This window comes from Podarcis liolepis (assembly GCF_965112155.1).
Source record: "Podarcis liolepis genome assembly, chromosome: 4".
Taxonomy (NCBI): domain Eukaryota; kingdom Metazoa; phylum Chordata; class Lepidosauria; order Squamata; family Lacertidae; genus Podarcis; species Podarcis liolepis.
Genome location: NC_139558.1, coordinates 84,401,059 through 84,514,485, shown reverse-complemented (window position 1 = coordinate 84,514,485; position 113,427 = coordinate 84,401,059). Strand labels below are relative to the sequence as shown.

Below are 113,427 nucleotides of genomic sequence, written 5' to 3'. Positions count from 1 at the left end.
CACTGCTATCTAGTGCTGCTTACTCAATTTATGTTGCTTTGGTACTTGGTTATATTGCCTTCAGTTCCATGGACAGTTTGGATTTGTAATTGATCTGGTGACACCCAATGACATTTTATTTTTTTAGAAATTTGAGCAGTACAGCACTAGTAGACTGAACACTTAAATTTGATAAAAAAATTCCCTTTCATGTTAAGAGATGAAAGAAATTCCAGCTGTAGTTGAGGCACTTGGAGGCAGTACTGTAGTCTACCAAGACGTGGAAGACTGATGTATGGCTTATCCTTTAAGCAATTTATTTTAACAAGTAGCTCTTTGGATCACAGCCATTTTTTACATGATGATGCATATATGACACACAAGTACATTTATAAAGGGATTTACTACGCATGAAGTGGTCGTTTCATCCTGTTCCATTATTATATTCTTGGAAGTTTGCTAAAATAACATTTACATAGCTCCACACCTGTCATATAAAAAGAGTTTACAAAAACTTCGGTTTTATTGCCTAATCTTCTTTTACAACCTGTACTACGACTCATTGGAGTCCACAGTGTAATCTTCTGTTTTCTGTATTGCAGCAAATGTCGATAAAACATTGGATCATTTCAGTGTTTTTTAAAACGGCTTTTAGGCTGGGTCCAGAAGGCTGGTTCTGACACTCCTGAACATCTTTTCCCTCCCAAAACAAAACGAAACAGGAATTCGATGGTATCCAAGGCAGTGTGAGATGTGTGTGTTTGACTTAATGAGATTTAAGTCCCAAATAAGTATGCCTAAAACTCCACGTGGCACCAGAGTATGCTTGTATACTGATAAGGCTGAAAGTCAGTTTACTGTCACATTGTAAAAATCCAGATTAGAGTAATACCTTTCTTAGGCCAAAGAAAGGTCACAAAATAGTGTGCAAGCTTGCATATGTTCCCCAGAACTCTTCACCAGACTAGTTGGGGGAGAGAGTGGTAAGCAAAGCAACTTTATTGCCAGTTCATGTTTGGTTTGTGCACTTTTGTGTAAATTGTTTTTCTCATTTGGTGTCTCTTTTGTGTGTGTGTGTTTGGTGCATGTTGTGCTGAGAACTGAGAACTTGCTTTGCCATTGCACATTTGTGGCAGTGGGGAGCAATAGTGAATGCTCCCTCTTCAAACAAGGTAGCTCAGTTGGTGGAGCACAAGACTCCTAATTTCAGGGTTGTGAGTTTGAGCCCCACGTTGGCCAAAAGATTCCTGTGTTGCAGGGGGTTGGACTAGATGACCCTTGTGGTCCCTTCCAATTCTACGGTTCCATCCCAACCTAAACTGTCTACATCCCTGCCTACTGTGTTCAAAGCACATTTGAAGCACATTCCTTCCCTCAAAGAATTCTGGGCACTGCAGTTTACTCTTCCCAGACCTACAATGCCCAGCGCCCTTAACAAACTACAATGCCCAGAATTCTCTGAGGGAAGGAATGTCCTTCAAGCGGTTCACTTCGATGCTGGGAACTGCCAAGCCCCTCCCTCTCAACCAAGGATAGTGTGTCTCTTCCTTGCCCTTTCCCCAACCTCTACCCCTTGTCCAATGAGCGCCGCTTATTAATTCCCACGCCCCCTCCCTCGCCAATAGAACTGCTCTCTAATAGCTCCGCCCACTCCTCTTCAGGCTCCAATAGGATTTCTCCCAATTTTGACGCGCCCTCCCCTCCTCAGACCGGAGGCACAGAATCGAGGGCAGGGGATTAAACGGCGGGTCCGCCCTTGGGTTCCTATTGGCTAAGTCAAGGGGTGGGCGTGCCCTTCTGAAGGTGACGGTGGCGGCTCTTGCGCTGCCTCGGAGGTCCGTTGCTGAGGCAGCTGAAGGGGTTCTGAGGGCGGCTGCTGGTGCTGCGGAGGCCGGCGTGAGAACGAAGATGTTGGGCGGGCGGCAGGTGCCGAAGACGCTTCGGGTGAGGAGGGGGAAAACTAGGCCAGGCCGGGGGCGGGTTTGGTTATGGAGGTCCCGCTTTCCCCTGACGGACGACCCGGCCGCCTTCCTTCGTCCTCCGCGCTTCCCCTCAGGGACGGCTGAGCCCCCCTGAGGCGCAGCGGGCTAAGCGGCCAGCCCCGCCTCCTTTCGCCCTTCCCTGCGTCAGCGCCGCGTGCCACTTAGGCCGGGCCTGCGCGCATGCGCCAGGACGAGCCCACCTGAGGAGGCAGAGTCTTGCTTGTCTGGATGAGCCGAGGAACCCCGTGTTCGAGCGCTCTCCTGTATTTTTTCTCTCCTAATAAATCCTTCCTGAGAAACGTTGATCTTATGGCCTCCCCCGAGTTTTGCTGCCCTTTTTTCAAAAAAATGTTTTTTAAGGATGTCTCTCTGTGCATAATTTTCCAAACGTGATTGTGTTCTCCTATACTTAAGTGGTATACAGTGGTACCTCGGGTTACACATGCTTCAGGTTACAAACGCTTCAGGTTACAGACTCCACTAACCCAGAAATAGTACCTCGGGTTAAGAACTTTGCTTCAGGATGAGAACAGAAATTGTGCTCTGGCGGCGCGGCAGCAGCAGGAGGCCCCATTAACTAAAGTGGTGCTTCAGGTTAAGAACAGTTTGAGGTTAAGTACGGACCTCCGTAACGAATTAAGTACTTAACCCAAGGTACTACTGTACTCCCAAACTCTTGCTACCTTTGAATTCTAACAAACGCAGAGTGTAGTGTGGATCAAGTTGCTGCAAGGTCACATCACTTCCCGTCCACTTCCCCTGTGACTGCCTGCTTTAAATCTTTAATGTTGTTAACTGTTGCATTTTAAATAAAAAAATAAAAAATAGGGTTTTATTCTGTGGTGGCATTGGCACCTAGGGTCATGGACATTTGCCAGGGCCCACTTCCAGTCCTGAAGCTGAGGCTACAATACTTTGGCCACATCATGAGAAGAGAAGACTCCCTGGAAAAGACCCCAATATTGGGAAAGATGGAGGGCACAAGGAGAAGGTGACGACAGAGGACGAGATGGTTGGATAGTGTTCTCAAAGCTACCAGCACGAGTTTGACCAAACTGCGGGAGGCAGTGAAAGACAGGAATGCCTGGCGTGTTCTGGTCCATGGGGTCATGAAGAATCGGACACGACTATACGACTAAACAACAACAACAACTCCAGTCCTTGCAAAAGCAGACTCTGCAAGTTCCCTTGTGGAAGGCAGAAGCTAATGTCTGGGGACTCAAGTGGCCACAGGTGCTGGAGATGGGAGGCCCACGGAAGACAGCCTGCCCAGCACCCCCAATAATATGAAGCTAGACCTGCAACTTACATGCTACTGTATCTGTAGGCAGGGCCTAATTCTTGCTCTGTGGTTCCCCTCTTAAAGGTAAAGGAGCTCTCTGGAGCAGAGACAGCCCAATATACTTTGTTGCTTGAGACAGAAATGCCAATCAGCAGATCTGCTTTCCTCTTTCTGCAAATGAACATGAGGAGGTATGGTCCATCAGAAGATCTCCTGTGTAAGGGGTCATCTACAGGAGAACCTCCTGGTGGAGTTTGCCTTTTTTGGGTAAAATCTCCCCTCCATTCTGCTGTCCTCAATGATGCTCAAAATCTGCTACTGTGGCGGTTGTCTCATGGTGTTTATGCATCTAATATCACTCATAAGTTATGTTTGTATCAAGGAGCAATGGCCTCTTTTAAAACAGCACTCCTCTGGAGCGCACATGCAAACTGCTAAAAACAATAAACCTGGATCCTCATCTTTATGTGCGACTGCTTACTGTGGCAAAAGTTATCTAAATAGAGAGGCTAAAACAGAGATTAAAAACTGCTCAGTGTGTCCGTTAGAGTTTGTTAACCTCAGTGGGCTAAAGGTTATAGGATCAAAAGGGTAAATTACCAAATAACATAGCTCAGCATCACTGACTTGTTTTGCAATAGGATTGTACAATATTCCAATATTGTTTAACTGACAGTTATTTTAAGCATTAGGATTTTTGTAAAGGTATATTGCTTGAAAATTCTTTGCAAAGTTATGACAGTTGTTGTTGCTCTTTTCTGCCTATTCACTTCTGGAAGTATTTCAAAGAGTAGCAAATGCTGCTGCTGCTGCTGCTGATAAGAATAAGAATAATTCTAAAGCTTCAAAGTATTAAGAAAAACAAACAAGTGTAATTAAGTAGCTTGTTTAAAATATGTTAAATGGAAAAACACAATATTTTTGAATCACTAAACCAGATGTTTTTGCACTTACTGAAAAATAAACTCTTTTTTTCAGATGTTAACTTATGCAAGCAGAGGCTACTCATCACAACGTGGCTTAAATGTAAGTATCAATTGTAACAGGACTTCAGGTACTTGCGATGGCAATACCATACTTTGCCCAGCTCTACAAGACCATGTTCTTTCAAACAGCGAGTTGAGATATATTAAGTGGATTAAGGGCCAGAGTAGGTGTAAGGCCAAACATATCACTTCCTGATGTGCATTTGGTTTTAAATTGCAAATGAAACATATTAGGGGAGGGGGGATTTTTGCCAGGACTATGGTGTGCAGGGTTTTCTAACTCGGTCCTCATCTGCAGTGGTCCTGACAAAAGATGCCTTGCCCACATAGATGCATTTTCGTTTTAGGAGGAACTATTGGTACCAATATAAGCTCTCCTGATGGGGCTGATAGTGGCCAAGGGAGGAGAATTTTCACTGGGACCACAGCCAAGGGCAGAGTTTTCCGAACTTCATGTTGGTGACACACTTTTTAGACATGCATCATTTCACAACACAGTAATTCAGTTTTACTAGCAATCCAGAGGTTAAATCAACCCCCTCCCAGCATTCGCGCGACACACCTACACACTGCAGCCCACTAACGTGTCTCCACATATAGTTTGGAAAGCTCTGGCCTAGAGGCTAAGGGTTAAATCGGATTTGCTGCACACCACAGCCTGACAAAACACTCTACCATTCCTCACTTCAATTAGGAATTAAAAAGCAGTGCATTCAGCATCCTATCTAGTCTGGCCCTAAGAATGATACATGTCTATCTATGTGCATACTTGAAAAGGTTACCTTGCTGCATGCATCTGATAAAGTGGGTTCCTATCCAAAAAGTTGTTGTCAAAGTGTGTGCCATAATAAATAGATTCTAGGATGCCATAGAATTTTGTTGTCTCACTGCTGCAAATAACTTGTGTTCTCTTTTGAAATTGTCTAAGTAGACTGCCTATAATTTGGCCTACGTGGGTTGTTACAAAACTTGCAATGTTGTTTCCCCCTCTCAATGTTTTTCAGCCACTAGATGATATTATTTATATTATCATGCTGTCTGATCCACCTACTCACTCCCTGGCAAAAAAATAATAAGTAGGAAGTTCTCCCATCTGTATGTCTTATTTCCTTTAATTATCAGCAGTTGTACAGCCTTCTTGCTAAGATATAACAACATATTATCATACCAATTAACTTACTTATTTATTTATTTTTACATTTATATCCTAGCTTTCCTCCAATGAGTTCAAGGTGGTTCTCCATCAGTTTCATCCTTGCAATAACCTTGTGGAGTAGGTTAGGCTGAGCGACTGTGGCCCAAGTTCACCCATCAAGTTTCATGGTTAAGGGGACTAGTCTCCCAGGTCCTAGTCTGATACTCTAACCACTACACAACCCATCATACAGGCATAACCAGATGTTTCTGGAGCATACACTTACTTTGATAACTGCTAAGTCTAATCTTCCTAATTAAAACAGAACTTAAGACTTGAGAATATACCTTTCTGTGGGTAACTGTCATAATCGTTGCAATGGTTTTGTTTGTTAGGAAGTAGTAATTGTAAGTGCTGTCCGGACACCCATTGGCTCTTTCCAAGGATCCCTTTCATCACAGCCAGCCACTAAACTTGGTTCCATTGCAATTAAAGGCGCAATTGAAAGAGCAGGTAAGTCTGGACTCTGTTCAGAAGGCTTTGTGGAACAGGGTGGGATGGGGATGGATTGTTTGGAAAATATTCACCATCTCTTCTGATCCAGGTTAAATAGCAGCTAGTGTTTGTTGTAATCACCCATTGCCACTTTGCTATTATGCTGGGACAAGTTAGCCACTAAGTATTCATGCTGTTCTTTAAAGAAATCAATTATGCATGTGCCCAAGGTGTATTTGTAAAGTATGTCATCCTTTTTAAACCATGTCACACTCGGTCTGCTTTTGAGCAATTCTTAGTCCTCCATTGTCATCACTCTGGTACCCACTCCCCTGGTTTATTCTCAGTTCTGACATGGTTCAAGGATGATTTATTGCAAACCTGTCCCACTTTCAGTTTTGGCCGTTTGCATTCAAGTGAATAACCCAGGGACTAAAGCAATGATGACCAAATTTGTACAGCAAACATTGTGCTAAGCTTGCAAAGAAGTACCTGCTCTGCACCACTTTACAAGTGGTTTTGCGTAGAGGTTCTGAGCTAAAGCAGCGAGAGCTGCAATCTAGATGAGCTTTTTAAGGACTTAACTTCGCTCCTCAGTTTTGTCCATAAACAAAAGTTAAGTGGCAGCTTCAGCATCTATTTCATTCTTACCCAGATGTTTCTTTTCTCTCTCATTCTATGAGCATATTATCACTTTATGCTTGGAAAATGCCTTCTCTGATTTTTGCCATTAGGTATCCCTGCACAAGAAGTGAAAGAAGTCTACATGGGCAATGTTATTCAGGCTGGACAAGGACAAGCTCCTGCAAGACAAGCAACCCTTGGTGCAGGTACCAAAACTGTTTTATGGCTCATGACTTCTAAGGGCACAAGTCGTAAATCCAACAATGCATGAGTAGATTTCCTTTCATGCAGTGGGACTTCTTCTCCCCACACCCGCATCTCCTTCAGAGCTCCCTGAATCAGCTTCAGTAGGTCTCCCAAACCTCTAGAGTAGATTCTGAGGGTGTGTAGGGAGCTACGGTGGGGGAGAAGGTGAAGCCTTTTTCACTAGCACTGAGATGACATTGGATACAACCCTCAATGAGTAAGATTCACTGCTAAATTATAAAACAGAGGTAAATAACTGAGGAGTACGATTCACATAATACTCAACAAATTAATCTGAGTTTGAATTTTAATCTGAATCGGCCTTCTGTTTTCTTCAAACTGCCATAATCAGAACTGGAACATTTTTTGAGTTACCTTTTCCTCTTTTTCTCCTTCTGTACTTTCACGTCAAGGTAATATGTTGCCTAATAACATGTTGCTAGTTTTCTGATGTGGTGAAGTCAAAGGATTGAATCCCAAAGATAAAATGTTACGAATGGAAGGGACTACTGGAGATGTCAGGAATGGTCTTTCATCTTTATAGAACTGAGACTAGCATGAGAGGACACTACTGGTTTGAAAAACACATGGTATCAGGAAAGTCAGTGGGATTCTTTGGCATGAGTTCCTTTTTAATTGATTAAAGCAATTTGATATATTCCATATATGCAGCTGGCTGACAATTCTTCGAAGTTTATTTTTATCTTAATTTGGCTCAGGTTTACCAGTTTCTACTCCTTGCACGACTGTCAACAAAGTTTGTGCCTCTGGAATGAAATCTATTATGCTGGCAGCACAGAGTCTGGCATGTGGGAGCCAGGTAGGAGAGTCAGTATATTCAGAAGACTTGTAAATACGTGGAAATGTATAATCTCTTAGAAAGACCAATAGCAACTGTTTATAAGAGCAAATTTGCTGGAGTCCTTGTGTGTGCCTCCGAGAGCTTCTGTTCTTGCAAGATCTTCTTCCTTTAAAAAGGAAGTGTATCAGAGAGATTTCTTGCCAACTGTACCAAACCACACTGCTTTGATTATTGTGCTGGTACGGCTTCAGTATCTGACTTGTCTATGTTATTTCCTGCAACTTTCCAACAGTTTGACTTCACCCCCGAAGGCACACTCTTGCATTCTCTCCCAATACAGGCGGGGGCCAACCAAACTATTAACATTTTATATTAAATCTACACAATTTCTTTTGGGGGGGGGGACATCAAAAGGATATGCAACATGCAGATTAGCAATACCAGTGGGTGGAAGATTAATAACACTGTGTGACTATCTGAGGATTTTTATAAATTATTTAATTTATTTATTTAATAACATTTATACACTGCTTGTGTATATATATGAAAAAACCTCAAAGGAAAGGAGACTCTATGGCCCTCCAGATTATGTCAGACTAAAATTCCCATTAGCTCAGGCAGCATGGCCAGTGGTCAGGAATGATGGGAGTTGTAGTCCAACAATATTTGAAGGGCTACAGGTTTCCCGTTCCAGTGTTTGTAATTGTGTATGTACCCTTTTGATTGTATGACGAATTGCATTGCAACTTTTTGCCTAATGGGAGACTCATTTAGATCTGAGCCAAGCAATTCAAAGGTGTGGGAGAGAAAGTGAAAGATGAAGGAACCTTTTTCAGGGTTTTTATTTTTCTTGTAGAGGTCATAGTGGGCAGGAAAATAAGGGGCTGGCATATTCCCCCTTATTTTTTTGGGGGGGGGCGTTCTGGGAGAATGGAGATTCTATTGACAGAGGGGGAAATCTGCTGTATCCTAGGCCCTCCCAGGGACAATAGTATTGCACTTTTAAGTATTTTGTTTTCATCCTCCTTGTAAGTTGGAAAAAGCTGTATATAATTTGTTGAAACAGGACGTGATGGTAGCAGGTGGAATGGAGAGCATGTCTAATGTACCCTACACAATGGTCAGAGGAGCAACGCCTTATGGAGGAGTAAAGCTTGAAGATTTGATTGTAAAAGATGGCTTGACAGATGTTTACAACAAAATTCACATGGTAAATACAGCTTTTAATGTCTTGCAAGTTTCGTGGCAGCCTATTTTTGTTGTTCTGTTGTTGTTTTTAAAAGTTCTCTTGGCAAATAGGATGTTCAGATACTTTCCTGATCAAAAGCCTACATTTGTTGAGTTCAGGAGCTGAACATAAGAGCTCCACCCCCACCCCACCCCGCCACCAATGCAATGGCCAATCCAGGAGATCTTTTATTTGTTTAAACACCATCTGTCCCTGGATATTGAACTTATGGATATGCAAAATAAAAAATAAAAATAATAGTCTCCACCTAATCTGTAAGATATCTGCAACTGAGAAAGGAAAGGAACTGAAAACACTGTGTCTGCAATTGCACAGTATTAGGGTTTCATTCATAGAATTTTCTGGCGAAATGTCCTGGAAAATCCAGATGTATGGCAGCCCATGCTTACAGTGTTAACAAGCCATTTTTTCCTCAGAATTGGCTCCGAAACGTCCAATTTATTTTTGCTCAACCAACTTGGGCAAAACTTTAAAAAGCTCAAATAGGTGAACTGCTTTTGATCAGCTAGAAGCTGTTGCTAGGAGATTCTGGATAAAACACTGACTGTACAAGCTGATCTAGTCCATACAGACCATAGGATTCTGGCCAGAGTTTACAATCTTGTGAAGGTCATCTGAAAGGTCGAGAACTTTGACCCAGAGAGGAATCTAGAGGGTTTTTTCCAAGTCCACCCACCCCATCCCCAAATTAGTATTTGATAACAACTAGTGTTAACAGCTTTGAACATTCTGTGAGTGTTTGTGGTATAAATCACACACATATAAAAGTCTACTTACGCAGTTCAGTTGCTGAATGTAAGGTATGAGCCATGAGCAGCTAACTCTTGGGAAATTGGGACTTCATTCCTGTTTCAAACTTACTTGAGTCCATCTCATGCCTTGTTATGCTGCCATTTCTATGGGGAAATACGCTCGGTATTTATTACCCCTGCTATGCCAAAATCTCCAAATGAACCTGAACTTCAATGTCTAAAATCCCTGGTAGAGGACAAGGATCCTGAGTTCACGTTAAGGGTAGCCAAATTTTGTGCGATTGCCATAAAACCTAGGGAACAACCTAAGGCCTTAAATGATAACTGTAGGTTATATTTTAGTGACTAAGTTTTAATTTATATATATTTTAACTGTTGCTATAACTGTATTGTCTAATTGCAGGTGTTATGCCTAATTGCAAATTCCAATGTATCCCTATCTGTTTTATGACTTCCTTGATATTGTATGTGGACTGGAACTAGTCTGTGACCGAAATAATAAATTCATTCAGGTCTATTTCTTTCTTAAAAAAAAGATTTAAGCAGATTTAATCCACTTCAGTTGTGCAAACCTAAACTTCCCGGTAAGCAGTTGAATACCCTTTTGCAAACCACCAATAGTCTGGAGATGACACTACTGAATCTAATGGGATTCAGAAATTGTGAATACATACCAAAATCTTATGCCTAAGATATCTGCAATGCTGTTGAATTTAGTGCGACTGGCACTGTGGTGTCTTCAGGCTGGCAGTCTTAGTAAATTAAGAGATGACCTGGTCCAGCTCTGGTGTTTCATTTGCATTCAGAGTGAGAAGTCGGGGGAAAACAGGATGATACAGGAATCCCCACATGTACATGCAAAATGATTTGATCAGTTTCCTAAGGCTGCAGCCCTGAACAGTTATGTCACTTAGGCTGCAGCCCTACTTGGAAGTAAGTTCCATTTAGTGCAACGGTAGGTTCACCTTTAAATGTGAATAGAATCAAATTTCTCCCCCATCCCTAGTTATCCCATGACCTTTGCTTAACACTCAGAAACTGCAAATGGCCTTGCTTCATGCTGTTTCATTGGAAAAGCTATCACAGCTTGTTTCAGGCAGCAAACAAACCAAGAAGCTTGTGAGTTGCATGGTTTTTTGTTTGTTCCCAATGTCTAACAGAGTCACAAACGAAATGGGCAGTTTCATTTCAGTTGATTTACATTTATTAATTCATATTCGAGTCCATTAAACTCAAAAGTGGGGATTTTGGCGATAGCACAGCTGATCTACACAAACCTGTCCAGTTTTTAAAATGTCTTTCAGTGATTTCCTGTCTGCCTCCCCAGGGTAATTGCGCAGAGAATACTGCAAAGAAGTTTACTATATCACGGGAAGATCAAGATGCCTATGCCATAAAATCTTACACCAAAAGCAAGGAAGGTTGGGAGTCGGGCGTTTTTGCAAATGAAATTGTCCCAGTTACTATTTCTCAGAAAGGTAGTATAATTTCATATATAATACCTCCCTACCTTCTGTTTTATGATAAACTATGTACTGAAATGGTATAAAATGTACGCATTCTGGCAAACATAACTTGTCTATGAAATGAAGACTGAACATATTTTGTTTCTTTTTGCTGAAATAGAGACCATTTCTGTTTACACCTGTATTCCCATATTAAGCTTTTTGTGTTTTTTGACCTTCCAAGCTGAGGTTTGAGTTTTCTTTCTGTGTCCCCTCCCCCCCCCAAAAAAAAGGTTTTGTGGCCTCCTGGGAAGCCTATCTGCCTTCCCTCCCTTTCACAGGAGGCTTAGGGCAGTGATGGAGCAATGAGACAATGATTTGAAGCATGCTTAACTGCAGCCTTTGCATGTTCTGCTGTTCCTTGTGAAATTAGGGAGTGCCAGCTGTCCAACCACAAAGAAGTCTGAAATTGTTTAACTAAATAAAGTCTTATTTTAGGGAAACCAGACACAGAGATTAAAGAAGACGAGGAGTACAAGCGTGTTGATTTCAGTAAAGTTCCAAAACTGAAGGCCGTTTTTCAGAAAGAAAACGGTAAGCTCGGAAAAAGTGATGCCTGGTTTTTAATGTAGTAAAAGCTGGCCAGATTGCATTTTTTATTTAAACATACCTGCATTTCCTTCAGTGAAATGGTTTATATGGATGTGTGTTTTGATATAATGCCAGCGTTGTTGAATTTGAATTGCTGTATGTTGTGTGGCCAGTGTTTTGAATATGGATTGACACAGGCTCGAATTTAGGATGTTACTGAGGAATGCACTATATTCACATTGCTGCCTCTTTCAGGAACAGTAACTGCTGCCAATGCCAGTACATTGAATGATGGAGCAGCTGCATTAGTACTGATGACTTCAGAAGCAGCCAAAAGGCTGAATGCTAAACCATTGGCTAAAATAGTAGGTAAGAATCTTCTTGACTTTCTAGTGAAATGTTGAGAAATGCTTGATCCTGACAGATAATGGGTTAGACTGACTTTGTTTTAGGTAAGGTAAGGGGACCCCTGACCATTAGGTCCAGTCGTGACCGACTCTGGGGTTGCGGCGCTCATCTCACTTTATTGGCCGAGGGAGCCGGCATGCAGCTGGCGAAGCAGAGCAGCGCACAGAAACACCATTTACCTTCCCGCTGGAGCGGTACCTATTTATCTACTTGCACTTTGATGTGCTTCCAAACTGCTAGGTGGGCAGGAGCTGGGACTGAGGAGTGGGAGCTCACCCCATCGCGGGGATTCGAACTGCCAACCTCCTATCGGCAAGTCCTAGGCTCTGTGGTTTAACCCACAGCGCCACCCGCATCCCCGACTTTGTTTTACTTTGTCTTTTATCAGCAGGTTAGGTTGAAAGGACTTTTTAACTGAATGGTGCAGTCATAGCTTGACAATTTGCCAAACTCGAGAGAATTCAGGGGCTTTTGGGATGTCTCAGCTGTTCCTCTAACATTGCCATGCTTACATCTTTTAAAAGCAATAATATCCAGAATTTTGCCAGAGGCTGTAAGCATCTATTGCAGGTACTCTAAATGCTGCTATGTATACCAATAATTACATTTCCCCCTTCTGCTTCACATTTGCTCTTTTGCAGGTTTTGCAGATGCTGCTGTTGATCCTATTGACTTTCCAATTGCACCAGCACATGCAGTTCCTAAGGTAATCATTTTATAGCATTCCCCTACCTTCAAATTAAAAATTTCCTCAAAGCAGGCTCTCTCATATTTATCACAGTACGTCAAACAGCAATACTTATACTTCAGAAGTATTCAGAATATTGGATAATAAGACTTAATGCCAATCAAACATGGAAGGTTTCTTAGAAAGCTTCTGCCAAAACCATAATGCAACTTGCCTCTGAATCTTCTCATTAGGTTTTTTTTTCTGTTGGCCTTTGTACTTTTATTTTCCTTTTTGGTGTTCACTACCTACTGATAACAAAGTGGTTTTTTAAAATGGACCTGAAAAGCAAAATATATTTGAGTAAAACGTAAATGTTAGATGACATTTCTCAGCAGCACTCAGTAGACAATTAAATAGGTGTTACTCCAGTTGCTTTATTGCTTGAAATCTACATTTCACTCTTAGGTTAATGCTGGTATTTTAGCATTGTGAAACACTGAACTAATTAGTTTGTTAGTATTGAATTCTCAAGTATCTCACACCTTAGATTTGATCAGAAACTGGTACACATGGATTTCGTAATTCAGGGACTGGGTTTATTTTTTCCTAGAGAAAGTATTTGCTTGAATCCTGACTGCTGTAGGCAGTGATAATTGTTAAATTTTTTTTCACCTGACATGTGGCTTCAAGTCAGTTGAAATGTTTATCTTTATGGTTGGATGTCTCTTGAACTACAGTCCCAATTGTACCAGTGACCCATTTTATATCTCCATTAAAAAAGAAGGGCAAGAACCCTCCAGACCCTGTTGGTGATAATTACCTTTTACCTATGTGTTTCTGTCTTTTTCCAGATACTTAATCAGACAGGTCTAAAAAAGGAAGATATTAAAATGTGGGAAATTAATGAAGCATTCAGTGTCGTTGTCCTAGCCAACATTAAAATGCTAGATGTTGATCCACAAAAGGTGAACATTCATGGAGGAGCTGTCTCTTTGGGACATCCAATTGGGTAAGTGAAGTAATACATTTGTTTGCACAACAAGAAGAAATTTGTATCTGACCCTCCCTTCCACAGCAAAGGCAAATACCGTATTTTTCGCCCTATAGGACGCACTTTTTCCCCTCCAAAAATGAAGGGGAAAAGTGTGCGTCCTATGGGGCGAATGCAGGCTTTCGCTGAAGCCTGGAGAGCGAGAGGGGTTGGTGCGCACCGACCCCTCTCCCTCTCCAGGCTTCAGGAAACTATCCACAAGCTGTGGGAGCCCGCAGGAATTCCCCCGGGCTCCCACGGCTTGGGCAGAGCTGCCTGCACCCCGAAGCCCCGGCTCGCTGAGCAGTCGCGCCAGGGCTTCGGTAGCTCTGCGCAAGCCGCGGGAGGGCTTCCCCGGCTTGCGCAGAGCTGCCTCTTATCCCGACGCCCCGGCTCGCTGAGCAGTCGCGCCAGGGCTTCGGGTAGCTCTGCGCAAGCCGCGGGAGGGCTCCCCCGGCTTGTGCAGAGCTGCTTCTTATCCCGACGCCCCGGCGCGCTGAGCAGTCGTGCCGGGGCTTCGGGTAGCTCTGCGCAAGCCGCGGGAGGGCTCCCACGGCTTGCAGAGAGCAGCCTGTTCTGGGGGCTGATCAGCCCGAGCTTCCCCCGACCCAGCCTCGCACCTTGGGGGGGAAATAAATTTTTCCCCTTTATTTCCCCCCCAAAAAACTAGGTGCGCCTTATGGGCCGGTGCGCCCTATGGGGCGAAAAACGGTAGTTATTATAGCTTTGGTAACAAGCTATAAATGTAGGAAGGCAGAACACATTCCTAGTTCTGATGTGTAAATTTACTTAAGTAAATGCCCCTTGAAACAGCATTTGACATGGTGCATTGTAAGTGCTTGCTCTTGGTACTTTTAAAAATGCCTACTCTTATTTAAACTAAAATTATTAATAGTTTGCAATATTCTAAGTGCCCTGCTTCATAATCCACTAGGAAATAAGATTATGTAATGGTGCAGAGGAAGTATTAGTCCTGTAAAAAATCCAACTTCAAACCATCAACACTCTCCTTAACGTTTATTGTGTTTGGTAGTGTCTTAATCAATTGATGCAGTAGACACAATAGATTTGGAAAATTTTAACCATGATAACTGAAAAAGTTGTCTCCGAGTCTTGGGACCACAGATCAGTGCATCTAGTTTGGGAACAGGATGGCTGGGAAAGACCTAAGACAATGAAGAGTTGTTGCTAAACTGGCCAGTTCTGCATTAGACAGACCCATAGAAAAGTTTATTTTGGATACTTCTTCCCTATTGATTCCATTCCCACGTCCTCTTTTCCCACATCTCTTGCCTCCCTTCCCTCTTGGCATAGTTCCATCCTAACTCACCCTCCAGGATGCTCAGTGGTGCATGGTTGTCATAGATTAGCACATGTGTGAGACAGGTCTGTCACAAACGACTTACCTCTAGTGCTACTGTCTTATGCTTCAGCTAGATATTATTTAGCACTATGCTGATTCTAAGGCACAGGCTGAAAAAGCTGATTTATAAGGTCAAGCGCTAACCTTTTTGCCAATCTATACAACTCAAAACTTAACTAGGGTGCTTTTTCTGTTTTAGGATGTCTGGAGCAAGAATTGTTGCTCACATGGCTCATGCATTGAAGCAAGGAGAGTATGGCCTTGCTGGAATCTGTAATGGAGGTGGCGGTGCATCTGCGATACTAATCCAGAAACTGTAGACTCTGATGTCAAGCCTTAAGGCTCAACTGTCAAATGGCTGTTACAACTATTTATGGAATTGCAGCGCAGACCCCCCCCCCAAAAAGCTCAGTCTATCATTGTTTTAAAAAAAACACAACTAATTTTTTTTTTACTATACCTCCAGTGCAAGTGGTTTTTTTTATACCATAGGGACTATAAAATGTGGGTTAAACTTCAATCAAAGACAATAAAGACTAAGTATAGTGGCTGGCTACTGTGGAAGTTTCATTATGTTTTATAGTTTTTTTAAAAAAAATGGCTGTCACAAATCCCTGCTCAAACTTACCTTGGCATTCAGTCTGTTTCCTCGTGCCCTAAGGAACGTACAGTCCTCCAAGTCATGAAAGAAGTTTTTGTGTCTTTTGGCTTGGATAAGACAGTGCCTGCACAGCCCTTGTCCAAGCCCCTCCTTTACCTGCCCCCTACCATATATATTGTCAGGTGGATATAGCCTAGCAGCTGTAACTATGCCCATCGGCTGAAAGTTACCTACCCCTGCTATAGTATGCTATCTCTTTGGTGTGGTTTCTCCCAGCATAGCTCTAATATGAATTCACAGAGGGCTCTTAATGGCATGTGAGGACTGGGTTGCTGTATTCAAAAGCTGATACAGTGGTACCTCAGGTTACATACACTTCAGGTTACAGACTCCGCTAACCCAGAAATAGTACCTCGGGTTAAATTGCCAATTTAGAAAGTATACTTGAAGTAACTTTCAAAAGCTGGGGTGCGATCCAGCATAGCATGAACCAAATCTGCAAAGGGTTGGGGGACAAGATAAACTGTAAATCCTGTTGCACAAGCAAGTGGACACAACTGGATGTTGCACCTAACATTTGCTTACACCTTTACAAAGGATTGCTCAGGAACCTCATAAAAACTGAGGAAAGTGTGTGTATAAAAGTGATATACCGGCAAGGTACTACCTCCCAAACTTTTCTTGACTGATATAAAGTTTCTCTAAAAAATAGCCAGAGCTGCATACCTTGAGCAACTGTGATCATTTGCTTCCACATTAAAAAGCAGCTGAAAATACAGAAATTGAACAAAGCTACATTGCAGGGATTCCCAAGCTACACTAGTGTGAGTAATCTGCTCTCTCACAACTGATAACACTGTTGTTGAACTTCAGCACCACACTACAACAGAGCAGTTGGTTGTATAGGGTATCCTTTTAGGTAAATCCTGTCCTCCTGAGGAGCTGTACCAGATAAAGGAGACAACAGATTCCCCCCTCCTCCATGGTCAACGGCTTGGGTTAAAAATCCCAATTCATGGCAGTCATGTTTCAAACATCTCTTTGGGAAGAGGAACTCTTATTAAGGGTGTGTGTTAAATACAACAACTTTTAGGAAATGTTCGAAAACACACCACACTGGGTTAGTGTCATTTACAGGTGTATTTTAAAGTTAAATGGAGTAAAAATAAATTGCCTCTTAATATTCGTAAATATAGTAAGAAAGTTGAAAAAGCCTTTATTGTAACAGATTTGCAACTAGAGGGAAAGACAGGCACAAGGGAACCAGGTTGGGGAAATTCCCACTGTAAGACAAGCTGAATTGTTATCGTTAGAAGTTAGCTAGCTATACAATTTAAGACTTGGCTAACCATTACCTTATGTTTTCCAACTTGAGCCAGCTATCTGTCCTGGGCTATAACCCCAAGCACATTGACTGGAAAGCAAGTTCCACAATTCAACAGAACCTGCTTCTAAGCGTAATTTGGCTCAACAATGTATGACTATGAAAATGTCTAAGCAGTTAATGTGCACATTTTGCAAAACACATCCAACCCCCAGTGTTAAAAAAAGTAGTACCTTCTTGTTTTACAACTCCAACAGCTGTACAATATTTACATTATCCCCACAAGTATAACTGTGCAAACTTAACGTTGTACATTAAGTGCTTTCTCAGAAGTTGATCTGCCAAGTTATTTATAAGCTAGCAACTTTCTTCAGAACCAGCGTGCCTTTTTAAATACGCAGTGACACTTGGATGCATCAACTGCACTCCCATTTTGTTATTTCACCTCAAAGTTGCAAAAGACCAATGAACAGTTCAGTTTTTATTCATCATAATGCAAAGATAACAAAAATTTATCCACATCCATTCCAGCAGGAAATGCGATTGGTAGCTTCTTCTGCTGAAAAAGGAAAAAAAAAACAACTATTTAGGCAAACAAGATCTAGGTGCTTAAAAATTGCTTAGTTCCACAGAACTCAACACAAAAACATATTTATCTGTAAAAACCAATACTGTAACCATGAGTGGGATCTCCTGTCTTTTTCAAAAGTAGCTTGTACAGTTCTTTGGGATTATGCAGGCCTACACTTATAGTAGGGACACTGGTGGCGCTGTGGTGTAAACCACTGAGCCTAGGGCTTGCCGATCAGAAGGTCGGCAGTTCGAATCCCTGCGACGGAGTGAGCTCCCGTTGTTCGGTCCCAGCTCCTGCCCACCTAGCAGTTCAAAAGCACATCAAAGTGCAAGTAGATAAATAGGTACCGCTCCGGTGGGAAGGTAAACGGTGTTTCCATGCACTGCTCTGGTTTGCCAGAAGCGGCTTAGTCATGCTGGCCACATGACCCGGAAGCTGTTTGCGGATAAACACCGGCTCCCTCAGCCTATAGAGCGAGATGAGCACCGCAACCCCAGAGTTGTCGGCGACTGGACCTAACGGTCAGGGGTACCTTTACCTTTTACATTTATAGTATTGGGCTGCTTTCCACCCACCATTTTTTAGGCATTAAATAAATTAAAAACCAGGATCACGTCTCATCCTGCCCAAAGGGCAAAATCAACCTTTGGAACAAACCATCCCTGACCCGTGACATTTAAATGTTCTGCATCAACACCTATTGAGATTCTTCCCCAATCTAATTTTGTTTACTTCTCAAGTCTATATATAAGTATATGTAGTCCAACAGTGGACATAGGCTTAAATGGTCAACTGGTAAGTGTACCAAAACTTCATAGCTATATAAAAGAAATCATACAGGTTGCAATACTTGCAGCCTCTTACAACTACAGCAGGCCAATACAGGCTAGCCTGCAAACATTGGTTAAGCAAGCAAGTGTGATCCTAAAGATTCATTAAGACAAGCTCTAAAGATGGGGAGATGTCTCCTCAGCCAAAGATTTCTTCTGAAAAGTTGTGACAAGTAAAAAATGAAGGAACCGTTTCCATTAGTTTAGGAATGCCAATGTGAGCTTGAGAAAAGGCATATTACAGGATACATTATGATGTTTCCCATTCTGGGCCATTTAGCTAGACAATGGGATTAAAAGCTGTTAACTCTTCTTCTGCCTGTAGGTGCTGTGCTGGAAAAGAAACAGTACCATGCAATTATGTTTGAAAGGACTAGTTTACCTACCTTCACTTTCTTCTTTTTTATTGGCACTGTAAAGTTCTGCATATCTTTTTTACTGGCAGTCCGGGCATTCCTCTCACATTCAACCATGTCTTCTGGTTTCCTTTTTTTTGCACTTCTCAAAGACCTAAACTGTTGCGTATTGTCTTTAAGAGGTGTAGTGGTACTAGTCCTTGCAATGGCTGCTCGTGAAAGTATCATTAAAGTGTGGGCAGCCATACTAACACTGTTTTCACTGCCTGTTTCACTAGCTGGGCTACAGGCTGGCAAGTCAGGAGTAGCTGGAGGGACCATGATCCTTGGTGTTGTACTGTCTTCACTATACCGTCTACACGTGGGCGTCCTTATTATATCAAAGGTATCCTCAGAGTGTCTATCGCCAGTTCCTGAAGGTGTGCGTGGCACTGGCAAATCCACATTTTCAGGAAGTTTACTAGCGGGGCTTTGCCTCTGGATGTCATGCAGCATTTCCACAGCTTGTTTAGTTAATGGACTGGTCAAACAATGGGCTTGGTTGGCACACCTGTTCTGGTCTTTTTTTGGCTCCTTTGAAGGTAAAGCTGCTGAAATTTTGCAATTTGCATTTGGCTGCAGCCCCTGCTTTTTAGTCAGTTCCTGAGCAGAGGAGCTGTTCTTCTCATTATGAAGGCTAACGTTCTGTTGGCCGTTTGAGAGAGTCGCCACCTCCTGGTTTTTGGGGGGTTTGTCAACAGTCCTTTCCAATTCGTTCTCTTTATTTGCTGTCTGTTTTCTTAACACATCCGATGCCAATCCTGGACCTGAATGTCTCTTCTCAGATTGGGTGTCCTTTGCAGTCAAGTTTCTGCTAGTAATATCAGGCTTACATAAAATCCGAGGCAAAGTTCTCTCTCGTTCCCTCTTGCAGGACTGAGTTTTAGCAGTTGAAAGCACAGCGCTGGGAGAATTCCCAGAGCATAAAGGGTTTTCACTCCTTTCTTTCTGTGATGCTGGAATACTTCCTGCTGGAGCAGCCAGAGTGTTGTCAAAGCAAAGCACTCGCCTATGGCTTTCATTCTGTTTGGAAGCGGAACTTAGGGTGTCGAGAGCAACTGTCTCCAGCTTCTTTTTCAATTCTGCACAAACATTCTTGTCTGAGTTTGCATTTCTGAATGGGGGGAAAGGGTAGGGATTATCTGACAATCTTGTTATAAAATTTCTATTTCCAATTATTTTGGTATATTTTTTAAAGCTATTGCTGAAGGCTATAAACTCAGCCATGTTAGTAGCAGAGAGTACAAAACAAGTTGGTTTAAAGGGACATCTCCACCTTCAGTTTAAAAATCTTGAATAGCTCAACTTTTGCTTTACTGAAATAACAAAAGGGTGAAGAGAAGCAGAACACCCTTCATGCAGGTAAAAATAAATAAATTAAAAAGTACAGAATTAATTTTAAAGGTTTTCCTGTTGTGAACTTTACCCTTCACAAAACATGTAAAATTTGATGAATATACATAAAACCACCTCAGGCCTGAAAAACTTAGGACCGTTTCATTGCAAAGGAAGGCTAAGCTCTGGAGGTGCCTCCTTGTCCAAATCCCAGAAACGTTTTTTTTCTAAAGAACAAGGCCCTGGAGGCAACTAATAGGGAGAAGAGATACCCACTTTAATTTAACTACCCAATAAAGTTTCTGAACCCTCATTTAAACATTCATGTTAAAATACATGTTTGACACCATTTTTAAAACGAAAATCTTTGAACAAATGGAAAGTAACAGCTGCAAGAAAGTTTCTACTCCCTATCAGTTGCTATAAGCTAAAATTTCAAAGGCTACTAAGGAACAATGTAGAAAACAGTCCAAACCACTCAAGTGAAAAAGTATAATGTGTGAATTTAGTGAACACTATTATGCTTGCCAGCAGCTCCCATGATTGCAATGCGTAAACATTATCACTGCAAATGGCAGAAATAACTACGGACTGCTCATATATTTTACCATGCGAGTGCCTTCCCAGAAATGTTGAGAACTGAGAAAAAAACCCTGCATTTTATGCAATGCAACTTAACTGACCTTTGTGCACGAGAAGCAGGCCGATTTATAGGCTCAGATCCACCGGGTACCAACTTTCCTAAAACATTTGTTTAAAAATCAAACTGTTAATTAAAAGAAACAAGTCTGGATTTTTAAAAAATTGACAGCATGTAAGAAGCATACTCTAGGTTTCAAATAAGTTCATATGGAAGAAAAAGACAAGTCAAACATTATATACAGTCTGCTACATTAGTTTCTGCCTGCAGAACTGAGTATCTTGGGCTGCTGAGGAAGGAATCAGATTTGAGCTGGTAAGCTATGAATTCTTCCCATGCTAGAAATAGACTTCCCTTCCTTCAGCTACATCACTAACTCACCTGCATTTGTCTTGTTTCTTGGGATCCTCTGAGATTTGGGAGGGAGAGGTAGTTTAGGAACACCACCACCCAAAGAAGTCTGTACTGGCATGTGCAGAACCTTGGAAAAAGTGAAAGCAGCACAATGAAGGTTTCTCACAAGCTTTTCCAACTCAAGAATGACAGTATGGAAATTTAGCAGTAGCGTTTTACCTGACGGGAAGGATCTGAGAATGTATGTCCATTTTGCCCCATTAAAGATACAGGAATCATTCCCACCATTCCTTGCAACACAGGTTGTACTGGAGATGCGATTATGATGGCAGAACCTGAAAATCAATGGACTCATGTGAGCAAGCTGTTAGTACTTGGAGAGTCTCTCTCACTCTCTGTGCCAATGATCCAATGTTAGAGAATGGTCCAAAGGCAAATGGCACTGTTCTACCAGTAAGCCTAAGTGTGTATGACCCTGTAAGCTACCTGGAAGGCAGACTCCCTGGGAACCCTATATAAGCAGCTATAAGCTCTTTAAAGAAAGAGCAGTAAATAGCTCTAACCACATTATTGCTACTAAGCTGAGATATCTTGCTATGAAGAACACCATCCTATATATACAGCAGGTTGCAGACAGCAAGTTCTCTAAAGCAAAGGGCTAAAATAGGAATATGTTCTTCTGCATGGGAGTGACCCAGCCTTTGCTAGGTACACAGCTATAGGGAGGAAGTAATGTCTGACACGTTGCCTGCATTCACATCTATTTTAGCAACTATTTGTGTGGCAGATGAACAATAAGGCAAGAAAAGAAGCAAAGAAACCCCTGCAACTGTCCTGACATTGGAACAAATGCAGAAGCCCTTGCTTTGTGTATGTGCTCCTAAGAAACCAGGCTTCCCCAATGCATTTCAATTCCAAGAAGGGCTCCTTTGTTTTGCTTTCTCCCATCTCAACATATTGGTTAGGTGCTCCAGTCTACAGCTTCAAACAGTAACCCAGTTAGGGAGATGTGCCAGGCAACCATCAACTTAATGCCTTATAGCAGAGTTAACCAGTGTAGTGACCTCCAGATGTTGTGGACAGGAGCTCTCATCATCCATGATCACTGATCATGCTACCCCGTAGGTATCCTAAGGGTGAGGCAACCGTTAGTATACTGCTCTTAGTTCTCATTCCATTTTTAGAACAAACTTCAAGCCAGAATACAGCTTTCACTCCAGACTAGTTATGTGGGCTGCAATAGTGAGATCCAGAAACAAAGAAATCTCAGCCTCTAATCCAAAGGGGTAGATTTCTTAAATCAACTTTTCTTCATATTTGAATGCATGCGCATACTACTCAATAACCTTGGTACTTAATTCTAAAGAAGCAAATATGTCAATTTACTTGCCACCCACTGATTTTTGACTTGTAACCAGATAAGCACAAATTCTATAGTGCTAAATGGATATTAAATCCATGGAATCAAGGTTTAGATATTACTGGCCACAGGAACCATTTGCAAGTAAAGCATACAATGAAACTCTTCTGCTTCTATTATGTGATTTTGCCCATGGGAAACTGGATTGTTTTGAAATCAGCTGCATGATTTTTGCATCTGGCTACCATAAGCACAAGTTACCTACAAGTGAAGAGCAACATAATATGTAAGTGCTAACTCATTTAAATAGTAAAGCAACAGACTTATGACCAAAACCAGTATAAACTTCAGTTACGGTTTTAAACCAATAGTTACCCTGTGAAAAGTTTGGCGACATTGGCGGGTTCATGGCAAACAAGCTGCTTGTTCTAGGAGGAGTCCGTAACTGCTGTGGTGCTGGAACCTGCGATGCTAGAGATGCTGAACTGCCAGGCAACATAACCAAGTTTGACGGAGTAACGTTTGTATTTAAAGCTGGCTCAGTCATACAGGTGGCAATATAGACACCATTGGAGTTGCTGAAAGATGTGTTTGTGGCTGGCATCAGCTGTATAAATCCCCCATCCTTGGCAACGCCGGACGTCCCAGCAATGGAAAAAACAGCACACTCCTCATTTGATATGTTGAGTGTACTCGCGACAGAGTCTTGAGGTCTGAGCACAAGAAGATTCTGTTCGACCAAAGCTGAATCCCCAGTTCTTTCAACCTCTTCTGAAGTTATGCATCTGGCTGGTCCTGTTAGCTTGGCTGGTGATTTAGCTGGCGAGGACAGGATTATAGTCGGCAAGTTTTCTCCAGCGATGCTGGAAACTGCATTGTTCAGCTCGGCATCTGCTGAAATGAATGAGTCATCGCTGATAATGATTTTTAAGGAAACTACGCTGGAGGGATCTACATCTGTGGCTTGACTGCTAGAGGAAACACTGCCTGATTCTTTGTTCCCTGGCCTTGATTCTCCCACTGGTTCTGGAGGAGGAGAGCAACACACAGCAGATGTGGTGGGGTTGCTATCAGTAGATCTCTCTGAACGCCCCTCATTATCAGAAGACCGAAATAAGCTATCTGCATCTGATTTTGTGGAAGATGATGGCTCTTGCATTTCTATCTGTGAGATTTCAGAGCCTTCCAATTTCTGATTTTGAGGTTTTGAACAAGGTTCTTGGTGCACAGGCTGATCATCTGAATGAAGGCTGTTGGAAGTATCCACAACTTCAAGCTGGAGCTCTACAGCACTTGGATCTGATGCATTCGCTACAAATGCTGCAGCAGAATCAGACTCAATTTTATCCTGGCTTTGACAATCAGAGGCAGCATGACTGTCTGGGTTTTGCTGGCCAGGTACAGGAAGGTCAGCTGGCTGTCCCATTATGTGCTCTAGATTTTTATTTGTTTCTGCTGAATGGCTAGAGTTGGCTGCAATAGCTCCTTTCAGCATTTCATTTTGGGCAGTTCTCAGAGGGGATAGCAATTTTGCATTTGTCCTGAGTATATTATTAGACAATGAACAACTCTCTGCTCCTCCAGACGGTGAGATTTGCATCGCACCCAACTGGTCATACTGCAAATGAGGCAAGTTTTGAAGATCTTGACATAAGAGGTCTTTTTCAGTTCTACCGTCTCTCGCTGCTGTTCCTTGTTTGCTGCAAGAGCCTACATTGTGTCCACTGAACTCTGGGTCAGAGACATGATTCTGCTCAGATTCAAAGACTGCATTGTGCTTGGTTCTTTGGCTAGCCATTCCCACTTCTACAGGGTCACTTTCACTCCTCACTTTAGAGTCCCTGGGAAATTTTTCAACTCCTACATTTTGCATCTCCAGGTGTTCTTCCAAGGTGACTTCACTACCACTGCAACCAGTCTTTGGAACATGTGCTTCTTTTGAATGATCTTCTGTGTATGACAGAGTTACTTGGGAATGATCACCTGCAACAGATCAACACAGTTTCACTACAATCTAGTGTTGTAGGACACCCCATGCCAGAATAATGTTACAAAAACAGATTACACCACTTTTGTGTAAAACACATTGTAAAACCTCCATGGAGATACTAAAAATTTTGCACTGGCCTCTTAAGAACCATGTCATTGTTTTGCCCTCCCTTTATCCAGGGAGGACCATTATCCAGCATCTGAAACTCTCCCCTTTAGAAGAAAATCCCCAGCAACCCCACCCTTCTATGTACAGATGAGTATTTTATTAGAAATTATTTGATTGTTGTGTCTTAAGTGACTGTAAGTCGTTTAAAATATCATAAGCATAAGTTCAAGGAGTAATAGAACCATCTGGTTTTAAAGTTTCTCATCTATTTTTTCCCCCTAATTTCTCTGTGCAGTAGTAATGGTAGTTATTGTTTGGGGTAGCTATTCTTGTTTGGGGATATCTTGCACTCTGAATTTACAAAGCTGTCTTTAATGGATTCAAGCTATAAGAAAGGAGATTTCAACTAAAGAACTTTCTGACAGTAAGAGATGTTTGACCATGGAAGAGACTCCCTCAAGAGGTGGTGGACTCCACTTCCTTGGAGATTTTTAAGCAGAGGTTGGATGGTCATCAGTCATGTATGAACTAGTTGGGATTCCTGCATTGCAGGGGGTTGGACTAGATGACCCTCAGGCTCCCTTCCAACTCTATGCTTCTATGATAACAGCTATGAAGCTGATTTTGTCTAATACAATATATGAGTTTAGTTTAAAGACAGGGAAACAATTTGTAATCCATTTACATTATCATAGTACTATGAAGGTCGTCAGCTTCGCTGAAATCCATGGTGCTACAAAAGTATATGGGACGTAACACACACAAGTGCCATATGAAATAAGTTCATTAGGCCCACCCTGGTCTTTCGCCTCCAAGACAGGTGAATTCTAGAAACAGGTTAGTACCCCTCCACCTCTATTTTCACTCATTCAGGCTGTAGCATTGCTTTACCACTTACGTATCCCACAAAGAGCATGACGGGACTCCATCCATGAACCATGGGGTGCTGGAGAAAGACTTATTGGGCTGAAAGAGAGATGGCTATAGTGGAACTAGCATACTTTCTAAACTAAAGAGTGGACTGGACTCTGCACATCACAATGTGGTCTGAATAATCTCCACTTTGCTGGTAATGGTTTGCAGCATATAGAAACTAATTCAGGCTAGTATTGGGGAGTTACTTTAGCACATGCTTAAATCTAGTTTTGTGCTACTGACTTGTAATCAGAATGTAATCAGAATGGCATTTGTGCTCCAAAGCCAACAGTTGGCATTAGCTGTCATTCTAAGCTGATTTACGGAAAGGAGAGAAGGGGACAAAGTTACCTTGGTTAGAAGTCAAAGCAGCTGTTATCATTAGGCTATATAAAGAACAACAAGGCTCACCTTTTCAAAAGAAGACTGAAGTCTCAAAGAAACTCAAATGTCAATTAAGCAACTTGCAGCCCAGCCCTTTGGATGTTTATCTAGAAGTTAGTCCCATCCATTTCAATAGGATTCACTTCCTACTTTGTGTACACAGGACTGCAGTAACAGTAATTTTAATATGTCCACAATTGCACATCTCAAATCTCCCAGTCTTTAATAGTGTTTTATCATTTGTGCAGGGCTAACAATTAACATTCTAGGCCCTGGAACAAAAGGACATTCTACAAGTATTGAAGATAACTGGAAAGCTTTGAAGAAGTGCTTACTGATTTCCTTTGTTGCAATAAAACTTTCAAGTGCTCCTAGGCTTTCTTCGTCCACTAAGATTGCATTCTCTAGTCCTCCATTCTGAGTGGAAATACTGTGAGAAGCATTTCTTCCACCCTTAGCTTTACCTGTTTTAAAAGAAATGGAAAAAATAAACTGGAGGGTACTAGTATTTGATTCAATGCACAAATTATACCTAACATATATTCCTTAATCAGGTATGTTTTTCTGTTTCCACTAAATCAATCATCCATAAAAGTATTTTGGGCAATCGTGGAAGAGCAAAAGTTATAAATATTGATTCCAAATATTTGTACTACTTGGCATTTAACAAACTAGATATGAACTGTAGACCACACATTTAGGGAGCCCTCTGTGAGCATGTCTGGCATCTGGTGTGCATCAGTTACAGACAGCTGCATAAATGCTGAAGTGCTATACCCATAAATACTTTACAACAATATGAGGCATTAATATGCCAAGTTCCAACAAAACTCATAAGTGGTGATAACTGACTTCTCAACATATGAAATTGGCCAGCACTTAGGACCTTAGCCAATGCTCTCTCTACTCAGAATAGACCCACTGAAATTAAACCAGACCACCCCTTAGCCTTTCATTGCAAAGTATTCAAAGTGATAACTAACCCGCACCAAAATCAAATACATCGAAGAGTCCTTGAAATGCTGGATCTGACTCTGTTTGCTCCAGAATCTCCTGGATGGCTTCTTCGGTCATGTGAATCTCACCCTGCTATGTAGGTGATATAAAAATAATCCACAAATAAGTTAGAAGATGTAAACTGTTCTCCCTAGATGTAAAATGTATGTTGAAAGGTAACATAGGAAGAAAACCTTCTTGAAAAATCAGAAGGAATTTATAAAATAAACCTGACCTCAATGGTAGAAGCTGAAGTGACACCAACCATCTTGACTGCACTTGTTTCTACTATAGTTCCAAAAGGTGTCAAGGGAAATATATACACATAAATTGGGATCAGCAACAAATTAGTAGTGCAGAATGCTCCCAATTCAGGGTTCTACCCAGCCAGCCATACTCTTTCCCTGGGTACTCCATTCCCATCTGCCCCACTCTTAAATATAGTTTTCCCATTCACTCTGCCTCAACTGATAGCCAGCAAGCTCTCTGTGCCCTCAAAGAATGCTCAGTCCTCACTGGGCTGTTTGGGTTCTTCTTCCCCAAGTTTTTCAATTTTTGGAAACCATGGAGTTTCTCTAAGCCCATAGATATTGCCCCATATGTGTGCAGATGGTAGTGTTTTGGCTACAAACATATCCATATTCAGACAATCAAGCTTGCTATTAGTGCACAAGATTCGTATGCTAGACTGCTTAACTGTCCTTTGTGTTATTTCCCTTTAAGATGGTTCTGAAACTTCAGTCAGTACAAAATACAGTGGCTCAGTAGTTGGAAACGTTGTACAAAAATATTTGAAATAATTTTCATTACAAAACTACATCAACCTCAGTTTCTGTATCCGACATTAGTCATACTGAGTAGGACAGCTGAAATTAATGTGTATTACTAATTTATAGGCATTAATTTCAAACAGTCTACTCTTGAGTAGAATGTAGTTGGGTACCACTCAGTTTGTAAATAAAATTCACTTAACAGATCATGTAGACCAGGCATCCCCAACCTGCGGCCCTCCAGATGTTTTGGCCTACAACTCCCATGATCCCTAGCCAACAGGACCAATGGTCAGGGATGATGGGAATTGTAGTCCACAACATCTGGAGGGCCAAAGGTTGGGGGTGCCTGGTGTAGACATGGCAACCAAAACCATGATTTTAAGCACAACCAATAACTTCTTTAGGAGAAGTCCTACTGATTGATAGTCACAAAGGATGGTAACTGTGCTATCGTACAGCTCTCATTAATTTCAATAAGGTTCAGGGTAATAATATTCCCAGTTAACTGTGCCTCAGTTACTTGTAAGGTCTGCACAACTTGCAAGCCACCAAGATGAAATGCGGAGCATCAGCAACATACTGTGGCCTGCTTTGGCCTTGCAAACATTCCTGGTTTTGCAGTCCCATGAAGACAGCAAAAGAAGGTGGTTTATCAAGCACTGATGGCTGTCATACACAGCTGGTGGTCTGCAGCTTGGGCTAAGTGAGTGACAAGTAATGCAGTCTGCTTTATAGTAAGAAATGTGGGCTGATTCTTTAACTATTTGGTGTGCTTTTTCACTTACAAATGCATGCCAGGCATCAAATACATTTTATATATGAGTGTGCATTAGTTCTTGGAAACTTACCTGAAGACCAAGGAATTCATCAATTGAGGACTCTTGTATTGTTGGGCCACTGTCTGCCTGTTTTGCTGTCTGAGAAATATTGCCATCACTGGAACAGACAGTTACAAATAATTAGCAGGCTTCCAAAATACTTTACAGATTTGGAACAGGAGGTGTCAAGAAAGTTCTTTTACCTGCCCAAGAATTTGTTAATGTTTTCAGCTAGCTTCTCCTGAAGACATTTGTTGCTCAGAATTTTCTCTCTGGCATTTTCAATAATCATTTGCTAGAAAACAAATTTGAAGCAGTCCAAAATTACTAAAAAAGATAAGAAAAACTGATTCTACCAGCACTATTAAGTAACACCCCACCCCCTTATCCAGAGGTGCCTCCTTCATTGAATGTTTAGTTAAGATTCCTGCATTGCAGGGAGTTGGACTAGATGATACTCAGGGTCTTTATGATTCTTTTATTATAGCAATTCTAAATTGCTCTCATGTCTCCAAACCAATCTTAAGAGGAGCAAGATTTAAGTCCTATTTACCGTATTTTTCGCCCCATAAGACGCACTTTTTCCCCTCCAAAAATGAAGAGAAATGTGCCTGTGTCTTATGGGGCGAATGCAGGCTTTCGCTGAAGCCTGGAGAGCGAGGGGGGTCGGTGCGTACCGACCCCTCTCGCTCTCCAGGCTTCAGGAAGCTCTGCGCAACCCTCGGGAGACCGGCTCCGAGGGTTGCGCAGAGCTGCCTGCAATCCCGGGACCAGCGCAGCTCTGCCCGGCCACCGGGAGCCGGGGGAGAAGCTCCGCCCCGCTCCCGGGGGCCGTGCAGAGCTGCCTGCGGTCCTGGGACCAGCGCAGCTCTGCCCGGCCACCGGGAGCCGGGGGAGAAGCTCCGCCCCGCTCCCGGTGGCCCTGCAGAGCTGCCTGCGCTTCTGGGACCAGCGCAGCTCTGCCCGGCCACCGGGAGCCGGGGGAGAAGCTCCGCCCCGCTCCCGGGGGCCGTGCAGAGCTGCCTGCGCTCCTGGGACCAGCGCAGCTCTGCCCAGCCACCGGGAGCCGGGGGAGAAGCTCCGCCCCACTCCCGGTGGCCCTGCAGAGCTGCCTGCGCTCCTGGGACCAGCACAGCTCTGCCCGGCCACCGGGAGCCGGGGGAGAAGCTCCGCCCCGCTCCCGGGGGCCGTGCAGAGCTGCCTGTGCTCCTGAGACCAGCGCAGCTCTGCCCGGCCACCGGGAGCCGGGGGAGAAGCTCCGCCCCGCTCCCGGGGGCCGTGCAGAGCTGCCTGCGGTCCTGGGACCAGCGCAGCTCTGCCCGGCCACCGGGAGCCGGGGGAGAAGCTCCGCCCCGCTCCCGGGGGCCGTGCAGAGCTGCCTGCGGTCCTGGGACCAGCGCAGCTCTGCCCGGCCACCGGGAGCCGGGGGAGAAGCTCCGCCCCGCTCCCGGTGGCCCTGCAGAGCTGCCTGCGCTCCTGGGACCAGCGCAGCTCTGCCCGGCCAACGGGAGCCGGGGGAGAAGCTCCGCCCCGCTCCCGGGGGCCGTGCAGAGCTGCCTGCGCTCCTGGGACCAGCGCAGCTCTGCCCGGCCACCGGGAGCCGGGGGAGAAGCCACGCCCCGCTCCCGGGGGCCGTGCAGAGCTGCCTGCGCTCCTGGGACCAGCGCAGCTCTGCCCGGCCACCGGGAGCCGGGGGAGAAGCTCCGCCCCGCTCCCGGTGGCCCAGCAGAGCTGCCTGCGCTCCTGGGACCAGCGCAGCTCTGCGCCGCCATCCCGAGCGGGGCGCTAAGTCCCGACCCGCTCGGGATGGCGGCACAGAGCTGCCTGCCGTCGCGGGACTGCAGTCAGGTCTACGCCCCATCCCGAGCGGGGCGCTAGGTCCCGCCCCGCTCGGGATGGCGGCACAGAGCTGCCTGCCATCGCGGGACTGCAGTCAGGTCTACGCCGCCATCCCGAGCGGGGCGCTAAGTCCCGCCGCGCTCGGGATGGCGGCACAGAGCTGCCTGCCGTCGCGGGACTGCAGGCAGGTCTACGCCCCATCCCGAGCGGGGCGCTAAGTCCCGCCCCGCTCGGGATGGCGGCACAGAGCTGCCTGCCCTCCCGGGACTGGTGCACTTCTCCCCATCGCCAGCCCCACAAGCTCGGGGGACAGCGGGGAGGCAGAGCGTGCCTTCCCACTGTTCCCCGACCTGGTTCTTCCAGCCCCGCACCTGGGGGGGGGGGAATTTTTTTTTCTTTATTTCCCCCCCAAAAAACTAGTTGCGTCTTATGGGCCGGAGCGTCTTATGGGGCGCAAAATACGGTATACTTTATACACTATTATATACTTTATGCACGTTTATTATGTGCATTCAAGGCCAGCCTACCCATGAGGCAAGGTAAGGTGACCGCCTCATGCAGCAGGGTCCACTGGAACAGCAGATCCCAATGTCAATCTTTCTTCCACCCCTTGTTCCTGATACAATTCTTCCCTGACCTCTTCTTCTCTGGTGAGGAGGGAGGTACCATTTTGGTGTCTGCCTCAGATGCCAAAATCTCTTGGGCTGGCCCTTATACATTCATATGTGTGTACAAACATAGAGACTACATGTCACACATCTAAACCTTTCTGGATTAAACTTAAAAGTTGGCCCAGAAACAACATTATAAGCTATACCAAAAAGGGACACACTCTGGAAAGTCTTTAAAAATGCCTTATTACCTGAATTTTTCATAGCAATAAATGAAGCTGGAATTGCAGTAACAAACTGCAAGGGTGTGGGGAAGGAGAAACAAAAGGCGAGTAGAAAAAAGAAAGTAAATGCTGTTCTGCAGTTTTTTTAAAAAGGCTTACTGGAAGGTCACCCTCTATAAGTTCTAGCTGTTCACTTCCTTCTTCCATGGGTGAGCTTTCTTCTTCCACCATTGGAGTGTCCCGTAAATCACTATTGGATAATTGTGATCCCGATGATACAATGCTTTTTTTCTTCTGGAAATCACTGAAGAAATGAGAAAGGCATAAATTTAGGAAATTTACTGCAACTCATGTTGTAAATCTTATCTATTCACTCCTCCGGCTCTTTGCTCAGAGGAACTTAGTGGCCTTAAACGAGATCAACACCTGTTAAGAGTACTTGCTGCATAACCTAATGGTTTATAGTCTGTAGACACAAGGTTAACTATGCAATCCTATACATGTCTATGCAGAAGTAAGTCCCATTGAGTTCAATGGGGCTTACTCTCAGGTAAGTGAGCACAACTATGCAGCCCTGTGGTTGAGGGCAGAAATGAGGGAAGTGACTTCAAATGAATTCATACAGAAGGGAATAGTAAAAAGGAGCAGGGTGAATACACTGTTGTAAATAGAGGATTAGGTGCCCTTCAAAACATAAACAAGATTCATAAATTATAAAACACATTAGCCAAGAATTAGCAGTTACCCTTTTCTTTTTCCGGGAGACACCATGCTCGAGTGAAGCTTCCGTTCTTGGGGTGCAGAAACCAAGTTTGCAGTGTCTCCTGCTTTAAAAAGAAAAAATGAGTGAGACAAATGTTGCTTCTGATTAAGATTTTTTAGGCTACCAAACATTTTCTGTTGCCAATAGGAAAGGCAATGACAAATGACAACAGGCAATTGACATACAGTAGACATTTCCCTCTTCTCTCTTTTTAAACAAAACATTTTCCCCATTTTATTTCTTTATCGTCCTCCACATGTGTTTCAAGGCAATTTACAGAAACAATACCTGAAAAGGTTTTTTAAGCAGTACAAAAAACAAGTAAAGATGGGTTTTAAAACTATCGATAACGAACACCTAAGACAGACCTTTTAATCTGAGTGGAAAAGCTTGTTGAAACAAAAATATATTTAACTGATCAGCAGGTACAAGCAGTGAGTGCCTGTCTTATCTCAGCAGTAATGGTATTCCACACAACAAAGGAGCAGCTGCACTGAAAACCCTGCTAGGGGTTACTGTGGAGTGGGATTCAGTTATTTTAGGAATGTCAAGGAGAAACTCTCATGTAGAAGAACATAGTGACCTACTGGGTGTAAAATCAATAAGATGATCTCTCAAATAACCAGGTCATGAGGATGTTTTGTTGTGTTTTCAGGGAAAACTATAGATTCTAACACATTTCCCAGGTTTAGTGCCAGAAAGCCAGTTTCATTGCTTTCAGTTCACCTGGCTCTTTCAGTATATCCATTCTAACCACTCTCTCACAAACATACACAAATGGAAAACAAAGGACCAGTAACAACTGGGGGCAAAGGAGGAAGAATCCAGGGTGGAGGAGCAGAAAAAAATCAAAGCCCTGCCAGGTTCACATTGCTAGAGTAGAAAGTGGGGTGGGGTGGCTGTATTGTTTTTAAATGGTTTTCTTTTCCACTGGTCTCAACGAAAAAGAAAAGAAGTACGCCAGCTTATGGGGATAATGCGTATCCTCTGATTCATCTCCAGAAGACATCTTTTTTGTCTTCTTCATTGTTGGGACAGGAATAGTCGCAGAGGTTTCTACAACTGATAGAACTCCTCTTTAGGCAGAACCTCCTGCTTCACCTGACAGGTATCTGAAAGTGGGGAGGGAGATCTGCTAAACCAGAGGTGGGGAGCCATTTTCAACCCAAGGCCATGCTCCCTTCTGGGCAACATTCAGGTGGCAACATTTCAGTAGAGGGCAGGGCCAGAGGCAAAAGTAAGTGGAGCAACACATGTGAATTTTATTCCTTTGTACAGTAAGCCAGTTTCTTCACACTCACACATCCCTCTCTATCCTCCATCTAGATAAACTAAAGACATTAGCAGAGTTCAAGGACCTATTCCAGACAGGAATAAACACCTAAAGAGGCTGTGAAGCTGGGTTGTGGATCAGGATGTTGTGTGGGCTGGGGAAAGTCCCATAGGCCAGATAGGGAGGCCTGGAGGTCAAGCATGAGGTTCCCCAACACTGTGCTAAACTGTGCAACCCCTGGAACACCCTCCAAAAGACCACAGAATTGAGTATTTAAACTTACTGTTAATATTGCTTTCTTGTACTTGGCACTGGTGTGCCAATGAAGAACCTGATCTTGTCTGGACCATAACTGGGATTACAGTTGGTTTAAGAATAACTTGTGTGGCTGCCATTGGAGCAGAGGTCAGTTGTCCTGGCTGATGAGCTACAGAGGACCCTGAATTTGAGGGAAGTGATTGCGGAATACATCTCTGCTTTTTCATATCTGCAATTGCACTTCTTGTGCGGCCTAGAAAAAGACATAAAATAAAAGGAGATAGGAGCCCATCTCAACAGACTGTTAGTTTCTTAAGCTGTGCCTTTACTACTTTGAGAGCTGAATTGTGGCACTGCAGTAAAACCAAATGTTCCTTCACCCCCTGAAGTAATTTTGAACCAAATCAGGAATGCAGTTAGTTTTGTTGCTAAATAGATTTGGTGTCAACTACTGAAAGAGGCAGCCAACTGCTTGCTGGCACTACTATGGAATCACACACAAGATTCAGGAGTGTTGACACATGCTACAAGGGAAAAGAGTTTGTCCACATTCCAGGATTATGGAGTCCAAGAGCTGATTTAAACGGCAGAAATAACACATGGTATTTTCCTGGATCACTTCCAGATCAGGACAACTGTTGTTTCCCTACTTCCAATCACTCTGAACTAGTACAGTGACAAGCTGAACTTGCCAGTCTGTTGGGTGGGTGATGAAGAAAACAAAACTCTCAATGCTTACTTCAGAGATACAAGATAAAGGATTTCCAGCTTTAATACACCACGAAAATATTAAGCTCTGCCTCTATGGGCCAAATCCATCACATTTACACTGTCAAATGTTAACAGTTCTACTATAAATATTTCAGAAAATTTCTTATTACAATAAGATTGCAATTCTAAGTATACTATGATGTACAAGTCATACTGAAATGAATTCGACTGATTTCCAGTCGATTTCCTCTTGGACTGGGAAAAGTTGCAAGGTTTTAGAGGGGTGAATTCAGATTACATAAAATAGATGTTTTCTGATACATACCCCGTTGATGAGCACAAAATGCACCAGAATTCTGCATGCTCCTGCAACAATCAAATTGCCAAGTGAAATTAGAATTCAATATACAAGTGTAAGGGAAACTTGGCTTCATATGGACTAGTGAGACAATAGTTTCATGGACGTTTAGATTAGAGATTAAAGCAATGGGGGTGGGGATCAAAATGAAACATGAATTAAAATTTTGTTATCAGTAGCATATTTCTATGATAAGATGAACAATTTTCAAATACACCATCACCATGATTAACATTTTGTAGTAAATAAGCTTGGCTTTATTTTGGAAGTATATATGTGCTTTGGGGTTGGTTGGTTGGTTGGTTGGTTGGTTGCAGAAGTGGCTGCTTACAGAGTTTGGGGTGGGTGGTGGTTGCGGCCCATCACACCCAGCTGTGATACCCTCCCCCCCCCCCCCCGTGCAAATTCCATTGTGCAACCAGTAGTTGAAAATCACTGGGCCGACCACAAAGCACTTTAGGAGTTCCCACCAAACCCCCTATTTGAATTCAGCCAATCTGGCTGCGCCTGCAGGGTGGGGCTTTGAGAGCGGACCTGACTGCAGCAGTTTTCACTGTGGTCCACTCCCAGCCCATAAAAGGCGGCTGGAGCTTTCCTTGGCACCACTTTTATCATTCTGATCAGACAAAGCTTTAAAACATCAGCATGCTACGTCTAATAACTTACAAGCATCAGTGAGATAAAATCAGTACGAAAACACCAAGACGTCACCAAAATGCAACCGTAGTAAGCATATAGGAGGAATGTAGCCCTATAAGATGACAAAGGTTCCCTGTGACATGCAGACTAGTATTTGCTTTCAATACAAATTACCTGATTTGAGAAAGTGTGTAGTCCAACTTCTTCCATAAAGATGACATCATTGCTGGAACATCATTTGTTGCTTCTTTAAAGAAACACATCAGACAAAACTTGTGTCAAATGTGAAAAGGACTGGTTGATCTATGAATCAACTGGAAAGACTACACAATAAAGAGATCATGATTCTAATTTCTTTAAAAATGGTGCTGCTGCTTTAGCATAAAGAGGATCATTTTTGGAGTCTAGATGTACAAGTGGGGTATGTAAGAAAATGTCACACTGCTGAAAAATTCTGCTAAGGGTTCCAGCCAGCCATGCAAACTTCAAGTATATTCTATTCCATTCCTCCTTCCCCCAGCAACAGCCACTCAGCTCTGACTCTGCTCAGTCCCCACTGGGCTAGTTTTGTTTTTCCTCTTCCTTTGCAGTTTCTTGGTCCCTTCTTTCTGCTGTTGAGTGGCTGGCTGGTGTTAAGTTTTTTGTCTATTGCTCCTGCTCTTTTGTTTTCATTGGTGACTTTTTTAAAAAATTCTAAACTAATTTTAAGCCACCTTGAATTTATTTTATTTAAAAAGATAATTGTGTTTAATAATTTATGTACTCTGTCCTGACGTCACCGAGTAGAGTGTGGATTATAAATCTAAAGAAAACATATTGCACTATATACCCCCCCCACTAATGGAGAAAATAGCCAAATCTATAACTTGTATCTTCCAGTCCCAACACCCCTTCTTACCTTTCGATTTCATTGTGATATACTCATTCAGGATGGTGATTAAGTTTTTCCCAAAGAGAGACTAAAGAAAAAAAAAGGAAAAGAACAGTATTCAACTACACAACTTCCAGCAACAACATACTGGAAATGTCTTGACTATCCAAAGCACAATGAAAAAATTCCTTCCAGTAGCACCTTAAAGACCAACTAAGTTAGTTCTTGGTATGAGCTTTCGTGTGCATGCACACTTCTTCAGATACACTTCTTCAGATTCTTCAGGTATCTGAAGAAGTGTGCATGCACACGAAAGCTCATACCAAGAACTAACTTAGTTGGTCTTTAAGGTGCTACTGGAAGGAATTTTTTTATTTTGACTATGGCAGACCAACACGGCTACCTATCTACTACAAAGCACAATGGTTATGGATGCCATTTGGACTCAAGCAAGCAATTTTCATGTGGACTCCAATGCTCACCATGCAGTGGAGGGGTATTTATTGTTAGATAAATGATTTGCAGTTATGGGACTGTTGTCTTTCACATGACGGTATATGTTTTGACTCCACAGAGTGGGAAGCGACGGAGACAGGATGTTTGTGTTACTGTATTCTGTGAAGTGCGACTGTTGTCCTTTGTTCTTTCTCTTTGCTGTCTGATGCTAGAGAGAGAGGGAGCCATGTTGCAGTGCTCCGTGTGTGTTTATATGTAAATAAAGTTGATTAGCCAACATGCTGAGTTGCTGGGGTCTGTCATGCGAACTGTGCAGGCTCTGAAGATCCCTAAGTGTGCTGGTGTCCGTTGGCATCAGTCGCTGTGATGTTCGGGCAGAAGAAAGCTTTTGAAGCTCCCGAATGATCGACCAGGCGCGAGGGAACATGCCAGTCAGGCATGTGTTTCTACCAGGGTCCTACTCGAGTGTAGGCTGAGCTCCTAACATTTATTACCTGAATCAACCTTAAGTTGAAATATTCATTATGCAGAACTACCTTGGAAAGTAGAAAGCTCAGGGGCTGATCAAAACTTACAGCCACCTTTCTCACAAATATGTACTCACCAGTAAACAAGCTGGAACAAAGCCTTCCCCAGTACAGTGCTCTGCGTATTCTTTTAAATCTGAGCTTTCTAGTATAAATGCCCGACATGTGGCTAAAAGCTTTTCTTGTTGTAAATAACCTGTAACAGACAAAATATTTTCTGACCCTTTGTGCCAATATGAACAAGGAAAGAAGTTAAAGCCAATGATATTATACTTAAACTCATATATTTATCATGAGTTTTAAAAATGATCATTCCACTGTGAAAAGAAGTCTAGCCTGGTTTATATGGAATGTTCTTTTAGAAGGCAATCCTGCACACACTTACTTGCGTGAAAATCTCATTGAATACAGTGGGATGTTTTTCTGAGCAGATAAATTTAGGATTGCCGTATTACGATACCATTTCAAAACCAGCAACAACAACAGCTAGAAACACTTTCTGAAGAAAGCCAATAAATATTTTCAGAAATTCAGTGATTTAAAGTTCAGAGTTATAAAATACCATATTTACTTGAATGTAATGTGCACGTTTTTTGGCCAAATCACTTCACGAAAATTAGGGAGCACATTAGATTTGATGGCGCCAGCAAATCCTTTTTTGGTTTCAAGGTTTCGAAAATTGAGGTGTGCAATAGATTCACATAAATAGGGTATGAACGAAGATGCAACCCATGATAAGACTGCTAATATATATCTTTATATTGCTATCTGTGCCTTTATTACCAAACTGGAAACATGAACCATGTACCAAAGAAACAGCATGGACATTGCTTTTCCTGTTGTTCTGTTTATGCACGGTGGTGGTGGGAACAAATATGTGCAGCTCCACTTTACATGTCTGATCCACTTGGCAGCCACACACAAACGTAACATTTGAATGTATACACATAAAAGGATACATTTAAACACATGTGGCCTGAACTGATATACAACTTACAATGTGGAAAACAACCATGTGATGCCAGCACATTATGCACCTTATTAAAGTATGTGTAGGTGTCTGGTGATGTTGAAGATGGGACACATGCAACTCGTGGGTAGCAAAGCATGATTTCACTCAAGCAAACACAGGTGGGTGGACAAGAAGATTGATCCCAGTCTGCATCAAAGCTTGGTTTGTAGTGGGGAACCCTAATTACAATGCAATGCATTCCAGATTTAGGATTTGACAAAACCAGAACTCTTCTTTGGGGTGATGTGAAATCTATAGCAAGATGTGAGCAAGTGCTCCCTTACTGAGAGCAATTGTGACTTTTTCCTGTGTTTTTGTCTTCATGTGGACTTCGGAGAATCACTCTGTATGGTATGATGAAAGAAAACAAAACCATCTGCTATTAAACAATTATGTAAATAGCTTTGTCTACTTTTAATAATTTAATTTTCATTTTAATGGGAATATAAACAAGAATTTAACTGACAACAAAGTCAATAGCAGCTGGTTGTATTTTCTTTTTTGTAAAAACTACTAATAGCAGTTCCTCTCTTGCTCGCTATGAACTGAATTCATGCAAATAAAATAGTTTCCTGCCCTCCTTATGAGCAATAGCAATTGGTGGGGCGGCACACATAGGGCAACACTGCTCATTTGCCTTGTGAACCCAAAGCATCACTGCCAGTTCCTGAGAGGAAGAGGATTCCAACTAAAGAAAGGCGATTCCAACTAATAATAATAATAATAATAATAATAATAATAATAATAATAATAAATTTATTTATATCCCGCCCTTCCCAGCCGAAGCCGGGCTCAGGGCGGCTAACAACATAAAACAGTACAAAAGTACAGCATAAACAACACTCTAAAATCATTCATTATAAAATTAATTAATTCAAGCCACTGGCAACCATTGGACCAGAGCTCTGCGAAGATTGCCGAGGGAGGGAGTCAGGTTGTGCCCTGGCCAAAGGCCTGGTGGAACAGCTCTGTCTTGCAGGCCCTGCCGAAAGATGTCAAGTCCCGCAGGGCCCTAGTCTCTTGTGACAGAGTGTTCCACCAGATCGGAGCCACAGCCGAAAAAGCCCTGGCTCTAGTTGAGGCCAGCCTAACTTCTCTGTGGCCTGGGACCTTCAAGATGTTTTTATTTGAAGACCGTAAGTTCCTCTGTGGGGCATACCAGGAGAGGCAGTCCCGTAGATACAAGGGTCCTAGGCCATATAGGGCTTTAAAGGTTAAAACCAGCACCTTAAACCTAATCCTGTACTCCACCGGGAGCCAGTGCGGCTGGTTTAGCACCGGGTGAATGTGATCTCACAGCGAAGACCCCGTAAGGAGTCTCACTGCAGCATTCTGCACCCGCTGGAGTTTCTGGGTCAGTCTCAAGGGCAGCCCCACGTAGAGCGAGTTACAATAATCCAGTCTGGAGGTGACCGTCGCGTGGATCACAGTGGCTAGGTCAGGGCGAGAGAGGTAAGGAGCCAACTGCTTAGCTTGGCGGAGATGGAAAAATGCCGCCTTTGTTATAGCTGCAATCTGCGCCTCCATGGAAAGGGAGGTGTCAAAGATTACACCCAAAGTCTTAACGGACGGTGCTGGCACTAATTGCGCCCCCGCAAGAGATGGGAGTTGCCCCCGCAATCCCATATCGTCCCGTCCCAGCCACAGGACCTCTGTCTTCGAAGGATTTAGCTTCAACTGGCTCCCATGTAACCATCCAGCCACAGCTTCCAAACATCTGGTCAGTGTGTCTGGGGCCGGGTCAGGATGGCCATCCATCAACAGATAGAGTTGGGTGTTATCGGCATACTGATGGCAACCCAGCCCAAAACTCCGAACAAGCTGGGCGAGGAGGCGCATAAAGATGTTGAAAAGCATCGGGGAGAGTATCGCACCCTGAGGTACTCCACACACCAAGGAGTGGCACGATGACAATTCCCCCCCCCAAGCGCCACCCTCTGTTCCCGACCAGAGAGAAACGAGCGCAGCCATTGAAGGACTGTGCCCTGGATCCCCACATCGGCAAGGCGGTGGTCCAGAAGTTCGTGATCGACCATGTCGAAAGCTGCTGACAGATCTAGAAGAATCAGCAGCCCCGACCCGCCTCGATCTAGCTATCTACGAAGATCATCTGGTTGGGCAACCAGCGCCGTCTCACTCTAAGCATCAGGAAGAACTTTCTGGTGGTTAGAGCTGTTCAAAAGTGGAACGGACTCTCTTGGAAGATGGTGGACCTGCTTTCCTTGGAAGTTTTTAAGCAGAGGTTGGATGGCCATCTGTCATGGAAGCTTTAGATGAGATTCCTGCACTGCACCAATTGGACTTGTTGATCATCAGCATCTTTCAACTTTACAATTCAATGATTCAACTCCCTTCTCCGGGAACTAGACATTAAATCCAGGGTGCCACTGCAATTCTACTCATGCTTGCTAGGAAGTAAGTTCCACCTTATTTGGTGGAGCATTTGCATCTTATTCAGTTGAGTATTTCCAGCTAACCATGCATAAGATTGTAGTCCAGTTTGGATGGGGGCAGCCCTTGTACATGTATATATAAGCATAAAGATAAAGGTACCCCTAACCATTAGGTCCAGTCACGGATGACTCTGGGGTTGCGACACTCATCTCGCTCCATAGGCCAAGGGAGCGTTTGCCTGCATAGGCCAGCATGACTAAGCCGCTTCTGGCAAACCAGAGCAGCACACGGAAACGCCATTTACCTTCCCACCATAGCGGTACCTATTTATCTACTTGCACTTGACGTGCTTTCGAACTGCTAGTTGGGCAGGAGCAGGGACCAAGCAACAGGAGCTCACCCCGTCACAGGGATTCGAACCTTCTGATCAGCAAGCCCTAGGCTCACAATGCCCGCATAGACTGGCATTTCACTTATGACAGCTACTGCTATATTGTTATAACATTGATAGAATAGGCCACTACCTAATATATCCTTAACCAAAGAACCACCAAGCCCAAAATAGCAAGCTACAAAAATCACCCTTCTTCCTTCTCTCCCCACAACAGACACACAGCCATCTTGTGATTCTAAGCCATTTTGGGAGCCATGTTAGCAAGAAAAGAAACGGGGAAATAAAAGGTAGGCGGCTGGGAGAGCATCATATATATATGTAACAAATAAGTAATAAACAACGCCTTAGCCCGTGACCCTAGTGGAAGAAGACGGGCTACGGCGGAGTAAAGCAATAAACAAAATTAACCGCGCTTTAGCTCTTAGATCCGCGGAGGACGGCGATGGTGAAGTACAAAAATAACGATCGACAATATTTCTGCTTTTAGGGCAGGCTATGGAATAGTAAATAAAGAACAGCGATATGTGCAGGAGAGGGAGCAAAGCTTTTCACAACAAAACACAACAGTGTGGCGGCGGCGGCGATGAATTAGGAGTTGGGGCGTCGCGGGCGTGTCCCTCTTCTGCTTTGGAAACGGTGGGAGATGCGAGGGGCGCCCTTGGCCTGCCCTTCTCGGAGGCCCCCAGAAACACACGCCGCGGGGCCAGGAGCAAAAAGAGGGGCCCGTTTCCCCCGGAAGCCCCCTCAGGAGAGGAACCCTTCGCTCGCGCTTACCTAGCACCAGGCGTGCCACGTCGGACGGCAGTAACATGGTGAGGGGGCCTGGGGGAGGGACGGGGGGGTCCGCACCCTTCCCGCCCCAGCGGGGCAGCGGCGGCAGCAACTCCCAGAAAAGGCGGTTATCCGCACTCCCCTTTCTCTCCGCGCCCAAAACCTCTCCACAACAGCATCAGTAGCCGTCAGCCTCCGTCCCGCCCACCGACTTCCGGCAGCAGGAGCGAAAACAGGAGATTTTCCGCTTCCGGCGGCGGCGGGGAGGGGTAGGAGTAGGGGGTGGGATTAGAACGCGAGTGGGATGGAAAACACCACGTCGATTGGTGATGAGCGTGGAGCAGCCACGCCTCCCCGCGTTCGTCGGAGCGCGAGGGTGGCTGCGCGCGCAAGAAGCGAGAAGCCCGCGCTGTGGGTCCCTTCAGGCCCGCCCACCGCTCGTTCCTGGCGCGAGCCTCGCCGCTCCGCCTCACTTCGCTCCCCCCCGCCCCCATTCAGCTTTTCGGTTTCGGTTTCCCTCGCATCCCGTTCGTTCTCCTCCGGCCGCGTCCTCTCTCCCATCCCTTTGGCAAGAATGCCGCTGTCTTGCCCGCGTGGCCTCTGAGGCGGGACCGGGGTGGCCGGTGTCCTCTCTCCCTCACGACCCGCCTCGGTCTCGTCACGGCGGCCTTGGACGTCCCAGCGGGACGTGGCGGTGCGAAGTCGTCGTGTAAGTGGGGGTTTGGGGGGTCACGCAGTTCCCAGAGCTGTGAGAACAGGAGGCTCGGCCACGCGGGCCGTTGCCCTGATCCCCTCAGGTGCCCCCTTCTAGAGTGTCGCTTGCCCTTTAGCGCAAAAGGGAACGGTTGAACTTGAATTTATTTAGCTGCAAAATTTCGTGTTCTGTCAATAACGTTTTAAAGTAGTAATTAATAACATTGTTGATCTGATGTTATTCACCACTACTTTGGTGAGCAACAAAGTAATTTTTAAAGTAGTAATGAATGTTATTCATTTACTACTTTAAAATGAATGACATTCATTACCATGTACAGTGGTATCTCCGGTTACATACGCTTCAGGTTACATACGCTTTGCTTCAGGATGAGAACAGAAATTGTGCTCTGAGGGTGCGGCGGCAGCAGGAGGCCCCATTAGCTAAAATGGTGTTTCAGGTTAAGAACAGCTTCAGGTTAAGAACGGACCTCTGGAACGAATTAAGTTCTTAACCCGAGGTACCACTGTACTTTAAAATTACTTTGTTACTCACCAAAGTAGTGGTGAATAACATCAGATCAACAATGAAATCACGTTGATTAAAACAAGTGCGGAATGCATCATAAATCAGGGGTTGCAATACTTTTTTTTTTTACCTGTGGGCCTGTGGAGAAGCTGCCGTGGGTACCATGCATGCTCTGCCACAGCAGACTAGCTCTTCTTCTCCCCCGCCCCTTTCTAAAAGCAATTAGGATTGGAAAAATGTTTTCACTCCCCCCACCCAAGTTAGCTGTCCCCTTCCTTGCTGTAACGCCCCCCACCTCCTTGAATTCTTAGCCAGGGGAGGGGCTAGGGGAATGGCAGCCAGCATGTTTCAGAGAAGACCTCTGCGGGTGCCACATTGGCAACCCATAAATCAATAGATCAGGTTATTACATCAACATACCTGAACCACACATCAGAAAAAGCCTAAGTGACACATATTGCCTCAAATGTTTGGACTTTAAGTGGGAATTCAAAGTTTAGTTGTAAATTCTTAACTGGGAATTCATAATTCATTTATGGAACCCATTTCAAAATATTTAAAGAAAGGATGCGCCTAGTTCCGTTTTCCTCTAAATGTTGACTAACACACCCATCTGAAGATAAAAGCAGAGCTGATACACAGGAGGTGGCTTACAGGCAAGCTTACACATACACACACACACACACACACGTTGCCTTAGGCATGCTCATTACTGCACCCTCTAATGTTTAAAATGGCATTATGTTAGAAAAACCTACTTCAAGTTAAAAGTGCATGAAACTGGAAGGTTTGTACTGTATTTCAAGTGTAATGTACCAATGCCTCATAAGAATTGTAGCTCATGTGTGTGATACCTTAACATAAACTCCTTGGACAGTAGATAAAGCCATCAGAAAGCAAAGTGCATTGAACATATTTGTTAGATCTTCCTTTTAGTTGAGAGTTGATTGGATATTGTGAACTAGATGAACAACAACTTCAGTTGGTAGCAGTGTATAATCACAAGTACCAAATGAAAATGACCAAGTCTTCATTTGAAAAATCAAGAGCTTTTTCATCTTGTTTTGTGTTGCACTTTCTGATTTGGCTTTGTGTCTGGCAGCATAATAGAGGTTCAGCGAGTATCTGCATGCAACACAAATGTCATAAGCTACCAGCATGAGTTTGACCAAACTGCGGAAGGCAGTGGAAGACAGGAGTGCCTGGTGTGCTCTGGTCCATGGGGTCACGAAGAGTCAGACACGACTAAACAACAACCTAGTTCTACAGACTACAATGCAATAAAATTGAGGCATATGGTAATCTTATTGAACAAATGTAATATATTTACAGCAGTGGGGCTGATTTGGAAGCCTCTTCACTATTTTCAATTGTAAGAAAACCTCTAAATGGTTTACAAAAATAGAAAACAAAACATTCAAATTATCAGTTAAAAACAGATACTGTATTTAGAAATAGTCAGACGATGATTAAAATCAGCAATAGCTAAAAAGAAGTAAAAAACATGTAATTTATACATGCCTACATTGGCTTGCCTAAACAAAAAATGTTTTAAGCTGGTGTCAAAAAGAGTAGTCAAGGCTCCTGCCTGATGTCAATACGCAGGAAGTTCCAGAGAGTAGGTGCTGCCACACTGAATTATCATAACAACCCTGTGAGGTATGTTGGGCTAAGAGATGGTGACTGGCCACCCAGTGATCTTCATGTCTGAATGGGGATTTGGACCCTGGTCTCCAGAGCCAAACACTAACCTTGTGCCATACCGGCTCTATTGAAAAACCTATTGTTATTTCCCTTTTCAGGTTCATGCTGTAAGTGCATCTTCAACTTATCTGAGCCATGAACTTTGCACTCCAAGACCTGCTGGCTTGCTGCCGCCATCTTGAAAGTGACAAGGCCACAGACCGAAAGGTAATAATAAACCACCATTCCTGCACTTCTAATATGCAACAGTACAATAGCGTGATAGTGTTATTCTTTATTCTGGATTACTTTTTTAGAAGGAAATTGAGAAGTTCAAGCGTCTCATCAGGGATTCTGAAACAATTCAACAGCTGGATCGAAATTCTGATTCCAAAAATGGCAAACAGATGAACTGGGATACTGTATTCAGGTACAATATTTTGGTGTGTTTTAAACTTTGTTGAATATCAAGCATTCGACTTGATATTCTCATTAATTCTTAGAAAAACACAACAAAGTCCGTACTTGCCCCCAAATTGTAAATTTGGGAGAGGGGTTCCGGGTAAGAGCTAAGGCCATCTAGGGAGTCTGTTGTCTTTCCGGCACCAGGAGAAAACCTTTCAAGGAGCATCTCCACCCCATCGTTCAGCCTGAGGTCCAGCTCTGAGGACCATTTGGCGGCTCAGCCTTAGGTCCAGCTCTGAGGACCATTTGGCGTTTCCACCACATGTGAGAAGCAAGGTTACAGGGAACCAGGCAGAGGGCCTTCTCGGTAGTGGCACCTGCCCTGTGTAACGCCCTCCCATCAGATGTCAAGGAAATAAACAACTATCTGACTTTTAGAAGACATCTGAAGGCAGCCCTATTTAGGGAAGTTGTTAAGGTTTGATGTTTTATTGTATTTTTAATATTTTGTTGGAAGCTGCCCAGAGTGTCTACGGAAATAGCCAGATGGGTAGGGTATAAATATTATTATTATTATTATTATTATTATTATTACTACTACTACTACTACTACTACTACAGTGGTACCTCGGGTTAAGTACTTAATTCATTCCGGAGGTCTGTTCTTAACTGAAACTGTTCTTAACCTGAAGCACCATTTTAGCTAATGGGGCCTCCCGCTGCCGCCGCGCCACCAGAGCACAATTTCTGTTCTCATCCTGAAGCAAAGTTCTTAACCCGAGGTAATATTTCTGAGTTAGCGGAGTCTGTAACCTGAAGCGTATGTAACCCGAGGTACCACTGTATTATTATTATTATTATTATTATTATTATTATTTTATGTGTCTTTTAGATCTCTTTTTTATCTCATATTTTATCTGATTGCTGTTTTGCTATAACTGTGATTAATCATTACTTCATTTTGTGTTGGAAATCACTCTAGAAATTTAAGTTGGAAAGGAGGACATTAAATATCTGAAACAGTTCAGGAACCCATGAATTGAACATAGGACTTCTGGTTCACCTATCAGTCTCTTTACTGCTATGCAACATTATTTGTTGTGGTTTGATTACTAGAAAGGAAGCAACATATCATTATTTTAGCCAATCAAGTGACTGTTCAGAGGTTGCTTGGCCACCCTCTGTATCAGTTCATCCAGCTATTGTACCTCTTCCTTATGGCTATTATATATCTCATCAGCACATCCAGTGTTTATTTTTTCCTTTCCCTCCCGCTTGTCAGAGTAGTGAGCACAGCAGCCGCAGGGTTGTGCTGTGCTTTTCCAGCCTGAGAAATGTTGTGACTGTGATCATGTGTAGTTTGCCCTGATTGTCCAGAGACAGCCTGTATTTTCTCAAGGTAAGCAAGTCACACATTGCATAGCATATGTTTTTTAATATCCCTGTGGAGCAGAAGGATCTAGTAGAATATCATAGAAGAGCTTGCACTGAAACTTCACTATTTAAAAGAATAAATTGTTGTTGCTGCTGAGCATTTTGTTTATTTTAATTAGATTATGTGCCTATAAATAGTGTTTATTTTTTGCCTTTTAAGTTTTCTTCAGAAGTACATTAAGAAGGAAACTGAAAGTGCAAGATTAGCAAAACCAAATGTGTCTGCATCAACCCAAGCAACACGACATAAAAAGATGCAAGAGATCAGCTCTTTGGTCAAATATTTCATCAGATGTGCCAATAAAAGTGAGTGACTCAGTACAGACATAATTAAGATATATTTTCAAAAAAAATGATTACAGTTCATTTCATTAACTCTACCATGTATCATGTAGCTTGTTTTCTAATATATGTTACAATTTTTGGTTGTATTTCAACAGATTTTCCCTGAATTTGATCTGGTTTGAGTTCACTCATAAAAGTTAAAAACTCACATTTATATTCTGCTTTTGCACAGGAGCACCCAGGTTAAAATGCCAAGAGCTTCTGATTTTTGTCATGGACACAGTAAATGATCCATCAAGTTGTGCCATTTATGGAACTGATTGTAGCAGCATATTGTTAAAGGATATTCTTACAGTGAGGACATATTGGTGTGCTATCCCTTCACAACAGTGGTCAGGTTTGTAGATGTTATTCCTATGCTTGAAATCCCATGAACTGCTTGGAAGTGATGTCAAGAGACATTTTATACAGCAGAACTTATTTTCTTTGAAGATGTGTGCTATATAGCTCCAATAATCAAAGTTATAATAATGAACCATAGAATAACTACCCATATTTTTCGCTCTATAACACGCACCCAACCATAACACACACGTAGTTTTTAGAGGAGGAAAATCCGTAGGCATGCCACCCGTAGGCATTCCCTCCATAACACGCACAGACATTTCCCCTTACTTTTTAGGAGGAAAAAAGTGAGTGTTATGGTGCAAAAAATACATTATGTTTTTCTATTCTTGGTTTTTCTTCCTCTGTCATTGAATATCAGATTTTGGCTTTTCTAATATCCCTGCTTTGCTTGATTTATTATTTAATATTGACTTCATTAATTTTATAGGGATTTTCGCAAATTACATACTCATATTGAAATTACAAACCAAACAGTTTCATCATGTCAACAATATTTTATTGTTGATCTGGGTAATCATGAGGCCAGTTTGTACAAAAGTATGCTTGTGCAGAGTTCCCTTCTTAGTTTAAAAAGAATAAGGAAGCTCTTTTGTGGGGGGGGGGGCTGCATGAGTATAGAATACCCTGCTTCCCACAGTTTCTATCTGTATTGACATTTATGTGCCTGAACTGCATCGTTGATTATTCACTGTCTATAACCACTTTTCACGAAATGTGGCTGTAGTTGGACTTCATTTTCTGAATTCACTGTATTTAACTAAATTGCTTACATGGTTGCAGTCCTCTCTTGAATTTTTCTGCATAGGCAATTGACAGTAGTTCATACACATTGAAAATACAATTGCTTCATACATATTGATATTTCCTGCCAGAAACACGTAAAAGCGTGGACATCATTTATTTATTTATTTATTTACTTATTTCATAAAATGTATACAGTGGTACCTCCAGTTACGAACGGGATCCGTTCCGGAGCCCAGTTGTATCCCGAAAATTCTGTAACTGGAGGACCATTTCTGCACACACACGTGGTGCCACGGAGCATTTCTGTGCAGGGCAAACCCACTTCCAGGTTTGCTGCAGCCGTAACCTGAAGATTCCGTAACCTGGAGGTTATGCACTTTGAGGTACGACTGTACACCGCTTGATTGTGAAAAACCTCAAAGTGGTTTACAAAAGTAAAGCGGTTTACAACAGTAGAACCATACACACATCTTTAAAAACCTATGTACCTGGGAAAGCTGGCCCAACGGGTTTTGCTCTGTAGCAAAAATGCTCATTGTGGCTTCCAGAGTTTACATATCTGCTGAAGAAAATACCTGCATGTATGCAGTATTTGTGTTTGCATAAAGTCGAGACAAAGTGAAAGAGCTGGTACTCTCAGCTAAAATGTCCTCCTACATATACCTGCAAATTTGTTACTAGCCTTCTAGGGACTAGTAGAGGAGGGGTTAAGAACTCCATTCTCTTGCAGCAACAATTTCTATACTGAGTGCTTTCAGTGTCTGGTAGCCTGCCCAATTCTATACTGAGCACAGAAGATAGCTGGTGCTCCATCCTTTTTCCACCAGGCAGCTCACTTACCTGCATACAATTCCTTGTTGGATGTGATAGCAGGCAAGTTTTTAAATACAGTCAAATCTCAGTTCTAGAACAGCTCCCGAACGTCGAAAACCCGGAAATAAATGCTCTGGTTTTCGAAAACTTTTGGAACCCGAGCGTCCAAAACTGCTTCTGTTTTCAGTTTCCCTATTGAATTGAGGCTTCCCCTTGCAGTTTTTGGTTTTTGAATGTTTCAGAAATTAAACTGTCTTCCGGAATGGATTACGTTTGAAAACTGAGTTTCCACTGTACAAGGCTGGGATAATGAGAAACACCTTTTTCAAATGTGTGACATCTTAACTTAAATGAACCCACTGGGGAGCTTCCTGTTTAGCATTGCAACTAGTCTTAACATAGGAATGATCAGTTGAAAGGACTGGAAATATTTAGTAAACACGCACATGTTTTTGTGGCTTAGTTAAGTAATATGAATTTGATTTACTTTTCTAGATCTTCAAAACCTGTACTTCAAATTGTTTCTCAAACCTTGTAGAGATATTAACAAAGTATTGGTGGCTAGAATAATTTATACATTGACCAGAGGACTGTGCCTCCAAACTGATGGGTTAAATTCTACTATTTTAAGCTTCTTCTCTAGAGCTATGCAGCTTGCAAGGTAAATGTCCTTTTCTTTTGGTGAATCAGTTTTGAGTTTAACATGGTTACTCTTCTACACTTAAACCTCCACTATTCTAATGTATTCTAAGTTCACTTGCTTTTCAGTCTCATTGAACTAATCTAAATCTTTTCTACATCTTGCTTTCAAATCTTTGAATTACTTTCAAGTATGGTATTTGGAGCCAATTTTAAAATTAAAGCATTGCACTTTCCTTGCTTCAAAAACATTTGTCATTTCTTGGGAAAAGCAGCACAAGAGCAGAAATGATATATTTCTTCCAAAATCTGTATTTTTTTAGTTTTGAGAACTCCTTCTTATAATAGAAAGGTTTAGAAAAAAAACTTCTCTGTAAGCCAGCTGCCACCATATTTTCCAAAATTTGTATAATCCTTTCTGCAAGGCTTGGCTGCAGCAGAAATTATTGCTTTTCTGGTCAGCTCAATATCGTCAACTTTCTAGGTTCTTCCTTATGTATGACAATAGTTACCTTTATCACTGCCATGGGTTACCAAAAACTGTCAACCTATCAGTTACAGGTTCCCATAACTGTCCTCTCTTCCAAAGCCTTTCTGGTACAATTTTCTTCTCTCTCACACTGGAACTGAACTACATTTTTTCTCCTCCTGATGGTTTGCGTACCTTGAGTACTTTGGAGAAAAGGCAGAATTAATATAAAATAGCATAGCATAGCTTGGGTCTCTATATCCAGTAGAGGTTAGTATTTGCATGCTCATTAAATTAGTTACTATAACCAAACATGACTTTTTTCTGTTGCAGGCAAGAAAGAAACCTCGCAGGCCTCGATCATATTTTTGCAGCCATTAATGTATATCTGAGTGTATTTGCAGTCAACTACCGTATGCGGGTTTGTAAGCTAGGAGAGGAAATTCTGCCAACTGTGCTCTATATATGGGCTCAGTATAAGCCGAAAGATTTCCTAAAGGAGCAGATCATTCAGTTCATTCAGCTGCAGGTTCGTGTTCATCACCCAAATGGAGCGAAAGCCAAAGAAAATGGTATGCATAAGTTACTTCATGCCCAATTGTGAAGAGACATTACAGGAACAGTTGACATTGTTGGAGGGTGACTAAACTTCTGCATTCTTGTGTGGAATGTATTCAGATATTTTTAAATTGGCTAGTATACTATCATTATTTTTTATAGTGTCTATTCATGTTTGAGTGTTCAAATACTTGTTTGATTTAACTGTTACTTTTTTGCATTGTTATATTAGGTATTCTTAATAGCTGGTGAACTTTTAAAATATTGTTTGGGGGTTGGTTCACATATTATAAGTTACGCAGAGCTAAATTTGTCCTGTTTTTGTGCAAACAGGAGTATGCGACCCGACAAAATGGCAAAGAATTGTATACAACCTGTATGAACTATTAGTGAACGAGATAAACCTCATAGGCAGCAGAGGAAAGTATTCTGCAGGGTCGCGCAGTATTGCTGTGAAGGAAAGCCTGGTTGAGTTAATGGCTGACATTTGTCATCAGGTAAATTGTTCTGCTTTCAGAAACTGTTTCTTGTACAAAGGAGTAAATCCTTTCCTATTGGAGTACAGCGCTTGAGCACGGTGACACTACAGTATGACCTAAAAGTACCATGTTTCCCCCCTACTTCCCTGTGCACATGCACAGATTTGTACTTGGGTACCACACTGACAATTTAAGATGGGCTTGGGAGGCTTGGGTGCAGTTTCTGTATCCCCATCTAGAGGGCCTTTTCTGTTTGGTCCACTATTTTGAGCTGGGAGTTACAGTGCTTTGGCCTTACATCATTCTTTCTTAATGCATATTTTAATGTAAAATGTTATGTTATAGTATGCACTTATTGTTTGCAAAGGTCTTTGCTGAAGACACCAAAGTCCTGGAGATAACTCAGTCATATGCTGCTACCCAGAGAGAATGTGGAGATGTACCATCCAAGCGTAGGAGAATTGAATCAGGTTGGGAAGTGGTGTGGAGCAACCTGCAAAGTTCACAGAATGACTTCTATGTCATACCCTGGTAAAAACAAACAAACAAACATTCATTATTGTTTCCCCCCTCAGTTTTCCCAGTTCCATTTTTTCTCAGATCTCTCTGGTTTTTCTACCCTCAAGGCTGCAGATTACGACCAGATTGATATCGAAGTACCCTATGAGCTTTCCTCACTGTGAACGTCCTCATTTGCTTAGTATACTTTACCAGCTGCTGTCTCAACAGCGTCGAAGAGAACGGATGCCTTACATGTTACGTTGTCTTAAAGAGGTTGCATGGTGTCAAAGCCAACAGGTAGATCTGAAACCTGTGCAAAACTCAGAACTGCAGCGAATCTGGTCAAAAGTTTGGTCTCTCGTCGTTCGTAGCCTAAGTCTTCAGCAAACTGAAGTGGAATGCTTTGGATTACTTCAAGTCATGATTCAAGGAGGCTTAATAGCAATGGATAGAGAAATTTGGAAGATATTTTCACTATCTGCATGCAAACCTTCAAGGTAACATGGATCCCTTCGTAAGCATCAACTGTTTCTGCTGCATTAGTAAGATTAGTAGGATTGCTCCTTAAAACATTTCCGACACTTCCCCCTCCACAGACTAGTGGGACTTTATGAAGCAAAGTGAGATGCATAGGCAGGTTACTGTGGTAGCTTGGACCTGCCACGACAATTGGGACCAATGCCATCACTTGATGGCAAACATGTTGACTCAACCCTTTCCATTCCCACCCTTTGAATTGACAGAATGGGGAACAGCAGAAGGATAACTGCCCTAATCAACACTCCAAGGCAAACAAAGGGGGTTTCAAGTGCTCTGTCCTATACTACAACTTGTACAAATCCAATTAATATCCAGAATTGTATTTGTCAAACTTTTCCTGTGCTTTCACTGTTTTTCTATTTAATTTTTGTAACTAATCTAAGAACGCTCTTATCTATTACAAATTCTATTTGGGATGTTTTATAATAGATTAGCTAATATATTTTTGAATGAAAACTTATATACTTTACCTAGGAATAAGCTCCTTTAACTCCATGTGACTTACTTTAAAATACACATGTATGGGATAGAACTGTTAACCTACACAGAGGGGGGCGGGGGAGATTTCAGTTAAAAGTCTGAAGATTTTTTGGTGGAGGGGCATATGTGACTCAGCCACAAGACTTCTCATATTTAAAACAGATTTAGATCAGAACAAACCAATTACAGTCTCACCTCCCTGCAAAAAGGCACTATTATTTTTGTATATTTAAAATGCAGGTCTACACTGGAGCTGTAAATTCAGGTGGTAATCTTGTGCAAATAATCTCTTGTAGTTCTGCAGCAAAGTGCTTGGCATTAGCAATGACATCTTTGGAAGTGCCAGAGACTTTGAAAACTGAGACAGTACAGAATGATTGGGAAGGAAGTGCAGCTTCTACATTAAAAGAAACCATTATGAAGTGGCTTCTGTTCTGCCACTTAGAGGAGGAAATGGAACACAGGACAGAGCCGCCACCCATCCTACGCAGGTAACAGCTTGAGAAATAAAGTGGCTTAAAACAGAATTAGTCTTACATCAAAGGAAAATAAAACTTTAATATTGTTAGGTTTTATTTGACCAGCTTGGTTTCAGAAGTAGATAACACATTGTATTTGCCTGAACCCTCAGAATGGATTTGATTACCAATTAAATAAAACTGGCAGTAGAATATGTTGTTAAAGAGTTAAACAAGAGTTAAACATTTTCATTTCTTTTAATATTAATTTAGATTTATTTGTTCCAGTATATCAGATATATTTTTTTTCTGTATCCTTTATTGCACCTGTTCAAAAAATCAAGTTTCCATTTGAGGTCTCATAGAGATAAACAGATATGCTGTATTGGGGAGTGTCAAGTCTAAAACTTGCTTTTGATTCTTTACAGTGACTTTCCCAAATTAGAGTTGCAAAAAATCCTTGTAAGTCTGACTATGAAAAATAGTAGAGCAGCAATGGAATTTTTTCACAGTGCTTCAGAATGGTATGTTTTAAAGATCAACATAAGTATTTCTATCACTTGGAGGTATTATCTTTAAGAATTGGTTGCATTTTTAAAAATTATTCTGTTTTATGGGCAGAATTTAGAAATCTGTTTCATGGACCCTATACCAGGATGAAGAACCTTTCTCAGCCCAAAGACTTCATTCCGTGTGTGTGTGTGTGTGTAAAACTAAAATCTAAGCAGTTTCCAGAAAAATAATAAAAGTGGGGCAACGACATTCAATGTAAACTACTTAAAAACTAGATGTAAGCAAAATAAAACTCAGTGTCACAAATAAGGCTGAGCAAAAAAGAACTAAAAATTAAAGAGGGTTCAGACAAGCTTGGGTAAACATGGTTTTTAAGAGGTCATTATTATACAGTCTTCCAGAGCAATTGATGTGGCTCTTACCGTAGTACATTAGGCTACGATTTCCCTTTGGTTAGCAGGGTTGGTAGGTTGGGTTTTGGCTCAGCCAACTGGTCAAAGGCAGGAACGAATACAGTGGTGCCTTGCAAGACGAAAAGAATCTGTTCCGTGAGTCTCTTCGTCTTGCGGTTTTTTCGTCTTGCGAAGCAAGCCCATTAGCGGCTTAGCGGATCAGCTGATAAGCGGTTTAGCGGATCAGCGGCTTAGGATCAGCTGATAAGCGGCTTAGCGGCTTGGGAAAAGGGGGGGGGGAGGAAAAAAACCCCGCAGGAACTCGCAAGACATTTTCGTCTTGCGAAGCAAGCCCATAGGAAATTCATTTTGCGAAGCACCTCCAAAACGGAAAACCCTTTCGTCTAGCGGGTTTTCCGTCTTGCGAGGCATTCGTCTTGCGGGGCACCACTGTACTTGGGAAGTAGGCAGCTCCCAAAATCCAGTTTGTTTCCTGCTTTTGTTAAATACAGTCATGATAGCTTAAGCTTCCTGAAGACTGCATGTGGCTCCTGGGCTGATATTCCCCAATGCTGCCTTATACAGTTCAAGACCATCTGTCTGTGAAGTAGGTTTCTATACGTGGATTGCCCTCACTGCACGTGTAACAGACAGCTATAAATGGCAGGAGGAATTCTTAGCACTCTCCTCAGAAACCTGTGCATGTATTATTGCCTCTCTTCAAAGAGGTACAGTTTTTGCATAAGGCTGTGTAGTTGCTGCTGGGTTTATGGTGCCTTATCTTCCTGCTCTTCAAGAGATGAATAGAGCTGGTTGTACATTCAGTGGGAAAGGGGAGACTGTTCATAATTCATTAGACAGGGTCACAGATGTTCATTATATGAAGACAGGCCTTTGGTTTCAACTCATCTATTAGAATATTTTGGAAATCAAATACAATTAAAGTTTTAATTATTCTGTGTTTGGTTTTAAAGGCTTCAAATACTGTCATGAAATATCAGCGATAGATAATATTTGTCATCTATTTTTTTTTAAGTACACAACATGCACAAGACACAGAAGAAGCCAGCCGTTCAGAAATTGAAACATTCTACATGCAAACAACTTTCGATGAAATAGGCATTTTTACAAATGTGGCAAATGATACATGTGAAAGCAAATTGCTCAGTTCCAGATTAACAGTCAGTCAAAAACACAGAGAAGCCTTAGAACAGAACTTGTTGCAGATATCAGAACAACTTCTGAGTAACTTTATACCTGAGGTAAGTTGGAAAAGAAAGGTCTCTCAAAGTACATCCTTCTCAAGAATATTTGAGAGCAGCTTTTGATATATGCCACATAATTAATAAAATAGACAAATGGTTGCTTGCCATGGTGGCTGGAGCCCATTGGGAATGGTAGGACAGAAGGCAGGGAGACCCAGCATTGTGGAGAGTCAAAGCCAAGAACAGGCAAAGCCTGTCCCCAGTTTTGTCCTCATCCTCCCTGTGATTTTTAGGAGGGGAAACAGAGACTAGGAAGAAGAAAGTTGATAGGCGGTGCCACTCCCTGGACTGATTGTAATTAAGAAGGCAGGCAGGTGGGGTCTGGCTGAGGGCAAGCTGAGGTTAGTGGGATAGTGCCCCATGCCTGTTGATGGACCAGCCTTCCCTGGCAGTTCATACTACATGACATTCATCTAAACATGGCATGGGTGGGTGTGCAGCTGCAATGAAGTGGGAGGAGTTCCTCTTTTCTGCTCTTGGGTGGCGTAAGTTTCTTTCTGTGCCTGAACCAGCTCAAAAGAGCACCTCTGGGGCAACATCTTTGCCCTGGCAGGTGGGAAGCTGTTGCTGGTGATAGCCAGAAGAAAACCCTAAAATGGGACAATTTGGGGTGGGGTGCCAGTGGCCTTGGAGCTCCGAAGCAGCATGAATCTTGGTCATCAGCTGCAGCAGCCTGGAGCTACCACAAAAAACTTCAACCCCACCTTCTGTCTTGCCCAGCAGAAGTGGTGGGGCCTCAGATGCTGTGGTCACTCTGCCCCACTGCTCCCAGTCAGGTAGGGTTGCTCTGTCTTGTGAGTCTAAAATCACACATAAGCAGAGTAAGTACACTGTGTTTACCAGCTTCATCTTAGCAGCCTGCAATTCATGAAGGTACAGTGGTACCTCTGGTTATGAACTTAATTCGTTCCGGAGGTCCGTTCTTAACCTGAAACTGTTCTTAACCTGAGGTACCACTTTAGCTAATGGGGCCTCCCGCGCCACCGCCACGTGATTTTTGTTCTCATCCTGGGGCAAAGTTCTTAACCTGAGGTACTACTTCTGGGTTAGTTGAGTCTGTAACCCGAAGTGTTTGTAACCCGAGGTACCACTGTATTCTGAACTTTATATAAGTATTAATAACTATGGATGAAGTATCATCAAATGCAAAGCTTAGCATGTATTTTTGTGTTTGACTTGAAGGTTGCATCCACAATAATCCTAGTACGTTGTGCCAGCCTCCTGACTGGTGTTCTTGGCTGCTACTGCTATGCTGGCATACTGACGGAAGAAGAAGCACGCAAATCAAAGCTGTTTCATAAAGCCAAAGTAAGGCTTTTTGTGTTTTCAGGAATACACTAAATTCCCGGTTCCCAAGCAAGAGAAATATCTTAATAGTGGTGGAAGTATATCCTTTTATTTTTTACATTTAAGTTCCTTGTCACTTATTTTACAAGTTGATTAATGCTTATTTTTACATTATAAGTAGCTTTGAGGCACTTTTGTGAAAAAAGTGAGAAATATAAGGAATAGGAAAATAAATACAGTCAGGAAATGTTAGTAGAGACAAAGTTACTCATCTTTGTATGGTTGATTGCCTTAGCAAAAGCTGAAAGTTGAGTTTCTTTAGCATGATTAGACTTGAATGTAGATGGAATGCAATAAAAGCAATATATGTCTGAGACAGTTCCTTAATTCTTTGCATTTTCTTTTTATTTGCACAGTCTCTTATTCATTATGTGGGAGAAACTATTCATCAGTCTAAAAACAAGCTAAATGAAGATTCTAGGATCGTTTCATTAAGGACGTTAATAGGACAGTGTGTTAGTTGCGCATGTAATTGTAAGCAGGTAAGACACTTGTTGATCTTTCAGTCTATGCCACAGTTAAGAAATGCTGAAATCCTTGTACTTTAAGCCAGCTAGGTCCCTTTTGCAGCAAACCTATTTCTCCAATCAGTTTAATAATTTGTAATCATGTACAGTATAGGTGTATGTATGCACACAGGATTTTTATTAGTTCAGTTTCAAATGAATATAGCAGTAGCTAATTTTAGTTTTAAAGTGATTGGTTATGTTTTCCATGCCTAGTTAAAGTGATTAAATCCTGTTTTGGGGGATGTGTTCGATAATTAGTATATATTGGGTTTGTTTTGACAGAACAGCCCAAGAAAGATCCTGTCTGGAATTTTCTTGCATTTGTTAACCTCAAAACTGATGAATGATCTTGTAGACATTTGCAAACATCTGGTGAGTAGTTATAGTGTATGGCATGACTTCCTCATCACAGTTTATTTTGGACAACAAAAAGTGTATAACATAAGCAGATATTTCACTTGAAAACAGACAAAACATGCTGGTTTTGACCTTTTCTTATGCCTATTGAGAGTGAAGAATATAGCCAAACCAATTTGCTCTATGTACATTGCAATGCTCCCCCCCCCCCGCTCTGCCATTAAACACCAGTGTTGCATGTATCCTGCTTCACACTTACCTTCTCTGTTGTTTCTCTTTCCCCTTGCTAGTTTATCTTCCTTCTCCTTCAACTCTGCCCTACCTTTGGCACCCTTGTTATTAATGGTGGGGGCCAAGCCACTGCTAGCACTGCACTGCTATGCTCCCTTCTGGCTAAGCTGAACCATCTTGGGGTTATTGCTTGAATCTCTCTATTTCTTCTAGAGAGACAGTAAAAATTAAGGCTGAATGAGTGTTGTATACCATTAGGTTTGACAAATGTGATATTGTCCATTATCTTCCATGACTAACTCTCAAGTTAACAATAATACAATACAGTGGGCTTCTGGATCAGTTACAGAGACATTGGTGTGGATCTCTAATCTCTGAATAGCTTGAGATTTGTGTAGCCAAGGGAGTATTTCTCTTGAATAAATTTCTCTGCCAGTTGAGGTCAATCTGGACTCCTCAGTTGTGAGTTTTGTCTCTCTGTTTTACTTAAATTACAAAGTGAAACAGAGGTCCTCCTCAGTAAAAGTCCCAGCCCCATAAGGAACTAAGCAGTATCAAACAGTGATCTTCCACAGGACAGCGATGCCACATTTACCGGAACAATCAGAAGTCACATTTTTCTGGTTTGTATACAGGTGGTGCAGTTTTTATATACTGAAACGTACACAGAACTCTCAGTTAAGAGAATTTTAAGCTTTTTCTATAAAGTAACGAGTTTATTGTAAGAAAGATGCGATTAAAGAATTGCAAATAAATAACTTCTCTTAGATGTTTTCTACTGGGCGGATAAGTGAAGCTGGAGAAGTGGATTTAATGGAAGATGATCCGGAAGAGAGTAGGATGGAAGGAGAAAATCCGACCACGTCAGATCTTTTTGATGATCACTCTGCTGAAGCTGGTGATGTAAATGAGGGTGGAGAGTTGCAAACTTTGACAGGTATCTTTAAATTGCTTTCTGTATCGTTTTGTGATAACTAAATGGTTTTAAAAGTTTTTGAGGGTACCATTCCAACAACCATTTTACATGTTTCAAAGCCTGTGCAACTTTGCTCGTGTGCATCACTGCAAACCTGGAAGTGGCAAGTAAAGGGGGCAACCCCTGTGGAAATGGGGTGTGTGTGTGTGTGTGTGTGTGTGTGTGTGTGTGTGTGCGCTCCTGTATTTAAATTGTCTTCCTCTAGAAATACATCAGAGGTTCAAAAGCCACCTTCAGAGTTGTTTTTTTCCTACATATGCTGACTGATATTTTTTCCAGAATATAGAGGTGACTGGGGAAGGACTTAAACCCTGCTCTTCCAGTGTAATCACAGTACACAGACAACTAGGACAGAATTTGTCTTTTTCTCAAAGACACACAATCTGTGTCAAGGCTGGTATTAAACACTAAGTTTCCTAGCCCTACCAGACTTGCATAATGTGCTCATACTTTAGCAAATGCTGATACTGCAGCTTCCTTTTTGACCCGGTTGCTGGTATAACTGTTTTAGAATTCCTTTACTCTCTATGTAGCTGCCCAGGTTAGGAATAGAGGACAACTTAGTTTGGTCTGCAATATAGTTCTCAGCTCAAAAATTGTGTTTGTCTCTCTGTGTGTTGGTAAGATACATTTTCTCAATGAATTTATTTCTAAACATTTGGATCTAATTAGGTTTTTTGATAAAATGCTGATTTAAACATGGTTTTTCACAAGGAATTAAAAATAAAATCTACAATTAGTGCATAAATGTGTCACAATGGATTTACCACCGAGCACATGTAAAATTGATAGAGATACAATTTTGATTGATTGTCCATCCCTAGTCCAGGAACACTAATTTACTGCTGCATATGTCTACGTGTGCCTTCAGATACTTGGGTATGTCTGCCAGGAAACTAGTAGTTATGGCTTCCTGGCATATATCCGCTGAATGTTTGGAAGTTCATGTCTTATATTTTTTTATTTAACGCTACACTGTTTTATGTACAGGTGCCATAAGCCCATTGTCAGAAGAACATTTGGCAAAGCAGGACTTGTTGCTCCTTGATACTTTAAAGTTCTTGTGTATAGCTGCCACAGCAACCCCAGTGCAAACTGTTTGCTTTAGAGCGTCTGAAATTTGGAAGAAACTCTTGATGCTAATTGAGGAAAACATGTTTGATTTTATTAAGCCGCAACATCTGCATGTAGTGAGTATGAAAAGTCACTCTGCTGTGTTAAGTAGTCTTTGGCTAACTGTTCTAGCAACAGGTGGAGGATCTTGAAACCTTAACATCATGTAGGCGTTTTATAAACAATTCTGCTGCTGTGTGATTTTAGTCAGTGATAAGCTTTGTTCTACATTAAAATACAGTGGTGCCTCGCAAGACGAAATTAATTCGTTCCGCAAGTTTTTTCTTCTTGCGAGTTTTTCGTCTTGCGAAGCACGGTTTCCCATAGGAATGCATTGAAAATCAATTAATGTGTTCCTAGGGAAACCGCTTGCCAGGCTGGCGGTGCGGAGAAGGGCTTTTCTCCCCACCGCAAGCCTTCAGGACAGGTACGGGAACAGAGGGGAAGGGGAGCAGCGCTTCTCCTCTGTTCCTGGGGCTTGCGGTGGGAGGAGGGTTTTTCCTCCCCACCGCCAACATTCAGAACAGCATTCTGAATGTTGGCGGTGGGAAGGAAAACCCTCCTCCCACCGCAAGTCTTCAGGACAGCCATCCGAAGGCTGGCGTGGGGAGAAGGGCTTTCCGCCCCACCGCCAGCTTTCGGAGCAGCCTTCCGAAGGCTGGCGCGGGGAGAAGGGCTTTCCGCCCCACCGCCAGCCTTCGGAGGAGCCTTCCGAAGGCTGGCGCGGGGAGAAGGGCTTTCCGCCCCACCGCCAGCCTTCGGAGGAGGTCCGAGGACAGTGGGGAAGACGCGCTGCGCTTCCCTGCTGTCCCAGAGATTTCCCTATGGGCTTTCGTCTTGCGAAGGAAGCCCATAGGGAAATTCGTTTTGCGAAGCGCCTCCAAAACGGAAAACCCTTTCGTCTAGCGGGTTTTCCGTCTTGCGAGGCGTTCGTCTTGCGGGGTACCACTGTATATACAAAACCTATAAACCAAGCATGAATATACAAGTATGTAGCCTAATTTATATGGAATTTAAAATGTTTGATATAAATGAATAAAAACATTAGGAAAACTTTTTAAAAATGTGTTTTGTTCTAGTACTTAGTCTTGTTGAAGGAACTCCCCAGTGAAGAAAACCCCTTGCCAGATGACCACCTTGTCTCCCTTCTCAAGCCTCTTTCGTAAGAGAATCTTGTTTTTAATGAAATAACTGTTACATCAATATTTTGCAGATACATTTTCTCAACGTTTCTCTTTTTTCCTACAGGGATATATGTCCCTTTTATCGTCGAGATCAAGAAGTTTGCTCAGCAATTTTATATAATCTCCTTCCTATGGTGACCGCCTTGGGTGCTGCCAGAACAAATGCTGAAGCCCTGGGTCCACTTTTAACTGTTGTTGCAGCATTTTGGTATGATAAGCATATTTTCACATGCAGTTAATTTCATGGTCATAAACCTGTCATCTGTAGCAATTGCCAAGTGTTGGATCACATGGTCTTTTGCATTTGCTCCCTCCCGCCACCCTTCTTGGGTCAGTAAGTGTAAGTAGTTATCATGAAAGGGATTTCTTGGACCTATACAAACTGATGCCTTGCCCTGTCTTACTGTTTTTTGCTCCCTGTAGCTTGGGTTCTGGCTTGTATATACATTTTTTTGTCTGATTTCAGAGTCTCTTTGTTTTGCTGTTTTGTGTCTGATTTTCCTTTCCTTCTTTGGTTTGTTGCAATAAAAAAAAGCCAGACTTGCAAGGGAGGGAAGAGTTCAGTTAAATTCTTCCAACTTGCAATTTTGCCTGTGACTGCTAGGTAAAGGTAAAGGTACCCCTGCCCGTATGGGCCAGTCGTGTCCGACTCTAGGGTTGTGTGCCCATCTCACTTAAGAGGCCGGGGGCCAGCGCTATCCAGAGACACTTCTGGGTCACGTGGCAAGCGTGACGAAGATGCTCTGGCAAGCCGGCACCAGCGCAGCACACGGAAACGCCGTTTACCTTCCCACTATAAAGCGGTACCTGTTTATCTACTTGCACTTCGTGCTTTCGAACTGCTAGGTGGGCAGGAGCTGGGACTGAACGACGGGAGCTCACCCCGCCGCGGGGATTCAAACCGCCGACCATACGATCGGCAAGTCCTAGGCACTGAGGTTTTACCCACAGCGCCACCCGTGACTGCTAGAGGCAGCTAAATACTATCCTTGGCATCAGCTCATATAGGCCCAAGAAATCCTGTTCATGGTAAGTATCAACGGTCTTATTGATTGAGCATACTCTTCCATATTTTTTATTATGTATGTATGTTATTTCTATATGAAATATTCGTGTTTGTTCTTTCAGTGCCTCCAATCTGGTTTCCAAGGATATGCTCTATTTTTTTAACTGTATTTATATTTATAAAATTTTATAACATTTCTCAAAGTATACTAGTCTTAAGTGCCCTCAGCGTAATGTGTATTAGTTGTGAATGGTGTAAGGAATGAATGTTTAGTTTAGACAAGAACTCTTTGCTTCCAGGAAGGAAGCAGCAGGCAACATTAGCTTGATCAGAAAGTTGTTGTTCATATTATCAGTTCTTGAACTCTGCATAAATTAAAAACTAGCCAAGAAGTTTTGAAGCATGGAAATAAATACTTTTTTTCTTTCTTATTCTGAGTGATCTGCCAAAAGTATTGACTTCTTTGCCTCTTTGAAATTTATCATAAAATATTGTTTGTTCCAGGCAATTAGCAAATAAAGGAAAATACACAGCTCCCGTAAGAATTGCCTTAGTGAATTGTATGAAAGCCTTACTTCAGGTAAGTCAGTGGCTAGAAATATTTAAACAAAAGGTTTCTGTTGGCTCTCCCAAGTTCCATAAAAATGTAGCGTTGACATTTTCTCTCTTTCCCCCCACCAGGTTGATCCTCATTCAAAGTGGGCCGTGCTTGATGTTAATGGTGAAGAACTCCCTGTGCGTGATGCTTTCCCCCACTTCCTTGCAGATAGCAGTTTTCAAGTTTGCATGATTGCAGCTAAATCAATAAGCAGGTATGCCTTTGTGGTTTAATTATTTGACATAAAGGTAGCATACAAAAATTCAGAATTGCTTAGTGTTTTTTCTTTACCATCTCCCAGAAAGACATTCAAGTAGAAGTTAAACAGTCTAAACACCAGTTCAAAACCATGCTCGCTGTTTCTCATATATTTCTTTAGTTAGGGATATTCTCAAAGATTTATGGTAGGACTGGATATCCAGCTTCTACCTCTCTTCTGTCACAAGACACTAGGGCCCTGCGGGATTTGACATTTTTCCGCAGGGCCTGCAAGACAGAGCTGTTCCACCAGGCCTTTGGTCAGGGCGCAGCCTGACTCCCTCCTTTGGCAATCTTTACAGAACTTAAGCTTAATGGTTGCCATCAATTGGATTTTAATTAATTTTTATAATGAAATGTTTTTAGAATGTTGCAATATTTTATTGTTGTTAGCCGCCCTGACCCCGGCTTCGGCTGGGGTGGGCGGGATATAAATAAAATTTATTATTATTATTATTATTATTATTATTATTATTATTATTATTACTTTGTTGCTAACTGCAAGAGAAATAGATACTATTGACAAAATGCCAAATATCTAGTTCAGAAGTTTACAAGAAACCTTTAAAGAAAATGATGGGAGATAGCTCTTAAACAGCTGGACTATGAGGTGTATATCTTTGATGGAGGCCCCTTGCCTTTTTCCTTTTGCTATGCAAACTCATTCCCTCTGGGAAGGGATTCAAAGTGACCATTGCTTAATCACAAACATGGGGGGACACCCCCAAGTACCACAGAAGGGTTCTCAAAATTAAATGCCTTTAAGGCTTTATTTTAGAAAACAGAGAATGTTGTAAATCATTCTAATTTTATTTTTCTCCCTGCTTGATCCTAAGTTTGTTTCAAGATGTGAAGCTGAGAGATTCAACTGGCTTACTGAACGCTCTTCCATTGAAGCTCCAGCAAAGGGCTTTTGAGAACTTGTATCTCACAGTTCAAGAAGGAACAAAGAAATTGGTAATACATTCCCCCCCCCCCCAGCACACATACACATTTCCACTGTAACATTTTCTCTTACTCATTGGAAGTTGTTGTTGGGTGTCCTTTTTAACCACCCCCCCCCCAAATCCACTGAAGTTTAGTTGGATTTGCCTGTTTTTAAGTCTTTGCTTCTAATTAATCTTCCAACTAGGTAATACAATAAATTGAATATATTTCCATTCACTTACCAGGTGCACAGGCTACATAGTGACTTAAATGAAGTTGTTTCATTAGTTGTGCTGTTACTGGAAAAGAACTATCATGTTTAAGAGTAATGCTAAGGTTTATTATTATTATTATTATTATTATTATTATTATTATTAATATCATTAGTCTACTTTGTGTTAAACATTTCAGATTTCTTGTGCTGAACCCCTCTTGTACATTTTTTCTTTGATTAAATGTTCCTTTTCACTGTGGCCTTTAATTTCATCAGATAAACTATTGTATTTATCTCTACAATTTTAACACAGCTTCACTCTGCAAGCTTTCCTGCAATAGGGGTCTTGAGTGTTTGCTTCACTCAAAAACAATGGTGCTCTTATCTCATTTAATTGGTATGTGTGGGTTAAGCGTAAGGGGAAAATCATGCTTAGGTTTTGCATGAGGCCTGTAAACTTCCAGTAGGAAAACATGAAAATGATTGCTGCAAAGTAGACCTATTGGATTATTTCTTACATCTCAATTTCAGGATCGTATTTTAATAAAATATAAATGGTTGAGGGAATTTTTAAATTATATCTATCACTTAAATATATTAAAAGTTCGTCTTCATTCAGTGTTTTCTTCTTACAGGCACATGGCTCTGTGAACCAAGAGAATCTTCCTGATGAAGAGTATAATAGAAAATCAGTTCTTCTTATGTTAATAACGATGATTTTACGCTGCAGTCCTGTGTGTGAAAAGCAGGCACTGTTTGCAGTTTTCCAGTGTGTAAAAGAGAATGGATTAGAGCCTCACCTTGTAAGGAAGGTATGGGAAAGCACACAGTTAAAAACTCTAAATGAACGTGCAGGGCTTAAAAAAAACTTCAAACACTTTTCAAAGAATTTCCGTATTACTTAGATTTGAACCCATAAAAATGTCCATGGTTTTGTGGTTCTGTATAAAATGGTTGTAATAAATCGGTCTGAGCCACTACTCGTTTTTCTCCATAGTGTTAATTCCTGGTAGGAGCTTTAGTTCATAGACACTGCCGTCAATCGCACATCAATAGTTAATGGTTTACTGTGATCACATCTTTTACTCTTTCCTCCTACTTTGTGGAGGAAACAAACCACATTCCTTGGCTTAGCATTACACCCAAATTAGGGATATGTGAACGAAGCCACTATGAGTTGTTATAGTTACTACCAGTGGTGGTCTCATTTGGAATTGCCCTTTTTTTGAATGTAGGTATTGGAAAGAATTCCTGGTACTCTTGGATACAGAAGTGTGGAAGATTTCATGAATACACACTTAGATTATCTTGTTCACCAATGGCTGAACTGCAGCTACAGCCTTTCGGATTTTCCATATATATTATTGAATTACCGTACTTTGGATGAGTTCTACAGGTATGCTTCTAAATTACGTTTGTGTGATTCCCCCACTATTTATCTGGAAACACTCAAAATATTTAGTAGCGATATGCCAGGTGCCACATTTTGTGTTTTATTGGTTGAAGCAGCATATTCTCAGAAAGATGCATAGTTTTTGAGTTACAATACCAATATTTTGGAATAGCCTTCATACATTAAACTATGCTCTTGCTGCAAATAACTGGTCAGTAGCTACCGTATTTTTCGCTCTATAAGACGCACCAGACCACAAGACGCACCTAGTTTTTGGAGGAGGAAAACAAGAAAAAAATATATTCTGAATCTCAGAAGCCAGAACAGCAAGAGGGATTGCTGCGCAGTGAAAGCAGCAATCCCTCTTGCTGTTCTGGCTTCTGGGATAGCTGCGCAGCCTGCATTCGCTCCATAAGACGCACACACATTTCCCCTTACTTTTTAGGAGGGAAAAAGTGAGTCTTATAGAGCAAAAAATACGGTAATTAGAAATAGGTGATCAAATGAGCTTTTCAAGAATAATTTGTCATAAGAATGCAGTTGTTGGATTCTGTTGTAGCTTGCACTGTATACTATACTTGAAGTGTAATTTCCCCCTCAATTGTTTTGCCATAATTAAAGAAAATCCTTAATTTTAGATCCTGCTACAAAGTTTTGATTCCACAACTGGTTGTTAAGCAACAGTTTGAAGAGGTTACATCCATTGCTAACAAGATTGAAAGAGGGACGCAACAGCTCTTGGCACATTGTTTCCCCAAAATACTTGTCAACATCCTCCCTTATTTTGCCTATGAAAATCATGAAGATGGTGAGTTTGCGCAAAAGAAAAAGACAGCTCATGAAGTCTATGAGAGGCTGAAAGATGACAACTGGTTAGGAAAACAGGTACTTTTTTTATAAACTTTTTGGAATTCGTAGATGATTCTCCTAAAATGCTCTGTGTTCTGCTGTTTGGCATATGAGGCAACCAGCGCTTACTGGGGTTTGTGTCCCTTCCCATTGCACAGAAGCCAATAAGCCTTTTGACTTAGCCCCCTCTTGCCGTTAGCTCTGCTAGCTCTTTTGTATTCACTTCCTACCTTGCAGGAGAGCAGAAGATACATTCCTCTTCTCATTTTTCTGCTTCATAGCTCAGGCCTTCCTTCCCCAACTTAGTTTTTCTAACTCTTCCCCTCCCTCAATGCCTCTCCTCAATGGCTCCTTCAGGGAAACATGCTACCAAGAAAGATGTAAAAGCATGTGAGACTGCTTAGAAGCCATGCAGCAGTGTGCTATTCAGTAGCAAGCAGCTCTGACTCTGAACCAACCTTTCACGAGCAGCCAAGAATACCCACCCTGGATTGCAGTAACTGTGCAGCTCTAAACCCTGTTAATCCTGGCCGTAGTTGAGATGAGGGCAGGCATATTCTCATACGGATCCCCCCCCCCCCCAGTTTTAGATGGCTGAGGTCTTAATCACCCCAAGGAGCTTAATTGATGGGAGAAAGCAACAAATGTGGTGCTGTCTGTAGGAACCAAAAGCAATTTGCTGATTAGCCACCAGATGGTGCAGGAGAACAATCTAAGGGCAGCCTCACCTCTTGGTTTTAAGGGCTTTCGCCTTTTTGAAAAGGAGGCGCTTAAAGAGATGTTTCTTGGAATTTAGGATAAATGTTAGGATAAATGTAAAACTAAACCTGTGTTGTGCTGTTTTGTTTTTACAGCTGATTGACAATTTATTTCATAGTAATTTACCAGAGATTGTGGTGGAGGTATTGATGACACTGCATGAGTCAGTCGGTATCGCAGTACAAGAAGATTCTGATCTAACGAGATTTACAGGGTACAGTTTCCCATCCTCTGCCGATTATAACACATGTTGGTTATTTAACCTTTGTAAGCAAATATTTAAGAAATGGGGCTGGTATGTAGTGGTTTGATGGTCTGACAAACTGTTTTCTATTTGAGAAAGTGGTGAGTTAGTAATAGTACCTTAAGAACAGGAAAATCTGTTAATCACATGAACCTACACATAGCAATAGGTCATAAAACTCACTTGTAGTTAATGGGGATGCCCACCACTAAGGAAAGGTGGTGGCTCAAAGAAGCAGAGGCTAGAAGCTCCTGGTTTCAAGGCAACTTGGAAGGAGACCAGGGTGTGGTTTCAGAACCATGGATAGTGCTCCTGTAGGTGAATCCAAACATTCAAGTTGTTTCAGTGCAGAGCAACTGGATGCCCACCCACTTAGTGCTGCCTCCTGGCTGATTGAATAGCTGGTGCCTTCCATTGTAGCTCCTTCAGAGTAATTGGGTTTCCAGCTGTGGGGATCTCTGTTGATGACCCAAGGATTTTGTGTATCAGCCTTAAGAATCCAGTGGCAGAGGCCTCTCATTGGGGGGATCAGGGTAGCCTCCTGTGTCTACAGACTCACAAGGGAAGAACCAGAGAGTAGATATATCTTCTGAGAACTGCAGGTGCCAGATTACTCTGCCTCTAAGGAGTCTGGGTCCAGGGTCATGGCATGACCTTTATCATTTTGATATTTGTATGTACAGAAGAAAATTATATTAGTGCTCTTGTCTCAACTGCCCATGAGTCCCAAAGTAAGCCTTCCCTGTTGGGTACTAGGGTATCTCTGGGTAGGACTGTGTTCCTCCAACTGCTTGAAGGCAGGAACTGTTGATGCTGCAAACAAAGTTGATGGATTTCTCTCTCTTGGAGTCATTTTATTTCTTATGTTTACTTGATGCAAACGTTGCCCTGCAATTGTGATCCTACTTTGCAACTTTTGAGGTCCGTTCACCAGTGACAAAATGCACCATGTGATTGCACAATAGTTTGTGGTCTATCAATGTATAATGTCTTGCTTATAGATATTACTATGGGTGTTAGCACCATATGATTCTTCAGTTCCTTTTCTCTAGTTCACAGTGTATAGAAATATATCCATGCACACATTACGGCATGTGGACACAGTAAGGCAAGCAGTCATATTTCCCCAGTGTGCACTTGGTGTACACACTCATATGTTTGAAATAAAACTGGAGTCTGTCTTTATACTTTCAGCCCAGTAGTGAGTCAACAAATTGTCCCTAGACAATAAACTGTTACCCAGATTAGATCAGCAGTAGAGAGAGAGAAAAAAAGAAGAGATACAGAATTATTGTTGTTGTTGTTTAGTTGTTCAGTCGTGTCCGACTCTTCGTGACCCCATGGACCAGAGCACGCCAGGCACGCCTGTCTTCCACTGCCTCCCGCAGTTTGGTCAAACTCATGCTGGTAGCTTCGAGAACACTGTCCAACCATCTCGTCCTCTGTCGTCCCCTTCTCCTTGTGCCCTCCATCTTTCCCAACATCAGGGTCTTTTCCAGGGAGTCTTCTCTTCTCATGAGGTGGCCAAAATATTGGAGTCTCAGATATAGAATATATCTGAATATAGAATATAGAATATAAGATGTATCTGAATATAGAATATAAGATATAGAATAGGTAATATTAAAATACCTATTTAAATACAGCATGAGTCTTTTAAAAGAGGCCCTGTGGAACATGTGTACTCTGTATCCACGGGGCCTCTTTTAAAGGACTCACCCTGTATAAGTTAGTTTGTTTCCTCCCAGCTGAGAAATGAATCAGTATTTCAGTCCAATCTGTTCATATTTCTTTTCACGGAAGATTTTTGTTTGGGGACTCATCAAGGCTTTGAAAGGTTTGCATTTTTTTTACCAGGGATCTGGATCCCACTCCTAATCCTCCTCATTTTCCATCACGTGTCATCAAGGCAACATTGGATTACATCAGCAGTTGTCATAAAACAAAGTCAAAAGGTCTTGTAGCAATTCTTTCCAAGCACCCTGTAAGTAACTGATTTCAGTTTTGTGACACACATTGTGTATTGACCTACATGCAGGTGCTGCTTAAAAAAGAACTACTGGTCTTACCTGAATAGTAGATTTATTAGCCCAATTCGAAGACTTCATCGTCCACTGTAATAAATCTGCAATATTCTCTCTGTTTGCTCCTTCCTCTTCTGTAATGCCAGCTAGTTTACCCTAATGTCACAATATGGTTCATTTCCTTGTCTCTCTCAAATGTTTGCCTGTAATGTCAGGTGGTGGGGAAATGCATGACATCATGACTTCAGGACAGGGATAAGATGTTGGGGGCAAGGGAGGGAAGAGTAGAATTATATATTTTTTTAATCATCAGATCTAATTCCAGACAATGTAAAACAGAAAATCCCCAGAGATTACTATCTAATGTTCTATCTTTTTTTCTGCAGGAGTCATTCCAAAAAATCTTATTTGCCATATGTAAGCAAGCATCTGAAACAAATAATATATACAAAAAACATAGAATTATTATGATATATCATTTTTTTGTTCAATTATTACTGGAAAAAATAAAGGATGGTTTAGGAGGAGCATGGGCTTTTGTACTCCGGGATGTGATTTACACTACAATTTACCACATCAGCAACAGGTATGAGTATTATGTACTATTATATATACCAATGTCCAGGGTGAAAATATTTCAGTAACTGGGATTGGGCATCATAGCATTTATGGAGTTGCCTTACACTGGTACAGCCCATCTTGTCTATGGCTATCAGCTGTGACTGGTATTTAAAGAGCTCAAGCTCAGGCCTTACTGTTCAAGAATCCTATAAATGGAGATTGAACCTTGTCCGATGCCAGTAAGCCATGAACTTGATTGGTGGTTTAAAGCATTAAGCTTTCAAAGACCTTCAATGATACTGTGAGGGACTTTGTCAAAAGCCTTAGTGAAATCAAGATACACTGCATCCATGATATTCTTGTGGAGAATGTGGGTTGGATGAGGTAACTGTTAGGTGGATTTGTAGCTGGTTGACTGAGCGGACTCAAAGAGTCCTCATCATTCTGGGAGAAAGTGGCATTGCTTTCATTTGATGGAGAGGGAAGACAGGGGAGCATAGGACACTTTCTCCTGTTGTAAAAATCATTTGTACATCACCACCTTGTCTGGATATACTGTGTTGATTAAAGTGTGTATTGTAGCTCCCCTAAGCTGCTTCATTTTTAAAAATGTGTTTTAGGTCTGTTCCTCTCAAAGGGATATCCCTCCGGAGCTTCTTGCTATGTTGTGACCTTCTCAGCCGCGTTTGCCATACAGCAGTAATATATTGTGGAGATGCCCTAGGGAGTCACCTCCATGTTGTTGTGGGGACACTGATTCCCATAGTTGGAGAACAACCTGAAACCCAAGAAGAAGTAAGTTTTAATAAGCTGCACTTGCTAGGCATTTTATGTTTGCTTGATTTAGGTTTACTTGGGTCAGTTAGAATATGTGTACTCCGCCTTTCCACCTGAGAACACCTAACGAAGCAACCAATATAAATGCAAAAATCAATTAGTAACAGTTTTAAAAGGCAATTACTGTAAACCCACAACTTATTCAGGGGTTATGTTCCAAGGATAGTGCATGGAACAAAAACCGTGTAGGGATTGCTGAAGTTTTTTTCCCTGGATGCCCGCCCTTTTTACCTCTTTAAAAAAATCCCAAGCACCTAAAGCTGAATACACACGTTAAATGTGTGTCAGTTGCAGGATTACTGTAATAAGGTATGCACAAGAGTATTTTTAAAGCCCCAGGCAATATTCCAAACTTCTGAGATCCCCTCAATCTCAAAATCTTCAGGTTTAGTAGCTGCTGTTTTAAGAAGCACACAACTAATTGCACAGTTTTTTGAATCCTATTGCCATTACATGTGCATGCCCACAAATTTTGGTCACCAGCTATCTTCCTCACTCCTCTGCAAGGAGTAAGATCTTGTCCTTGACCTGTGCTGCATCTCAGACACTCAGTGTGAGATCAGGGATGAATTCCTGTTTCTTTCCCAAGCTTAACTAAATGTCTGCCTTAAATTGCCTTAAATGTCTACTTAATTGGTAGGAAAGTTGAACAACTTAACTATCTGCATTATTTAAATGCTTCTTTTTTTCTTTTTAGGCGAATATGGATAATTATGCTCAAAATGCTTGCCAGTGAAGAAGTAAATTATACAATCAGGGCTCTATGCTTGCTCATCTTAATTATGAGTCTTAGCGTGTCTGTGTCATTAAATCTGTGAGCTGTGGGCTGCAGTATTTGCATTTAGATATATTTAAAGGCAAGAACTGATATGTGTTACGCTAATCTACTGCATATAATTATATTACTAATGTTATAAAATTCTGTTAAATAGTTTTGCTATTTTTTTGCAGCCAGCTGATATATTTAAATGTAAAAGCTGCAGGCTGTGAAAGGCCGTACGTAGTATGTAGAGGAATTTGTGATGTCAGAATAGTTAGTTTGCAGTCAGTCTGAGAAAGTCCATACATAACCTTTGTCACTAACATCTACATTTAAAAAAGTAAAATAGAAGTGGTCAGGCAGCATGCACTAGCATTCTGTTCGTTTCCTTTAAATCACAGTAAGCCAGCAGCCCCGTCTTATTGTGATGTGCACATGTGGCCACTGTGGATATTTAGATGCTACTTCTGCCTTTCCGCTTTATGCACCGTGAAATCAAAAGCAGGCCTTGGGCTCGTGCACATCATCTTCACTCTTTCCTCTGTTCAGCTCACAGCATACTGAAATGCACGTGTGAACTGAGGAATTAACAGCGCAGTCCTTGGTATGGTTGCTCAGAAGTAAGTCCCATTGTCTTCAGTGGGCCTTATTGCCTAATAAACCAGGTTAGGATTATAATTTAAATGTAGGGTCTTCCCTGACATTGGCTATTGAGCCTGATAAACAGGCTCAGCGTGAAAGGAGTAGATGGAAGTGGGGAGTATTTTGCATTCAAATAAGTGCAGGATCTTCTGTTTGGGTATGGGTTTCTGTGCAGTAAGAAAAGAAAATGCACAAGCCTCTGGCCTGCTCCCAGTCTCACCATGCCTAGAGGTAGCATTGAGGGAAGTAACTGCTGAGCAGCTACTCTTGAAGACTGTGGATCAGAGTACTGTGATTGCTGTTTTTCCATGCAAAAACTTGAAGACTTTCTAGAGTGGTTCCATTACTTTGTTCCTCCACTTTTGTTTTCCTTTTCGTTTAGGTCTTGGGCTTATTGAGATACCTAGTGATAGATAACAAAGACAATGAAAACCTATACCAGGCAATCAAACATCTGGATCCTTTTCCGGATCACCCTGCTTTTAAAGACCTGCGTGCTATTCAGCAAAAAATAAAATACAGTAATGGTGGATTTTCTCTCCTGGAGGTAATACAATCAGTTTTCAAGCCTTTGAAATCATAGTGGGTTAGGTCTTCCTATTCATAATCTACTCATGAGTAAGTCTCATTGATCTTAGTGATGTTAATTTCCCAATAAGAATTGACGCATTACTCAGCCATTCAGAGTCTCTACTTTTTTTTAAGATAATGAACATGTATAACTCCTTTTGATTATATCTAATTGTAGAGCTTTATGAAAAACAGTACCTAATAATTGTGTGTATCCTTACTATAAAATCTGTGTGTTGTTTGCAGGAAATTAACCATTTTCTGTCCATAAATACCTCTGATTCGCTACTGTTAACGAGACTTGAAGGTTTAAATGATTTGCGTAAGCAACTTAAGGAGCATAAAGAACAAATGAAGGACCTTATGAAAGAATTTCATGGTACGGGTTTGAGACTGCTTTTTAAATTCCTGGGAGTACTGCATATTGCGGGGGGGATGACTAACCTGAGGGCAGCATGGATGCATGATCAACCCTAACACGAACTAAACCAGATACCAGGACAGTTTCTGTTTTGTATACAATGAACAATGCAATAAGCAAAAATAAATATCAGTTGAAGAATTAGGGAGAAACTGTTTCTAATCTAGAGGATGTAGAGGAAGGCACTAGGCAAAACATAACATTGAGAATGCATTTCGTAATGGGTACCACAATTTAAAAAGTGCTGTCCTTTTTTTGTTTGTTCACAACACACTTCAGAAAATAGCATTGGAGAAAGCAAAGATAGAAATAAATCTGCCCTGGCCGATCTCCTTACTGTCTAGAGCCTCCCTTCCTCTTTCACTGATGAATTGCCTTGTGTCATTGGGGATAGTGTTGGCGTATCATACTAAAGACTAATTAATATGATGTTTGAAATGCAGTTCGGCAAGTCCTGTGAGTTTCTGTAAATATAATTTCATTTGCCTTTTAACAGGTTCTGTGTATTTCAAAGCACTGGCATTTAAGAAGAATTTTTAAAATTTGTTTGCTTACAACTTTCCACACATGGTTGATATGGATATTGTGGGGTAGTTGGTTTTTTTTTTCTTCAAATGAAAAATGTTTAAATTAATAGCATTTGTAAATCTTACATGTGTAATCTGTATATTTAATGTCTGTTTTTAATCGTATAATTTTAATTGTATATTTAATTTTATTGGTCTGTGACCATAATAAATAATTCATTCACTTAATATTGCTTTTAATGCTTTTTACACCCAACTGTAGAAAACCCAAAGGACTGTATAATAGTGAAGCTGATAGCGTGTTTCTTGCAACTTTCAAAAACAGCTGTTAATTCTACCAATAGAGCCTTGGGTAAGAAATTTAGCTATTCAGATGAGTAGAGTTCTTTTGAAGAGAATTAGTAAAAATTAGATTATGTTGCAAATACATACAACATTTAATATTTTTATACCAGTAAATAACTTCAGAGAAATTTTGACTGGAATGTTGAAAGATAGGACCTAGAAACCTGATATTGCTCTGTTAGCTTTTTAAAAAAGTATTCTTTACTAAATAGTTACTTTTATTAAAGCTTGAAAAACAAGATTTAGTTAATAATACTTCATCTTTGCATTACTTCCTTTGTCTCCTGTAAAAAGTATCTGCTTTCCTAAATTGCTAAATAATCCTTGCCATTTGAGTATTTCTAAAACTGGAATGTATTGGTTTTTCAAAATGTTTTCTCAAAATAGTACTGGTGCTGGTTCTCAAAGCTCAATAAGCCCCTCACAGTATAACAGCACCAATTGAAATTCTGAGTGCAAAGATCTCCCTCCCTTTTTTTCATCCTTTCTCTTGTGTTGTAAGCTATTGCTACTATTAACCAATAAGAATTCAGGGAACATATGTGATGGAAACAGTTCTCCCTGCCCTGTTTATACACACTGGTGCTATCACTGCAATGCTTAGGCCTAGCCCTTGAATTCTATACAAAATAGAATCCCTGTAGTGGAAATTACAGAGAAAACGCAACATATTAAAACAGTAGAATACTACCTTTTTAATTATTTTCATGTTGAAGGGGCAGCTGTCCAGTTGTAGTACATATATCTTGTACATAAATATGAAAAGCATCAGTGAAATATGAAAAGCACCAGTGAAATATGAAAAGCATCGTATGAATGTCTACATTCTAAGGCCTTTGGCTTAGAATCAGTTTGATTCCCTCCCCCTCTTTCTTTTTCCTTTCTCCTCCTGTGAAGAGGCTGCATCCTAATGTTTTAATGTTGTATCTTAATCTTTTAAATTGTATTTTAATCAACTTGTTTTTATTATTGGTTGTTAGCCACCCTGAGCCCGGTCTTGGCTGGGGAGGGTGGGGTATAAATAAAAATTTATTAATATTATTATTACATTTGCAGATGCAGTTGGAAGTTGTTTGGGAGAAATTGGTCCTATCAATTTTTCCACCACAGCGTTGCAGCACACTAAAAGTGCTTCATCCTCAAGTGCGGTTGATCTGTTTGAAGACCGAGAACTTCAATGGGTCTTCATAATGTTAACTCTTATAAATAATACTTTAATAGATCAATGGTAAGTATACAGGAGAAAATTTAACATGGTATGTAAATGTTGCCTTTAAATAAATCTGAGATGACAATATCCAATTTCTATAGAGTTACTTTTTTTTCAGTATTGACGTTCGATCTGCTGCTGTTGCATGTTTGAAAAACATTCTAGCCACTGAAACTGGACATCGATTTTGGGATATTTACAAAACCGAGACCGATCCCATGCTGGTATACCTTCATCCTTTCAGGGTGTCTAAGAAAAAGGTACTGTGTTTTGGACTGTATTATAAAACTAGAAAAAGGTATTGTGTTTTGGACTGTATTATAAAACTAGATGCAGAACCCTAACTCTCCTGTCTTAATTGATAAGACTATCTTGGACCAGTAGCTGCTCCCAGACATTTCCAGAGGCGTGTCCAAATATCTGAAGTAGTCTGAATCACTCCTGGATTTTCCAGAGCTTTTAAAATACAATTCTCTTTGTCCCAGCGGTTCTGCATAGTGAGATAAAGGGATTGTGAGCTGCCTTAATAGAGGCTGGAGTTGGTGGTTCAGGAGAGAAGGCTATGTAATGCTGCTTAAGGAATTTTAACAGACACTTGGTTTCTTTTTTTAAAAAAACAACAACACAAAATGATATTTAGTTCTTGGAGGTGCCCGAACAAGCAAGAGACCCTCTTTCCGAAGATCTGGATAATACAAATCTGTGGATTCCTCAAGGTGAAAGCCATGATGTTTGGATTAAGACCTTGACTTGTGCCTTGTTGGATAGTGGAAGGATAAAAAGTGAACCCCTTCTTTTTCTGAAGCCACTGTGTAAGGTAAAATACATTTGTTGGTAGGATTACATTCTATTGCCCTGTCACCTTCCTATTTTAAAGTTTCATCTTACTACATATTTTTCTCTTTCCCCATGTCATTTAGGAGGTGTGTGAACTTTTTGAATGAACAATATATTCTTTGTTATAACTTAGTATAAGAGTAAAGGTGACTGCAAAAGGCAAACTGAAACTAGTAATGTGTTCAAGCAATTTCTTTATTTGTGTTCTAGGTTCAAGGTGCTTTTTGTCAGGCTGTCCTTCCATATTTGATTCATGACATCTTACTTCATGACTTAGATGAATCTGCGCAGTCTCTTTTATCAACACACATTCAGATGTTTTTTACCACCTGTTGCAAATATGCATTATCTCCCAGTAGGCCATCTACACCTGCAAATTCAGATCCAGGTAACGCCATAAAGCTTTTCCTATGCCTCAACCAAAATATTATGCATGTAAGGGTGAGCTTAGGTGGGATTTGAGCAGGCAAAATTGCTGCTCCATTTAAAGCATTTCCCCCCATTCTTAAAAATAAAGACTAATAATTTAAAGAAATGGCATGCAAGATATTGAGAAAGAGGATGGGAGGAAACCCAACTCAAGCATTGGTTCTTAGTTGTAGGGCTCTGGTAATTATCAGCTAGAATGGAAAGAGTTTTAAGACGAGGAAGAGCGAAATGTTGCTAGTTTGTCAGCTGAGCCAATGGAGAACTAACAGTTAAGAAATAACAGAAGAGTCAAAGCTATTTCTTTTTGTTAAATAGCAGAGACAGCATAGTTTAATAGATGGTTCAGATTCCTGCTTTGCTATAAACCACTTTCTTAATAGCTGTGGGGGTACTTCTGTATTTCACACACCATTTTCTCATTTAAAATATATGTATTCATGACTTACCAGAGGAGTTACTTATCAGGGTGATTCAAAAGAACATTGAAAACTTAAGCATAACATCCCTTACTATTTTGGTTTTCGTTGTTATTAACTTACCTAATTCAGAGTTGTTATTGTACATCAGATCAGTAGCCTTCTGACTAAAGTTTTTCCCCAATGCAGATTCACAAACCTTGGTTCATGGAAGTTTGGATAAAATATCTCGACGGACAATGCTCGCTGTTGTTGACTTCTTAAGACGGCAAAAGAGGTGGATAAAGTTGCTGTGTTAGCCTTTATGTTACTGTACTTTAATTTTACAACAGAGGTCTATTTAGACATTGAAGGGAGGGCTCTCAGATTTCTTTGTTATTTTTGCACTCACAATGATTTGTGCTCATGATGATATGGGGTGGTTACACATGTTGCCTCTTTCAATACTGTTTGTGCCTTCAAACGTTTGGGGGCGGTGGCACTGTTTCATTTCCAAACAGTAAATGTCCTGTAGCATACTACAAATGTTCTGTGTTGTCTTTCTTTGGCCCCTTTTTGTCACAAGAGTTCCCCTCCAAATGGCAATAATGCCGTAACGTTAGGTTACCCTTTTAGAGCAACTAATAAAGCAGAATATTGTGTGGATGGTCCATTCTAAACCCACCACTAATGCATAATTTTTGTGTCAATGACCTGTTGCAAAGTATACCTGCAAAAAAACCAAACCCCACCAGTTTTACCAAAGGACCTGGGCCCTTCCAGTCAATTGCATTCAGAAGACCTGTTATATATTGTTATATATTTAGAAGACCTGTTTCAATTGTCAATAACAAAACAGCCATTGAAAGTGGCTTTGTATTTAGCCCAGAATTGTGTTTGTCGATTAAGTTGAAGCAACTTCTAAAATCTTTCTAAGGATGTCAAATAATTCTATGCTATTTCTTAAAGCAACGACTGTTATAGTCCTGACAAAATAATAATGGGGAATAGGTTATAGATTTATAGAACATGTGCTGCTTTCAATTTAAAGCCGTTTTATAAAGTGAGATGAATGCACTTGTGCTTAATATTTTGTTCAGGAGTCCTTCAAGTACAGTCTTCAGTGACAGCTTTTGGCTGGAACTCGACTACCTTCAGGTTGCCATGGCAGCACAGTCTTGTGCTGCTCACTTCACAGCTTTGCTCTACACAGAAATCTATGCAGACAAGATAAATTCAGACAAACAGCAAGCAAGGTACTAGTGTTAAATACAGCCTATTCTCATTTATGTTAAACTAAAATACATTGATATACGTGCATGTGGGATGAGTCTGATTCAAAGGATTCTCCTCTTGGATAAATTGCACTGGTTATTTTGTTTCAGCATGAGTTCCTCATGCTAAAAATCAATACTGCTTTCAAACAAAATCCATTAACTTCCACCAACCAGATGGTTTTGTCCCACTGGCTTCAGTAAAGTCCATCCCTGCCTTAATGTAGAGACAATCTCAGTGGCAAGTGGCAGTGTGCCATGTCTTGGTTTGTTGAAATTCTGTGGGTTTTGTAGTTTAAATAAAATGAAAACAACACAGTTTTGTTATGGGGAGACCTTTGTTGCCTCCCAAAGCACCTACTTATAATTATCCAATTTTCCATTTAAGGAGTTGATTGAACAGGTCTGACCAAGGAAATGGACTCAGCTTAGTTAAGTAACAGAGTATCTCTAGGACCTATTCACGGCTTAGATTTACTGGTATATCTAGTCATTTTAAAAGAATTCATATCCAACTTGAAGACCAATTTTTAAACTTGTTTTCTGCAGGTCTACTTTCAAAGCAGCTAAGCAGCTAATATTTGAGGAAGGAAGTCAGAATTTAACACTAACTTCTTTGAGCAAGAAGAGCAAAGAGGAAACTGGAATAAGCTTGCAGGTATGGTACATCTTGTTTTTGAGAATATTTCAACTAGTTCACTCATAGATAGGTTTCTAAGACTTCTAACAAGTAAGTTATGGTTACCAGGCGACTTGACAATTGTGTGGCCCCACTAGCCTCCATAAACTATACTGTTGACTTAAAATACTGTGTCGACTTCTCTTTGAAAGCGCGGTGTTGGGCTGCATTGCCATTCGCTTCACAGATATTGCTTTTTCTGGGATGGGAGCTGAGGCTGTATTTTAACTTTCAGCTTCATGTATGATGCAGCTTGCTTTTGGCCTTATTTATCCAGTATGATAATAAAATACAACTAGGATCCAAAAGGGTATTTAGGTGCTCTCAGTGAAATTTTGGGCTTTAGTTACTTGAGCAGCAGGCCCAAGCTGCTTTTGATTCTTAGACTGGTGTGTGGTTGTGGGTCCAGGATGAATTGGGAGACACAGCCCATCCGTGGATGTCTCACTAAGGCAGCCTAGAAGGTCCATTCATGGTAAATGAACCAATGTTCCAATACCCATCCATTTCAAAAGTAAATTGCTATGTGTCGTGTGTTGTTGCTATTCAATAGATATGAGCCTTATGAGTTTCATGGTTCTCTAGCTCCTGGCCTCTATGTATTTTGTGTAAAGGAAAACATATTAATGTCTCTGAGCGTAGCCCACAGGGCTTTCTGTTTGGATGTGGGAGGTCTCTCAAAGTGTGCTAAAAGTTTATAACAGAGGCAAAGACAAGTATTGGTCAGATGTAACATATTCCATAGAAGATTGCAATATTTTTTGTTCTGTAGGATGGAAGAATGTCAAGTAACTATTTTCACTTGTACCTAGGACCTTCTCATGGAAATATACAAAAGCATAGGAGAACCCGATAGTCTCTATGGCTGTGGTGGTGGAAGAATGCTGCAGCCTTTAACTAGGTAGTAATTTTATTGGGGAAATTAGCAATTTTAACTGAAGGCAAAGTGTTATCAGTTTTAATATTATTCTCTTATCCGTGATAGGATAAGAACATATGAGCATGAAGCAAGATGGGAGAAAGCCCTCGTAACCTATGACCTTGAAACGACTCTTCCACCATCAACTCGGCAGGCAGGAATAATAGAGGTAATTTTTAAAGCAATGCATATCTCCCCCCCCTTTCCCCCCCAAATGCTCACATTCACAGGGGTAGTCAGTATGGTCCCCCCAGATGTTAGATGACAATGTCCATAATTTTGACTGTAACAGTTTAATTCTGTAAAAAAAATAATAATCTAAAATTATGCTTTGACCTTGAACATGGTAGCCTGAAGTGCTACTAGGACTAGAAGTAAATGGGACTTGGGTGTAGTAAAAATGCTTCACTTCCAGTGCTGGAAAGCATTTTCAGAAATTGATCATTTTCATGTTAACTTTTTATCTCACTGATCGGCAGGCCTTGCAGAATTTCGGGCTGTGTGACACACTCTCCATCTACCTTAAAGGACTGGAACAAGAGAACAAAGAATGTTCTATGGAATTGCAAGAGATTCGTTATCAGGCAGCTTGGAGGAACATGCAATGGGATCAAATCTCTTCTGTCAAGTAATGCAAACTATCACTTTTCAGATGTAATATTTTAAAATGTTTGTCCCTTACCTAAAACTGCTACGAAGGGAGCCTTAGTAGCAGTTGATAAGCTGATAAAGGATTACTGTTATAAAGGACAGTTTAATAAAGTGTTTGCATTCAAACAGAAATTTTGTTGATTCTCTTTTAAGAGATGAAATTGGAGGACAAGGCTATCATGAATCATTGTATGATGCTCTACAATGTTTAAGGGACAATGAATTCTCTACTTTTTACGAAAGACTAAAGTGTGCCAGGTAAGTAGCAAGCTTTGCATACAGGTGTCTGTGTATGTTATTAACAAAATAAAATGCCAATAAACTTTCCTAACAAATTCAATTTATGTTATAAGAGATGTATACATCAGTGCTTCATTTGTGTAAAATGTATGCAGCTTCCTTGGATTTTAATGCAATTTATGTAAGGCACAACATAGCAATTTGAAACTTTTGAAAGAAGTGCATTTTGAAGATTAGAGATAAGGCTTAAGCAGATAAGAAGGTTGGATGCTACAGAGGAGCTACTTGCCTTTTTCCATGTAGTGTGATATGCCCCTTATTTTGTAGATCAGAAAATCCTCTTTTATCTTTTGATGGAGTCAAGACATTTTTTAATTGTAGGCATGTGTTACAGATTTATTTTCAGTTGAAGTTATATGTAATGTCTGTTTCTATTAAGTGCTGCTTGACAAGATATCCTTTCTGACTTCTGCTCACTGTGTAGTGGGATTTGAAATTGCTTTGGCAGGTAACAAAAATTGCAATGATCTTTTTCTTATATTCGCAGAGTCAAGGAAGTAGAAGAGCTCTCTAAAGGCAGCCTTGAGTCTGTATATTCATTGCTGCCTACACTCTGCAGACTGCAGACCATTGGAGAGTTGGAATGCATAGGACAACTTTTCTCTGGGTACTTTTCTTTTCCAACCAATGCTTTACTTTTTCTTCCTTATGACCCTGGATGTATTTACACATTTCACCCATGGAAATTAATTTTTTCCTATGGGGGGGTAATCAGAATCTGCATTCCTTCACTGCAAACCTAATTTGCATGCATAAATTCCCAGCTTAAATCCCTGGGATCTCCAGTTAGGGCTGGGAGAAACACCAGTGTGAAATCCCAAAGAGCTACTGCAAGCCAGTGTAGACAATACTGGACTAAATAGACTCAGTGATCTGACTCAACGTGAAGCAGCTTTATTAAAATTTAGTCAGAATTCCTCACACACTTCCATATGCTTTCTTTTTTCAGATCTTTTACTGCCAGCCAGCTGAATTGTACGTATCTGAAGTGGCAGAAACAGTCCCAGCTTCTCCAAGACAGCGACTTTAGTTTTCAGGAACCTATCATGGCTCTCCGCACAGTAATTCTGAAGATCCTGCTGGAGAAGGAAACTGAGAATGCCAAAAGGGAATGCATCAAAGACATCCTCACAAAACACCTGGTGGAGCTGTCCAGATTGGCTCGAGTGGCAAAAAACACACAGGTAAATAAATCCTTAAAATTCAGTCTAGATGTGCTCCCTTACGGATTTGCTGTATTAAGTATAGATTGATGTTATTATTTTTAAAGAGGTACTCCAGGGCTTCTCCAACATGTATTAGGAAATTATAATTCTCTAGTCTTGTTACCACGCTGTTGTTGTTTAGTCGTTTAGTCGTGTCCGACTCTTCGTGACCCCTTGGACCAGAGCACGCCAGGCACTCCTGTCTTCCACTGCCTCCCGCAGTTTGGTCAGACTCATGTTTGTAGCTTCGAGAACACACTACTTGTGTCCTATAGTCACATTTGCTAGCCTTGAAACAAACAAAAAAATATTTAAATGTGAAAGTCAAGCCATTGTATTTTGGCAAGTGCATTTTCTCATTTTCTGCAGTATGCCTGATTGGCAATTAGGCACCTTAACAATACTAAGAGCTATGGAGCAGCAGCATGATATAGTCACCTTCTTGAATTCCCCAAAAGAAGTGCATAATTTTGTTGTTATTATTGCATCAGTTGCAAATTCTCTTTCCTTTTTTGGTAGTTTAAAACTTTCTAGTGGATCAATAAGTTGTCCTTTCTGTGAAATAATATAGCATACAATTATAAGCCTGAATGTATTTCTATTTACTCAAAGCTGGACACCACTTGCACATGCCCACAGGTTCCTGTTCTGGATTAATTCACCTAAATAGCGTCCAGCCTTAGTGTGTTATTCATTAATTGTGCTGTACAGATTGAAAGTATATTTAGGAGTGAAAGTGAGTGGAAATCATTCCATTTATCATTCTATAGCCCCTCTGGTTATGAGGTGTAAAAGGGAAGGTTCAAAATATACTAATCTGTGATCAGTGATTTGCAGTACACTGTTTCTGGTGTAAGAATTTGAGCACAACCATAAATTCACTACATGAGCCATAAAATTAATAGATCCTTTAAGGCTAAATACTGTTATCTTGGGCTCAGTCTTCCATATGCAATTATTTGATTAATAGTACTAGATCTAGATTCCCCTGTACTCTGATCCCATATCTTAAATTGCAGCCATATAATGTAGGACAAACTATTTGTGGCTTATAAGTGGTACAGATTTTAACGTGGGTGTAAAGGAAATGAATTTTCATTTCATTCCAGCAATAGGATTTGCATACTGAATCATTCTTGGAAGATTTAAGTACATGAACATGCAGTTAGATCAGGGATGGGATGTAATTGTAACAAGGTACAATTGGTATCAGATTTCACTGGATTCTAGAAATATGAAGAAATGGATGATATCTCAAAACTTTTTTGCTTCATTTTGTTTTCCAGCTTCCAGAAAGAGCAGTGTTTCAAATCAAACAGTTCAGTCCGGCTGGACATGGGGTATGTGTGTGGCAGCTGGAGGAAGCACAAGTGTTCTGGGCTAAAAAGGAAGAAAGCTTAGCGCTGAGTATCCTAAAGGAGATGATTAAGAAACTGGATGAAGATGACATGGTACATTTTTTCCTATGTCAGCTTGATAGTAGCAGCATTGTTTAAATTCCTGTTTTGTTTTGAAGAAACACAAGGGCAACATATGTGACATGCTTGTATTTGTGAAGGGCCAAAACATATGCAGAAAACCTTAACTGAAAGGGGAATTCAAAATAAAAGAGTGCTTGGGGAGAAGTCACTTTATATACAAGTGAGTATGTCTGACCTGCATGATTATATTCTTCTAAGGTTAAAGAAGACCCAAGCCTGCGACTGATTTACACAGAATGTCTGAGGTTGTGTGGAAGCTGGTTAGCAGAGACATGCTTAGAAAACCCGACAGTCATTATGCAGAATTACTTGGAAAAGGTAAACAACTTCTGCAAATATTTTTGAAATCTTATTTGCGTGCTTGCTCATTAAATGGTGGTTGTTTAATGGCCAGGCTGTTGTTTTATCGTTTTTATAACATTTGGTTCTAGGCAGTAACAGCTGTTGGGAACCAAAACGATGATAGTAGCACCGAACTCAAAAGTGGAAAGATGAAGGCTTTTCTGTCCCTTGCTCGTTTTTCGGACACTCAGTATCAAAGAATTGAGAACTACATGAAATCATCAGAGTTTGAAAACAAGCAAGCTTTGTTGAGGAAGGCCAAGGAGGAAGTGGGCCTCTTAAAGCAGCACAAAGTTCCTACAAACAGGTAGGCCTCTCTAACTGAGGTATGTTATGCCACCAGTTCGTAGTAAGTAAGTTAAGGCAGGTCTGTCAGCTGGTTGGGGTTCATCTAGCTATATTTTGGCATGTATATTCTTGGGGAACAGTGAGCATGTTCTTATTAATGAACCATTATCTTAGGAGTTTTCCTGCTTCTGCCATTTTATTTGTAAGCCAATAAAAGTAATCATTGGGTCAAGTACTGGGAATGAGGAGAACCCAGGCGCTCTCTTTTTCATGAAGTCAATGTCTGTCAGCATATAAGTAAATGAATTTTAGATTTGTAGTCTTATTTCTAAATTTCTGTTGTTAAGATACACAGTCAGAGTTCAGCGGGAACTACAACTTGATGAAGGTGCAATTCGCGCACTGAGAGAGGATCGCAAACGTTTCTTATGCAAAGCCGTTGAGAACTACATTAACTGTTTACTGAGTGGGGAAGAGCATGACATGTGGATCTTTCGACTCTGTTCTCTCTGGCTTGAGAACTCTGGTGTTAATGAAGTCAATGTGATGATTCAGGTTAGTCTCGCCGTAACTTTACTGCATCTGTGTATACAAAGATACAACTTTATTACATCTGTGTATACATTCCCTCTTTGTAGTGAAGTAAAATATAAGGTTGGGGAGCAAATTGCACCGGATGTTTATGCGTGGGTGCATTTTTCCACATGTAAAATCTAAAACATTTAAGTCTCAGATCGTGTGGGTTATCAGTTGTACAGTTCATACTCATGTACCTTGGATTTTACATGATTAGGCCCTAAGCATACCTATTCCATACATACTAGCAGGCACAGAGGCGAGTGAGTGGAAAGTTTTCTTGTTTTCCCAGCTTACGTAGCCTCTATTCACAGGGAAGTTCCTCTGAACCCGGACCATTGTAGCTTGCATACACTCGCTTTCTCCCCCACCCGCCACAGCCAGTACTCTGGGTTCTCGGAGTAGGTGCAACTGTTGAATGGTTTCTTTAAATGTAAAGGTTCATCATTGTTCCACTCCATGTGTATGTCTTTAAGGGGTCAGAGCAAGGGCCAGAGCAAGATAACGAGACCCAGCTTTACAGCTGTGAAACATAGCAGGTGCTGCTGAGTTGTATTTGATTAAGGTGTGTCAGCATCTGGGTGTAGTATATAAGGAGCAGCACCTAGCTCTCCCATTACCCTGGGGGATGGGTTGGTGGTTGGGTCTGGTTTGGTTTGTTGATGTATTTAGTGTAAATGGAGTTTTTGTTTTTCTTATTAAAACCTTCTTTAAGTTATTTTTGAGTCCTTTCTTTTTAATGCATGATCTCCCCAGCAAGCTCTCTGCAGCGTCACTATACTGCAAAAAGCCAACATCTTCATGTAGTGAATCAACCCACCATCAGTCTCTCTTTGAAGTAGTATCTTTCATTGCGGCTTTCTGCTTCTTTTCCCCAGAGTCCTCTTTTACCTTAGCATTCTTTACTTATGTCAGGATTTTTATAAATAACAGGAGTAATATAATGGATACACCACAAAACTACCTAATCCAATGGCTTCATCGTCCACTGCAAGAAATACATAGGAATTGAGGTTCCTCACAGTCACAATCCATGCAAAATACTGCCAGGCAGTGGCCTTGTTCAGACAATCCGTTCAGGCTTGATGGTTTGTTTGTGAAAATGCAAACAGACATCAGAGCCAAGCCCTCCTCTCCTCCTCCCTGGCTTATTTTCCTAGTTTCTTAACTGACATTAAGTCAGAATTTCCCGGTTTAGATGTAACAAGGAACTCTGGCTTAATATATGCCAAAATCTTTGTGCCAAAGCCAGTTCACAATGAGGGGATGAAGAAGCACTCGGTCCTGACTCGCTGGCGTCATAAACTGTGCTTACATCTTAAAATACTATAGATTATTCCCCAGCTTGTACAGTACTGTCTTGTAAAACCTGGTGAGAAAATGTGTGATAAGTGGATGATAAAAGTGCTGCTGTGAAAAACAGTGCCTTGCACTGATAGCAATTAGAAAACAATATTGTGATGTACTGATATCTGAGCATACATGCAATTTGTGTTATACTATTCAACAGTCTCACCTTCTACTTTTGTTTGCTGTTTTTATTATAACAGACGGAGGCAAAGAAAATACCCTCTTACAAATTCTTGCCACTGATGTATCAACTAGCTGCTCGAATGGAAAGCAAGGCAGAAGGATTTCATCAGATTCTGATTAATGTAATTGATCTTCAACCATGATGCCCTGTATTCATTTAACATGCAAATACAAAACAAACACAGAAACAAAATACAAAAACAAACTTTATTTGCATGTAGATAGTTTGGGTGTTAAGGATTTTACAGTGTTGCAATGTTAGATTTTAGCTCTTTCATTTTTTGCAGCCAGTTTTGCAGCTCAGAAATTGACTACTGTATAACGAAACTTCCTGATTCCTTCCCTCTGATCACTGAGCTTTGTGCCATCCCTTCCCATCCCCAGCTCCTCTGTCCTTTGTCCAGCTTTTTCTTTCTTCTCTGTAATTGCTCATGGCTCCCTGGTTTCATACACCTTTGCCCAGCATTGGAGAAAAATAAAATAAAATGCCCCTGCCTTGTGCTGCATGGTGAAGGAGCCTGAGGACACGCATGTGCAGTCCTCAGTAACTAGTTCAGAGGTTTTGTCCCTTTGACAGGGATGATTTTTTCCTGCATCCAGGCACTAGTTTGGCACCCACACAGCCTCTCCTTATTCAGATGTTATGTAGAAATAGAGCTGAGTCTCAGTGTATTAATGGCATGTTGCCCCCAATACTCTTAATGCCAACCGCCAGCTGCTTTATATAGATATTAAATAGCATTGGGGGTATCTGCAGGGGGGGGCAAAAGCACTGTCCCAAAGCTGGACTTTGTCTCGTAGGTAGGACTGGAATCTATAGCACTGGGCTCCCAATTACCATTCCATTTTATTTATTTTATATACCACCCTTTATTTGAGGGTCAGAGGGTAGTTTAAAGGCAAAAATGTATGGAGGCAGTCTAGAAGGAGACCATGGTCAGCGGTACTGAAAGCTGCAGAGAAGAGAGATTTTTAAAAAACAGCAGTAAAGTCACATTCCCTCTATCCTACTCTCTGTAGGTCATCCATTAGGGCCTGCAAGAACAATTCTGTCCCATGGCCAGGCTTCAACCCAGATTAATTCATTGAAGCTCATTCATATAGTGCTGAACTGTGGTTTATTGTCGCATTCAAATAGAAATAGCATTTGAAATATGAAGTCCAGTATAGAAATATGACATATGAAGTCCAGTATAGAACTGAATCATTGAGCATTGCTGTTGAACTTTGATGCTTGCTTTAATATGCAGATCACAGAGTAAGAATGCTAGTTGTATAACTTTTTTAAAATAAATATATTTCTTAACAGCTTATAGCTAGAATTTCTCTGGACCATCCACATCACACTTTGTTTATAATCTTGGCATTGGTGAATGCCAACAAGGATGAACTCTTCGCAAAGCCGGAAGCAGCAAGAAGCAGGCAAACAAAAAACACACCAAAAGAAACTTCTCAACTTGACAAGGTACTTTAATTCACCTGTTTCTGGGCTGGGGGAGCGGGAAATGTTTTGTGTTTGCATGGACAGTATTGTAGTTGGGGCCTGTTTTTCATAATGTCAGAGCTGCAGTAAAGTTACCCACCAGCAGTTGGCCCAGTTTCCTAATGCTTCCTTTGTTGTCAGAGCTCTGAATTGTTTTAATCTAAAGTAGACTGTAGATTGGCGTGCTGTGGTCCATGGGGTCACGAAGAGTCGGACACGACTAAACGACTAAACAACAACAGATTGTAAGTAAAACACTCACTTTTACCAGTATTCTTTTTTCAACCGATAGGAACGGATGGAAGCTGCTAGCAATATAATTAACATTATCAAGCATGAAAGAGCTGATATGGTGGCAAATGTTGAAGCCCTCTGCAATGCTTATATCACTTTAGCAAACATGGATGCGACTCCCTGGAAGTCAGAGAGAAGTAAGACTATGGAAAATGGGGATAATTGCGGTGGGAGTTGAAAATCAACAATAATCCTTCAGTTTCATACTGTGTAATAAATAGCTGAAAATTATTGCTTTGCTTCTCCAGAATGTTTTGTCAAGAGTAAATTATCTGTGCAATTTATAGGCTATAATGATATTTGTTAGCCAGTGAACTGTATCCAATTTGTGCAGGTATCTGTAACAGCCTTTGCCACAGAGCAAATTGGCAGTACTCTGGTTATTTTAGTATTTGGGGACGGGCCAGTTTACAATGTAATATTTATAGTACAATTAGATATATTTAAAAGAGTTAAAATAATAGAGAAGGTCTGATACGCAGTAGAAAGGCGTAGCAAAGGGGTAGATGGCACCACACTAGAAAATCTAGAATAATTTCTGTAATATCAGAGACATCTTGGAAACAATTTCATCATTGTTTGAAGTCCAGTGTGCAGGAGTTCATATAGCAACAAATGTTAGTAATGGCATTTAAGGTAATTTGTGTGTTGTTTGTGCAGGAGGCATAAATATCCCTTCTGATCAACCTATCACCAAGCTAAAGAATCTAGATGATGTTGTTGTACCCACCATGGAAATCAAGGTAAATGAAACTCAGTAATAATCTCAGTAATAATCCTTACATAGTCATATTAGCGGGGATTACAGCAGTACCTCGTGTTAAGTACTTAATTCATTCTGGAGGTCCGTTCTTAACCTGAAACTGTTCTTAACCTGAAGCACCACTTTAGCTAATGGGGCCTCCCACTGCTGCTGCGCCGCCGGAGCAAGATTTATGTTCTCATCCTGAAGCAAAGTTCTTAACCCAAGGTACTATTTCTGGGTTAGCGGAGTCTGTAACCTGCACGTTTCATTCTAGCAGACAGAGAAATGGCTATCAGTACTGTAGCGAACATGTAATATTGTGGTGAACATGATACAGCAGCGCCTAAATGTATTTATGATTTTAGGTGGATCCAAGTGGGAAGTATGAAAATTTGGTTACAATAAGGTCATTCAGGCCAGAATTTCGCTTAGCAGGAGGCCTTAATCTACCAAAAATAATAGACTGTGTTGGATCAGATGGGAAAGAGAGGAGGCAACTTGTCAAGGTAAGTTCTGTGTGTTGCATGTGCTAGAGAGGTGTCTTTTTTGATTTAAAAACCATGAGACTTGTAAATTGAATGTAGAATATTGGGTTTTTAACTTATGCCATGTTCTGTGGTGTGAACCTTGCCTTTGGTGGAAGTTAATACGTTTTATTTCTCTGTATTGAAAATACTGAGCTGCTGTAAAGTAAAACTGTGGGAAATTTATAAGCGCCTGATGCAGGGATGAATGGAAATACGTTCTTACACATTTCTAAATATATATTTACTTATTTAGTAAATGTACAATGTATTTCAGAACTTCTGAGTGATCCCAGAAGACAAAGTATAAAGTGACAGTACTGCTCAATTGTCTGGATACTTTTCCTGTTGCTTAAGTCTACAGTACTTTGCATACTTGTTTTGAATAAAAGTTTCCCTCACTTCCAAATAAATATAAATAACATAAAGTAGTTGTAGTGTTCAGCAGATGCCATTTCTATACCATTGCCTTTTTTGTATCTCTTAAAGGGCCGTGATGACCTGAGACAGGATGCTGTCATGCAGCAGGTTTTCCAGATGTGCAATGCTCTGCTTCAGCAAAATACTGAAACCAGAAAGAGAAAATTGACTATCCGCAGATATAAGGCAAGTTTTGCTCTTGTTCCATCAAAGTAGCCTGTTGCAGACATGATGTGGGTTCACCAGCCAAAGAAGCTTCCTTTATATAGGCTCTGATAATTACTGAATTTAGCTCTGAAAGTGGCACTTAGGACTTACTACTCAAGATCTTTTAAGATGGAGGTGACAGGAATTGAATCTAGGACCTTCTACATGCACCTCACATGCTCCCATCCTTCATCTCCAACATAAAAAAAATGTTTTATATCAAGACAGAACATTCCTTCATCTAGCTCAGTATGGCAGTGACTCTCTAGGGACTCGGGCAAAGTTTTTCCACAGCAGCTACTACCTGAGATTCTGCTGAATGTTGGAGCTTCTGCACACAAACCTTGTTGCTCTCACAACGTCTCCTCTCCTTGCCAAACTAGTTTGAAAACTGGGAGCTAGTGTTATAAATACATGTGTGCGCTCTCTCTCTCTCTCGGGATTTTATTTCACTTTCCACAGGGCATTTTCCAATGTAAACTAGAGATTGTACCCATGATTCCAAAATGGGTTTTCAAACTAAGGTTACAAAGGAATCTGATTTGAATTAGCACTGGTTAATCATGACAGTTAATACGTCTGCTTATTCCTTAAGGTGGTTCCCCTTTCACAGAGAAGCGGTGTCTTAGAGTGGTGCACAGGAACGATTCCTCTGGGTGAATTCCTCATCAATACTGACAGCAGTGCTCACAAACGATATAGGCCAAAGGACTATAGTAGCGTAGATTGCCAAAGGAAAATGATGGTGAGTCAGAAGCAAATCCTTCCCAAGCATGATATGCTGTGTCTAGCGGTATATTCCTTATTTTTGATTAAGGCTATGAACACTCACCACAAAATCGTCTGTTCTCATCACACCCACCCATACAATCTGTTTTGATGTGTTCACATCTGTAAGAAGTCAAATCCCACACTTTCCCCAATAACCTTTTATCATGAATAGGGAGTGGGTCTGCCAGTGAAAGGCTATTGCCAACTTCACAGCTGCCACAAGAAAGAGGATAAAATTATTACAGGATTTTATGGCCTAGCTACGTCACAGCACATTTCACCAGGTCTTTTGTCTACTTCGCTTTATTTGTTTATTTATCAAATTTGTATACCACCCTTCAACATAAATAAAAAAGCACAAAATACATTTTAAGAAATCAAAAACAAAACACCCACAAACCAGTAACTGCCCTCCCAAACACTTTCCACTAATGCCCCACTGTCCAGAATTTGCAGGACAGCCACTTGGAAGTCTCCATCTACCTTCACCAAAACTACAGGTTAGATACTTTAGGTTCAACAGAAGCAACTTTTGACAGGAGAATTCTACAGATTCTATTCTCCTCCTGTATTCCAGTACTGGCACTACCCACCCTACATGACCTAGCTAGATAGAGAGCATCCCATCCATGGGTCGTATCCTCCTTAATGCCATCCAGAGAAAGGAAGCTTGGGTACTTTATGTGAAAGGGGTGAAAGAGACCTTTCCCTGGTGCCAGCATTCAACCTTCATACACACACACACTCGAGAGACAGCCAGAGCTTCAATTTTCTTAGTCCGTATCGGACCTTGTTCCAAGGGACTGACTTCGGATTCACAAGCCTAGACCCCTACGTTAGGGGACATTTCAACTCCTCAGATCTTCCTGTACTCGCTTGAGCGTAGATCTTCAGAAGCTTATCACATAGTTGCATGTGCCTCTCCTGGTGGAAGAAGGGCTTCACCCATTCATGGATGGATCCCCCATTCATTCCTCCAGAGGAAGTGTATTCATAGTAAAGCATCCAGACTTCCCTTCTCCCATTGTCGGTTCAAGGGAGAGATAATATCTGACCCAGAGTTAACAGGTGAACTTTATAGGTTAGGCAGGGATTTGAGCCTTTATCCCCCCCACCCTTAAGCCAGCACACTGTCCACTTTGCGACACTTCACTTCAGTTTTGCCCAATTGTTGCACACCTATTGGTATTTTGAAGGGCAGGTGTTTCATGAATGTTATGTGTTGTGTTCTCACTGCAAGTACAGCTGTACACAAGCAACGAAAGTATTTTTCACACCCATCTTTAAATTGTTTATGGTTTACTTTGAAGGAGGCCCAAAGGAAAAATCCTGAGGAGAAGTGTAACGTCTTTATGGATGTATGTCAGAATTTTCAACCTGTATTTCGTTATTTCTGCATGGAAAAATTTCTTGATCCAGCAGTATGGTTTGAGAAACGGCTGGCATATACTCGCAGTGTTGCTACTTCATCAATAGGTACTGTAAAAATATGGCTGGTTTTTGGCACACTTCAATAATAATTTTATAACTATAAAGACAAATTGAAAATAGTGTTTCATTTCAACAAGAGCTAAAGGTCTTAATCTATTTAATAACTAAAATGTAATGACTCTTGCTGTTTTGTCCTCCTCTTCCAAGGTGCTCCATGAGCTTTAGTTGATAGTACATAGATTTTGATCACAGGGGACAAGTTTTAATTGTTGGGGCTGATAGTTTTGGCGCAGTTAGAGGGCTGCTTTCTTTTCTATAGGTATTTTCATTCAGGTGTATAGCTGACTGGGAATGAAATGCCAATGTTACTCATTTGCTTTGTTGAATTAACTGTGAATCACCTCCCACTTGTTTTGGCATCTTCAAAATGCACCCATGTGTGAAAGTTTACTGAGATTTAATCAATTTAATAATTAAAAAGTAAACTATCATTAAAAATGGTATGGTTTATGCTGCCCAAAAGTGTACAGTAGCTGCTTTAAATATAAGATGGCAGCATGAGTGTACTGGCACTGCGACATAGCACTACATGGGATTAACTTATTTTGTGAATGGGAGAAAGAGAGGGAGCCGCACTCAGGTATATTTTCTATCCTTAGGCATGTTCCCAAGCATTTCAATCCTCCCACCAGTTCTTTGTTCCTCTTGAAAAACCATTGCTGAAGATTAGGGGACCTTCCAGAGTAGCACTTAATGCAACATGGTAGACTGTGGTTGGAAAGGGAGAATAGACCTTCTCAGAACCTTACAAGCAAGGAAAACCTGTTGGGCGGGGAATAAATAAATGCAGAGAGAAGCTGTGAGTTACATGTATAAAGGGGGGAAATGAAATGTAGGCAAGTGCTTCTGGGTTCATTTTGAGACTTCCTTCTTTCAGTTGGCTACATACTTGGTCTTGGAGACAGACATGTACAGAATATTCTGTTAGATGAGCAAACTGCAGAACTCGTGCACATTGATCTAGGTATGTATAAACACAAGCGATCATATATTATTCTTTTGTGTATATATAACCCTTTTAAAAAGTTGCATTTCTCTTTTCCTCTGCCAGGTGTTGCTTTTGAGCAGGGCAAAATCCTTCCTACCCCAGAGATCATACCTTTCAGGCTAACAAGAGATATAGTGGATGGAATGGGCATCACTGGTGTAGAAGGAGTCTTCAGGAGGTATAGTATATAACTGCACTTGCTACTTAAGCATTTCACTGTTAAAGTTATAATAGAATTCCACCAGCTCAGCTTTTTGAACAAGCTTGTAGTGTAAACCAGTGAAAACCATGTTCGTTACATTTTTATTTTTGGTCTAATGAGACCCAGTAAGAAACACTGCCATTAGCTATAAAAAACAAAATGCTGTCGTATATTGAAACTATTAGTGGAAAATAATTTAGAAAACTGTTCTGAAAATATCTTCTAGATGCTGTGAAAAAACTATGGTGGTTATGAGAAATTCCCAAGAAGCTTTGCTTACTATTGTAGAGGTAAGCCTTTTTTTTTGTGTGGCTGTTGATGAAAAGCTGAAAGGTATTGGTTGTATTAAAAAACTTTCATAAACTTCTTTGGCATTTAAACTGTGGCAGCTCCTAGTGCAAAAGTTTGCTTCAACAGTCTAAACTGTTAGGCACACGAAAAGCTTATAAATATTTTAAGCACTTATAACTTGTCATAGGAGATTTACTGAAATATTGTAATGCAGCTCTGAACCTTTTCTGTTTCAAGGGAGCAGAATGTTTTAAGGAAGGAAAAGATGTTAGACTGACATATGAGCCCATTTGAACACACAACTGAAATTATTTAAATTTGAGGGCATGATCAAGCCCCAGCATGTGGCATGCATGCACACACATCGGCACATGAAGGATGGCTTGGGATCAAGACTCCCAGCATGTAGTACAGCACAAATCACACTGGTTACCAGTTTGTTTTGAAGTGGTGCAGTTAACCTTTAAAACCCTAAGCAGCCTAGAACCTTATTTTCTCAGGGAATGTCCATGCATATATGAACCAACCAGAATCCTGAGATCAGCATTAAGGGCCCTGAATTCTGTCCCACCCTTAGTAAATATTTTAACACAGTTGTAGGATGCTTTCTACCCAGTTTCCATTAGCAACCTAGCCACTGCTGTCTTGAACAGTTGGTATTCACACTGTGTGAAGACAGTCTTACAAATGACACACTATGGTAGTTCAACCTAGAGGTTACCATTTATCAAGTGGCCACAAACAGCTTAGAGGAAACTCTACAAGGAGTTTCTGTATTTCAAAAAGCAGATTCATTGTAGCTGTATTTGCTGTTGACAGAACATTTATAACTGCCCAATTGCTAAAATAATGGAAATGTTTTATTACCAAGATGGGACCAAATCATAACATTTAATTCACATGCTGAACAACATTGCCAGTCTAAAGATTCTCCTACAAACATGGAATCTTTATTTGCCTGCCTTTTTAGGGCATTGAGCTAGCTTCATTTAGATGCATATTTTTGCCTTGTTTTACAGGTGCTTCTGTATGACCCACTTTTTGACTGGACCATGAATCCCTTGAAAGCTTTGTATTTGCAGCAAAGGCCAGAGGATGAAACAGACATCAACTCAAGTCTCAATGGTGCTGATCAGGGATGTAACAAAAAATCAAAGTAAGAAATCACTACCGGGGATGGGGGGTTGTGACTAACATGAACATCTGCGAGGCTCTGCAATTTATATTTTCTTACATTTTTTTTATTCTCAACAGTGATAACCAGACGTTTAATAAAGTGGCAGAGCGTGTTCTGATGCGACTTCAGGAGAAGCTTAAAGGTGTGGAAGAGGGGACAGTGCTCAGTGTAGGAGGTCAGGTGAACCTTCTCATACAGCAAGCCATGGACCCAAAGAATCTCAGCCGCCTCTTTCCAGGGTGGAAAGCCTGGGTGTGAAAATGCGGGGTTGGTCTGAATGAGTAGAAAATGTTGCTGCAACGCAAGAGAACTTTGTTCCTGATGTATTTAAAATCATCAGAACTGACAGTGGAATGCGCACAGTGGTCCTTGTTTTGCTGCTATGCAATGTACTTCACCAAGAGGGCGCCACAACACTGGCAGGAGGCTACAAGTGTGTGCCAACCATGATCACTATCCATGCTAGATAACTAACATTTAGAAGTCCCTGATCTATGGCATATGGAAGGTGCACAAAGTTTTCCATTGCTTTAAACCTGGAGACAAGAAACTGAAGTGTTATGAAATGATACACCAGACTTAAAGCTGACAAGTACATTGCCCAAAACAAGGCTCCATATCAAAACTGGGAAGAAAAATATGTAGAAGAATTAAAAATCATATGCACAGTGTAAACTCACAATAGATTACTGTTACTGATGGCTGCAATTATTTGCCTTAAGAAAATAGATCTATTAACTATTCATTGTAATAATCTGGGTACCCTTTTGGTTTTTGTAAATGCTGATAACTGAATTTTCAGTTTTCAAAAATATATTATTTTTGTTACTCTTAGCTAGCAAAATCTTACCATGTGAAAAATGATTTATTTTTTTTAACCGGTTTTCTATCATGGAAATAGTGGCTTTATCCAATATTTTGTGTTTAAACAACATGCATTCAATTTCTAATGGTTGTGTTACTGTTTTAAAAATGTAAATTGCTCTTTTATCCCCACCACTGATTATGTAATCCTTGGGAGGGAAAAGGGGCACTATAAATGAATATAAACTTACTAAGTAAGTTTAAGATATATGAAAACATGTATTTACCTTTCAGTAATAGTTTCTGGCATGTGTTTGCCATGTTCATGCCATGGAAGGAAACAATTTGTATATGTACTTGGTATTGGATTCTTTGCTATTGGAGTATTGATTCTCTACAAAATGGGTAATAACATCCACCGGATCCTGACAAAAATCCTGTACAGCTCAAAAGCTAGTGACAAAACTCTTGTATGTGAAATAAAACTATGCTGTTACAGACAAGTATTGTCTCCAAAACCTTTTTTTACATTTGTCCTGTAAGAGAATAAATATAGTAGTATAGAAAAACTGAGCAGCAAGCCCAGAGGTTTAGAACAGTACTCCCAGAGCAGAGGGAGATTGTGACTACTTTACTCCTTTAGTCCTACTGCTGTGAGCTGAGCAACAGTGTCATCCATATGGGAGCATGGGGCTGGTCTCCTCCAGACAAACCATGAACTGCTAACCAAGAACAAATGCTTGGTAGGGTAGCAGAACTGAAAAGAGTGTGTCTGAGGCCACAGAGATCCCCAGGACCTGGGGGGGGGGGGGGGCAGGACTAGTTACTTCCCACCCATGTTATCTCAGTGCCAGTGGTTGGACAGTTTCTCGTCATCAGTTAATGGGCCAAGAAGCAATGGCAACCATTGATGCAGGAGTTGGGATTTCTTTTGGCAAGGTGGCAGTGGCAAGTGAGGCAAGTTTCCAACAATGCAGCAACGGCAGCCATAGGGTGGGACAAGATGGCATTGTTGGTGGGTACATCTGGGGCCTGAGCCACGCCCAGTGGGGACATGGGCAGTGATGTTGCTGGGGGGCGGGTTGAGATGACAATGCGGGGGACCAAGCAGACCTGACACAGATCTGGGTTAGGTCCCCTGGATTGCAGGGAGTGGGGGGGCATCTGCTATGCTTGGCTTTAAAACGACGGACTACCTGTTTATACATCTCACAATTTTGAGGGTCCTTAAAATGTCTGGGCAACACCAGGCACTTTCAGCTAGTAGACATACAAGTTTAAAACAATATCTGCATTTCCAGAAGCAACTCCTTTATTCAATGTGCTGCACCACAATACTGGAATAAGGTTTGACTTAAAATACTTTTGGATTTTGTGTTAATGTGCCAGGACAAATAAGGCTGCGAAATACACAAGTACACAGAGATAGCTACTTATCTTTCAACATCCAAGTTGTTTGTTGCTTATCTGTCTTCTGAAGCTTTGTTTTGCTGCTGCTGTAGCTGCTGCTTGTAGAGTTGTCATGTGAGTTTCGCCACTGAACTGTACAAAGTGTTTACCTTGCGCTGACTCTTTTTATCCGAATGCATTTGTGACTCTAGTAGTTGCTTGATGGTGTTTGGTGTCTCATTCGATTCCAAAGAGATTATTGGTTTGTCAGTAAACTGGAAACCTAAAGATTAGAATTTAAATTTAAGAAATGCATTTTAAATGACTACTTCAAATGGAATGTTGTGTTCAGAAGTTTATTCATAGATGATGTTAAACAGCAGTTACAGTAGTAAGAGCTATTAGTTGGGATGCACTCCATTCAAATTTCAACTCTGCTATGAAATTCTGAGTAGTCTTATAGAATTACTTGAGGTTTTACATGCTGTTAAGATTCCTTGCCTGCTGCCAAGCTCTGCACTTTTTCTGCATTTATACAGAATTGCAGAACAGTCACTCTGTGTCAGTAGTAATATGTTGACAATAATGTCAGTTATTACATTTTGAATAATATAACCAAACCAAACAGCAAACATAACTAGAAAAAACATAACTTTTGAACTACCGTACTTTTCTCTCTATAACACGCATATTTTTTCTCCTAAAAAGTAAGGGGAAATGTCTGTGCGTGTTATTGAGCCAATGTGTGTCCCTGGAGCTGACTGGCCCGAGTGCAGGGGCAAAAATCCGGCAAAAATCCGATTGCGCAAGAGAGGAAGCTGTTGCTTTCCTGCATTCTGCCTCAGGGTCTTACTGCCCACCCTCTTCTGTTTCGGTTGCTGTTTGCTCAAACGGAACAAAGAGTAGGCAAATCCCCTCCCCTCCAGGCAAGCAGAGGGGAAAGGAAAGGATTGCGTCCTTCCTTCTAATTTCTCTCCGTGCTCTGGTGCTGCTGCGTCCAGGGAAGCATTTTAGGGACTCACAGGCAGCCGGAAAACATGCAGATGGGGGGGGGGCTGGCTTGGGTGGGTGGGGGGAAACCTTTGCCTTCCTTTCCTGTGGCCACAGCATGAGGCACAAAAATGATACATCCACTGTTTCATTCAGAATTTTTTCCCCTTGTTTTCCTCCTCTAAAAACGATGTGCGTGTTATGGTCAGGTGCGTGTTATAGAGCGAAAAATACGGTAGTTAACACCCTTAATTGGTACAATGCCACAGAATTCTCTCAAATTCCATACTTCACTTCTTAACTGGGACAGAACTGTTTTCTCTTTACCATATGACAACAGTGAGGCTACTGAAGATGCAATAAATCTAAGCAAAAATTCTCTAAGCAATGTTCTTTACACACATTCTTCAATACCTCTGAAATTTAGGCATTAACATGTTTCATGAAATTCAGAGAATGAATTTTAGAGCCAGCTGTGAAATGCAGATGCATGCAGGAACTTCTACTGTGCAAACACTTAATGAAGTGAAGATTCTTGAAGAAAAATGCAAAACAGATCCAAATAATGCATTATACAGTCCGTGTGGCTATCACTTAGCTCTCAACCCAAACAATTAGGTTGGTAAGGTGATAACTAGATCTGCTCACACGATTCACGCTACTTCTATCCAGAGCCATTCACTTTAGAGAAAGACTCTGCTTTGGTTGTAAATTAACAGGAATCATGTTACCAGCATGCAGGTAGCTGCAACACAGGTATTCTGCCAGCACTGTGTGTCAATTGGGTCTCCCATGCTGGAAAATTACATGAAGATTTGCCAGAAAGAGGCAGAGGTCCTTTACCTTGGATGCAGCTGGAAATCCTGCTTGTTCCAATTTCTTTCCATTCCTTAACATACCTAGGGACAACAAAGTCCATTCAGTAAAATGGAACAGAGGTTAGCAGAAACACTCTCCCCCTCCCCCCGAATGGCTTAATGCTTTGAAATATAGGTAATATGGTAATATGGCACTATGCTGCCATTAACACATAACCTGGATATTTAAAAATAAGAGCAGCCTTTTTGACAATAAATAATTAAGACTTGGAAGAAGAAGAAAAAGTCAAATTACTCTTCGTAGTTGAGCGCATTTGTCCATTTCAGCAATTCATCCACTTCCCATTCCATTACGTTATCTATCCCCTCATCCTTCAGAGTGTTGATTAACCCTTCTGCTGCTCTTTGAATTAATACTGTTGCATTTGTGTCCTCAGTTTTAGTTTGCAGGCTTTCGCCAAAGTACCTAGGAAACAGGAGCAGACGTTTCATTTTACAAAGGGGTAGCAAAAATAACTGTGTCCTGTGGTACCTTAAAGGCTAATGCATTAACTATGGCATCAAATCTTCATATGCATGAAAAGCAATCCTAAACTGGCTATCATACATGAAAGGGAGAGGGGGTTAGATGGAGATTTAATGCAAAAAGAGCAGACAGTGACAACTGCCTAAAAGCAAAATAATAATTAACAATGAACCACCAACAAGGCAGTGTTCATGACAATGTAAACACCCTAGGAGGTTGCTAGTTTTCTGCTACTTTCTGAACACTGAAAGTTCATGTTAATACCTAGAAAGTAACAAGTTTAAACTTCTCAGGACACCTCTATATCGGATCCTAAGACGGCCATCCTTGAACAAAGGAACTTTAAAAGGAAGTTCCAGGATGAAACTGCTGAATTAAAATTTATCAGGCAATTCAATTCTTTCACCTGTTGCTTGAATGGAAAGCACAGATTTTCTCACACTACATTTGACACCAAGGCTGGGGGATTGTGTTATCACCAGGACTGTCTTGTCAACTGATCACCTTTTGATAAACCAGTGTCTCTTCTTTTTGCATGTAGTTTCCCTCTGAGCTCATTTCCCTTACAGTACGGACAGCTGGCAGGAGAGCAATACATGCTTGTACCTGCCCATTGGCAGTGGGAGGCTGAAGCAGTTTCCATTGAATGGAAAGCCCTTCTCCCTCTCCATCTCTGCTTTTCAAACCTCCAAAAAGCAGAGGTTCCAAGAGCCAAACAGGACTATGTTGTAAAACCTCTGTGTTGTAAAATCCCCTTGCTGTTCTTTAAATCACTGGTTTTCAGAAGTTTAATCGGCAGCACAATTGTGACTTCAAAGTGCATCACCAGCACTAACATTGGTTAAGAAAGTGAAATACTTAGGGGTTAACATGACTGCCAAAAATGTGAATTTATTTAAGGATAACTATGAAAAATGTTGGATTGAAGTGAAAAAGGATTTAGAAATATGGACAAATTTGAAGTTATCATTGTTAGGTCGAATTGCTGTGATAAAAATGAATGTATTGCCAAGGATGTTGTTTTTATTTCAAACGTTGCAAATTTTGGATAAGATGGATTGTTTCAAGAAGTAGCAGAAAGATATTTCCAGATTTGTGTGGCAGGGCAAAAAGCCTAGAATAAAATTTAAGATATTAACTGATGCTAAAGAAAGAGGTGGTTTTGCCCTGCCAGACCTTAAACTCTATCATGAATCAGCTGCTTTTTGCTGGCTGAGAGAATGGCTGCTTCTTGAAAACACTGATGTGTTGGATTTAGAAGGCTTCAATAATGCATTTGGTTGGCATGCATATTTGTGGTACGATAAAGTAAAAGCACATAAAGCGTTTAAAAATCATATTGTTAGAAAAGCATTGTTTAATGTCTGGATAAGATATAAGGATTTGTTAGAAAAGAAAACCCCAAGATGGTTGCCACCAATGGAAGTGAAGGCACAGAAAAAACTCAATATGGAGGCCAAATGGCCAAAATATTGGGAAATTCTGGAACAAGATGGAGACAGAATAAAACTGCAGAGCTTTGAAAAATTGAAAAACAAAGTGCGAGATTGGCTCCATTATTACCAAATAATGGAGGCATACAATTTGGACAAAAAAGTTGGTTTCCAGGTGGAAAAATCAAAATTGGAAACAGAATTGTTAGATCCAAAAATAAAGAATTTGTCAAGAATGTATAACTTGCTGTTGAAATGGAACACTCAGGATGAAATGGTGAAATCAGCTATGATTAAATGGGCACAAGATGGCTGACTGGGAACAGTTATGGACCACAGTTATGAAATTCACGGCATGTAATGCCCTAAGAGAAAATTTAATGAAAATGATTTATAGGTGGTACATGACACCAGTCAAGCTTGCAAAAATTTACCATTTGCCCGATGATAAATGCTGGAAATGTAATGAGACTGAACGTACAATCTTTCACCTTTGGTGGACATGCCCAAGGATTAAGACATTCTGGGAGATGATTTATAATGAAATTAAAAAGGTATTTAAATATACCTTCCTGAAGAAACCAGAGGCCTTTCTCCTGGGCATGGTCGACCAATTGGTGCCAAAGAAGGATAGAACTTTTTTATGTATGCAACAACAGCAGCAAGAATACTCATCGCGAAGTATTGGAAAACACAAAATTTACCCACCCAGGAAGAATGGCAGATGAAGTTGATGGACTATATGGAAATGGCGGAAATGACTGGCAGAATCTGAGACCAGGGAGAAGAATCGGTGGAAGAAGACTGGAAAAAGTTTAAAGACTATTTACAGAAATACTGTAAAATTAATGAATGTTAGAAAAATGTTGGAATGAAGTTATATGGCTTTAGTAGAAATGTTATAAGGAATTAAGTATAAATAGATTAATAGACTATTAAAGGGAAAATAAGGTTAGAATGTGTTAAGATAATTATAGGATAGAAAACAGAGGAAGATGGAAAGAAATTGCTGAAACAATTAACAGAAGTGGAATACAAAAAGGGAGGTGTGAGGAGGTCGTGGAAATAAGTGAATGAAATATAAGATAATTAAATTGTTTGATGTGTTTTAAATGGGTTTTGTTTTTGTTTTGTTAGTTTTATGTGTTAGTGTTTTGTAGTGTTTTTGTATTGCATTGTCTTTTTTTCTTTTTCTTTTTTTGTAGTGTTGTGTTTAAACTGTTGGGAAATTAATAAATATTATTTTTAAAAAAACAAAGTGCATCACCTACTGTCTATTTCAGGCATTTTCCAACACAGTAAACACAGGTGTTTTATTAAGATCCCAGAAGGCCACCATACTTGGCTGGCAGGATGCTTTGGGATTGGTGGGGCCGAAATGAGCCAGCAAAAGCGATAGAACTTTTTAACCTATGATTTATAGCAAACTGTGTCTAGTTGGCCAATGAATGTAGTGCCTGAAGGAGGAGGCCTTTATCATGACAGCTGTATGAATGGTAATAAAATTATTCAGAAGATAAAATTAAAACAGTTCACTGTTATGTACAGCACTTCAAACCTGCAGAAGCTCACATTTTTTTCAGCCACTCTATTTTTCTTCTTTTTCTTTTTCTTTCTACAGCTTGTTTCTTCTGCACCTTGCAGTAGTGGAATTCCTTTATTCGGATGTTGTCTTTAGCAGTTAAGGGGTCCATGTCCTTCCAAAACTGAAACACATTTTTTCACAAACTGTTACAAATGCGTAATAATTTTCTGACCCTTGTCAATGCTAACCTCCTTCCTTCTCCATTTATGCCATTGTCTCTACATTGGTACCTCGGGTTAAGTACTTAATTCGTTCCAGAGGTCCGTTCTTAACCTGAAACTGTTCTTAACCTGAAGCAGCACTTTAGCTAACGGGGCCTCCTGCTGCTGCCGTGCCACCAGAGCACAATTTCTGTTCTCAACCTGAAGCAAAGTTCTTAACCCAAGGTAATATTTCTGGGTTAGCGGAGTCTGTAACCCGAGGCGTATGTAACCCAAGGTACCACTATATATGAATTTCCTGGTCACACACAGCTCTGCAGAGGATATTGCTGTTCCTGTACAGCCACCGAAATGTAACTTCCTTGCCTCTCCCCCTCTTGTTTTGTAGTGAAGCAAAATAAAAATAAAATCAATGAGCTTCAGTTCTTCTTGCCCATGCTCCGCTTAACTGACAGCTGCTTGCAAGGGCAGAGGAACATCAGAGAATGGTTGTGCTTGTTGTAATACAGAGGATAGAGGATGCTACCACAGAGTTTAGCCTTGCTGTCATCTTAGGTGTTCTGGTAGTCTCTTAACTCCAGAAAGATCCATGCTGCCTGGTAAAACATGGGAACCAAGGCCTCAGACATGCAGGGCAAAAAACAGCTGGCATTTGCTGATATCGATTCATACTGACATCCTCCTCAGGTATGCGTACTGGCACAAGAACACCAATACATGGAAATGTATTTTTTTCCCCTCCTGCTCTTGCCTATAACTTAATTAAGCCATTCCAGGCACTTCCTAATTTGGTGCTCTTACGAGTTCCCAGGAAGGAAGCAGCTTACTAATAGCAGCCTCGCCACTGACTTTCAAGCATCTCTTTGAAGATCTTTTTATGCTGACATGTCTATGCAGCTGGTTCTTGGTTAGCCAGTCATTTTAATGATGGTTTTTCCCTAATTGTTTCTATGGTGTTTTATGTTTCATTATACTTTTATATACGGTTGTACATCGCTTTGATGTTTTGTATGGGTTGGCAGTATGTAAATATATTTATAAATAAAAGCACTGCTGCCGCCACTGCCACATTAGAATCTGTTAGCGTACCAGAGGTATACATGTGGTACCCTATTTGTACTCCACAATCTGTTGAACTCGCTACTGGCTGCAGAAAACTCAAATCCGAATGGTATACTCACTTGTACTTCCTTGTGATACTCTAGGACACTCTCCTAGAGCTTTCTCCTTTTATTCTCATTAAAATTGTATATATACCCACCGGTCTCAGGTGGGCTCACAACATAAAAGTTTCAATACAAAAGCACAAAATACGTAATAAAAATAATTAAAACAATAAGCAATTCTAATGTATACAAACTAAGAAAAAATACATTCCCCAACAAAAGCCCCAAAACAACCCCCAGCCCACAAATCCAAAAATCCAAATTGACATTTTAAAACAATTTAAATAAAATAAATAAAACAACACAAACCCAAGTTAAAACCCCATCCCCAGTTAGAACAGTAATTTTAGCTAACTGGACTTTTCAGAACACAAGAAGAGCCCATCTGTCCAACATCCTGATTTCATAGGAGACAACCAGGGAAGCCCATGGGAAGCCTACAATCAGAACCTGAATGTTGCAGCCTGATTAGTGATGATGATGATGATGATAATAATAATGGTTGTTATTATAAATAATACCCCGCCCTTGTGGCTGGGTTTCCCCAGACAATCTGGGCAGCTCCCAACAAAATCTTAAAAATTCAATAAAACATCAAACATTAAAAACTTCCCTAAACAGGACTGCCTTCAGATGCCTTCTAAAAGTCAGATAGTTGTTTCTCCTTGACATCTGATGGGAGGGTATTCCACAGGGCGGGCGTCGCTACCGAGAAGGCCCTCTGCCTGGTTCCTGTAACCTCACTTTTCGCAGTGAGGGAACCGCCAGAAGGCCCTCGGAGCTGGACCTCAGTGTCCGGTCTGAATGATGGGGGTGGAGAGGCTCCTTCAGGTATATTAGCACCACCAGGCACCTTGTCATGTCATATAAATTAGCTTTGCTGGTATTTGAGAATGACGCAGCAGATGAAAATGCTTTTATTTTATTACTCTGTTGGAAAGGAGTCTCCAGCCATTATTCTCTATGCGTTGGTACCAATCCCTGTGATCGTCAAAGCTTGCTTCCTGGAAACTTCGTCGTTGCCTTGACTTGGCTGCTAGCTTTGCATAGTCTTTGGGACTGTTTGCACATAGATCCACAACAGGTCTGTGGGTAAATATCTTGTAATATACACATGGAGGAAACTTCACCTGCAGAGATATATACAATTTTAAAATGAGAAACTTGATTATTGACTACTGCATTTTTTAAAAAAAGTGTTATTGTGATTTTTTTAATTCTCTGTTGGTTGTCGTAAATGGCCCTTAATTTTAGTTCCTCTCAGAACTGGAAGCAGACTGGATTCTGCATTTCCCTAAAACTTACATTTAGGGCCTATGATGGAACTCATTATCATTTGCATTTGACAGACTGGAGAACAGAAAGCAATTTTTACAGGTATTTAATTCAAATGAGCAGAAATAACATGTAGGACTCGTCTTCCCAGGTCGACCATTTAATTGCTAAGATAAAATCCTTCTCCCTGATGTATTAGCTTTCCATGTAGATGAAGATTACTTTTCTAGGGAGAGTATTAGAGTCTGAAAATCTCAATTTATTAATTTATATTTAACAGACTTCAAAATATGCAATATAAAGTATGTAAGATGTTTAGGGACGCGGGTGGCGCTGTGGGTTAAACCACAGAGCCTAGACTTGCCGATCAGAAGGTTGGCAGTTCGAATCCCCGTGACGGGGTGAGCTCCCGTTGCTCGGTCCCTGCTCCTGCCCACCTAGCAGTTCAAAAGCATGTCAAAGTGCGAGTAGATAAATAGGTACCGCTCCAGCAGGAAGGTAAACGGTGTTTCTGTGTGCTGCTCTGGCTCGCCAGAAGTGGCTTAGTCATTCTGGCCACATGACCCGGAAGCTGTACGCCGGCTCCCTTGGCCACTAAAGCGAGATGAGCGCCACAACCCCAGAGTCGGTCACGACTGGACCTAGTGGTCAGGGGTCCCTTTACCTTTACCTTAAGATGTTTAGGTATCATTTGCACTTTTGACATTCATCTAAACCAAGGGTGAGGAATGCTTTTCAGCCTGGGGGCCTCATTCCATTCACAACAATCTTCCTAGGGCCACATGCCAGCTGTGGGCAGAGCAACGAACCACAATCCAGTGTGGTGTAGTGGTTAAGAGCGGTAGTCACGTAATCTGGGAAACCGGGTTCGTGTCTCCGCTCCTCCACATGCAGCTGCTGGGTGACCTTGGGCCAGTCACACTTCCTTGAAGTCTCTCAGCCCCACTCACCTCACAGAGTGTTTGTTGTGGGGGAGGAAGGGAAAGGAGAATGTTAGCTGCTTTGAGACTCCTGAAGGGGAGTGAAAGACGGGATATCAAATCCAAACTCTTCTTTGTGCAGGAGACTAATTGCCATACATACTGCCATACTATTCTCCATCCAGACAAGCAAGGGGCATTAGCAGAGTTCAAGAATACATTCCAGGCAGGTGAAAACACTGGAGGTGTCATGCAAAACAAGCCTGGGGAGAAATGGAGTGACCCAGGGAGTTTGCCAGCCAGAGAGGTCTGGAAGACCACATTTGGTTCCTGGGCCTGAGATGCCCCACCCCTAATCTAAGTTATACTTACCCCACCTAGTCTGAATCTTATATGAATCCCTGCTGCAGCATCTATAAATCCTGCCTGTAACCAAAGGAAAATAATTATGGTATTTTGTTTGTTATGAGACCCTTGGAGAACAGATATGTCTAAGCTTTTTGGGTTGTAGACTCTTGTTTAGCTCCCTATTTCTCTTAAATCTTGATTACTGCTTTGCTTTGTTGTTGCTGCTGTTCTAGCCAGTTAACAATAATTATTTGCAAACCTAGTTTATAGCGCATTAAGGAGCTGCAATCCTATACCTAATTACCTGCAGAAATTTGGCTGGAACAATTAATCTAAAATTATATAAACTGACTGCTTCATGGAGATCTCAAAATTATGGCTAGCAAGATGAGGCAGGGGGAAAAAGGAGGACAGGCAGGTAGGCAAACAGGTTTTAAAATATTGATTTGCAAAACTCACTTTCAGCACACTAAGGCTGCAATTCTGTACCTACATACCTGAAGGTAAGCTCCACTGAACATACAAAGATTCAGAGTATCATAGAATTGTTGAGCTGGAAGAGAAGGGCACCCAGTCCAACCCCCTGCAGTGCAGGAATACATATAGGATACATATAGCAATACTTATAGGATTGTGATGTCAAAGCACATTTAATGTGTCTACTGGAGTCAAAACTGAGTGTTTCATAGCAACAGACACAGTTAATTATTGGTATTATAATTTACTGTGAACAGGTCTACAGTATGTAGCTCTCTAAAGCGTCTCTTGAGTAGTCAGTCATTTTAATAATTGCTATGTATCGCTTTTAAGTATTTTGATGTTGTTGTAACCCCCCCCCCAAAGTTTTGCAAGAGGGTAGTGTATAAATACTATTATGCATGAATAACAGATAAATAAATAATAGTTGACAGTTAGTAGTGAAACAGTGAAGTTAAAACAATGATCCTCTTCAATCTAACCCTTACCTCTTTAGGATCAATGAACCTCATCAGATGATAAGGTTCTCCGCATATTCTAAAGGAAATTAGGTCTTTATAGTAGTCAAACACACCGATATCCTGGCCACAAGAGATAAATAACTGTTGTTATTGTGGGAAGCCACCCAGAGTAACTGTAGCAACCCAGTCAGATGGGTGGGATACAAGAAATTCATCATCATCATTATTATTATTATTATTACCACCACCATTATAGTTTGTGAATAATAAGGAAAAAAAAGTTCAAAGGCCAATACATCCTGGCAAGAAATTGTGGGCTCTTCTTCTCCCCTTGCTTTAAAAGAATCAAGTAGTTTTCTCTGTTCCGAACAGCTTGAGGAAGGGCTGGGACTCCTTAGCAGAGCACACACTCTGCATGCAGACAGTCTCAAATTCAATCGCTGGCATTTCCAGGTAAGACTGAGAAAGATCACTGTCTGAATGCCCCTGGGGAACTGCTGTGTGGATTTAACACTGAGATAGATGGTCTGACTCAATATAAGGCAGTCTCCTACGTTGCAGATGATGGGGGGGGGGAATCCACCTGCACCCCTGGAGAACTGCTGCTAGCCAGAGCAGACAATGCTGGTGTACATGGTCTCAAGTTTCACACTGGACAACTGGTTCAAGAAGACCTTGTTTAATGCTTTTTCTGAAAAGATCATGCATGAACTTCAGGTTACAAGAGGCTATGGCAACCCAGGGCACTTTACCATTGACTAGTGCCTCTTTGTGACATATATTTATAGGCAGTCACACAGACAGACACTCTCATCCAAATACTGCATATGACTTTTATTTGGAGGAACTTGTAATCATGTTTGGCTTTCCCTTCTCAATGTCCCAATTCTTGTGGATTGTTCCTTTCCTTTTGTGGTTTCTCCCCACCTTATGCTTTGCTCTGTAAACCTATCACTAGAGGGTTTTTCTCCTGAGGTGCTGTGATATGCAATACAGGCAGCTCCCAATTTACGTGGGGGTGACATTCCAAGGCACTGTGCGTTTAAGTGAAATCGTGTATATTTGAAACACCATTGAAAACGTCTGCAAACACCCCATTCTGCCCTGCCCCATCCCAGCCAGTTTTGTACAATTTGGGGGTCACTACAGAGGAATGGGAGCTTCCTTTCTGGAACTAAGATCAGCTGGGGTTCTTATTTTATGTCTCTGGGATCATGATAGGAGAGGAAGGACTAAGACTCTTCTCCCTCCCCACAGCTGTAATTCTCCTCAAAAAGCCCACCGGGTGCTATTTCTATTTCAAAAATGACATGTTAATTGCTTTCATATGGTAGGCTATAAAATAAGGCAGGCATGGGAAACCTTTGGCCCTCCAGATGTCACTGAACTTCAAACTTCCATCAGAGCCAGCCTACCCAAGAGGCAGCGTGAAGCATCCGCTTCAGGTGGTGGAAGCGCAAGAGGCGGTGCCCCTGCTCATGGGGGAGAGAAGACGAGCAGCCGCATCTAGCAAAACACTGCTGCTCAGCAGTGGGAAGCTCTTGCTATTGCCGAGAAGTGGTGGAGGCGCAGCAGGGAGGTGAGGCAGGGAACAGCACATTCCCATTTCGCCTCAGGTGGCCTCAGACTCCCATCACTCTTGAAGACTGGCCATGCTTGCTGCGGCTGAAAGGAGTTCTAGTTCAGCAGCATCTGGAGGGCCGAAGGTTCCCCACGCCTAGTACAGTACAATGGTACCTCGGGTTACATACACTTCAGGTTACAGAATCCGCTAACCCAGAAATATTACCTCAGGTTAAGAACTTTGCTTCAGAAATCGTGCTCTGGTGGCGTGGCGGCAGTGTGAGGCCCCAGTGGAGGCCCCATTAGCTAAAGTGGTGCTTCAGGTTAAGAACAGTTTCAGGTTAAGAACAGACCTCCAGAACGAATTAAGTTCTTAACCTGAGGTACCACTGTATATGGTTATAATTTGAACCTCAGGTACAGGAATACCAGGCTGACAAGCTAAAGTGCAGTCCATGTGCTACATCACCAATAAGGTTATTATTTCATTTTAATTTATTTATTTTTTATATCCTGCCTTTTCCCCAGACTGGGACTCAAGGCGGCTTACAGATAAAAATACAAAAAAACAGATAAACATTTACCATTGTTCCTTGGAGTTACAACATTGATTATAGTTATATGCTATGATCTAGAAAACCACAGAAAATTAAAACCAAAACCAAAAAACCTATCTAACCCCAGAAGCAGATTATTCTGAGGAAATGTATAGAGAAGTAGCACTTCTAACTTACCAGCCATCTTTTCCAGGCTCTCTGAATAACCGTTGCTGCTCTACTTTCTTTTTCATGTTCCTCACTGAGGTACAATTCTACGACAGCATCCGTTCTGGATGTTGAATGTCTTGAATGTTTCCTTCAAATAAAACATTTTAAGATATATCATTCAAACAATTAGCAATTCATTAGTTTTGCATATATTTTTTTACTTCCCTCATTAAAAAAATTATACAAGATAATTTTGTCTATAACCAGAACTTGACTTACTATTTTACATTTCATAATTTAGGTGAGATATTGACAAACAAAACTATCACACAAGACATATATAGTTTCTGCAGAAAACATAGAAAAAAATAAAAGCAAAAGTAGAATGCCCCCTGCAAGGATGGAAACCAGGAGGTAATAAATGCTGGTGGGTTTAATAAAGAAAAGCATTTTTTACAATGGTTTCAGTAATAGATAGTAACATAATCTAAACTCTTTGAACTTACAAGTTTATTCTTTTACGATCCACAATGATAACAACATACACTCAACTTAAAAATGGCTTGCTTCTACTCAGTGGCGTAGTGTGGGTTGTCAGCACCCGGGGCAAGGCAAGTAATTCGCGCCCCCAAACCCGTAGATTTGCGCCCCCTAACCCGTGGATTTGCGCACCCTAACCCTGACCCCCAGGTGTTGCGCCCGGTGCGGCCGGCCCCCCCTGCACCCCCCACGCTATGCCACTGCTTCTACTATATCATGCAGAAGTGATGCACTGGAAGTTAAAGGCTTTCATACATTCTCTGGGTATTTCATTCTCTGGGTATTTACTCAGGAGTAATTTCCGGCTTGCTGATCAAAAGGTTGGCAGTTCGAATCCCCGCGATGGGGTGAGCTCCTGTTGCTCAGTCCCTGCTCCTGCCAACTTAGCAGTTCGAAAGCACGTCAAAGTGCAAGTAGATAAATAGGTACCGCTCCGGCGGGAAGGTAAACGGTGTTTCCGAGCGCTGCTCTGGTTCGCCAGAAGCGGCTTAGTCATGCTGGCCACATGACCCGGAAGCTGTGTGCTGGCTCCCTCGGCCAATAAAGTGAGATGAGCGCCGCAACCCCCGAGTCGTCCGCCACTGGACCTAATGGTCAGGGGTCCCTTTACCTAATTTCTGGTAAATTCAATGGGGCTTACACACTTACCCAGGAGTAAGACCCACAGAATTCAACAGAGCTTAGCTCTGAGTAAAAATGCATAGAATCAGGCTGTTTGTTATCTTTTAGGTACAGGCAACTTCCCACCTGCGCTCCAGACACACAAGTCCAGCCCATCCCATTACACCCCTGCCTCTTTCCACCCTCTTCTGGGTCTGAAAATGATATGTGCATTGGTGGTCGCATGCCAATTGAAAGTGCGCAAAATGGCTGCTACTTGTATATACTTATATCTTTAAATTTACAGACTTACCCACGCTTTTGTTGGCTTCTGGAGGGTTTAATTTCCATTGCAGAAAAATGCTTGGATCTGGATTATCCTATACAAAGAACCAATGGACCAGAACAAGGATTTATCGCTCATTTTCCTGACTTTATGAAAACTAATTATGTGCACTAAATGAAGAACGGCATCGGGAAAATAGTGGTTGCCTTCTATACAGCACCAATTTTCATTCACACACATATAAGTACGTTGTTGGAGAAGCAAAATGGAACTTTTCAAAAAGATGGACAGAAACAGTATTGCACAAACCCCTCTCTCTATCTAATAGGATCCTTGGTGTTTCTTCACAGATTTAAGAGCAGGGCTGGCCCAAGACACTTTGGCCCCTGAGGTGAACCACAAAATGGTGCCAGGGCATAAGGAGCGAGTGAAGATCTACACCAGGAACAAGGGTGAAATAAGGACCTACATCGGGAACTAGGGAAGGGTGGGGGAATCAAGTCAACCTTACTCGATGGTTGAAGTGGGTATCAAAAGCAGTTGTGGCGGGGAGAAAGGGGCCCATTTTGAACTAGGCAGGTACAGCACCCAGGAGAAAACAGAGGGTAGCCCTCACCATTTCCTGCCTAGGGCTGGGAGGAGACCAGCCGTGCCTCACGGAGTGCACCAGCGGCAGCATCCATTGCATTCCTTGGAGGACGGATCTGCTGCCCCAATACTGTACATCCTGCCACCTGAGGCAGTCGCCTCACCTTGGTCACAGGTGGGCCAGCCTTGAATAAGAACGCTTCAGACAATGTAGTTTACAAACTGCTGCCCTAATCTACAAAGTAAACAAAACTGGATTTGAATAAAAAATAACAAGCCAATTTGTTATTTGTTATTGTTATTTGTCATTTGTTATTGTTATACAATTTATTTAAATGAAGATAAAAGTGGCTTCGTCGATGCGTCTTCTAGATTGCATTGTAAATGCTTAGTAACAGTCGCATTTAGATTGGATTGCAGCAATGTACTCTATCTGTGAAGCTGCCTTTGCAGGTGGTTTGGAAACTTCAACTGGTTAAAAGGAATCTGATAGATTATTACCCGGGGGCCAATAGATCAGGTCATACGAGTTCAATATTAAGCCATCTCCATTTGCAACCAGTGTACTTCTGACCTCCATTCAAAGTTCTCTCTTTTGGGGCATAAGGGTTGGAATAGCATTGGTACATGATACCTCCCCAAATGTATCTGCTCAAACATTAAGATTAGCTTCAGAGCACCTGCTCTGTATTTTTCTCTGACAATAGGTAGGAAAACACAAACAGTGGGGGAGGTGTCTTTTCAGTGGTGGTGCCAAGACTTTTAAAACATTTTATGAGAGGCGCCTGCGTGGCTCCCTCTTTAAGGACTTTTAGGCAGCTGGCAAAGACTATAGGCTTCTTCAAAACTTCAAAGGGACTTTCCCAGGGAAGAGTAAATCAGGATTTAAAAGCGAGTCATGGGTGCTTCCAGACTGCTGCTATTTAAGGTGGGATTCAGGTTGTGTAATTGTCGAGTCTGTTTGGCAGTTTTGTGCGCGTGCACACACACACACACACACACACACACACACACAAATACCCTGCACTTCCCCCAAAAAACTGATTTTTTTTGCGGTAAGGAAAGTGATGGAAATTTATACTGGAAAGCAGGGTGGGTGTAGCGCAGGTAACACTTGCTGATATCCCGGGTAAAATAACTTCCCCACAAACGGGGAATGCGCCTTCAACAGCAAATAAGGGCGAATGCCAAATAAACCACCCGTCTGGAAGAGCCCTTCGTCACCAAGGAGAAGGCCAAAGAAGCCCCACCTGAAAGTGAGGAAGCGTCACCACACAAACAGAACCTCTGCGTACGCGCACGTGTGAATGCTCAAAAAAATGCGTGCACAGGTTCTACCATATTCCCGTCCCCGTTTCTGCGCCCTCCGAGTGCAGTGGCGGCGGCTTCCCCCCTCCTCGGACCTCCCTTGCCCTCGCGCCTCCCCCGGTCCCTTTTTACCCTCGCGCCCATAAGGAAGCGGCCTTCGTCTCTCCGCGTCCCGCTCGCGGGGTGTTTTCCGGTTGCCATAGGAACCCCCGGAGGCTTCTCGGCCTAGTCCCTTCCCCGGCCTGAGGCGAGCCAGGGAGGGGCGTGAAGAGGAGCCCCGGGTGGAAGAGGGGAAGGCAGGCGGAGCAGCGCAGCTTCGGCCCGGTCTAGCTTCATTGCCGTTGGGAAGGTCCATCCGTCTTCGAAAACGGGCGCGATAAATACATAAAAAGAAATTAGCAACCTTGTTTCTGCCCATGTTAACAAGAGCTATTTTATTATCAGAAATTAGTAGCAGGTGAAGTTGTTGTCGGTTTTTTTGCAATCACCTGTGAATGGCAACAGAGCAAAGGCTCTAAAAGGCAACTACTGCAAAAAATATTATTATTCTTATTATTATTATTAGCACTTTTCCCGGGGAGTCATTCTTTTTTTAACTGATCCTTTAAGGACTTCAGAGGGTGTTGCTTTTGTTTTTGTTTTATTTTGGTTGTTTATTTCATGTTTTTATATTGCAATTTTATCTTGCGAACTGCCCCCCCCCCCCCGCCAAGACCTGTGGGTATAGGCCAGTATATACATTTAATAAATAATAACAGTAATAAATAATAACCCATGAAATTATATTGTGAAGAGTTATCCTCAGCCCTCAGGAAAAGGTGGAATATAAAGCCACGCCATAAATAACACACCTCCGAAACCACAAGATCTAGCATGTCTATCCCAGGTCAATTATAATTACTCCTAGCTAGTTCCAATAGGGAAGAATTAAGGGGCATTAGTTCTTAGTTAATTAAGTTCAGAGATTCCCAAATTGGTTAACAGGCTACCAGCAGCCCAGAGCTTCATTCAGCTGGTTTGCAACATGCCTGTGGATTTGGAGACGACATATCCATCACACTAAATATTTACATTGATTTTTAAAAATGTTACTTTTGTTTCTTATACTTTATTTTATTGTATTCATCTATGTTTTGAATTCTGTGGAATTCAATTTGTTGTAAGAAGTAAAAGACACAATAAAAATACAATTCAGAAACAGTGTCTAGCACAGTGCATTACAATTGCTACAACAGGTAGAAAATGGCATTAAGTGATCCAACAAGTTTTCATGTGGTTTGTGTGTGCGCGCGC

At 41.4% G+C, this 113,427-nt stretch overlaps 4 protein-coding genes and 1 long non-coding RNA gene across 23 annotated transcripts; 2 read left to right on the top strand and 3 right to left on the bottom strand.

The window, feature by feature from the left end:
* The first annotated feature begins 1,755 nt into the window (after positions 1-1,755).
* ACAT1 (acetyl-CoA acetyltransferase 1) lies at positions 1,756-15,593 on the top strand. Its single transcript, XM_083499821.1, has 12 exons — positions 1,756-1,923; positions 4,222-4,269; positions 5,760-5,877; positions 6,594-6,689; positions 7,449-7,549; positions 8,598-8,741; positions 10,860-11,010; positions 11,476-11,571; positions 11,824-11,937; positions 12,618-12,682; positions 13,498-13,655; positions 15,239-15,593. Exons 1-12 carry the CDS (start codon positions 1,888-1,890, stop codon positions 15,357-15,359), a joined length of 1,248 nt encoding a protein of 415 aa, XP_083355947.1. The 5' UTR covers positions 1,756-1,887; the 3' UTR covers positions 15,360-15,593.
* Positions 15,594-16,827: 1,234 nt separating this feature from the next.
* Positions 16,828-41,929, bottom strand: NPAT (nuclear protein, coactivator of histone transcription). Of its 14 annotated transcripts, none has more exons than XR_014525158.1 (18): positions 41,541-41,929; positions 37,044-37,162; positions 36,011-36,071; positions 35,287-35,359; positions 34,441-34,481; positions 33,430-33,657; positions 31,856-31,937; positions 31,270-31,414; positions 28,640-28,731; positions 28,467-28,554; positions 26,833-26,938; positions 26,185-26,313; positions 22,828-24,435; positions 21,312-21,427; positions 21,120-21,219; positions 20,782-20,839; positions 18,084-19,877; positions 16,828-17,710 (listed from the first exon to the last, which is right to left on the bottom strand). XR_014525158.1 is itself a non-coding variant. In XM_083499216.1 (18 exons), exons 1-18 carry the CDS (start codon positions 41,575-41,577, stop codon positions 17,446-17,448), a joined length of 4,284 nt encoding a protein of 1,427 aa, XP_083355342.1. In that variant the 5' UTR covers positions 41,578-41,929; the 3' UTR covers positions 16,828-17,445. The 14 variants fall into 14 exon arrangements, 12 of the variants coding, with proteins under 12 accessions (XP_083355342.1, XP_083355344.1, XP_083355345.1 ...); XR_014525159.1 differs by having other exon boundaries at positions 26,839-26,938; positions 41,541-41,925; XM_083499216.1 differs by having other exon boundaries at positions 16,828-17,523; positions 18,755-19,877.
* Positions 41,930-41,983: 54 nt separating this feature from the next.
* Positions 41,984-95,496, top strand: ATM (ATM serine/threonine kinase). 3 transcript variants are annotated; one of them, XM_083499075.1, is made up of 63 exons: positions 41,984-42,246; positions 44,562-44,670; positions 44,760-44,872; positions 46,442-46,587; positions 46,799-46,963; positions 49,027-49,192; positions 49,973-50,211; positions 50,531-50,694; positions 51,044-51,207; positions 51,303-51,674; positions 52,494-52,688; positions 53,084-53,179; positions 54,597-54,822; positions 56,008-56,133; positions 56,529-56,654; positions 56,964-57,053; positions 58,038-58,206; positions 59,236-59,435; positions 60,438-60,520; positions 60,607-60,750; positions 62,053-62,128; positions 62,230-62,360; positions 63,241-63,361; positions 64,181-64,357; positions 64,781-64,941; positions 65,577-65,823; positions 66,642-66,760; positions 68,648-68,774; positions 69,201-69,400; positions 69,996-70,170; positions 71,997-72,161; positions 72,431-72,563; positions 73,395-73,484; positions 74,534-74,705; positions 74,806-74,947; positions 75,328-75,504; positions 75,735-75,912; positions 76,559-76,646; positions 77,449-77,604; positions 78,172-78,280; positions 79,114-79,202; positions 79,287-79,389; positions 79,700-79,848; positions 80,025-80,129; positions 80,659-80,778; positions 81,121-81,355; positions 82,663-82,827; positions 83,056-83,175; positions 83,289-83,506; positions 83,835-84,042; positions 85,614-85,718; positions 86,906-87,061; positions 87,372-87,510; positions 88,034-88,116; positions 88,484-88,624; positions 89,132-89,248; positions 89,865-90,014; positions 91,351-91,516; positions 92,409-92,495; positions 92,583-92,697; positions 92,948-93,011; positions 94,032-94,168; positions 94,267-95,496. In XM_083499075.1, the coding sequence occupies exons 2-63, from the start codon at positions 44,599-44,601 to the stop codon at positions 94,445-94,447; spliced, it is 9,153 nt and encodes a 3,050-aa protein (XP_083355201.1). In that variant the 5' UTR covers positions 41,984-42,246; positions 44,562-44,598; the 3' UTR covers positions 94,448-95,496. The 3 variants fall into 3 exon arrangements, 2 of the variants coding, with proteins under 2 accessions (XP_083355201.1, XP_083355202.1); XM_083499076.1 differs by lacking the exon at positions 56,529-56,654 and having other exon boundaries at positions 42,019-42,246; XR_014525139.1 differs by lacking the exons at positions 68,648-68,774; positions 72,431-72,563; positions 73,395-73,484; ... (28 more) ...; positions 94,032-94,168; positions 94,267-95,496 and having other exon boundaries at positions 42,019-42,246; positions 71,997-72,131.
* Positions 81,050-87,601, bottom strand: LOC310705421. The gene is made up of 2 exons (XR_014525262.1): positions 84,859-87,601; positions 81,050-84,474 (listed from the first exon to the last, which is right to left on the bottom strand). It is a non-coding gene; the product is annotated as an uncharacterized lncRNA (long non-coding RNA).
* A 787-nt stretch (positions 95,497-96,283) lies between the features above and the next one.
* LOC310705278 (protein MFI) lies at positions 96,284-112,375 on the bottom strand. Of its 4 annotated transcripts, none has more exons than XM_083499887.1 (10): positions 112,267-112,375; positions 110,266-110,332; positions 108,840-108,960; positions 106,570-106,662; positions 105,629-105,682; positions 103,991-104,191; positions 101,722-101,855; positions 98,486-98,656; positions 98,216-98,271; positions 96,284-96,665 (listed from the first exon to the last, which is right to left on the bottom strand). In XM_083499887.1, exons 2-10 carry the CDS (start codon positions 110,301-110,303, stop codon positions 96,514-96,516), a joined length of 1,020 nt encoding a protein of 339 aa, XP_083356013.1. In that variant the 5' UTR covers positions 110,304-110,332; positions 112,267-112,375; the 3' UTR covers positions 96,284-96,513. The 4 variants fall into 4 exon arrangements, with proteins under 4 accessions (XP_083356013.1, XP_083356014.1, XP_083356015.1 ...); XM_083499888.1 differs by having other exon boundaries at positions 112,077-112,278; XM_083499889.1 differs by lacking the exon at positions 112,267-112,375 and adding an exon at positions 110,991-111,033.
* Positions 112,376-113,427: the final 1,052 nt, after the last annotated feature.

Coding starts and splice junctions, on each gene's coding strand:
- ATM (XM_083499075.1), top strand. CDS start 44,599: ATGAACTTTGCACTCCAAGACCTGCTGGCTTGCTGCCGCCATCTTGAA. Junction 60,521..60,606: donor TCCCTTCTCAAGCCTCTTTC/GTAAGAGAATCT, acceptor TTTTTCCTACAG/GGATATATGTCCCTTTTATC. Junction 82,828..83,055: donor AACTGGATGAAGATGACATG/GTACATTTTTTC, acceptor TATTCTTCTAAG/GTTAAAGAAGACCCAAGCCT.
- LOC310705278 (XM_083499887.1), bottom strand. CDS start 110,303: ATGGAAATTAAACCCTCCAGAAGCCAACAAAAGCGTGG. Junction 106,663..108,839: donor GAGCCTGGAAAAGATGGCTG/GTAAGTTAGAAG, acceptor TCTTGTGGCCAG/GATATCGGTGTGTTTGACTA. Junction 105,683..106,569: donor GGTTCATTGATCCTAAAGAG/GTAAGGGTTAGA, acceptor CTTTGGTTACAG/GCAGGATTTATAGATGCTGC.
- NPAT (XM_083499216.1), bottom strand. CDS start 41,577: ATGTTACTGCCGTCCGACGTGGCACGCCTGGTGCTAG. Junction 35,360..36,010: donor TATCACAATGAAATCGAAAG/GTAAGAAGGGGT, acceptor GTTTCTTTAAAG/AAGCAACAAATGATGTTCCA. Junction 31,415..31,855: donor TCTCCCGGAAAAAGAAAAGG/GTAACTGCTAAT, acceptor TCATTTCTTCAG/TGATTTCCAGAAGAAAAAAA.
- ACAT1 (XM_083499821.1), top strand. CDS start 1,888: ATGTTGGGCGGGCGGCAGGTGCCGAAGACGCTTCGG. Junction 6,690..7,448: donor ACAAGCAACCCTTGGTGCAG/GTACCAAAACTG, acceptor AATTTGGCTCAG/GTTTACCAGTTTCTACTCCT. Junction 11,572..11,823: donor CGTTTTTCAGAAAGAAAACG/GTAAGCTCGGAA, acceptor TGCCTCTTTCAG/GAACAGTAACTGCTGCCAAT.